This window comes from Anastrepha obliqua, chromosome 2 (genome assembly GCF_027943255.1).
Source record: "Anastrepha obliqua isolate idAnaObli1 chromosome 2, idAnaObli1_1.0, whole genome shotgun sequence".
NCBI classification, from domain to species: Eukaryota; Metazoa; Arthropoda; class Insecta; order Diptera; family Tephritidae; genus Anastrepha; species Anastrepha obliqua.
This window is the reverse complement of record NC_072893.1, coordinates 123,417,692-123,546,871: the sequence shown is the minus strand read 5'-3', so window position 1 is coordinate 123,546,871 and position 129,180 is coordinate 123,417,692. Positions and strand designations below refer to the sequence as shown.

Below are 129,180 nucleotides of genomic sequence, written 5' to 3'. Positions count from 1 at the left end.
CTATGCAAGGAACACAATATATAGTTTCCTGCACAGCTTAATATGCGCTTAATAAAAAGGTATTGTTCGCAGGGAGAAAAGAAGGATTTCAAGCAGACACTAAGCCAAAAGCAGCCTGAGTAAAATGTCGACGCCCTTCTGGAATGTCAAAAATGTTGAAAATCTCTCTTTGATGGCTTTTGCTGGAATTTAGTAGTGCTGAATATGCGCTGAATTACAATCAAAGCATACAAAAATAAAAACCATGATGAAAATTATACATGGAATACAATATTTATATTTTCTGCACAGCTGAATATGCGCTGAATCAATATGTATATTGCGCTAGATAATAAAAAATGTCAAAGAAGTACTAAGACAAAAATGGCTTGAGAAAAGTCGGCTGATTTTGCGAAAGTTAAGAAATATTTATGAATTCCTTGCTGATGACTTTAATTATGCAGTGCTCAATATGAGCTGAATGGTATATTGTAAAAATGAAAATGATAATTTCAGAAAAATTTGTGTATGGGAATAGTTGTATTCTCTATACAGCTGAATATGTAAAAAAAATGATTGACAAACTCTATTTGATGGCTTTTGATTTAATTCAATAGTGCTGAATATGAGCTGAATTGTGATTTGTGAAACAAAAAATTAAAATTTTTGCCATGCCTGCAGGCAAGAAAAAAATATATATATCAAAAATGCCATAAAGTCTACCACGGCTGCATATTCCAGGTTTATCATACAAGTTTTCGGCTGTGCAGATGCTTAAATAGGCAGCTCAAGGAAACTCCGGGAAGCTTCTCAGCTTAGCTGAATAGAAGAAACAATTAATCGTGCATGTGTGGATATTTAGTTGGTGAATATATGAAGCCAATTCTTAGGTAGATTACTGCAAAAGTATTTACTTATTTTTATTTAAATTATTGTAAGCTGGGCTAAAAATACAAAAGGCAAAAACAAAGAGACACCCAGTCAGGCTGAACATATTTCGGATTAAAGCCAGCTACTTTTCTTGTGGCTCTTTAGCTCTTTTAGTACCTAAAACCTCCCGCTGAATTTCAATCCTACCTTCAATTCCGTGCTGAATTGCCATGCTCTTAGAAGAGCTTATTGCGAGCTGAATTTACCAACTAAAACTTTTTAGATGCTTGCTTGCAGATTTTTGTATTGCTTAAAATATCAAGTATTTGAATAGGTTTTATTAGAAGCTGAATTTAATAAATTAATTTCAAACACTAAGGGATTTTTGTAACTCTTTAGCTCACTTGAAGCCTAAAAATTCTCTCATATTAAAAATAAATATCTATAGAAACTGAACCAGATTTGTTTTTAATTCTAACTTTTTTTCCAGCTCTTTGGCTTATTTAAAACTTGAAATATATGAAATAAATTTCTTCAAACACTAAGAGATTTTTTGTAACTCTTTAGCTCGGCTGAAGCCTTACAATTCTCTTATATTAAAAATACTCTATGATCAGAAAGTACCGGGAATGTTTAAATAAAACAAAGCAGAGTCAAATTTCAGGCAAATTTATTTTATCTCCTTCAAAATATAACCCGTCTGAAGCAACACACATGTGCCAACGTTTAACCCAGCCCTCCAGGCACCCCTGGTAGGTCGACGAAGGGATGGTCTTCTGCTCCTTCGTCGCATTCTCTTTGATCTCCTTTATCGACTGAAATCTCCTTCCCCGAAGTGTTAACTTCAACTTGGGGAACAAAAAGAAGTGGCACGGGGCCATATCAGGTAAATACGGTGTTTGCACGATGGTATTTACTTGGTGTTTGGTCAAATAATCCCGCACAATTTGGGCTCGGTGCGATGGCTCGTTATCATCTTGCAAAATCCAAGAACTGGTTGCCCATATTTCCGGCCAGCCAGGCAGACACTAATGATCCGATGGCGCTAAAAAGTGGCAGATGTGTGTCTTACAGTCCTACCAACATAAGCAAAAAGAGGGACTGGCTCCCACGTGCGCGGTTCGTTTAAATTAAACATAAGGTATGTCTCCTTAGAAGCTGAATTATTAACCAGATTTTTTTTAATCGTAACTTATTTTCATGTGGCTCTTTAACTTACCTTAAAACCGAAATATCGCGTTAATTTTCATTTTTTCTTTGCTACGTACACGTATTAAAATTGTAGGTTATAAAGGGTGATCAACTTAGAGATATCGGATTTTAAACAGAAATAAAACAAGGAAAATTCAAATTGATTGGGTAATTCTCATTATTTTTATGTAGAACCATTCATGACATTTAATTTTCAAAAATAATCCCATTCAAATGATAGCCGCAACTGCGCCGTAATTCAGTATGGCTAAACACCAATTGTGAAAGACTCGTTGGATGACTAAATAACTTCAGTAATGCTGCCTTCCATGACCTCAATCGAAGCTGGTTTATCCACAAAGCATTTAGACCATAACACAAGCGTTTCATATTTTTCCAAATCGATTAAGACTTGAAATACTGCGCTGAATTGCCTAGATATCCCAGGACTTGCAATAATTTTTGCCCAAAACACATAAAGTTTTATGCCAGACTGCGCTTCAAGTTCATGTATGTCAAAAGCTGTGAATAGTTTGAGAGTTTTTGCAAATACTTTGCCTGGGATTTGCGAACACTTTTAATGCTGAATATCAATGACCCGAATCTGCGAAGCACTTAACGAGTGAACACCACACATTTCAAGTTGTCCCAAATTGGGGTTACTTGGCAAATTATCACCTAATGCACGATTACACAAGCGCATCTAATTATCTACATTTTATTGCTTTATCTATCCCATATCGAGCAAAATCCCACCGTACACGTTTTTGAGAATTTTAAAATTTTCACCACGCACGCGCTTTGAAAATTTAATTCAATTTTCGAAATTCAAAATCAACCAACGCCCAGGCCAGCGACAGCATTGCCATTTTAATGATGCGCCCAAATGAAACTGAAAGTTCAGTTTTGGTGCCAAATATTGCATACGAAATTTCGCATTTGTCAGTGATGTATCAGCTGCCAAATTGGCAAGCATCACCAATCATAGGACTGAAAAAAGAAATAATCCTTTTCAGCGCCTGAATTTACGAGCATTATCGAAAAATATGTAAATAAAAGCGTAAAAAAACGGAACATTACAAAACCAAGAAATTATAAATATTTTGTCATTTGAACAAATTATTTTCAAAGTCTGTGATTTGCGTATTTGTCAAATGTTTGATGTCAGCAACCTTCGTTGTGGGAACGTTTTTTCTCGCTTTTTTCTTTTGGCTACGCAAGGTGTGACAATGTCTTTGGTATTTTGGTGTTTTTGACTTTATGGCCTTGCACAAATAATTGGCGCTTGTTGCCAAGGCATGTGCGCTGGAAAATTGTTGGTGCGAAAATTACTGTGCAGCAGGTGTTCAACTGTGCGAGAGAGAAGGCAAGAAAACAACGATTGCTGTAGTGAAACAATTTAATTATTCATAAAAAATTTTATTTAGGAGTTCATCGAGGAGTTTATTTAAATAAGCATTTATCAAATAAAAGTGCGCTACTGTTGTTGTAACAAAACTAATATTTTTTTAATTCCTATATAAGGAAATTTTTCAGTACCTGATAACAAATTGCTTGAGAATCATTGATTGCTGTAGCGCTGTGCTGGTTTTCTAATCACTCAATTATATAAGCTTGTAAGTATATATGTAAGCACTTCAACTACAAGTAAAAACTACACAGCCCAGCTTGAATTGAGGGGCATTCGGCACAATTAAGCTTAGCTTAATGACATTCAGCGCAATTCCACGCCCAATTTCTTTCAGCAGTTAGTAAAGTATTATGAAAAATCGTGAATACCGCATTTTAAGCTATTCAGCGCATTTCAGCATAATTCAGCGCAATTCAGCACAGGCGCAGCGCGCATTTATAAAAAAGTGTTTAATGAATTTCCCCTAATTTATGCATTTTACACCGCTAATTATCATACAACAAGCATTTACATAGGTTTTTTTACATTTATATGTTGATCTTGTTTATTTTTTTATTATCACTTCATTACTTTTCCTCATACTGGCAAAAAAGTGTATGAAATGCTAAGAATTACATTTCTTGAACTATTCAGCGCAATTCAGCTTCACTTTGTAACATTCAGCGGATGTATTTTGTAAGTTCAGTGATGTAGTGAAATTTCATTCAGCAGCTAGTAAAAATAGTATAAAACGCCTTGAGTGGTGCACTTTAAGCTATTCAGCGCAATATAGCACAGGCTCAGCCCGAGTTTATAAAGAAGTTTTTAATGAATTTCCCCTAATTTATACATTTTATGGCACTAATTCATATACAGCAATGATTTTCCTTATGTTTACTTTCAAATTTGTACGTTGCTGTTATTTATGTATTAATTTTTTGTTTTAGTGCTTATTAAGACAATCTATTCAGCTTCACTTTGTAGCATTCAGCGGGTATGTTTTGTAAATATAGTGAGATTTCGTTCAGCAGCTAGTAAAAATAATATGAAATACCGTGAATAGTGCACTTTAAACTATTCAGCGCAATTCAGTAAAGCTCAGCGCTCATTTAGAAATTGTTTTTTTTTATGAATTTCTCCTAATTTATGCAATTTAAAGCACTAACTCTCATACGACAAGCATTTTTCTTAGGCTTATTTTCTTACTTATTGTTCGCTGCTTTTCTATACCCGCACGCGCTTGATACTAAAATTTTCTGTCATAATTACTTTTATTATTATTGTATTATTTTTTTTCTTCATTAATAATCTCATTATTTTTGCTAATTGTGGCAAAACAGTTTATGAAATACCCAGAGTTTTATTTTTTCAGCTTTTGAGCACAATTCAGCCAAACTTATGAGCATTCAGCACAGATTTTTCAATCATTTGTAATAAGTTCTTGTAATTATGCGCTTTTCAGCAAAAATAATCACGCAAAGGTATTTCTATTAGCTTTTTTATTAAGGTATCTTTAGTTTGATTAGTTTACCTGTCAGATTTGTTGTGGTTTGCTAATATATATGATTTATTACATAAAATACCCCGAATCTTTTTTTACCTCATTCAGCGCGTTTTTGTATAATTTTCAATTAATTTCTGTTATTTATGCGCTTTATTAGCTTTATTTACATGTTTCTACGTTGTTACTTTTTAATTGTTTACTAATAGTAAGAAAACTACAGAATTTAATCCCTAACTTATGCATATAGTACGATTCAGCTCGAGCTTCAAGTAGTTCAGCGCTATTCAGCGCGTGTTTTTGTATAAGTTTCAACACATTTTTGGCACTAAAATGAATTATTTGCTCTGTTTTTATGTTCCTAAGATTTTGTTATACTAATTTTTCACTAGTAGTGGCAAAGTGCCAAAAACCGAGAACTCCGATCTTCGAGCTATGTATGCAGCGTGATTCAGCCCAAGTTTCGAGTCATTCAGCGCATTTTTTGTATATTTTTTCGCTATTAGTAGCCAAGTGCCAAAAACTATAAATTTTTTTTATAATTTTTCACTATTAGTGTCAAAACCTAAATTTTTTTCTTTTCGCTATTTATTCAGTGTAATTCAGCTCGAGTTTTGAGTCATTCTACTCTATTCAGCGCACTTTTTGTATATACTATATATAATTTGCGCGTACACCCTTTTTGGGTGTTTGGCCGAGCTCCTCCTCGTATTTGTGATGTGCGCCTTGATGTCTTTCACAAATGGATAGCTGTTCACTAATAGTAGCAAAGTTTCAGTAACTATAAATTTGTTTCTTCAAGCAATGTATACAGCGCAATTCAGCTTGAGTTTTGAGTAATTCAGCGCTATTCAACGCACTTTTTTGTGTAATTGTCAGCAAATTTTTGGTACCATATGCGCTTTACAGCACAAATTCTCATGCAACACAAATTTGTTTTAGTTTTATTTTCATTTTTCTACATAGCTTTGCTTTATTTGATCTCGTTTTGGGAAGTTGCGGCAATTTATCTTATATAATTGTTGTATGATTTCACAGACAAGGAAATGTTGCAATGGGAACCACCATAAAAACTACTTAAAATTTTATTGGTGCCATTATTGTTTTCGCCTTTTTTTGCCACTTTTACATTTCATTTATGTATTTGTTTATATTTTCTTTCGTTTATTTTTCGCTTGTGCTGACTAATCATCCATGAAATGTTTATACTGCTGCACCGACAAATGCCCACTTAAATTTACATATGTACAAAGGTGTATGTTGATATGTGCGCAGTTACAATTGTGTTTCTTTATGTTTTCCACTGATTGTCTGCCAAACTTTTCACTGTCATTGGCACCTGTTGTCATCTACATTTGTTGCTTGGTTTTTCATTTACTTGCACTAATGTGAGTGTGTGCGAAACTGTAGCGTATGTGGAGCTGCTGGACGAAAGTATGGTACAACAAAAAGTCGGCAAACGCTACTAAACATTAACACAATCAAGCAAAGGAAATTGATTGAATAGTAAGAAAATGAAAAAACATAACTATGGCAGAAATGGCAAATTGCGATTGGGTGCAAAAATTTCATACATCGCAAAATTCATTTATGCTCTACTATGAAATGATGCGTGCAGGTTTATATTTAAATTAATTTTTTTTTTTTTTTTTTTGGAAAATATTACTAGGACACTTCAAACTAAACGAGACCAACTGCAACTAACTTATTGTCCACTCTATCATTTAATGCTTTAAATTGCTACTGGATGGAATATGTGAACTATTTTATTTTGAATTGAACTATTTAATATTGCATAAGGAAATTGAATTGTAGTAAGGCAAATTGCATTGGAAAATTATAGCAAAAACTTTAAGTCGAATCGAAGAAAAGCCTCTTTACGGCTTTTCAAGTAAATTTAGCAAGCAAATTACTTGCACTGAAATTGCTGAAATTAACGCACAGCGATGACGTGATGCACAGCTGCCCACCTTGTGCGCCACTTCCGCCGCCTGCTACACACACATACACACTCATTCACTATGAAGTGGCGCTAGCGAAGTCACAGCGAAGAGATGGCCTCGCTGAGCGCTGCTGCTTTACATCATTTTACTACACCTCTCAATTGCTTTCGAAAGTGAATGTCTGCATTATGGCATAAAAGTCTGAATGAAGAAGAAAATAGAGAAAAAAACAACAAAAAAGCAATAGGGTTTTAAAAGGCAAAATAGCACACAAAACAAAAACTTAATTAAATGGATTTGAGAGAGAAATAAAAAAAATAATGTAAATAAAAAATCATAAACAAATCAAAAACAACGAGTGAGGCATAAGTAAGCAAAGCAGCATTAACAACAACAATGCAACAAAGCAACTAACTACATATTAACGAAGCCAACTTTCGGCAGTGGCAGCGACAGCAGCAAATTACGGTTATAAAATAAAATCAAAGTAAAGAAAATAGTAGCGAAAAACGAGAAAAATGCCTTAAATGAAAGCAGTTAAACGATTTTACGAGTATTAGACACATTTTTATCGGATGCATCAGCAAAGTGCGATCGCTTGAATTGCTTTTGTGGTGTAAAGTTTTTGGCAGAGCCAGCAAATTGGCGATTGTACTTAGGTTTGTTGATTAAAAACTTGTTTGCAAAGTTAGGTGAGCGGTGTCGCGGCATTGTAAATTTTGCAGCGTATCTGCATGCATGCAACACATATTCAGCGTGCAAATTTTGAGTATTACAAGAATTTTCGGTATGCTTGCGAGATTTTAGGGCACATTCATCAAACATTTTAAGTAATTAAAGCTTATTCAGCATATCTAAGTGCGTGGGACGCATACACAGCACAATTCAGCTTTGAGCGAGTTAATTTTGACTACTCAAACTATATTCAGCGCATGAATTTTAAGTAGTATATGCATTTTCAGCCCACTTACGAGATTCGTAAAGTTTATTCAGCAAATATTTTAAGTAATTTAGCTTTTTCAGCATATCTAAGTGTATGCAAAACATATTCAGCACAATTAAGCTTAACACTTATCTCTTTTGGTGACTAAAAATATATGCAGCGCATACATTCTAAGTATTATACGCATTTTCAATACACTTTTGAAATAGCAGAGCATATTCAGCAACTGTTTTAAGCAGCTTAAGTTTATTCAGCAAATCTAAGAGTATGCAATATATATTCTAAGTAATCTAAGCTTATTCAGAGCATCTGAGTGTATGCAACACATATTCAGCGCAATTTGGCGAACTACTCATATTATTTTCAGCGCGTAAATTTCAAGTATTATATACATTTTCAACTCACCTGTGGAATTGCAAAGCATAATCAGCAAATATTTTAAGTAATTTTAATATTACTCAGCATATTCTAGTGTATGCCATGCATATTCAGCACAATTTGGCCTTAAATTGATAACGCTTCACTACTCAAATTATATTCAGCGCATGAATTTTAAGTGTTTTAAGCATTTTCAGCAAATATTTTAAGTAATTTAAGCTTACTGAGCATATCTAAGCGCTTAAATCGATCACTTCTGACTACTCAAAGTGTATTCAGCGCATCAAGCGCCCTTATGTAATTTGCAAAGCATGTTCAGCAAATATTATAAGCAAATTAAGCTTATTCGGCATATTCAACTGTATCCAACACATATTCAGCAGAGCTAAGCAATAAACCGATGACTTGTGACTACTCAAAATTCAGCAAATATTCTAGGTAATTTAAGCTTTTTCAGCAATATAAGTATATGTAAAGCATATTCAGCACATTCAGCGCTTACATGAACATCTAATGAATATTCAGCGCGATTCTTAAAAATTTTAACACACTTTTATGCAAGCAAAGCTTATTCAGCATGTATTCAGCGCAATTTTGGGCAATATTTTGAATAATTTTGGGCACATTTAATGATTATATGATTATGCGTACTAGCACTATTTTATCTGCATATATTCAATCCACCTACCTTTTCTACTTTCAGAACGGGCCCACCAAATTGTAGTTTCAACATATTAAGTGTATGTTTATGAGCAGATATGTATTCAGCACATATTCAGCTAACACTTTATGCATCAATTTTTAGAAATTTTTAATTTTAAATGCTTTTACTGTAGTATTATATGTCAAAATTTCAGATAAGAATGTCAGATAAATTTACGCACCCTCGTAATTTGAATCTAAAAAATATTGGTGGATAAAAATGAATATAAGTGGCTATTCAGCACATATTCAGCTCACACTTTAATTATAATTTTCATTCTTCGTTTTATTTCTAATATTTTGACAAATCTTACGTGGAATGTAAAAAAATATATAAACAATTTTCAGGCCGATCTCATACAAATAAATAAATAATATTTCCCCTGATTATTTCATCATTTTATTTTATTTAGCTATGAAAAGCATTTCAGTTCAGTTCGCTGCTTAAGTCTTTTGTTCAAGAGAAACTGTAGAACCATCCCTGAGCAGAGTAGTAACTGCATATCCGTAAAGAAATCTTTTACATTAAATAGTTTTGTGAGAGTTAAAATAACCAAAAATTAAAAATTACGGAAAACGCGAAATATTGCATTCGCGCATTCAATCAGTCAAGCTCACAATGCATAAACTACAATATAGCTACAACAGCCACACGTTTACTGAAAAGCATTCAATAAAAATGTGACCACTAAGCAAAATAAATAAATAATGGATTTACTGTGGAAAGAAAGCTTTGAGAGACTATCAGTAATAAAAACTTTAAAAAGCTCGCGCTCACGACCAAAGGCTTAGCGACTGACTGACTAAATTCTGACGAAAAAGTAAAAAGTCCGTTTAAAGAAATTAAAAAATCAAGACAAAAAAAGATTAAATGGCAAATAAATAGTGTTATCGTGTTATATTAATAGTGACGTTTGAGCGAGCAAATTATTTTTAAAATTTTCTCAGCCTAACATTTTTCCTAAAATTTCGTTTCAAGCAGAAGAAAATAAAATTTCTCACTCAAAATTTGTGGGAAACCAGGTTCTCCATAGTTGCCTATTTTCCAGGAAATTTTTATATAATTTTCTTAACCTAATATTTTTCCTAAAATTCCATGAAATACCAGGTTCTTCGTAGTTGCCAATTCTCCGGGACACTTTTGAAGTTTTGTCAGCCTAATATTTCTCCAAAAATTTCTTGGTAAGCCAAAAACAAAAAAATTCTATTACAAAATGAATGAAAAACCAAGTTCTCCGTAGTTGCTATTTTCCAGGAAATTTGTATGTATGGAAAATTTAAAACAATGAAGATTTTTTTCTTGAATTTTTCATATTTTGAGTTATGATGTTCTTCTAACAAGCGCGCGTACTTACTTACATACTTACATATTAATATGCAAAATACAACAACAAATGTTCACAGCGAGCTTTATACTTTTATTGCCTATTTTTAGGCGAAGCCATAGAAGAAAATGCAAAGCTTAATAAATAAATGGCAGCCATATTCACACATACACACACTATCCTATGCGTATGCCTGCCGTGCAGGAAAAATCATGGCTCAGCTATTTTACTGTAATTCACTAAAAACATAGCCTAAAAATGGAACTATTAAAAAAATAACGGGTTAACTAAATTATAAATATAAATCCGTTGTGGTAATAAGGTGGCACCACCGATTTCCAATTTTAATTCTGTTATTATAAAGTTATCACAATCTAAAGGCTTCACGAATCGACGCGATTTCTTGCCTCTTCAGAAGAACTCAAATGCTGCTAAGTCGGGTTGTGTCTCAACGATTCGTACAATTAAAAGTCGAAGAGGATAGTTTCTAAGAAGAACCAAAGTGAGGGTGTGACTTGTAATTTCAGTATTGAAAGATGGGTTTTAACGCCCTAAGAAGCGTAAGACCTTTGCTTTGTCTTTCCTCGTTTTGTATGCACTTGTTCTTCAATAATCGACATTAGTTGCATTCGCTAGCCAGTTCTCCCATGAGCTCCTCGCATTTCAATAGCTTAGAGCATTCTAACCCAAGCCAAAAAGCATTACTTCCCGCAAATAAAATTTATCCCACTCAAATGGCGACAAAAAAATGTATGACGCCGATAAAAATTTATAAATAAGAGGTTTTGCATTTCGATAAGAAAAGCACAATTTCATGATTTGAAATGCACTTCATTACTCAGTATAGTCTCCCTGAACAGCAATACACTTGCTCCAAAGAGATTCCTATTTATGAATTCCATCTCTGCAGTGAGAATCTGGAAGGTCTACAAAATACGCTTCCACAGCTGTTATGACCACATCATCTGATGAAAAGCGCTTACCACGCATGCAGTTTTTTAGGTTTGGAAACAGATGGAAGTCGCTAGTAGCCAAATCTGGTAAATACGATGAATGATCCAACAATTCGAACTTTAAGTCATGGACTTTAGCCATTGTCAAAATGGTCGTGTTACACAGCGCATTGTCCTGATGAAAAATAATTTCTTTCTTTTGCAAACTGGTTCTTTTCTCACGAATTTTTTCCTTTAGCTGGTCTAAAAGGTTGCAATATTATTCAGCATTTATTGCTTTACCAGTTGACAAATAATCCACAAACAAAATTCCTTCCCAAAAACCTGATGCTAACACTTTCTTGGCCGATTTCTCGACACGAACGCGTTCCGGAGCTGAAGAATCAGGTTCAAACCTCTCTTTAACCTCTTGTTTTGATTTAGGATCTTGGTGCTGAGCACAAGTCTCAACCATAGCGAGGAATCGATGCGCAAAGCAAAATCCTCTTTATCTTTCCGAAAACGCTCCAAATGTTGCTGAGAAAGTCGCATTCGCATGCCTTTTTGTTCCATTGTTAGCGAATGCGGCACCCATTGCGCACACAGCTTTCTGAAACCCAATACTTTCGTCAAAATATTATAACTTCTACTAAATATCGCTCGTCACTCCACGATTTTCCAACACGATGTCCTGTATTTTTTCTACGACTTCTGGTGTTGTTGCTGTTTCTGGATGTCCGAGACAGCCTTTTTTAAAAAACTTTTGAAATAAATACCAAAGTACCCAAGCCACTGAACTCACTCTAATAAATGGACGATCTATTCAAAATTCATTACCTGCCTTATTCTTTGCAATTCACATCAGACTTATGCAATGAAATATTTAACTTAGTTTGTGCTCACACCCCATGAAATTGAAATTTGAAAAGGTCGAGCCAAGGAGCACCAGGAGATTTAGTGGCTCCTAAAACACTCAGGCTAAAGAGCCCATTGTATTTAAAGCTCTTGAAAGGGGGTAGATAGTCTAGGGGGGAAGAAGAAAAGTATCAGAGAAAAAATAGGAAATAATAGAGACAGAGATAGAGATAGTTAGTCCTGTGAGAATTTTCCAGATTCTTTGGCAAATCTGTAAATATCCTCCAGTTTTAGAGAACGAATATTACTCATTCTCATGACATCGGAACCCAATACTCGTAGCCGTGCTCTAGCAAAGGCAGGACACTCACAGAGAAAGTGCTCAGTGCTATCCGTCTCCTCCAAGCATGACAGGCATACTGGGTCCTCGATGATTCCAATGGTGGTCATATGCTGACCCCATGGGTTGTGTCCCGTAATGATGCCGACCATCAGCCGAATGTCTTTCCTTCTAAGTTTTAGTAGAAAGTTTGACAATTTTCTGTTCGGACTTGTCACAAAACACTTTGCAGTTCTGCAGCGTTCTATACCGGACCATCGCTCTTTATGTAGATTGCCTACATAATCGCTGATCCAATTCTTGATTCCTGCGGAACTGATTCCGATTATTGGCTCTGGCCCCTATGGGTGCACCGCTGATCCACGGTTGGCCAATTCGTCGGCAATTTCGTTTCCTTGAACACCGGAGTGTCCCGGAACCCATATAAGTACAAGCCTGTTTTGTCTTGCGACAGAATTAAGCTTCTTCTTATATTCTTGAACAATCCTTGAGGTTTGCTTCGCGTTCTCCAGGGCCTTCAATGCAGCCTGACTGTCACTGAAGACTTAAAATTTGTTTCCCGCTCCATCTCCTCGCGATTATCCACTCGGCTGCTTTCAGGATGGCAAAAACTTCTGTTTGGAAAACAGTTGCCATTCCCCCATAGCATAGTGATACTTATTACTATCGTTTAAGTACCATCCGGCTCCAGACCCTATTTCATTCTTGGACCCATCTGTAAAGAAAATATCCGTCAAACCTCCCTGCATGCATTCTGGATTGCTCCATTGCTCACGCAATGGAAATCTGACATCAAATTTCCTTCCAAATGAAACTGTGGGTATCAGGTCATCTTTAGGTGCCAAAAACAGTGGATACTGCTCCGATAGCAATTTGAAGATTTCTCTGTGTCCCGAAGTTCCATCTTCGTGCCAGAAACCATATTTATGGAGTCTACACATTGCTTGGAGTCTTTTATTGCTTCCTGTTGTATCTTAAGATCCAGGGGGAGCAAATCAAGCATAGCATTTAGTTAACCACCAGAGGTTGTACTCATGGCAGGCGTGATGCATAAACATACACTTCTTTGCAGACTGTATAGTTCCCGGATTGTGGACTTAACCATGCTCCGTCGCCACCAGACCACAGAAACGTAAGTAATGATTGGTCTGATAAGTGCCGTGTATATCCATGGGCCCACAGCAGGTTTCAGACCTCAGGTTTTGCCAAAGGCTCTACGGCATTGCTGAAAAATCTTCAATGCACGATTCACCTTCAATGAAACGTGTGTCTCCCAAGTCAGCTTCTTATCCAAGATTACTCCTAGATATTTAACTTCGTTGGAAAGACCAAGTGTCACACCTTTCAGTGTTGGAAGACTCACACCCCAAAATAGGCTAATTGACGCTTAACAGTCACATGGGCGCCATATAAACTCTAACCTCAGTGATTCGGAATTAGTGGATTATCTTGCAGGACTCAGGAACTTACACACGCATTTGTTGATATTTATGTATTACTCATGGAAATACATATGTATGTATGTATGTATGTAACGATGTTATGGTTGCGGAAAAGACACAATCTTGAAGTGCTGCAAAAAGCAAAAGTTGCCATTGAACCAGTTAAACCAGTGAACGACAATATGATTAAATAATAACAAAATGTGGCATGCCACAGCAGCAAGACGCTTATCAATCGCGAAATACAGCAATGTTTGTGAATGTCTGCATACACGCATGAGCAGCTCGAGACCAGCGTTGCTAGTTTCTATGTAGGTAGTTGCATTTGCCACCCGCCAGTCCAACTGACGCGACCGCCACTTGGCGGAGCATTGCACGACGAGCGTTGAACTCAGGTTGAATGCTAAAATTAAGAGACCGGGAAACAGAAAAAATTAGCTATTTGCTGTGAGGATTAGAGAGTTTAATTAAGACAAAATTACATTTGGTTTGCAAAATAAACGTACGAAAAAACTCATGGTAATAAATTAACTAAATTTAATTTTTGTAATTTATTTTACCAATTTTTATATTTGTTACATTTTGCGTAATTTTATTTTGTAGTATTTTATGATGTGTTATACTATTTTTTATATTAATTTTAAATTCTATTTTATGTTGTGCTTTGTTCCGATATGTCGTGCTATGTTTTGTTATGCTTTCTTATGTTATCGCATCATAACAATATATTATGTTATGTTATGTGTTGACATAGTTTTATGTTATTATTTTTTTACTTCAAGCCTTTTGGTTATGTTATGTTATGATATGTTGTGCTATGTTTTGTTTTGAGAGTCCAGATGTCTAAATCTGGGCAGGGCCACTGAGAAGAAGGTGCTGAGATGGTTCCTCTTCGACCTCCAGACAGCTTCTGCAGAAAACACTTGGAGCAAATGCAAGTCTCACCCAGCGGACAATGTCTGGTATGTTAGGAATACCTACCGAATTCGCGAGCTGCGGCTTTGTTAGTCTTAAACGTTCCCCAGAGCGCCCCCGATCTACCAGTAGCCAGAGGGATATCGTGACTTTGCACGTTTGTGCACTAGTCTAACGCTCGTTGAGCTGACGCGAGATCCATCCTTCCAGAAGTAAACCACAGGTTCTCAAGGGAACTCCAATCCTCTCGTTTTGCGATGAGGGACCCATCTCCAGGGCCCCCTGTCTCGCCAGCTCATCGGCCCAGTAGTTTCCCTCTATGCCGCTGTTACCGGAAACCCAAACCCAGGCATTCGCCGACTAATTTCGAACGTGAAAACAGCGAGCTTAAGGCCCTAATTGCCGTTTGGCTGTCGGAATAGATATTTATGTCCTTTACAGTAGTTAGAGAAGTAAGCAACCCATTTACTGCTTACTTAATTGCGGCAACCTCCGCTTGGAAGGCACTACTAGTCTTGAAATCTAAATTTGAGCTTGATGGGGAGCTCCTCGCAGAATACTCCTCCACCAAATCTTCCGTCCCACTTCGAGCCGTCCGTGAACATATTTGCCATGCTCTGTCTCCAAATGTTTGCCTTTTACCTTTTTTTCTTCTACTTCGCATAATTTAATTTTATATTTCATCATTCAATAAATGATATTCATTATGCTATGCTATGCAATGTTATGCTATTTTATTTTTCCACTTCATTTCATTAAATTTTACTTCTCTATTTCATTTTATGGCATTTCCATTTCATTTACTTCACTTCAATGCGCCTCGAAATTATTTCTTCCTGCTTCAGTTTTGCCTTACCATTGTTGACATTGGCCATGAAATTAACTTGTTTGTCACACCTATTCATAAAAACTGCTTTATATTTGATTTTCCAGTGTTTGCTTTGCGCAGCTACTAAGGCCCCACTACCACTTCACACACACAAACTTTCCAGTTCCAATGTTTTGTGCGCCAACAGGTAAACAGAAAATGAAGGAAAATTTGTGAAAAACTCTTACTTGAATATTTATATACACACACATATACATATATGTATACACGCACGCATATGTATTTGTAGGAAATTTTTTTCTTGTTTACTCAAACGTTGTTTAAAGTTGCGCGACTCTGTGGTAAATTTATGGTTGGCATATAAAAGACACACAGCAATGAGCTTACGCTGGTAAATAAGCTATGAAGGTCGTCAGGAGCGTTATCAAGCGCATGTAAGCGGGGAAAGAAGTGTTGCGATATAAAAAATTTTTCACGGTAATAAAAAGTTAAAATAAAAAGTAGAACTTAATAATTGTGTAAATAAAAAGCGCTGAAAAACCGTGAGACTCACGAAAAGCTGCAGAAAAAAAGTTAAGGATAACTGCAAAAAAAAACTTCAAAAAGTAAGGAAATCATGCAGAAAGTAAGATAACTTAATAATAATGAATGAAAAATAGAGAAAAAATTGCAACAAAGGAATGAGCATTTCGCATTTCATTAGTTTCAGTGGCGTTAACTATGTGAAGAACAGAATTGAATATACAGTATTTGTTGTTGTTTATTGTTTTTACTGCCGCGTTTGAAATATTCTCACATATTTGTTTGTGTTGCGCCCAAAAAATCCTATTCAAGGTGAACCGCAGCGAGGCATTTCTGAAACTCTTCGCACTCACAATCGTTTTTCTCATATTCGTTTATGTAATGGTTAGTATGTATATACATAGATTCCCTTTTGTAACATGTAATGGGCATACAAATGTAGTACGCACATACATATGTAGGTTCTCTTATTCACGGTTTAAAGAAGAAAAAGTCAGTCAGAGTCATGTCACTAGTGCAATTCAATAACTTTTAACGATTCGACAGTTGTTATTTATGTCCATAGTATTTGTCGCTTCCTCTAACAACGTTATGCTAACTAACACAAACATCTGTCTTGACTATTTATTCAAACTGAGAGGGAGCGGCATCTCCGTGAAATTGAATACCAAAATGAGCGAGTAACATAAAGAGGAATAACAAAAAAACATACCAGCTATGCTGTTAAATGCAATTTTGAGTGTTTGGTTTCAAATAGTTGAAGAGTTTGTAAGACTGAACTACTATTATTTAAATATTTTATTCTGTGAAAGGTTTCACGAAAAATAAATATGAAAATGTTTTAGTTTCGCACACGAGTGTTCATATACTTTGCGGAATGATTATATGCAAGTGCCTCGAGGAAGACTGGCTCATGGCTGTTACCCACAGTGATGTTACCCTAGTAATATAGAGGCAGAATATGGAATTGATTAAGCTTGAAAGTTGGTATAATTACCTGTTTTCCATGGCTGTACGGGTTAGGCTAAGGCCTTTATGCCTTGCGACCAGATTGATCTATTGTGCGTCTCTAAGAGCTTAATTTTAATTATTTCGGTATTGCGAGGAATCGAACTAGCTCTTTGGGAAGGAGGATTTATAAGTCTTCATCCTCTAGTAGGTACGAGCCAAGGATTCTGTGTCTCCTCTGACCTAATGGTTGACAGCTGATGGTAAAGTGTTCCATGGACTTCTCTTCACCACAGCAGAACCTGCATAAACTAGTGCTACATAGTCCTATTGTATTGAAATGTTTATTGTAGGCAAAGTGGTCTGTAAGTGCTCCAAAGAGTAATGTGAGGCTCTTTTTGTCTAGGGTTAGAGCAGATTTTTCTTTTTTGGTACTAAAGCTCAAAGTTTTTTTCAGTCGAAATCGCTGTTATTCCGGAACCTCTCAGATGACTGTCAAGCTGAAAAAATAGGTTCTAAGTCAAGTCTGGAGTTAACCGGAAATACGTTTTGGAAATCTCCTTCAGCTCAGAATGCTCCTTCATCGATCCACTGTTTGAGGGCTCATTACCGTCTCTCCATGCGATAAGTCATAAGCCAAATTTTCGAAAGACATAATCGAGTTTTTCTTATAACTTTTGTTAATGTATTTTCACAGTTTTAATTTCACAATTTTAATTTCAACTGCTAATTCTTATTTAATTTACTCATATCAAAATTGTTGCCATTTAGTTTGTCGTTAAATGAATTTGCGATAGTCGAATAGTCAACCAAAACAGCCGATTTTTTCTTATCGATTTTCGTTGTGAAATGAATAACCGAATAGGAAAATCGTTAAAATTGTGGTTAAGGGAAGATAACAATACGAATATCGTTAAAATGTGTTTGTGAATTCCACTACAGGTGAAAATGGTGGTTGTTCGATGGTATTTGTTCAATTCATTGCGTGAAACTCTTTCAAAATGAGTGCGTTGTGAGATAAAACGCCTTTGATTTTTTTCTATGTTTTATTTTCGATGACCTCTTTCTCTCAAGCGTCCCGTAACGCTCAGATAAGATTATGATTATTTTTTTTTTTAATTTTGATAGTCTCTAAAACAAAAACATTTATTTGCTCACTGATAAATTTTCGGTACTTTTGTTCTCTTTCCAATTTAGATGAATCTTTTCGCGGCTGCCGTAAACCCAGCAATGCTCTACAAATTAAAAGGGGCACTACACAACACTCGCCGCACCCTTCAGTTATCACTTTTCCTATTGTTCGCCAGCACTTTGTCGAATGCTAACCCCATTTCTGTGCCCGAAATAGTTAACAAATCTGGTAAAAATATTGGCGGCACATCCTCATCCGCTTCGTTGATGATCAAGCCGAGTATACAGAATGCCCAATTGAATTCGCTCAATGCCTATGCGACCAACTATGGCCACTTTGCGGCACAGATCCCAAACAATGGTGCAGAACAAACTCACACCGCTGCCACCGCAAGCGCCACCAACACAAATAACTTTAAGCCATCCTATAAATTACCCGATTTAGAGCATAATTTTACGCCAATACAAACGGTTAATGGTGCCAATTTAATGCCGAATGCCGCCGCGCTAACAGCAGTTGCACCCAATGTGAATAGCATTGCCAGCAGTAATCTGCCACAGCCCACGCCCGTCTTAATGCAATACCTGCCACAAGCAATGCCCGATAACGGCGTGCATTATCTACAACTCATACCGACGCGTCCACTTATTGTGCCGATAAGTCCATACTTGAATGGAAATGCAGCAACGTCGGCGTCACAGCCCAACTCCCATGCACTACATCCGCCATTGGCTGCAGCTATCAATGGTGGGCCATTGCATAATGCAGTACGGACGCCTGTCATACTAACATCCGAGTCGATCAATGGCGATGCTATACATCAACAGCAGCAGCAGCAGCAGCTGCAGCAGCAACAACATCCAGCAGCTACGGCAGCATTGATAGATGTGTCGAATGCAGCGCTGCCATATGGACTCCAAACGTATGCGAACGCCATACAGCCATACCGTAGCAGCTATCGTATAAATCGTGAGGCGAAAGGGAAAAACTTCCCCGCTACAATGACACTCAATATGAATGAATATATACCGGGACCCAATGAGGCGTTGCGACCGCTGTATATGCGCGGAAGGCCTTGAATTTATTAGAATGCGAGTGATGCAGTTGAAGGGTTTGAAGGAAAGAAAATTTTTAATAAAAGTGGAAGTGGTGAAAATGGAGTGATGGCGAAGCAGAGTTGAATAAAACGCAAAGCAAATGAATTTAAGTACGAATTTGCCAAAACGAAATATTTCAACTTAGCACTTTTTTCAGTAAAACATGAAATTTGAAAAGGAATTAAAGTTCTTGACAAAACTCTATGTTCCAACTTATCACTTTTTTAGCAAAGCATGAAATTTTTTAATTAGTTCTGCTATTTCAACAAATTATATTATATATATCGACTTAGCACTCTTTTTCGAAAAACATGAAATTTGAAAAGGAATTAAACTTTTTGGCAAAACTATATATTTGGACATAGTACTTTTTTAGTAAAACACGAAATTTGAAAATGAATTCTGCTATTTCAAAAAATTATATATATCGATTTAGCACTTTTTTTCGTAAAACATGAAATTTGAAAGTGAATTCGGCTATTTTGAAAAATTATATATATCGACTTAGCACTTTTTTTCGTTAAACATGAAATTTAAAGTGAATTCGGCTATTTTAAAAAATTATGTATATGGTATACATCGACTTAGCAGTTTTTTTTCGTAAAACATGAAATTTGAAAGGGAATTAAACTTTTTGCTAAAACGTTATATTTCGAGTTAGCACTTTTTTGCGTAAAACATGCAATTTTAAAATGAGTTCGGTTATTTAAAAAAACTATATATTTTGACTTATCACGTTTTTTAGTAAAACATGTCATTTGAAAATTAATCAAACTATTCACCAAAAATTATATACTATTTCGACTAAGCACTTTTTTAAGGCAAGGCTTCAAGGCAACACTGAAATTCTGAATAATTCAAAACTGATACACATGCAAACATAGAATAACATTGTACTTTAAGTGATATTTTGTTGTTAACATTCACTGGTTTGCGCTCAACACAAAAACTGCTAAACTTAAATAAATTGCCAAAATTCCATAAATTATTTCCCCAAGCAGAAAACAGAAATTGAAGAATTCATACTGACTCCATTCAGTAACTTTGGAGTGAGGTGCATAAAATATTATTGCTTTTGTACCAGCATTTATCAAAGTGCTGATTTTTCGCCGGGCTGCTTCGTGGGATTGCATAGGATGTTGTCTCAAATTATTTTGACAGTAAACCTAACAAAGTTATAATGTGCCTAAAAATATGCAATAAATGCCGTGCATATTACGCTTATTGAATGGTATTAAAAAATCATGAGCAGCATTAAATTCTTTTGGGCCAATATAGGAAAAAAGCAAAGCACTGGCAGGTATACTGCTATTACCAGCTGCAGCTGATTTGATTCTTTGGTTGTATTTATATGTTCCCTAAATTGTCAAATTTGTTTTAAACTACTTAAAAATGCCATTTTTTCTTTGTAGCTACCAAAAGCAAACACAAAATATATGTATATATTTCTCTTGCAGTGTTTGCTTTACTACTACCACATGTTCAATGTGCCTTGAGTAATGGCAAAGAAATTATGACTTTTTTTTTTGAATCTCAAATTACTGAATTTCTGCCACTATATATAGGCATGTGTAAACGTATACTGAGTAGTAATTTCATATATGTATAATTCTATACGTTATTTGGTTAAAAATATTTATTTAAGTATAAATAAGCAATTAAAGTTCTCTCTTCTAAATCCAGATGATGATGAAGAGACTACTAATCTAATACTAATTTATTTTATTTTTAATTTATATTAATTTTTATGTAATTAAAAAACTAAAAGATTATTGGTATTATTTTCTTAAAACGCATATATGTATCAAATAATAAGTAAAAATATGTTTAAGTTAAAAACTAAACCTTGATTGCAATACTTAAATTAACTACTTCTATCAAATAAATAAAGTTTCCAAGCCATCAAATAGGTCATGAAACTCATTACAGAACAAATAGAGATACCTACCGAGAAGCCTCCACTACGAATCTAAAAAAGGCTACGAAAAGTCACGCTAATTGCTTGAAACCTCCAAAAATTGCGAGTTAAATTCCACATAAACAACTCAACTCAACCCAACCAACAACAGATGCAATTGAGAGCGGCGAGTTAACAGAGCTGAGCGCAGGCAAGAAAAATTACAGTTTGTGTATGCACTCTGATGTTCTTTTTTTATTTTTTTTTTATATACGAGTACATACATAAGTATTGATTGCTCTGGCACCGTTTCTGGCTTCTGTAGACAGGGAAATTTGGAAAAGGTAAGGGAAAAGTACCGTTTCTTAAAAGCAACAACAAATTAGGTTCGACAGAACTTTTTAGGCTGATTACAACGTGTGTGTGGGTTTTGGAGAAAATAAAATTTTTATGAAAAAATACGAAAAATTCAATTTTTTAATTTGCCTTATTGACACAATATAACTATCATTGCAGTAAAAGTATGTTCGCAAATGAAGAGACTCTCTCTCACCGATCGGAATGAGGGAAAAGAGAAACTGTAGAGCAACAAGCTGCATCACCTAACGCAGCAGCCAACTACTCTGCAAGGAGTGTGCAGAGCATCTAAACTCATTTGTATAACGCAAAACCCCAAGAATGATAGAAACAAGATTGCGCCCATCAGAGCGTACGTGACGTCACATTTGCTGAGTTCTGCAGTATTGCCAACCATTTGCTCTTCGCAATAAATTTAGTCCTTTTTTATACCGAAAATGCGAAAATTTTGAAGTTTCGTGTTTGTTTCTTTTTGCGTTTAATTTAAAGCTACCGAAACTTTAGGTTAAAAAAAACTGTATTATTATACAAAAGAAGTTTAAAAAAGGCCACTCTGAGAAGATTTTAGTACATGAAATTTTTTTTACTCTTATACAATTTGATAATTTGAAAGTGCAAATTTAATTTTTGGCTCCATTTAAAGTTATGCAAAAATATTAAATGCCCCTCTCTCAACTCTTCTTAAGATTGAAAACCTTTTTACACATTTTAAAAAGCCTTTGAATTTATTGTATGCGAATTAAAACCATAGAGGTGTAATCGTTTCTTCCGGTCATCAATCCTTAGTGAGACATAGGACATTAAGAGTTGTATTCATTGTAAAAATAAGCAACAAAATATCAGAAAATACTAAAGAAACCATACTGACATTTTTACAAAAAGAGTACCTTAACTAGTTACATAACTTCAAATATAGCAAACAAGTCGTTCCCTTAACAAAAGAGTCTCGCTTAAAAAAAACCTCATAGATTAAATTGTACATAAGCATGACACATTTATTTAAAAAAACGCGCATTTTAAAGACAATTTGGCACGCATACAAAGTTCTTTAAGTGATTCAATAAAAATTTGTTGGGTTATTTTCTTTGAATGGGCATTTTAATGCGTTTTTATATCCAAAGCTGGGCAACACTGTAGTAGCGAGAGAGATTTGACTGCCGAAAACAGAAGAACACCAACAACACCTGACTCGCGGGCAATGCCACCAGATGTTAAAAAAAAGTAAAGCTGAATAAAACTGAGTGAATTATTTAAATAATTATTAAAAAATGTATATTTTACAAAATTATAAACATGACATTTTAATTAGAACAACTAGAAAAATGTCATGAAGAAAGAACTAAAACTCCGAGACACAAAATAATAAAAATAACAAAAGAAAAATGATAAATCAAGTTACGAAAGTGGTAATCTGGCCATACTGGAGCTAAAATCACGTAACTAGTTGTCAAATTCGCTGAGCGCAAAGTAACGGGACCACGACAGGCGCCACCTCATTATTCTTTCCATCATGGCAAAACCCGAAACAAATTTTTCGCTAGTTACTTGTATTAACTAGTTACAAATACAAAAAAAAAAAAACAACAAAAAAAAACAAAAAGCAGTAAAAGTATTTTCAATTATCTTTCGATTAAATTACGATATGTTCCCTTTTAATTTTTTTCGAAAAAATCGAAACAATTACTCTTTCCACATTTTTTTTTTAATATATATATATTTTTTTTACAACAAACAAGTTAATTGGAATCCAAGTTCTTTAGTTCTTCTTAGCGATATTTTCTCTTTCTCTTTGTGAGCGAGAATGCTGTCAAATACTGAGATTTCAGTTACACACTAAGGCGCATTCATGAAAGATGGTGGCACTAGACCAGCAACAATGTTTTGCACGTTGGAATATCACGAGAAAAGAAAGTAGGAAAGAAAAGGACAAGGACGAACTATGTTGCACAGCAGACATGAAGTTGGAGCTACACAGTATCATATGATAGTGCGAATGCGTCATCGACTTATTTCATTTTAACAATTCCTTATGAAAATAAAGAATTCCTGAAACATATGGGTTGGGCGAAAATCATTATAACATAAAATTTATTTAAATTATCAAACAATTTTATTTCATTTTCTTTTTTATTAAGCATTCTATGTTAAACTACAAACTCATATATAAAATCTCTTTGTGATAAACAAAATGGTGTAATTTAGATTTGGCTCCTCTCATTAGGCGATGGACAATCGTTTTTGTTACGCTCTCTGCCAATTCATTTTATAATGAGCAGCAGATTTTTAATTTCTTGTTTTGTTTTTAGCAATTTTCTTTCAACAATTTCCCAATATTTATCAATGGGTCGCAATTGTAGACAGTTTGGTGGGCTATTGTCCTTTTGAGCAATATTTATCTCGTGGTTTTCCCACCAGTTCATGGCAAGACGGCTATAATGATTCGATGCTAAATAAGTTCAGAACAAAATTGAGTCTGTATGTTGTTTTTTATGAATAGGAGCAAACATTTTGCGAACACTCCTTCATATAAGTTTCCTGATTTATAGTACCCGTGGTAATTAACGTTTTCTACCACACAAGTAGATGGTTTGCCAAACCAAATATATTTTAGGGAACTTGTCTAACATTTTTAACCTAAAGGCACCTGGGACCTTCATTGCAGTATAAAACTCAGCTTCCTGAATCTGCTTAAAGTGTGCTTTGACATATGTTTCATCGTTCATAACCACACATCCATATTTATCGATGTCTTTTGTTCGCAACATCACTCTTAACCGAACAAATTTTGAAGAATTTTTAATTTTTTTTCTGTGTTTTACTTATGAAACCCACTGTATGCGCTGTATTTTCCTTTAATGTAGCTTAATTTTCAGAAAAAAATCTAAATTTTAAAATTGTTGCGAGTCTTAGGTAGTAGAGCATTTCGCAAGTTGCAATTATCGAAATTGATTTATGATTAAATCAGAGCGCATTCTTGTGTCCACCACTGTGCTGTCTGTCGTTGTGATGATTTCAAATTGCTTGTGAGAGTCTGAGAACAGCAACTAATGCCGGCCGACTCTTAATGGATGTGAATGTATAAAATAGTAAACTTCTGCTAGAGCCACTCACAAACATACGTAGTGTCGGCGCAGCACAATGCCGTTCAGGTGTAAATGTGTTGCAGCGTGATTTCGGAAAATTGTTATTACTCTTAATAGCAACAAAATAAAAATTGGTGTGGCGCAGATACTTTTTCGTCTCGTAAAGTCGGTTCAGAACAGAAAAAACTGTGAAAAATATAAACAAAAAATTTTAATTAAAAAAACAGTTTGCCTAATAAATGACTTTTTATACAGCAATATTTGGTTATTTGATTGCAAATAACTGCTTAGCAGAAGAGCAGAAAAAATTCACGAAAAGGAGGACAAACAAAAAATTTACTATGGTAAGATTAAACTCGTAAATTACAGATTTTTGATGCAATGAAAGAGGAAGTGTTAGAACTTAATTGATTAAAAACAAAAAAAATTTAAATTAAAAATTAAATAGTTATATACAATAAAATAAAATAAAAAAATAAAACAAAAATAAATAGGATAAAAGTAATTAAAAAAAAAAAATTTAATTAAGTGAAACCGAATTATTGTAAAACACCAATTTAAAGTGAGAAAAATGATATAGCTAAAACTTTATATTAAACTTTTTTAAACAAAAAAATATACAAAGTGAAAACTAGTTCATAAAAACTATAAAAGGTGTGTAACAAAAACAAAAAAAACAGCACAAAAACAAGTAAAGAAATTCATAAAATAAAATAAAATACTAAACAAAATTAAATATAATAAATATAATTTTATTTAATGAAATATAACAAATTTAGTTAAAAAAAAAATTAAAAAAGACAATTCAATAAATCAAAGTTTAAGCATAAAAACAGATAAAAAAATTAATTTAAACTAAAATTAAATAAAAATGGTATTTCACTTTACTGAAGAAAAAGACCCAAAATGAGTAGTGCATAAAAGAGAAAAGAAAAACAACACAAAAACAAACAAAAAAATTTATAAAATAAAATAAAGTAAAATGGCGTAAAAAAAATTATCGTAAATCTAATTTAATTTAATACAACAAATATAATTTAAAAGAAACTTTAATTACAAAACACTTAAAAAAAAAAAAAATAGCAAAAAGTAGATAAAACAAAATTGATTTAGATCAACTTAAGTTAAATAAAACATTTTATTAAACATTTTTAAAGAAAGAGCTCAAAATGAAAAACGTGCTTAAAAAAAATAAAAAAATATATACAGAAAAAAAGTATAAAAAGAACAATCAAATCAAATGCACACAAAAAAGTGCACAAAATTAAATATAGCATTAAATAATAATAAAAAATATCATTAAATAAATAAAGAAATAAAAAAATATATTCACAAAAAAATATATAAAAAAAAACAATCAAATCAAATACACACAAAAAAGTGCACAAAATTAAAAAGAAAATTATAAAATAAAACGAAATAAAATAGCATTAAATAAATAATAAAAATTGGCGCTTTTTGGGTGTTTGGTCGAGCTCCTCCTCCTATTTGTGGTGTACGTCTTGATGTTGTTCCACAAATAGAGGGGCCTGCAGTTTTAAGCCGACCTCGAACGGCAAATATTTGGTGTGAGGGTTTTTTTTAAATAACATTAGAAAATTAAAATAAAATAAAATTAGAAAATTAAAACAAACAAAATTCTTATTATTATTTGCTAGAGCAACGGCCGGGGGCGCAAAGTGCCGAACCTCCAGGGCAGTCTGTTTTCACCGAAATCTATACAGCGTACCTCCGCTACTCCCAGAATGTCAATCTGATGTCGGTCTGCTTCCTTCCCTAACTGACCAATTTTACCCGTTTGAAAAAGAGTTCTTACAATCCATGTTTCAATTTGTGTCCATTTTTTCATGCATTTGCATGCCAAAAGTGGTTGCCTTCTCGATGCTGTTTAGGACAGAGTTTGCAGTTGCAGTTTTTTAGTTAGAGAAGTGTGGAGCCCACTTCACACCTCCCCTACAGTTTGGTACAGCCGCCGCTGTTTGTCCGCGGCTGCTTATTTGCTATTTCTATACCTGGAGATCCTTCACCAGCCGCAGCCTGTGACCCGTACGGTAGCCTGCAGCTTCGCTGCCACAGAAAATATTTCCATGATACCGGAAAATAAACAAAATAAAATAACATTAAAAAATAAATAAAATAAAATTACATAAAATCGCATAAAAAAGTAAAAAAAAGTAGAATTTAATATAAAATAATAAAAAATATGTGATTCAATTTTATTAAACTAAATTAAATGAAAGAAAATAAAATAAAGCAACACAAAATAACGCATAAAAAATTAAAAAAGCACAATAAAATGAAATAAAATAAAATAAAACTAAATTTAAAAAAAATTTAATTATATCCTCGCCCTGAAACGTCTTCCTGATCTCTAATAGAAGTGCAAGTGAAAAAAAATGTATGTAAGGTAAAAAAAATATTTAAAAGTGCGTCATCATGGAGAGCGGCAACTGCCGCTTTAAGCTAGTCCCTGAGCAAATAATCGAGGGCTGTTAAGTCACATGATCGCAACGGCCAATTGATGAACGCTCGCCACGAGATGACCCAGTTGTCTAGTTTCTTCTTTACAACTTCGGGTGTTGCGTTACTTGCATGGCATGTAACGCCAGTATTATTGAGCTCTGCCCACAAACAGTCGATTAACATCGCTCTATACTGAGTGCCATTGACGGTAGTGGTGACTCCTTTGGTCCGCTATTGCTGCCATGCCATTAACTGTACCCTAGGCTGGTAGCACTTCTCGCTAGCGTCTTCTATTCGGACCAGTAACAGCAACTTTGCTTGTTGACATAGCTGCAGAGCCAAAACTGGGCCTCGACCGCGTGATGATTCTTTCACCGAAATCCGGATTTGTGTATTAGCACCTGAGCCGGTATTTCGGCACAATATTTTTTAATAAATTCCACACGTTCCGCAAGCGTGAAGCCATGCATGATGAAATGGCGAGCCTACTAAATATTCTGACAGCTGAATGCCATTAGTAACTTTAACAGTAAAAATATTAGTAAATATCTAATCATCCTTTAAACTATATATGTGTGTATGTGTATGTACATTAGGATGGCTCAAAAAAATGTTTTTTTTCTTGATGCTAACCCCCAAATTTGCTCTATTGCCAAACAACAATTAGATGCCTATAATTTTATTTTATTTTTTATTTATTTAATTTTCGCGGGCCGCCAAGTGCTTTGAAAATTACCAAAAATTTACCAAAAATAAAAAAACGGGATAAATATTTTTTATTTTTATTTTAAATTTTTTTTCATTTCCAGAGCTTCCAAAAAAATAGGTAAAATATTTGTACATAGTTTTTTAAGTGAAGCATATCAGTTTTTGAACATTTGGTAAAAGAAATTAAAAGAGGATATTAGGTTAGGTTAGGTGAAGTGGCTGTCCTTCTATGCACCTAGGCCAGTTATAGGCCCCTTGTTATACCACCGTAACTATCTTATTCTTACTCTACTTGGTCCTCTTTCAGCCATTGTGTGGCTTTTAGAAAGCTGGCTGTACTAGTTTAAGATTCGCAACATCCGCAATGTTGTCCAGAACTTTTTAACTGTTTCCAGTAATAGAGTGTCTGTCTATTAAAAGTTTACATGTTGCCAAGGGTATGGGTATGTCGATCTAGTCCTGACTAATTTGGAGTGAGGAGCCCAATCTAGCTAACTCATATGCCTTTTTTTGTTGTTCTTTAAAGGTGTAAAAGCAATCGAAGGCCTTAGTCAGTGTGGGACTTTAACGCACTAAAGGCACCTCAAGTCCGACGGTTCATCCTACAGGGATAAGGTTTTGGTAATCACATCTGGAGGTTGTCGTGAGCAATAAGCTTAATCATCAGTTGCGAAGTTTCACGATAATTCGAGTTGCAAAAGTTTGTATTCCCTCCACTTTTCATCCGACTCAAGCATTTGTGTGACTAGATTATTGAGCGTCAGTAACACACCAGTTTTTTTTTTTGCTAGGTCATCGCGTGCCTTAGCGAATCTGATGCTATAAAAGGCCACATGGTCGAACGTCTCCTCTTCGTCCAAGCATTCTGGACAATAAGAACTACGTCCCAAGTCTAGGCGTTGCAGATATTTCTGAAAGCATCCGTGCCCGTTTAATAGCTGCGTCAGGAAGAAATCAACGACTCCGTATTTTTGACATATCCACTCGTTAATCCATGGAATCAACCCATACGTCTGCCGGCCTTCTGATGACTGGTCTAATTTTGATTGCCATTCAGCTATCGAGGTAGAACGTTCTGCTTGTATGAATTCCTCTGTGGGCTTGGTACCTTGCGAGATGAACAGCCTCTTCTGTACATTTGCCCGGATATTTGGAGGCATTTTGCTAGCTATGACGAAGATTGTATCGCCCGACACCGTTCTGTAGGCGCATGCGGTCCTTCTCTAAAATGGCACTTCTTTGCTCCAGCCCAGATTGGAGCGGCGTACAGCATTACAGAGTCCGTCAACTGCCTTATATTTATTTCCTTTAATGTTAATATGTTCTCGCACCAAGAGTAGATTAATAGAAAATACTGTGGAGCTATTTTTAATACTTTGTAACACTCTTTTACTGTCTTAGACGAGTGTTTACATGATAGGAGCGAAGATTTTTCTAACTGTGACTGACAGGAGATTAAATAACATCGATAATACACCAAATTTACGATAAAGTGCACTTTTCCCGCAAGAGTTCAGTGGATAAATTTTAAATAAAAATATATTTAGAAAAACAGTGCTTAATTTTTTTTGGTTATAAAACAGAAATGTTGGTAGCAATCAAAACAAATTTTTATTTTTTAATTAATAAAAAAATATTTTTTATTTTTTTTTATTAAAAAAAATTGTATTTTTTATTTTTAAAACTTCGCATATTTAATTAAAAATTTAGCTTTTTTATTTAAAACGGAAAAATTTACTTTTTATTTAAAATTATTTAAAATTTATTTTTTATTTAAAAAAAATTAATTTTTTATTTAAAGAAAGTGTATTCTTTATTTAAAAAAAAACAATGTTTTTTATTTTTATTTTGTATTTAAAAAGAATTGTATTTTTTATTTAAAAAAAAGTTTTTTTAGTTTATAAAGAAAATTGTTTTTTTTTATAAACCAATGTATTTTTTATTTAAAACAGTTTTCTTTTATTTTTGAAAAATTTTATATTTTTATTTAAAAAAAACAAATTTTATTTAATATTTAAACGGAAAAATTTATTTTTTATTTAAAAAAAATTATTTTTTATTAAAAAAATGTATTCTTTATTTAAAAAAACTGTGTTTTTTATTTTTAAAAAATTATTTTGTATTTAAAAAGCAAAGTATTTTTTGTTTAAAAAAATTAGTTTTATTTTAGTTTTTAAAGATATTTATTTTTTATTTAAAAAAAAAAAATTATTTAAAACGGAGAAATGTTTTTTTTATTAAAAAAATGTATTTTTTATTTCAAAACAATTCTATGCTTTATTTAAAAGAAAAATAGCGCTTTTTATTTTTAAAAAATTATTTTTTATTTCGAAAGAATTGTATTTTTCATTTAAAAAAATTGTGTTTTTAGTTTTTTAAAAATTTTATTTTTCATTTCTAAAAAATGCTATTTTTTATTTAAAACAATTTTTTTTATTAACATTTTATTGTTTTTAAGCCGCCCTAATGTTATATTATATACTAAAAACTAAAAGAACAACCAAAATAAATAAGTATTTAAAATATTTCATACTGACGATCGTAAGTGTTTTTATTTTTTATAAGTTTTTTTTTTGTTTTTGTGGCAAAAAGAAATATTATAACACCAAAAATATACCATAAACAACGAGGCACGCTAAAAACGTAGCCTTTAATTTTTTATATTTTTATTTCATATTTTTTTGGCTTTGACACTCGTTCACGCTGATATTTTTGGTTTGTAAGTTTTGATTTTCTTTTTGTTTTGTTTTTGTTTTCGTTATTATCTTCAATTTGTTTGTCTTTTTTGTTTTGGTTTGTCATGAAAAGTGAATGCACAGTAAGGATGGTAATCGTTAGAATAGCAATAACAACAACTGGTAATTTTCTGCTCAATTGCAAGCCCCTGCGGCCAATTCCATTTCACGACATCGGATGCGCGTTAATGCGAATTTTCGCAGATGTACATATATGTGTGTATTTATACATAGGTATGTGTGTAGGTATGAGTATGCGCTTATGCATTTTACTTTGTGTGCGCATATGCGGTTGCTGTCTGTGCTCTGTGAGCTGACCACGTGACGTTGGCGTTGCAGCGCAGTGGGCCAAATAAATTTAGTGCACTAATGGCTACAGCTGCACTGCCAATTTTATGAGCATTCATGCGCGCACATACACACACATACACATGTGAATGACTTGTTAAAATCACATTTAGACATAGTTGCTGTATTCAAGTTACGCAATTTTGCACTTAAAATTTCGGCCGATCCATGGCAAGCGATTCTTAAAGACTCCATATATTTAAGATTTGTGCTTTGGATTTGTTTTTTCTACAGGGCGCATGCATTATTTGACGATATGCATCAAGATATGTGGCTATAATTTCCGGAAACCAGTATTTTTCTAATTGCTCTTTTTTTAGATAAGACATGAGGACTACGAGTACAATTTAACTCAAGAAATGAAGAGACGTGCAGTTATTGTCGCTAAAAGCGATAAGTTCTAAAGTGAAAAAATTGAAAATTCTTCAATGAATTCGCCGTGAATTAAAAGCATTAGGCAACGATGTAGAAGCTATTCCAAAGCACAAAAAAACACGAGTAACATTCTGACACTTCCCGATCTGCAGAATTTATTCCCTTGCGAGGGAGCTTAAGGTTTCTGAAGCTCTTATCCGTCCAGTTGTCCGTGAATATCTCTTGTATAAATCCTATGCATCCAACAGTAACGACGCACTGTGGAGATTAACGAATGAGGAGCCCATCCTTAGGCAAATCAAACGCAGAAAGTGGCAATGGAAAGGGCACACATTGAGAAATCCACTAGATAGCATCACGAGAACGGCACTGGACTGGAACCCTCAAGGAAGCAGAGGTCGCAGTCGATCAAAAATTACTTGGAGATGGTCGATGCTGCCCGAACAAGCAGATGCCGACATATCATTGAACGGTGCAAAAATAACAGCACAGAACCGTGTACAATGGAAGAGTCTTGTCAAAGCCCTATGCTTCCGAGAGGCGTGAACAAGGAAACAAATCCTATATTACGCACAAAAGACAGTTCAAGTCGGAGCAAACCCGCGACCAGCGAGTTATCCGATCAAAACGCCTTCTAAGTAAAAGTAAATACCTAGAAGCGCTTGAAATGTTAAGGTTCTTTTCCGACAAAAAAAGACCAAAAGACCAACCACAGAAGTGACCAGAATGACAGTTGGCTATGTTCTAATCCTACAGTGGTTCCTTTTGTCATGCACACAAAGTGCACAGCCACTGCTCTGGGCTTACGTGTTGTGAGCAAAGAAGGGCATGCCATGCCTCCACACTTCTTTATTCAAATATTTCGAGTGAATTCTGCTGCATATATCAAGGTTCTCGAGACAGTAGCGAAACCCCGAATGGATAGTGTAGGTGGTGGCAGCCCATACATCTTGCAACAAAACTCTGCTCCTTCACTCAAAGCGATGGTGGTACTGGATTGGTTGGCTGAAAATTTCCATCATCATATAAGGCCACATTTATGGCCGCCCAACTTCCAAGACCGCGCACTCCGCTGAATTACTACGTAAGAAGCGTAGTTGGGAGTTTTTTTTTTTTGCTGTGAGGTTTGGTTAAAAATGCTTTCGCACCATATAGTAACCGTCGCTACTACGCATGTGATGATTTCGCTAAAAATGTCCCTCTTCTGCTCTTGGATTTCTCCCTCCACCCCGGGACTGCTTCCGCATTGCTTCGAGGTAGAGGGCCAAGACGGCGTCCTAAGAAGGAGACTTACTTACTCACCCTGCGTTCAGGGTCGTCTGGCTCGAAATGCTCAATGCTCTTCAGCATAAGTTTCCATTTCCCGCCTCTTTTTTCGGATAATATCCTCCACGAAATTTGCGACGGAATTACATTTTTCTTCAGGAATTACCTCTCGCATCTAAAGAAAGTGCGTTCCGCACCATCATATTCAGTACCTCCGTAAATGCAGTTTGATAGGTTCACCTTTCCCATTCACCACAAATACTTGCGAAAGGACACATGTCCGAACAAAAACTGTGTGAGGTAATAATTAAGCTCGTCGTGCTTTCTTTCTACCCACTTTTTGAGATTGAGTATTAGTCTCGCTATCCATTTACCGTACCGTTCAGAGTTCCATCTTGCCTGCCAAAGTGTGAGCGTTTGAATTATAATGTCGGAGAAGTATGATCCTGAGAGTTTTGTCACCCATCTCCGTTTGCGCTCTTGTGCTAAAATATCTATAGGGATGGTTCCGCTGATAACTAAAACCGCTGCTTCAGATAATTGTTATGTATGACGAAGCCACTCTTAGTGCGCCGATGCGTTGCACAGATTGCAGAGTGGCATCGAGTACTTGTATATCTACTTCTAATGGGGCGCGTCTGTTGGTTAGAAGGATTAGCTCTGTTTTATCTGTGGCTAGCTTTAATCCAGCTTAACTTCCTTTTGGCTTCTTCAGTGTTTCGAGCGATTATTACAGCTGCAATGCCATCTGTGTATCCCACTAAATGCTCATCCTCAGGCATTTCTATTGGAAGGATTTCATTCCAACGTTCAGGTCCGAGTATTGATCCTTGGCCCGCACCTGCTGTTATTTGTTTAGTCTTACATCCTTCTCGCGTTTCAAATAAGAGCACGCGATTGCTTAGATAGCTACGAATAATCTTTAATAGATTGTTCAGGATCTTGAATTTTACCTTTAAGGCTTAAGGGCTTGGAATCGTAACAAGGATATTGTTGCTGCTAGTGGACATTTTATTGAATGATTTTATACATATAAGTCAATGTTGTGTAAAAAATTCGTGAAGTTTCATTAAATTTTGTTAAAAATAAAAGCTATTTAGTTTTACTTTTAGTCTTTAAGTTGTCGCAATTATCCTACGCACCCTGTATATTACATTGCTTGCATTCTGCGCAAAGCATTGAGCTATGAAGTGTCTTTGCTGTCATTTGAGCTCCATTATTAAGTATTTGGTAGTAGCAATAAAAAAAATATTTGGTACGCTGCATGACTCTGTACTAAGACGAAAAAATGAACAGATGTGAATTTTTCAAGAAAAAAAAAAAAAAACAAAAAAATAAAATAGTATTTAAAAAAAAAAAAAAAATACTGTATCAAGTGAATTGCATTATTTGTGGAACATATCGCCAGTTCAGGTACCAAACTAACAGCTCGCGCTTTGATGTTCGTCGATGTGACATCGCATCACTACTCGTCCATTCAAATAAATAAAACATCACATGATCAAACATCAGGTGGCGTGTGACCATCTGGTAACGCATAAGCCATGCGTTGAAAAATCGCATAAATGAATGTCAGATGACATCAGAATAGATTTCAATAAATATAAATATGTGCTAAGAGATAAAAAGGCTACATATCAGAGGAAAAATATGATACGATATGAATCACATGATATGAGATTTTCTTATTGCAACATCTGGTTGGTGAATTTTTTATAAAATTTTATTTATTATTTGATTCTTTGATTTTCAAAAAATATTTTTTTTTTTTCAAGAAAATTTTTCACGATAAATTTAAAAAGATTTATATACAAATACAAAAAACAAAAAATAAAAAAACCGATTACTTTTGTTATCAAAAATGGCACAAGAAACTGTATAGATGTTGCAAGCAACTTAGCGCCATTGAGAAGTTTAATCACCTCCTCCTCCAGAACAAATAAGCATTTCACCTCAAAAGATGAGAGACACTTTAGTGCAATTTGATTCTCAGTTAGAATGACCCTGCACACATATCCCTTGGCTGTAAGATGTTCAGGCTCAGAGAGTTGCTAATCGGCTACAAATGATCGCAGCAACTTTAGCTTCTCTCGCAAGTGCAGAGTTTCTTGTTGTTGTATGTATTAGCATAAAACATTACGCATACATGTTTTGGTAGTGCCGCTGAAGTGGCAGCCTTTGGCGTGACTTAAACCTAGGATATTCTGACAACGTAGAACCGACAGTCAGGGGAACGCCAAGTGCATGAGTGTTTCATTACAGGGATCGGCACTGTCATTTAGTTGGCTAAATGACAGTCCAGAGTATTGCTTACAAGCGCGCGCAAGCATTTTACCGAGAGTTAACGCGAAAAAAGAAAATCAGTAATGAATTTCAAACGTTGCATTATATTTGGCTGGGAAATCACAACCAGCGATTGTTCGTGAGTTCGAGCAGCTTAAAGTAAATCAAGTTTTTGTTTATCGCCCCATTACCCGTTACAGTGATACTGGTAGCATCGCGAAACGTCATGAAAGTAGTCATCAAAAGACTCCAACGTCACGTGAAGAGGTTCAAAAAGTGCAGAAGCGACTTCAGCGAAGTCCCCGACGAAGTGCCAATCAAATGGCGAAAGAACTGAAAATATCTGACCGTAGCCTCCGCCGCATACTGAAAAATGATCGCAAAGTCAAGCCTTACAAGATTCAAAAGGTGTATGACCTCACACCAAAGCAGCAACAAGTCAGACTTGAGAGAAGCGAAGGAGTTGCTTCGTTTGGCCGAAAGCCGACAATTTCCGAACATTGTGTGTTCTGATGGGAAAATTTTTCCAATTAAGCAATTCGTAAACTCCCAAAATGATGGGGTTTTTTGACTGACCGTTCATACGAGAATTTGAGTCATCGATTGGCCACCAGGAGGCAGCACCCGCCACAGATAATCGTTTGGGCGCTGTAACCGCAAATGGGCGCTATCCAATCGTTTTCGTCGAGCCTGGTATCAAGGTAAATGCGAAATAGTATCTGGAAAGTATTCTGGAGGTTGCCTTGAAGCTGTGGGCAGAGAAACATTTCGAAGGTAGACCATGGACGTTTCAACAGAACACGACACCATCTCAAAAACCTCTAGTGGACGAAGAATGGCTAAAAAAACAACGTGTCGAACTTTATAACGTCCACACGTGAATCCGATGGATTATTATCTTTGAGTCATTTTGAGGAGCAAGGTCCCCAGTATCGAGGCGCTGAAAAAAGCCATTGTCCGCGAGTAGGCCAAAATACCAGCAAGTCACATTCGGGCAGCTGGCGATTCGTTTCTGGACCGTCTCATGGCCATAGTCAAGGTAAAAGGTGGTCATATCGAGCAAAAGTAAATTGATTCTTAATTTTGTATTATTTTCACACATTTTTTACTTTGAATTGAATAAAAGCAATTTTCCGAACTAAATTTATGGCTTTTTTAATTGTATTCTTATTGTTCACTACCTTTTATGTTAATCTTCTGGATATCATCCATCAATTCTTGAAAATCACAAACTATCGTCAAATAGAAGGAGACCAGCGTCTTAAATGAGCTATCAAAAAAAAAAAAAACAAAAAACCCTTCCAGCACTATTGTGAAAGTGTAGCGAAAGGATGAGTATTGAAGCTGATAACAAAAAAACTCATTGCATACTCGTCACGCTTCATATTAGATTTATACTATATTAGACTTATGTTCTGCACTGTAGTGAAAAAGTTAGCAAGCCAAAATATAAAAAACTGCATTTTTAAATAAAATTCGTTTTTTTATTCAATATAATTTCGCTCATCTTCAAAATCTCTCACCCTATCCCAATGATCCTTCAATATTTTCATACCATCTCTTTAAGGATTTTCCGGAAGCTCTACCAAATACTGTTCGAGTGCGAAAAAAATTAAAAGCACCACACATTTTTCACCTCAACACACAAAACATTTCTCACCTCGACATTAAACCAATTAAATTTTACTATTTTCGTATTTTTGAAACAATACGTAAAATTTATTCCACGAATTTTTTTTCGATTACATTAAACAAAAAAAATTAAAAAAAAACTGGGCGCTGAGAATTGATATCGAATCTAACATCTGCTAGGCATGTGATAAGCGCATACATAAAATTTATTACACAACTTTTATTCTAAATACTGGTGAATCTAAAGTTAGAAAAAAATAAAAAAATTGGTGCCGGTAATTAATGCCAAGTCATACATGTTAGGGATAAAGGTGCGGTGCGTTGTGATACAAAGCTGTGGATATCTTACGTGCGACGGTGACAATTTTTAATATATTTTCGGAAATTCATGACGTTTTTTCATGCACAATGAATGTACACACTACGTATTTACTTAATGAAAGTATATAACACTACCTAATATAATACATACATACATATGTATGTACAATGTGCATGTTAATACGAGGGGTGCCTTTTATATTTCGGAATTTGGCAACCCTGGTGTTGCAATCTGGCAACTGACAACTGTATCGGAAAGTTTGACATTTTTTGGCTTTTACGTACTCAGAACGTTTTGAAATACCAGCGCTATTTGTGTTGTTTACAGTAACTTAAAAGATTCATCTCGGTCCATCCGATTATTTTTTACAACTTTCGACGTGGATTAACTCAGCAACATTGCAACTTAATTCATTTTTTGGCGATGAAGCTCCATCAAGGACCAGTGTTTATCGATGGTATGGTGAATTCAATCGTGGTCGTAGTTCACTCCAAGACGAATTTCGTGAAGGTCGTCCAAAATCAGTTGTTGTTCCGAAAACCATTGATGCTGTGCGCGAACTGATATTGCAAGATCGTCATGTAACCTATCGTGAGATTGAGACAATCTTAGGCATTAGTGGGACCAGCATACATTCAATATTGCATAAACATTTGACTGTCAAAAAAATTTGTTCGCTTTGGATCCCACACAATTTGTCAATCGCTCAAAAAAAGGCTCGTGTCGATTGGTCGAAGGAAATGCCCAAAAAATACGATCGCGGGGCTTCGAAACACGTCTATGACATCGTGACAGGTGATGAATTATGGATTTATGCGTATGAGCCCAAAAGTAAACAGCAGTCGACTGTATGGGTGTTTCAAGATGAGCCAAACCCAACAATAGTTGTTCGCGCACGAAACACTTCCAAGCAAATGGTCGCCTGGTTTTTCGGAAAAACTGGACATGTCGCAACCGTACCACTAGAACAACGCAGAACAGTAAATTCTGAGTGGTGCACAACCATTTGTTTGCCAGTTGTCTTCCAAGAAGTTAGGAAAACCAATCGCCAAAGACGAATCACTCTTCACCAGGGCAATGCGAGCTCTCACACATCGGCTCAAACAACTGCATTTTTGAGCACCCAAAACATCGAATTAATGGGTCATCCGCCGCATAGTCCTGACACCGAACGACTTCTTTTTATTCCCGTACGTAAAAAACAAACTGAGAGGTCGACGTTTTTCGACACCTGAAGAAGCGGTTGCGGCATTCAGAATGCATGTTTTGGAGATACCTCATTCAGAGTGGCAAAGTGCTTCGACAATTGGTTCAAACGCATGCAAAAGTGTATAGATCTTCATGGAGAATATTTTGAAAAACAATAAAGTGATTTTCGATGATTAAAATTTGTTTTTGTTCTCTAATCCCGACATACTCGTAGGAAGTATGTGTGTCACATATGAAATAATGGTTTAAGATAAACCAACACTATTTTCGAATAGTCGAGAAAATTGTCAATTGGGCGACTCGTTTTATGAATGAAAGTACTTTGCTCTTAGAAATATGAGCTCGCATTTATGAATGATTTTTTTGTTTTTGTACTATATAATATATAAAAAGAAGTTACATTTCCTTGGTAATCTTATAACTCAAGAACCGCCAAACCGATTGACACAAAAATTTTAGAGTTCTTTTCTATCTTTGAGGAGGTGGTTTGTGTGAAGTTTGATTGAAATCGGTGCAGCCGTTCCTGAGTTATGACATTTTATGTGAGTAATGGTTTCCTCTCATACGAAATGCCTGTATGGGAAAAACAACAACAAATACACAGCCGCTTATGAGCGTTTCTGTTGTACTGTTGTACTGTTGTGGTTGTAAGTGTATTATGTTAATATTAATTTTGGACGAAAATATAATAAAAACTGGATCATTCAAGGAACTGGAAAAACATTTTTAACTTTATTTATATATTTTAGCATAAAAAATTGAAATGGAAATTAAGAATCAAAGTTTAATTACAAGTTTTTATCGGCTCTTTCACCTTACCTTTATATAGGTAACCACCACAATCAAATTTTAAAAAAGTACAGAAAAGGCTATTGTGACATCTTTAGAAAGTATGTTGAATGAAAAAAATCAACTAATTCAACTGTTTAAACATTTTACGAGTTCTATAAAGAAAACTTAATATGAAAAATTTCTTGCGATATAAAAAATACATTTTATGTATGGTGGTGCGAAGCCCACTGGGAAATGCTAGTTGTACTATATAATATTCTATCCAATCTTCAATATCCATCACAACATCAAGACGCACACCATAAATAGGAGGAGGAGCTCGGCCAAACACCCAAAAAGGGTGTACGCGCCAATTATATATATACATATATATAATATTCTAAATTGTTCAGCGCCGCTGCGACTGCGTATACGAATGGATTTTGTTTTTGTAGTCGCTGGGCTTAGATTTTGGCTTTGGACGACATACGCATGTTGAGGTATGTGTTTTTGTTGTGTTCTAGAACATTTTGGAATGCGTGGCCTTTGCGTTGCGCTTGCTGCTGCTTTTGCGTCAATCAAGGTATTTGGTTTTTGTAAGTACAATATTAGGAATATCGTCTGCCGGTAGACAAAAGTACAGGAAAGCAAGAAGGGAGCGCTGTGCTCGCGGATATATGCATGTATGTATGAACGTACATGGATGTAGTTACATATGAAATTGAAATACAACGTAAAATGAGTGTTGGTTTATCTTAAACCATTATTTTATTTGTGACACAAGTACTTCCTATTAACATGCACATAGTACATACATATGTATGTATGTATTATATACTTTCATTAAGTAAATACATAGTATGTACATTCATTCGTGCATGTAATGCAAAGACGTCATGAATTTCAGAAAATATATTAAAACTTGTCACCGTCGCACGGAAGATATCCACAGCTTTGTATCACAATGCACCGCACCTTTATCCCTGCCACATGTATAACTTGGCATCAATTACCTACCGGCACCAAATTTTTTTATTTTTTCTAACTTTATTTTTTATTTTTTTATGTAATCGAAAAAAAAAAATCGTGTAATAAATTTTACGTATTCGCTTATTGTTTCAAAAATATGAAAATAGTAAAAATTTAATTGGTTTAATGTCGAGGTGAGAAATGTTTTGTGTGTTGAGGTGAAAAATGTGTGGTGTTTTCAATTTTTGTGTGCTCAAAACTCAGTGTGGTGTCTATAAAGTCGGTGTTCTAAAATCGCTTACTATAAACCTTTCAAATCTCAATTGTACTAAAAATTGTTAAGAGTAACATTTGCTTCCTAGACTTAACAACCAGTGTCTTACACTTTCATCGGAAATCAAGTATCTTGGTCTAATACTTGACCCCAAGCTCCACTGGAAGCTGCACATAGAAAATCGAGTTAAGAAGGCCAATATAGCCTTCTACGCCTGTAAATCTATGTTCGGCAAAAAATGGGGTCTCAAGTCACGTGTCGTACTCTGGATGTACAACTTAGTGGTTCTGCCAATTTTGACATACGGTTGCCTAGTTTGGTGGGTAGCTCTTCAGAAGGGCTACAACTTCACTAAATTAGAGAGAGTGCAGAGAACTGCATGTGTGGGCATCACTGGTGCCTGTAGAACATGTCCCACCGCTGCGCTCAACGTTATTCTCCACTTAATTCCTGTGGATCTGCAGGTTAAATCCATTGCTGCTCAGAGTGCTATTAGACTGAAGGAGTTTGGCCTTTGGAGACAACTTCCTGTAGGACATAGCAGCATCCTGAAGCAGATCTCCCCTTCCTTTTCTGATATTCGCATCGACCTCTCCATCCGCAAACTGTGCTTTGAGGGTTGTGCTAGGGCTATCTATCCGAGCAGGCAAGATTGGAAAGAGGGGAGAGTTGGTACGGATACAGATGCCTCTGTTTTCACTGACGGATCCAAAATGGAGTGGGAGCGGGGGTCTACCCTAAATCAGCCAGCATTTCGGTCTCCTACAAACTGCCGGAGACAAGCAGCGTCTTTCAAGCAGAGGTCTTCGCGATACTGCAGGCATGCAAATTGCTTCGGAATCGCTGTTGGGAGGGAGACATTAATATTTTTTCCGATAGCCAAGCTGCAATCAAGGCACTGTCGTCGCCGTATTGCAGCTCTCTTCTCGTGAACTCCTGTAAGGAGGAACTTAAACGCCTCGAACGTGCAGGAAACATTTCCCTCATCTGGGTTCCTGGGCACAGGAATATAGAGGGAAATGAAATTGCCGATGAGCTTGCCAGGAAGAGGGCGGCAGAACCGGATCCAGCTGCCCTCTTCTCAGACATCGGTATCCCCTTGGCCGTCCGTTAAAGGGAAACTACACAACTTCTTTCTAAGAAAAGCGCAAGACAGATGGAGGTCTGTCTCATCGTGTGCCATTTCAAAAGCACTATGGCCTCAATACGATATAAACAGAACGCTTAAGGTGATGGGAACCCCCCGCCATTCAATTTCCAAACTCATTGCGGTGATCACTGGCCACTGGGTGATCGGCACTCATGCGGAGAAGCTTGGAATTCCGTACAACCCTCATTGCAGAAGCTGTGGGGATCCTGCAGAGAAAGAGACTGTGGAACACTTTCTCTGCAAATGTCCGGCTTTGGCGGCTAGACGCTTGTGATTCCTCAGCGTCCCCTTTGGGGATGACTTGATGAAATTCTCCAGCCTAGATCCCTTTTCTCTCCTCCGCTACATCAACAGCACTGGATGGCTGTAGACGGTTTTATCTCCTCCCTTAATCCTTTCACAGGTAGTGGTCCACTTCATGGTATCAAAATGGCACGTAAGTGCTACTTGTAGTGTAGCTGGGGTACTCTTGCCATCTTACCTACCTACCTACCTAATATTTGCGGCCTCTCATCTCATTAACATTCTCTGTTAGAAGCACCTTTTATTTGCAAATGAAAGCAAGATTAACATATTTAAGTCAGATGGACAATCATAAGTGTGGAGAAGACCCAATGAAGAGTTGCTGGATAAAAAACGTACATCTGCCAGTTAAACATGGGCGTGGGTCGATAATGGTATGGGGTTGTATGTCCGCTGCAGGTACTGGAAAGTTGTGCTTCATTAACGGCAATATGGACCACAAAGAATACCTAACAGTTATGTAAGAAAATTTCGTTGAAAGTGCTGGAAAGTTGGGAATTAAGGGGGGCCTCCTATCAGTGGCTTCAAAAAAAGGTGTTTTTTTTCAATTTTTTTAGAGACGAAAAAAGCGACACACAGGATTAATCTTTTGCAATCATTTGAAGGCGTGATTGAAGAGTAATAAACAATTTTTTTGACATAGATAAAAAAACAAAATGGAGGAGATATGTGGGATCTCGCACAGCTTCTCGTTGTGCGCTAGTAAAACGGCGTGAAAAATTGCGGTCGTATTTTTCACCTGAAACACAAAAGAAATATCTGTGGTCATAAGCAATAATCGCCTAAGTCGACTTAAGAAAGAAAAGAATTATGTAAACTAGCATATTCAACTAATAAAACTGTATATTTACGCGAAGTTCCTATCACTCTAACTAGTTTTTTTAGGGTAAATATTATTAAAAACATATTAGCCTAACTCGCAACGAAGCGCTATTGCATTTACTATATGAGTCTAAGTACACTTAAGAAGATGGTCAATTACAATAATGTTATATTTAAATGGCCTATAATAACTTAAGTTGTTTTTGTACCTACATTTTTTTTAAGTTTGTCATACACAAGAGAGCTGACATAAGAGCCAACGTGAAGGTGAGTGTTTATTACAAATTGAAAATATATATAAGCATGCACTATCTCTTCAAAAGTTGTTAATGCATTTTTGTTGTGAGTTTTTAAGAGAGCTATATCTTCATACGCGACAAATGAGAATGAGATATGCTCTTATTCTTTTTTCAAAGTGCAGTTAGATTGGTATGCCTAAAGCGCCATTTTGAAATCATTTGAGTTAAGCAATTTCCTGTGGTTAATGCAGAGGTTATAAGAGGTCAGAAAAAAAAAGTTTCGGTAAAATTGAATATTTTCTGAACTAAAAAAATATAATAAAGCAATTAATAAAAATATTTAAAATTAATGAAATGGAAAACGAAGTATGTCGTTTTTAGAGGGCAGTGGGGCTGATTTATTAACAAATGTTTCTAATACTCCACTATGCAGTGAGAATGAGGCAGATAAATCAAATTTACAGGAAAATCTCCGTTTTGACAGTGATGACTCAGTCCTAGATTCCGACTATGAGGACTCAACTTCTACTAATAATGGAAATAGTAGCAATTTAGATGATGATAAACTGCTCAACGAGGCCCCGACTACATCCCAAAGAGCTTATTCGAGGAAACAATCATGCACAAGACGGAACTTGGGAAAGGCATACGTTAATGTAAAGGATGTTGTTGTGTCGGAAAGAAAATTGAGACCTCTTATTATTGATTGTCGCATGAAGTGCAAATCAAAGGTTCCGCTTGCATTTCAGAAAAGCATTTTTAATAAATAATGGTCGTTGGGTACGTACAATCAGAGAATTTTGTTCATTGGTTCCTTAATTGAAATCACCGACAAAAAAACTCAATATATGCAAAAACACCCTGAAAGGCCACGTGAGCGAAAATTTCAGGCTGCTTATTATGTTGAGTTTGAAGGCCAAAGAGTGCAGGTATGCCAAAAATGCTTCCTTCAGTGTTTTGATGAGAGTGCCAGTTTCGTCAAAACTGTTTTGAAGAAGAAAATACACTATCCTAAAAGTGACCTTGTTGATAATCGTGGATCAGGTGGAGGAAAAAATATACTTACGGATGATAAAGTTCAACTTGTAAGGGACTACATAAACAGCTTTCCAAAATACGAAAGTCACTATACCAGGAGAGATACAAATTGCCAATACTTACATGCGGTATTATCCCTGGCCCAAATGTATACTTTGTTTTGCGATAAATACAAAGCCAACGTAGTTAGTGTTTCCTCATACAGTGGTATTTTTAAAAGTAAGTTACATCTTTAAGGCCTTTTTACACGATATGGTTTCTACATATGACTTGTCATTCTTCCTACACTCACGTATTGTCGTATGACTTCCAATGCTTTAAGTAGTTCAATTTATTTGCTTTTTTCTTACAATAAATAAATAACTGCAAAAAATGTTACCAACAAATTAAGGAATAGGTTAATGTAGTTATGTGTCAGGCGAAAATAGAATCGTTTCTATTTTGTATCTGCAGCTTTCTAAAAAGACATATACATATGACAAAACATATAGTGTAAGAAGCCTTTTACGCTTCTTATAATTATTATTTTAGTTAAAAAATGTTTTACAGCCATGAATATAAAATTTAAGAAGCCAATGCTTGATACCTGTTCTACGTGCGAAAAATTTAGAGCTAAAATTGCTATTGCTAAACAGGAATCCGATGATATTCTACTACGTGATTTAGAAAAGGAACCCTTAGGCCATCAGAGTAAAGCAGATTTTGCATATGAGTCAAAAAGAAATGACAAAACTTGCGCTTCCGATGATCCCAAAGTTAAAGTGTATACTTTTGATTTGCAGCAGTGCTTGCCTACCCCATACTTAAGAAACTCAATAAGTTTCTACAAAAGGTAGCTTTGGACCTATAATTTAACCGTACACGACTGTACAACTGGCACCCCACATTGCTTTATGTGGCATGAGGCACTTTCTGCCCGTGGCGGCAATCAAATCGCATCATGCTTATTCAAACATATAAACAATCTTCCACAAGTTAATCGTGCAATCTTTTACAGTGATTCCTGTATGGGACAAAATAAGAATTCATTCGTGTGTGCAATGTTCACATTGGCTCTTGAAATTAACCCCACTTTAGAAATTAATGATCACAAATTTTTAGAACCTTGGCACACGCACATGGAATGCGATGGGGATCACGCTGTGATAGACACAAATACATCATCCACGTGACTGGTACAATTTTATAAGAAGTGTACGTTGCAGAAATCCGTTCAACGTAATTGAAATGAACTTACAAGATTTTTTTTGATTTCCAGCTTTTCTTAAAAACAAAGCTAATGTGGAGAACCAATAATCTAGATGGGGGAAAATTCGTTTGCAAAGATATTAGATGGCTAAGATTTACAAAGATAAATTTTGCAAAAATTCTTTATAAAACCACTTTAGACGAATATGCTCCTTTTAAAACATTGAACTTGTTACAACGTGGTGTAAATAGCAATAAGCGACATATCAATGCTAACACAAGACATTAAGATCAGCTCAAAAAAGAAAAAGGATCTCCTTGATTTACTACCATTTGTAAATCCATGCTTTCATCCTTTTTATAAAAGTTTGTTAACAGATAACTCAACTGATGTACATCCAGATTTAGTAGAAGGTGAATCAGAAACCGAATAACTTCGACTGATATATTATACTTATACTTTTAAATAAATATTACATATAAATATTACAAAAATAAGTTTTCGGAAAATGTCATTTAGTTTAAAATAATGAATTTGTAAAATTCCTTTTTTTTTTAATAAACTCGTATTAGTGAAATGGACTAACTCTTTATCTTGATAAATTTATATATGCAATAGTTCCTTAACTCAATATGTGCCACACAAACAGGAACCAATTCTTTTACAATAAAAGCCTTAGTCAACATAGTCAATCTTATATTATATGTTATGTTTGCAATAAACACTTTTATTTCTTTTTATTAAATATCTCCTAAACAAAGGCAATTTTCATTATAATTGTTTAACTGAGCATTGTGCTTGAAATGATCAATAATTTTTTAAAGCTTCTTTCTACATTTCTCAGAAACGCTTCTGAATATAAAAAGCTATTTATCTCGGAAGCAAAGTTAACGACTTAGGCGATTATTGCTTATGACCACAGATATTGTCTTATTCAGAAGCCTTCACCGCATATAATAGACTACTCTTGTATAAAAATATGAAAAAATTAGCACACAATTGACTATTGAAAGAAAGTGCTTTTTTCGCTATTTTTTTCAAAAAGGTGTTAAATAACAATAAAAAATGATTTTTTTTTGTAATTAGTTAGTTAATTTGTTGCGCATTTTAATTATTTTTATATAGATTATCGGTTTGAAACGATAACTTTCGTCGTTTTGTTTTTAGTCTTACACGCCATTTTCAATAACATGGTTTTAAGAAAACGTGTTTCAAAGTTTTCAGAAGGTAGACAGTATACTCACACGAGGGACGGTACAAGGTCTGTAACTCCGAAATCGCTTTGAATTCCGCTATAAAATTTTGAGGTCATATTCTCCTGTCATATATCTATCGGCTGCAGTAAAAAGAATCGATTTTTTGAAGCCGACTGATAAGAGGCCCCCCTTAAGGACAATTTCCAGTACTATCAAGACAACCATCCCGAACATAAGGCTCTTCATGTCCGTCTATGGCTTATATACAACTACCCTAAAGTACTTCCAACACCTCCCGCCGTAGCCGAATGGGTTGGTGCGTGATTACCATTCGGAATTCACAGAGAGGTCGTTGGTTCGAATCTCGGTGAAAGCAAAATTAATAAACACATTTTTGTAATAGCGGTCGCCCCTCGGCAGGCAATGGCAAACCTCCGAGTGTATTTCTGCCATGAAAAAGCTCCTCATAAAAATATCTGCCGTTCGGAGTCGGCTTGAAACTGTAGGTTCTTCCATTTGTGGAACAACAGCAAGACGCACACCACAAATAGGAGGAGGAGCTCGGCCAAACACCTAACAGATGTGTACGCGCCAATTAAATATTTATTTATTTTTTTTTAACTTTAATTTATATAAATATCCGAGTGCTTTTTTGTCATGGATTTTGCTAAGTTTTTATGTTTATATTTTCTGTGCACGAATGAGTTGAAGCTCGTTTATGTTTTTTGTAGTTTTGAAAGTTACGCTCGAAGAACCAAAGTAAATGTGACACATAAACGCATTAGACTTACTTTTTAATATTTTTCATTTATTTATTTAAAAGAGTAATATTAGAAACTATTAGAAGATTAGTGGGTAGTGCGGGTTTGAGTGGAGTATAATTTTATATATAGTTTTTGCAAAGAGTTTAAGTTTTAATTTAGTTAGTTTAATAAATTTACAAATTAAGTTAATGCTACTGTCATAAGTGTCGTTGAGTAGACTCGAAAGTTCAAAGTTAGGATGAATTGCATTTCTATTGTACTCCAATCCTGGGTAGGTATCGAGGAGTGTGTTGTCGTGTAGTCGTCGGAGTTGCAAAAAGGGCAGTCCGGTTTGACTGTGCCGTTTAGAATGTGGCTATAGTGTGACCGATTCGAAGGCGTGTAAATATTTTGAGGCTCTGAGAAGATATGTGTGTAGGATATATGGGCTTGATGCCAGTAGGATTGTACTTTTTGTAGTGGCAATTAATCCATTGGTTATTGTACGTATCCTGAAAAGATTTTAGTATAATTTTCCAAATATCTTTGATAGTAAAATATGCACTAAAGTGAAGGGGTTCTTGGGCGGCTTCTTCATCTCTGGTATCAGCGCACTCGTTGCCTTGTATTCCGGCATGACCCGGAACCCACATGATCCTTATGGAATTTTTATTTCATAAGATAATATTTTGGATTTTAATATAATTTTTTTTATTGAAAACCATAGCATTTGGGGCGCCGAGTTCTTTATTGAACCACTGTAACTTCTCTTTTGAACGCTTAACTTTTGTTAATAATTTACCATCGATAACTAAGAAACTGAGTTGAGCAAAACTACAAAGAAATAATGTTAGGAATTTCAAATATCTTTGCTTTTTTTCTTATTTTCCAATTTGAAATTTTTACTGCATTATTTTTGCTTTCCCGGCTAGTTTGTGCAACTGAAATTTCGAGCGCCGTCTGCGAGTGGCCTATATCAATTTTCTTGTGCTACACACACTTTTATGATGAAGGCTATTTTTTTTTTTTGTTTGTTATGGTTGCATGTCTTTGTAGATTTACTAGTTATTGTCATCGTCTTCTGTTTACATATCTCCAATTTACCTTTCACTACGCATAATTAAGTATTTGTGCAATTGATTGAATGTAAGAAGAAAATATTCGGCTAATGGACAGCTCAGGCGCGTGAGGGAAGATGTGATGGGCTCGTTTTCTGAATGCACGAGCCTGGCTTTTTGAAATATGCGCTTGCGTTTATGAATGAAATAGTTTTTTTGATATTAAAGAACATTTTCGAATGCTGCTTATGCCCCTATGAACCTATGAAAGTGTAGTAAAAGAGCCTCATTTAATCAGCTCTGCCATGAGGCAGACAAAAATATTTGGCGTAACGCATGCAGAGTAGTGATGTCAAAAATTCCTAAAGCACCATAAGTAAAATGCCTGAGTTGCAAAATAAAATAGTTCGGACCCTGTTTCCTCACCAAAAACAGACAACATACATGCAAGCATCTAGAGATGACATCGCAGATATATATTAACAGCTAAAGAAGTTGTACAAACAGCAAAAGTGATTGGAGATCCCGAAACTTCCGGTCCGGATGGTATTCCGCACACAGCACTAAAAGCAGGCATCCTAGAAAATCAAGAGCTATTTGCTAGGGTGGTGCAGTTGTGCTTTGAGTAAAGTATGTTCCTGAATCTCTGGGAGAGACAAAGACTTGTGCTGCTTCCGAGACCAAAGAAGGCGCTAGGTATACTAGGATCCTACGAGCCTCTATGTCCACTTGACACGATGGGTAAGCTTTTGGAACGGTTTATTAACAATGAAATACAGCCGCGATGGGACTTTTATTTGCTATTATTTTACATTAATTAAATTTAACAGTTATTGCTTTTTACTACTAAAATTTTTAAAATTTTATGTTCCAATAATATTTTCCAAAAATGACTGTTTGAGTGTATGTATGCTCCTTGTGTGCCAAATTTCACTAAGCGGGAGTAGGAAAGCAGAGCGAAGATGAAAAGTGAATGATCTCTGATTTCTATATCTGCTAATTTGTTATTGTGTTGCCCACTATTTTGTAAATAATTAAAATAAATTAAAATCGCTCGCGTTCCTCAATGAACTTATGGAAAATGCGGCCAGTTGATTTGACAACCATCTATGGGAACGTTTTTTGACAGGTCACATGTGACTCCTATTTTATTTTCAATTAAGTGATCTCAAGGTATATTTGAAAAAGCTCCACATAGAAAGCCATCTGCCGTTCAGAGTCGGTTTAAAACTGTAGGTTCCTCCATTTGTGGAACAACATCAAGACGCACACCACAAAATAGAAGAATAATCTTGGTAAAAAACCCAATGAAAATATAAAAATTCATGCGAGAAAGTTTAACATTTTTCTATTCGATGAGCTGTTAATTTAACATTTTGCAAAGTTAGGTGTGATATGCTTAGAAAAATATTTCCAAATCGGGTCAATCAAATTTGGGGCAAAGTGAGACATGCCTTTAAACATATAAACCCCATAGTGTGGACTCAAGCTTATACTATATTTTTTATAATAAATCTCATTTAATCTCATCTTATCTCATCTCATATCATCTCATCTCATCTCATTTGATCTCATCTCATTTCGTCTCATCTCATCTCATCTCATCTCATCTCATCTCATCTCATCTCATCTCATCTCATCTCATCTCATCTCATCTCATCTCATCTCATCTCATCTCATCTCATCTCATCTCATCTCATCTCATCTCATCTCATCTCATCTCATCTCATCTCATCTCATCTCATCTCATCTCATCTCATCTCATCTCATCTCATCTCATCTCATCTCATCTCATCTCATCTCATCTCATCTCATCTCATCTCATCTCATCTCATCTCATCGCATCTCATCTCATCTCATCTCATCTCATCTCATCTCATCTCATCTCATCTCATCTCATCTCATCTCATCTCATCGCATCTCATCTCATCTCATCTCATCTCATCTCATCTCATCTCATCTCATCTTATCTCATCTCATCTCATCTTATCTCATCTCACCTCACCTCATCTCATCTCATCTGATCTCATCTCATTTCGTCTCATCTCATCTCATTTTGTCTCATCTCATCTCAACTCAGATTTAACTCCAATTTTTTAATACATTTCAATTTCCCCTTTTTCCCCCATAGCCTTCAATAGCAGTTCGCCTGCTCACTTCGCTGCTCATCTTACATTTCTGTGTCGCCTTGCTGAGTCGCAATACGGGCGCAGTCACACCACAACGACAATGTCTGGATGCCACTAATCAATATGAGTCGCCAACTTTGCCAAAGCTGCCCATACAGCAACAATATTTTCATCCCAATATGCTTCTTGACCAAACATTCGCACAGCTCAAAGTACAACAACAACCCGCTGCCATGTTCTACAGATTGCCCAAGCAACAAAATGATAATGAAATCGACCAGAATAGAAACCCGCAGTCACTTTTACCCGAACATTATTATGGGAGAGGCGCTTATGAGAAGTCACTGAGTGTACATCAACCCCAACAATTTTTTTACAAAAATAAAGAAACCAATAACGATGATGCTTACAATGCGCTGGGACCTAAATATGAGCTGTAAGTGAATTGAAATGAAAAGCAACGAAATAGTCTAAGTTTAGCTTGAACCGAACTTCCGTGCCCAATGCATCCAATTGCTAGCGCGTAAATATTGTCTGACAAGCATGGAAAAGGTACCGAAATATACACGTGAAATTTAAGAAATCGGGGCTCCGCATACAACTTCAAATTGAAATTAAAATTTAAAAAAGTCGAGCCAAGAAGCACCGAGGGATTTGGTAACTTCTAAAGCATTCTGGTATTCGAAGCTCTGGAAAGTAAAAGGGTTGATAGTCAAGCAGGAAAAGAGAGAAGTATCACAGGAAAAGGGATGGAGTAGAATAGAGACAGATATAGCTATCCTGTGAAACAGATAAGTTAGTCCAGATTCTTTGCAAATTTGAAAAATATTCTCTAGTTTGAGAGGACAAATTTTACTCATTCTCATGACATCGAAATCCAAAATTCGTAGCCTTGCTCTGGCAAAGGCAGGACACTCACAGAACAAATGCTCAGTGCTATCCGGCTCCTCTAAGCAAGGCAGGCAAATCGGGTACTCAATAATTCCAATGGTGGTCATATGCTGACCCCATGGGTTGTGTATCATCGCCCTTTATTTAAATTGCATACGAAATCGCCGATCCAATTCAAAATTCCTGTAGCACTGATTCTGGTTACTGCTGGGTAACCGCTGATCCGCCGTTGGTCAATTTATCGGCAAAAGTTACTTGAAATTAAAAAAAACGGTTCTCCCCATACGACCCATTATAAAAGAAAATTCGAACACTATTTGAGGAAGCAAAATTGATTTCGTTAAAAAGTATAATCAGAAAAACTTTCATTGTTGTTCTTATTGTGCTGGGGTTTTTTGGAGCTCAAGAAAATACTTCAGCAGTTTATTCTCTTCAGAGCCAATCGACGCCACGCTTAGCTTTGCTTTCATCGCAGAATATTATCCCGAATGGGTTTAGTTTACAGCCTCCTACCCTACATCTTAAATTTTCTATATGTGGGTTATTATTATTATTATTATTATTATTATTGGGAATAGTGCAAGGCAAACGTTAGAATAGATATCTCCTTCAGGGATTTAGAGATAGTATTGTAACCCTAACTCCGAGATGAACTGTAGTATGTACCCTAGGTAGGTAGCTAGGTAGGTGTGATGGCTGCCAATATGGCACACTTAGGCCTATCGTAGGTCCATTGTGTTACCACTGGATTGTACTGGATGTACCCTAAGTCCTTGCAAATCATCCTGCGGTCCATTATTGTACTCGTATGGTATGGTCACCTGCGATTTTTTTGTGATTGGCAACAGTGCAGCCCAATGCCCTAGCAAATATTTACAGTTTCGTTCGCCTTTCTGCAAAATCTACAGATTTCACATTAATTGATCCCAAGTTTATTTAGTCGATTCTTCAGCCTGCTAGCTCATGCACTCCTTAAAGCGTTTTTGTTTGTAAGAATCTACGCATGTTTTGGAGAGTAGATTGTCTCAGTGTAGCTCCTTAGAAGCTTCTTGCGCTTCTTTTGACGAGTTGGGCCTACAAGGGGAGTTGACGCTGCCTTTGTTTTGAGTTTGTGCGCAGTCACATTTCTTTCAATGCGAATGTAATCCGATGTCCTGAAAATTCAAATTTGATTAGTTCCATTAAGTGCATTGAGCTTACTAGGGCACTAAATTAACCACTTTAGTGGTTACCTGCGGTTTTAATAGCCGCTTAACTATGTTGCAATAATACAATTTTCCATTTTCGGTAATTACGTCTGATATAGAAGTCTGCACAAATTTCTATTTCATAATTTCCAGTCTGAAAGATGGGCATATTTTTATATACTTTCCGAATATTCTCAACTTGGTACAAATACACTAATCACATTACCTGCTACTGTAACAGACACCTCCTTATACATACATGGTTGTCATAGATAGATTTAAGCTTGTATGTTTTAATTATTTTCCGTACTAAGTTCCAGTCCGAATCCTTCTTTAAAGCTAAATTTTAGTTGTATGGTGTCACTCGGTATTACGATTTCTTCATATTTATGATTCAGATTATAGATCAGCCTACAACTCTGATAGCCCTTCCGCCGTCGATATAGGTACAAATTATTTTCATTATAGCTTTCTTTGCTTGGATCTGGAGGCGAATGTGAAGAGGTTCTAGTTTAAACAATTTCCATTGGCGCTTTTAGAGAGGTTCCCCTAACGCCTGTTACGTGAACGCATGCCAGCTTTTATAAAGAGTTTTCCAATAACAGGTGTAATTTTGAATAGCTCGCTATTTCGGTAGATGTCACTTTTGAAAATAGATGTCGCTGTTTCGGTTGATGTCATTTTTTGATATTTGACAAGTAGAACCTACGCCATTAATAAAAATGGAACGATACACGCTTAAACAACGCATGGAAGTTATTAAAATTCACTATAAAAATGGTGAAAATTTGGCAGAGACGGTTCGTAGAACTCGAACATTTTTAGGTCATCGTGAAGCACCTTGTCGGACCGCAATACAGAAATTGGTGTGAAAAAATCGAGCTGTTGGGACAAGTTAGTGATGTGAAGAATAAAATCCGTGCCGAAAATATTGCTGTTGTAGCCGAAAGTGTTAAAGAACACCCAGTTTTGTCTATTCCTGGTCATTCTTTGGAATTAGGCACTCCACAAACGTCATTACACCGTATCTTGCATAAAGATTTGTGTCTTAAGGCTTACAAAGTCAAGTTAACAGAAGAACTCAACCCGGCCGATCATCAACAACGTCGTGTCTTTGTTGATTAGATCGTTGAAATGCATGAAAATGATCCGGGACTCCATCGAAAAATCATGTTGAGTGATGAGATCCATTTCCACCTCGATGGCTTCGTCAACAAGCAAAATTTTCGGATCTAGGGCTCACAAAATCCAAGAGTTATTGTTGAAAATACTCTCTATCCTCAACGTGTGACGGTTTGATTCGGTTTATGGTCCGGTGGAGACATTGGACCTTACTTTTTCGAAAATTAAACTGGAGCAACAGTTACGGTGAATGGATTGCGCTATCGAGAAATGATTACCGATTTTTTATGGCCGGAATTGGATGGTATTGATCTGGACAACATTTATTTTCAACAAGACGGCGCTACGTGCCACACAAGCAACGAAACCATTGATCTTTTACGGGAAAAGACCTCCAATAATACCTCTTATTGGAAAACCCTTTACGTGCGATTTCTAAAGTACAAATAATTTCTTTTTCAGGCTGGTATTTAATACGTAATAAGTAATATGAATATGAAAACCCCCATTCAATTAAGGACGCCGTTAATGCAGTCTTACCTGCACATTTTTAGGTATTCAAAAAAGTGCGCAGAATTGGACCATAGAACACAAAAAATTTATAAAATGCAGCAATGCGGGCGATAACGAATATTCCAATTTTCAAAATATTTTTCAAACGAATTTTCTGGAATTATCTTCGCGAATTATCTTGTTTGTATTCTAAATCACAGAAAATGGTGTAGTTATGTGATTTTTGGATAGTGAAAAAAGTCAATCTGCACCGGTAGTTGCATTAGTTGTTCGCTGATATTTGTTGACCTCTTTGAAAATCTTCTTTCGCAATGATTGCATTTTAAGAGATTAAGCCTTAACGTAGTGCAAAATCGATGAGTTTTTTCACAAATTTGCCCTTTTCCACGAATTTGCTCTCTAAAATTATGATATAATCCCTTAACGTAGTGCAAATTCTATGAGTTTTTTCACAAATTTGCCCTTTTCCACGAATTTGCTCTCTAAAATTATGATATTAAGCCTTAACGTAGTGCAAAATCTATGAGTTTTTTTCACAAATTTGCCCTTTTCCACGAATTTGCTCTCTAAAATTAGTATATTCCACATTCAATTCTTCAATTCAATTCTTTCGAATTTTCACAAACTCTTCTCACGAGTTTTTTAAACAATCAACTCTCGGCACTTTTTAAACAGAATATACGGCACACAAATTTAATATCTAATAAGCTACTCCCCATTAGAGCTTTGCCACAAAAAGTTTTGATTTAGTGGAATGTATTTGTGTAAATACCACTTGCATAGGGTTTGTGTACGTACTTAGCAAAGACTTAAGTCGCGAACTTGCGTTGACGAGTAAGCGAAAAACTGTCTCTGCTAATCAACTACTTGCTTGATAGAAGAAAAGCGAAGCAAATAATTTTATTAACAGCATATTTTCATACAAAAAAAAAAAAAATACCAGTCTAACGGTTAGACTTGATAGAAGTGAAACCTTCCGTAAAACAAACTGAGAGAGAATAAGACGAAAGCAGCATTAGGAGCGGGATAATTATAGGTTCATTATAATATTGCTATAAGGTTCATATTTTATTTTCTTCATTTTATCATTATTCATCCTCAATGTTTTCAATTTCAACAAATGATACGAGTGGCTTATGATAGATAAAATATAATACAAATCTTTGGTTTCGATGTTGTCAAAAAAAATACCCAAACGGACCGAAGAAACAGACTTACAAATTTCTTCCATTTTCGTCTACTTGTATTCATATAAAAATTTATGGCTCCTCCCACCAAAGCTAAATGTATTAGTATATTTTTTCTTGTATTTATTCAAGGCTGAAATCCCGGCGGTACTGCAATACCGGGTCAACCCGTGGCAGAGGCGGAGCAAGCCCCTAAAACACTCCGCCCATTTCCAAAAATCAGTTTAACATTTGTTGTCCTCCGATGGAGAATATATCAGATGTTAAGCTGATAACCACACTACCTAGTCAATACATTTTAAATAATAAACCTAATAAACCTTTTGAGAATTACACTCTCACAAAAATTAATGTACGAAATGTTTATACCGATTCACTTAAACTGACTTTCAGTATCTAAACCAGTGCTGTCCATCCCAAGAATGATAGAAAGAAGATTGCGCCCATCAGAGCGTACGTGACGTCACGTTTGCAGAGTTGTGCAGTATTGCCAACCATTTGCTCTTCGCAATAAGTTTAGTCCTTTTTTATACCGAAAATGCGAAAATTTTGAAGTTTCGTGTTTGTTTCTTTTTGTTTTTAATTTAAGGCTACCGAGACTTTAGGTTGAAAAAAAAACTGTATTATTATACAAAAGAAGTTTTAAAAAGGCCACTCTGAGAAGATTTTAGTGCTAATGAAAATTTTTTACTCTTATAAAATTTGATAATTTGAAAGTGCAAATTTAATTTTTGGCTCCATTTAAGGCTATGCAAAAATATTAAATGCCCCTCTCTCAACTCTTCTTAAGATAGAAAACCTTTTTACACATTTTAAAAAGCCTTTGAATTTATTGAATGCGAATTGAAACCATAGAGGTGTAATCGTTTCTTCCGGTCATCAATCCTTAGTGAGACATAGAGCATCAAGAGGTGTATTCATAGTAAAAATAAGCAACAAAATACCAGAAAATACTTAAGAAACCATACTAACATTCTTATAAAAAGAATACCTGATCTAGTTACATAACCTCAAATATAGCAAATAACTCGTTCCCTTAACAAAAGAGTCTCGCTTAACAAAAGAAACCAATTAATTAAATTGTACATAAGCATAACACATTTATTTAAAAAAAACGCACATTCTACAGACAATTTGTCACGCATATTTTTAGTAACACAATAAAAATTTCGTGTTTTATTTTCTTTAAATGGGCATTTAGTGCGTTTTTATATCCAAAGCTAGGCAACTCTGCAGTAGCGAGAGAGAGATTTGACTGCCGAAAGCAGAAGAACACCAACAACACCGGCAATCGCGGGCAATGCCACCAGATGTTAAAAAAAAGTAAAGCTAAATAAAACTGAGTGAATTATTTAAATAATTATTAAAAAATGTATATTTTACAAAATTATAAACTTGAAATTTTAATTAGAACAGCTAGAAAAATGTCATGAAGAAAGAACTAAAACTCCGAGACAAAAAATAATAGAAATAACAAAAAAAAAATGCTAAATCAAGTTACGAAAATGGTAATCTGGCCATACTGGAGCTAAAATCACGTAACTAGTTGTCAAATTCGCTGATCGCAAAGTAACGGGACCACGATGGGCGCCATCTCATTATTCTTTGCATCATGTGTCCATCCCATACATCAATTGATGACACGTATTCTTACTCTCCATCGTTCAGTCGTTAGCAAACCAGCAACGAATAAACATCACGTTTGTCTGCGACGCTTAATGTATGCAATACAATGCCCTGTGAGAACTTTTTTATGCTAGAAAATGCCTTTGGCGACTTGCAATGCCTTTTATGTTATGTTACAAGTCGTTCAAAGGAAGCTATAGATATAATATCAAAAGGCATTTCGATTCCTCCCACAAAAATTTTCTACTCCAATCCAATATTTATTTATTTTGGTTTAAATTTCCCACTGGGCTGCTCCCATTCTCTCGTTCTCACTTATACACTCACATTTTTCATTTTGGACAGCACTGATCTAAACCAAAAAACTGTTTTCAATAAATAATCAGAAATGTCCTACAATGCAAATTTCAAAAAAAAAAAAAAAAAAATTCCATTTTCGTCTACATGTATTCATATAAAAATTTATGGCTCTTCCCACCAAAGCTAAATGTATTAGTATATTTTTTCTTGTATTTATTCAAGGCTGAAATCCCGGCGGTACTGCAATACCGGCCCAGCAAAACCTGCGTGACCGAAGCTCTAACACAATTACACTTTTTTATATGTTACAAACACATATGCACTCGTATTTCTTTGGAAATCGACTTTTTTTTTTATGCTCCGTCCCCTTTGGAAAAGGTGTAAGCAGTAAGCAAACTTCATTCATATATTTTTTCTCATTTTTGCATCAATAGAAAAAAAAAACAAAAAAACGGCAAGTGGCTGTCAAAGCAATAAGTCAAAAAGATATCTTTTCTCTCTTTTTGATATCAAAGTAGGCCGAGAATCAAATTGTCAACCTTTGGCAAATATGTAAACAGTAAGCAAATTTCATTCATATATTTTACCTCATTTTTAAATCAGTCAAAGTAAACAAGCGCCGTAGCCGAGTGGTGGGTTGGTGCGTGACTGCTATTCAAAATTCACAGAGAAAACGTCAGTTCGAATCTCGGTGAAAGCAAAGTTAATAAAAACATTTTTTAATAGCGGTCGCCCATCAGCAGGCAATGGCAAAACACCGAGTGTATTTCTACCATGAAAAAAATTTGCTCATAAACATATCATAAAACAAAATGAAATAAATGTATAAAAAAAAAAATTTTTTTGTGATTCGAACCAAGGATTTCGGATCGGAAGCCCACATTGCTAGCCGCTGGGCTATCGCGCTGTGCTGTCGCCGCTGGCCTAAAAGTTATTTTGTTCGTCGCTACGTTTATATGAAACTGGCACTGGCAAACGAATCCATATGTATGAAAGGGATAAAAAAAATCACACGTACACAAAATTTTTGGCACGATTTTCCCAACGCTTTTAAGGGGTTAGGGGTAGTCAGAGGCTCGAAAAAATGATGATTTTCACGAATTTTTTTTTGCTACTTAATTAATTTATTTAACAAAAATAAAAACATAGCATAAAAACATCATGTTTTAACTTGACTTCACCAAAATTTCAAAAAAAAAATTAATAATTGCAAAAGTTATCGCTGTTTGTGTGAAGCCCGTTTCTCCAGAAGTCCCTTGCGGTGAACATCACAAGTCCTTGCAGGTTCATCTAAAACCAATCGGACAAGAAAAATTACTTTTATTAATAGATAATCTTGTGCCTGATCGAAGCTTTTTTTTTTTCAAAATGAACAAAATGGCGGCCTCAGAAAATTTTTTTCCAGATTTTCGGGAAAAAACCAACAGTTAATTGTTAAAAAAAAATCGAAATTTTGAAAAAAAAAAAAAATCCTTCGATCAGGCACAAGTTTTTTATGTTTTTCAAAAGCTGTATAAATTTTATTGAAATCTACGTAGTGGTTTTTAAGTTACAGTGTTCACCAGTTTGAAAAACATAGTTTTGAGAAAAACGCATTTAAAGTTTTGCTATCGGCTCCGGAGCGGCCGAGCGCCCTTTGTTAATTGTTGAATAACTTGAAAAGTATTTGTCGGATTCACTTCAAATTTTTACACAATATTTTTAAAACATTATACTTTAAGAAAATGCCAAAAAAAATAAATCGATTTTTTGAAAATTCTGACTACCCCTAACCCCTTAACAAAGTGATTGCAAAGGGGCGGGGCTAGTGACCGTTTTCAGACCACGCGTCCCGGTAACGTGACCAGTAACGTGACCGGTAACGTTACCGGGACGCGTGGTCTGAAAACGGTCACTAGCCCCGCCCCTTTGCAATCACTACGTTTATATGAAACTGGCACTGGCAAACGAATCCATATGTATGAAAGGGATAAAAAAAATCACACGTACACAAAATTTTTGGCACGATTTTCCCAACGCTTTTAAGGGGTTAGGGGTAGTCAGAGGCTCGAAAAAATGATGATTTTCACGAATTTTTTTTTGCTACTTAATTAAATTATTTAACAAAAATAAAAACATAGCATAAAAACATCATGTTTTAACTTGACTTCACCAAAATTTCAAAAAAAAAATTAATAATTGCAAAAGTTATCGCTGTTTGTGTGAAGCCCGTTTCTCCAGAAGTCCCTTGCGGTGAACATCACAAGTCCTTGCAGGTTCATCTAAAACCAATCGGACAAGAAAAATTAGTTTTATTAATAGATAATCTTGTGCCTGATCGAAGCTTTTTTTTTTTTCAAAATGAACAAAATGGCGGCCTCAGAAAATTTTTTTCCAGATTTTCGGGAAAAAACCAACAGTTAATTGTTAAAAAAAAATCGAAATTTTTGAAAAAAAAAAAAAATCCTTCGATCAGGCACAAGTTTTTTATGTTTTTCAAAAGCTGTATAAATTTTATTGAAATCTACGTAGTGGTTTTTAAGTTACAGTGTTCACCAGTTTGAAAAACATAGTTTTGAGAAAAACGCATTTAAAGTTTTGCTATCGGCTCCGGAGCGGCCGAGCGCCCTTTGTTAATTGTTGAATAACTTGAAAAGTATTTGTCGGATTCACTTCAAATTTTTACACAATATTTTTAAAACATTATACTTTAAGAAAATGCAAAAAAAAATAAATCGATTTTTTGAAAATTCTGACTACCCCTAACCCCTTAACAAAGTGATTGCAAAGGGGCGGGGCTAGTGACCGTTTTCAGACCACGCGTCCCGGTAACGTGACCGGTAACGTGACCAGTAACGTGACCGGTAACGTGACCGGTAACGTGACCGGTAACGTGACCAGTAACGTGACCGGTAACGTGACCAGTAACGTGACCGGTAACGTGACCGGTAACGTGACCAGTAACGTGACCGGTAACGTGACCGGTAACGTGACCAGTAACGTGACCGGTAACGTGACCGGTAACGTGACCGGTAACATGACCGGTAACGTGACCAGTAACGTGACCGGTAACGTGACCGGTAACGTGACCAGTAACGTGACCAGTAACGTGACCGGTAACGTGACCGGTAACGTGACCGGTAACGTGACCGGTAACGTGACCAGTAACGTGACCGGTAACGTGACCGGTAACGTGACCGGTAACGTGACCAGTAACGTGACCGGTAACGTGACCGGTAACGTGACCAGTAACGTGACCGGTAACGTGACCAGTAACGTGACCAGTAACGTGACCGGTAACGTGACCAGTAACGTGACCAGTAACGTGACCGGTAACGTGACCAGTAACGTGACCGGTAACGTGACCGGTAACGTGACCAGTAACGTGACCGGTAACGTGACCGGTAACGTGACCGGTAACGTGACCGGTAACGTGACCAGTAACGTGACCGGTTACGTGACCAGTAACGTGACCGGTTACGTGACCGGTAACGTGACCAGTAACGTGACCAGTAACGTGACCGGTAACGTGACCAGTAACGTGACCGGTAATGTGACCGGTAACGTGACCGGTAACGTGACCAGTAACGTGACCGGTAACGTGACCGGTAACGTGACCGGTAACGTGACCGGTAACGTGACCAGTAACGTGACCGGTAACGTGACCAGTAACGTGACCAGTAACGTGACCGGTAACGTGACCAGTAACGTGACCGGTAATGTGACCGGTAACGTGACCGGTAACGTGACCGGTAACCTGACCAGTAACGTGACCAGTAACGTGACCGGTAACGTGACCAGTAACGTGACCGGTAACGTTACCGGGACGCGTGGTCTGAAAACGGTCAGTAGCCCCGCCCCTTTGCAATCTCTACGTTTATATGAAACTGGCACTGGCAAACGAATCCATATGTATGAAAGGGATAAAAAAAATCACACGTACACAAAATTTTTGGCACGATTTTCCCAACGCTTTTAAGGGGTTAGGGGTAGTCAGAGGCTCGAAAAAATGATGATTTTCACGAATTTTTTTTTGCTACTTAATTAATTTATTTAACAAAAATAAAAACATAGCATAAAAACATCATGTTTTAACTTGACTTCACCAAAATTTCAAAAAAAAAATTAATAATTGCAAAAGTTATCGCTGTTTGTGTGAAGCCCGTTTCTCCAGAAGTCCCTTGCGGTGAACATCACAAGTCCTTGCAGGTTCATCTAAAACCAATCGGACAAAAAAAATTAGTTTTATTAATAGATAATCTTGTGCCTGATCGAAGCTTTTTTTTTTTTCAAAATGAACAAAATGGCGGCCTCAGAAAATTTTTTTCCAGATTTTCGGGAAAAAACCAACAGTTAATTGTTAAAAAAAAATCGAAATTTTTGAAAAAAAAAATCCTTCGATCAGGCACAAGTTTTTTATGTTTTTCAAAAGCTGTATAAATTTTATTGAAATCTACGTAGTGGTTTTTAAGTTACAGTGTTCACCAGTTTGGAAAACATAGTTTTGAGAAAAACGCATTTAAAGTTTTGCTATCGGCTCCGGAGCGGCCGAGCGCCCTTTGTTAATTGTTGAATAACTTGAAAAGTATTTGTCGGATTCACTTCAAATTTTTACACAATATTTTTAAAACATTATACTTTAAGAAAATGCAAAAAAAAATAAATCGATTTTTTGAAAATTCTGACTACCCCTAACCCCTTAACAAAGTGATTGCAAAGGGGCGGGGCTAGTGACCGTTTTCAGACCACGCGTCCCGGTAACGTGACCAGTAACGTGACCAGTAACGTGACCAGTAACGTGACCAGTAACGTGACCAGTAACGTGACCAGTAACGTGACCGGTAACGTGACCGGTAACGTGACCGGTACCGTGACCGGTAACGTGACCAGTAACGTGACCGGTAACGTGACCGGTAACGTGACCAGTAACGTGACCAGTAACGTTACCGGTAACGTGACCAGTAACGTGACCAGTAACGTGACCGGTAACGTGACCAGTAACGTGACCAGTAACGTGACCGGTAACGTGACCAGTAACGTGACCGGTAACGTTACCGGGACGCGTGGTCTGAAAACGGTCACTAGCCCCGCCCCTTTGCAATCACTACGTTTATATGAAACTGGCACTGGCAAACGAATCCATATGTATGAAAGGGATAAAAAAAATCACACGTACACAAAATTTTTGGCACGATTTTCCCAACGCTTTTAAGGGGTTAGGGGTAGTCAGAGGCTCGAAAAAATGATGATTTTCACGAATTTTTTTTTGCTACTTAATTAATTTATTTAACAAAAATAAAAACATAGCATAAAAACATCATGTTTTAACTTGACTTCACCAAAATTTCAAAAAAAAAAATTAATAATTGCAAAAGTTATCGCTGTTTGTGTGAAGCCCGTTTCTCCAGAAGTCCCTTGCGGTGAACATCACAAGTCCTTGCAGGTTCATCTAAAACCAATCGGACAAGAAAAATTAGTTTTATTAATAGATAATCTTGTGCCTGATCGAAGCTTTTTTTTTTTTTGTCAAAATGAACAAAATGGCGGCCTCAGAAAATTTTTTTCCAGATTTTCGGGAAAAAACCAACAGTTAATTGTTAAAAAAAAATCGAAATTTTTGAAAAAAAAAAAAATCCTTCGATCAGGCACAAGTTTTTTATGTTTTTCAAAAGCTGTATAAATTTTATTGAAATCTACGTAGTGGTTTTTAAGTTACAGTGTTCACCAGTTTGAAAAACATAGTTTTGAGAAAAACGCATTTAAAGTTTTGCTATCGGCTCCGGAGCGGCCGAGCGCCCTTTGTTAATTGTTGAATAACTTGAAAAGTATTTGTCGGATTCACTTCAAATTTTTACACAATATTTTTAAAACATTATACTTTAAGAAAATGCCAAAAAAAATAAATCGATTTTTTGAAAATTCTGACTACCCCTAACCCCTTAACAAAGTGATTGCAAAGGGGCGGGGCTAGTGACCGTTTTCAGACCACGCGTCCCGGTAACGTGACCGGTAACGTGACCAGTAACGTGACCGGTAACGTGACCGGTAACGTGACCGGTAACGTGACCAGTAACGTGACCGGTAACGTGACCGGTAACGTGACCGGTAACGTGACCGGTAACGTGACCAGTAACGTGACCGGTAACGTGACCAGTAACGTGACCGGTAACGTGACCAGTAACGTGACCGGTAACGTGACCGGTAACGTGACCGGTAACGTGACCAGTAACGTGACCGGTAACGTGACCGGTAACGTGACCAGTAACGTGACCGGTAACGTGACCGGTAACGTGACCAGTAACGTGACCAGTAACGTGACCGGTAACGTGACCAGTAACGTGACCGGTAACGTTACCGGGACGCGTGGTCTGAAAACGGTCACTAGCCCCGCCCCTTTGCAATCACTACGTGTATATGAAACTGGCACTGGCAAACGAATCCATATGTATGAAAGGGATAAAAAAAATCACACGTACACAAAATTTTTGGCACGATTTTCCCAACGCTTTTAAGGGGTTAGGGGTAGTCAGAGGCTCGAAAAAATGATGATTTTCACGAATTTTTTTTTGCTACTTAATTAATTTATTTAACAAAAATAAAAACATAGCATAAAAACATCATGTTTTAACTTGACTTCACCAAAATTTCAAAAAAAAAAAATTAATAATTGCAAAAGTTATCGCTGTTTGTGTGAAGCCCGTTTCTCCAGAAGTCCCTTGCGGTGAACATCACAAGTCCTTGCAGGTTCATCTAAAACCAATCGGACAAGAAAAATTAGTTTTATTAATAGATAATCTTGTGCCTTATCGAAGCTTTTTTTTTTTCAAAATGAACAAAATGGCGGCCTCAGAAAATTTTTTTCCAGATTTTCGGGAAAAAACCAACAGTTAATTGTTAAAAAAAAATCGAAATTTTTGAAAAAAAAAAAATCCTTCGATCAGGCACAAGTTTTTTATGTTTTTCAAAAGCTGTATAAATTTTATTGAAATCTACGTAGTGGTTTTTAAGTTACAGTGTTCACCAGTTTGAAAAACATAGTTTTGAGAAAAACGCATTTAAAGTTTTGCTATCGGCTCCGGAGCGGCCGAGCGCCCTTTGTTAATTGTTGAATAACTTGAAAAGTATTTGTCGGATTCACTTCAAATTTTTACACAATATTTTTAAAACATTATACTTTAAGAAAATGCAAAAAAAAATAAATCGATTTTTTGAAAATTCTGACTACCCCTAACCCCTTAACAAAGTGATTGCAAAGGGGCGGGGCTAGTGACCGTTTTCAGACCACGCGTCCCGGTAACGTGACCGGTAACGTGACCAGTAACGTGACCGGTAACGTGACCAGTAGCGTGACCGGTAACGTGACCGGTAACGTGACCGGTAACGTGACCAGTAACGTGACCGGTAACGTGACCGGGACGCGTGGTCTGAAAACGGTCACTAGCCCCGCCCCTTTGCAATCACTTTGTTAAGGGGTTAGGGGTACCTAACGTGACCGGGACTCTTCTTGCTAGGGGGTCAACCCGTGGCAGAGAAGGAGCAAGCCCCTAAAACACTCCGCCCATTTCCAAAAATCAGTTTAACATTTGTTGTCCTCCGATGGAGGATCTATCAGATGTTAAGCTGATAACCACACTACCTAGTCAATACATTTTAAATAATAAACCTAATAAACCTTTTGAGAATTACACGCTCACAAAAATTATTTATATCAACATATAATATAACGCTTCGTAACTAAATAACTTTTAGGCCAGTACCTACAGCATGGCGCGGTAGCCGAGCGACTAGCAATGTGAGCTTCCGATCCAAAATCCTTGGTTCGAATCACAAGGAAAAGAAAAAATAAAAATTATTTTTATTTAGTTCGTCGCTACGTTTATATCAACATATAATATAACGCTTCGTAGCCAAGTTGGTCGCTTTTTTCGTTTCACTTTTTCCCAAATCACTCCCAACGATTCTAAAGAAGTTTTCACTTCAAAAAAGCACCCATACATTCATAAATATAGTGGTTTATGTTAATATGTATTGTATATACTCGTACATACATGGATATGTATTTTATGCAAATAACTGAGTTCATCTGCCATCGTTTCCTTGTTGGCATTGCAGGTTTTACAGGTAATTTTCAACAAACTTGCTTCCTTTTTTCCCAAGTCAAAGACAGCTTGACTTTTGTATTGAAAATAAACAAAATGTGTAGTGGCGTTTTATAACGCATACATACATACATACATGCATGCATTGAAAATTATACATACATAGCTTGAGGTTGCTTACAAACGGGCTCTATTGGTGGGTTTGGCACGGAAACATACTTACATATTTACATGCAAATATTCAATCACTTGCATACATTAACCATTTTCGGATACCTGGAAAAAGCATTTAACCCATTTGCCATGTGACCTACAGAGTTAATTTTATTTTCAAACAGTCTGGTTTTATATAGAGGTCTTTATGTTCAATAGCGCGAAACCCTGACATTTTATGATCGTTCATTAGACACTAATTTTTAAAATTTGATAGTTGAAGGACTTGCGTACGAGCACAAATAAACGAAATGGAATTTATCTCTGCATCACGAAGAGGAAGTTGAGAAAACGACTCTAACTTAGATAAAAGTGTAAAGTAGAAATGTGTGCATCAGTTCAAATTCTATTGCACGACCGACCCCAACTCAATCTGGCCAATTGAATTATAAAATAATCGATCGGCATCCATCAATTCCATTTTTTAAAGGCCGATTCAATTGAGCTTCAGAACTGGTGAAAGTGGCAGTTAATGGCTATTTAATATCGCTGGACGTTATATTATTTAGTTTGGGGAAAAAGAAATCCACTGTTTTCTCGGTAGGTGGCTATAGTGATTGATATCTAGTAAAGTATCGATAAAACTATTTAAAGCTTATGCTCGTTGACCTTGACAAAATAATTTTGTAAAAAATAAATAATTTTGCTGTTTTTTTTTTTGTTGCTCAGTTGTGAATTACAGGGTGAAAATGTCAAATATGTCGATAAACTCACAGAAATAGTCGAAGCTGACCGAAGTTGTAAGTAGTCGCTGCATCGCCCAGGAGCTAAAGATCGACCATAAAACTGTTTTGAATCATTTGCGCAAACATTTTATGCAAAAATAATGGATTTCTTTTTCCCCAAACTTTTATATCGCTATTTATTCTTTTTTTTTTGTAATAAATTATTCGTCGTTAATTACAAAAAGGTGGCAATTTTCTATTATAAAGAGAGTAATTCGCAAGGCAATAAGCTTTCAAATAAAGTAAAAAAAAGAAAATTCGTTATTCTTGACTGATATTCTTCCGAAAATATTGCTTACTTTTTTATACTCGCACACATACACACACACGTAGATATGTATGTTTGTAGAGTTAAAATATCGGGACAAAGTTGTATCGGATACACGCGCATGCTAAAATAAAACTTTCAATCAATTTTCGTATCGGAAGAACGCAATTTGTAAAAGCAGGCATATTTTTGAAAGTTGTTGCCACATGTTCAAATATGTATACCAGCGAAATATGTAAGTTGAACAAATATTGCAATATATATATCAATTTAAGAATAATTAAGAACATTTTCATCAGAAAATATTTATATTTAGGGTTGCCATATATTTTTTTATGTATGCATATTTAATTAAGCAAGTACGGCAGCTAAATATTAAATTTAAATATTTGCACTAAATGGCAGCTGAATGCTTGAGAATGCTTTAATCTAGACATATTTTTGAATATGGTTACCACATATTAAAAAAATTTTAACTATAAATATGTAAGTTCATTAAAAAAGGTTCCACATAAAAGCCAAACTAAAGGTAATCCAGAATACCTTAATCAATACATAGTTTATAAAAAGCGTTGCCACCTCAATAAAAATGTATTTATTAAGTATGACAGCTAAACAATAAATTAAAATCTTTGCATCAAACCGCAGCTACTTCAGAATGCTTTAATCTAGACATATTTTTGAATAGGGTTGCCACATATTTAAAAAATTTTACAATAAATAGAAAAGTTAATTAAAAATACTGCAACATAAAAGTCAAAGTAAAGGTAATTCAGAATAATTTTATCATTAAATAGTTTTTAATAAGGGTTGCCAGCTTGATAAACAAAATATGTGTATAGTAAAGTATGACAGGTAAATAAGAAATTGAAATAGTGCAATCGAATTCCAGAATACTTACAATTATTTCAAAATGCTCTCCCCTAGACATATGTATTTCTGAATAGGGTTGCCACATATTCAAAAAATGTGAACTATAAATATGAAAGTTCCTTAAAAAACTATAATAACAAAGCCAAACTAAAGAAAGTTACTCTATACTCTAATCAAAAACAATTTTTTTAGCGTTGCCAGCCATTCAAAAAGAAATAAAAATAATTAATTCGGGCATTAAAAAATAAATTAAGTATTGCCAACAAACGACACCTGTTTGAGAGAGCTATATTTGTATATATTTAAAATATATATGCAAACATTTGTCAAAATATATTTTTAACAGAGTTGCCAGTTATCCAAAATATTAACACATACAAATAAGTACAAAAGAGACACTTGAATTTCAGGCAAAATTTATAGTATTTAAAGAAACCGTATTTATTTCGAACTTTTTTTCACATAGGATTGCCACCTACCTAAAAAGTTGGAATAAAATAAATATAACAGTAAATAAAAAAGGATAAATATAAACATTAATTAATATGCATTTTAAACTACGGATTCCAGAGAGAATGCTCTTTCTTACAGATCTATTTTTAAATAGTGTTGCCACCTATCTAAAAATGAAAGTTAATTAAAGATATAAGTTAATTAATATACAACAACCCAGATTTTAAACGATACAAGCGGTGGTCAGAAAATTTTTAAATAGGACTGCCAACTATTTATAAAAATGTAAATGAATTAAATACATAAATTAATTAATAGACATACGCGTGTTAAAAAAGGGATTTCAAGTGGAAACTTTTTTTTTTATTCCGACTTATTTTTAAATAGGGTTGCCACCCATATTCTTAGTTAATATGTAAAACTAATGTGTGCTTAGGCCTATCACCAAGCAAATATTTCAAAACTTATATATGGACGTAATTAGCATGAAAATTATCTTTAAAAACAAAAAACGGAATATTTCGGTTATTTTGCATGTTTAGAATTTGAATTATTATGTTAAGTTTATTGAATTTATTTCAAAATTAAAAAAATTAAATAAAATAATATAAAAATAAAAGAAGATTTTTAAAATAAAAAACACAAGTACAAAAGTTTTTTAAATAAAAAACAAAATTGCAAAGAAAAAAAAGTCAAGCTTTTGATTTTGTGGCAGCTAATCTGTTAGAGAATTGCTTTAAATAAATTAAATTTTAAATAAAAAAATAAAAATAAACTTTTGGAAAAATTCCTTTTGAATTTTTTTGATTATTCTTTTTTAATCTCATTTTTTTCTATTGTATATTATTATGTAGAAAAAAAATTTGTGTCGACCTACTGGCTTTCTCTGGCACAAAATCAAGAGCTTTTTTTGAAAATTTTTTATTTTTTTATATAAAAATATTTGTGTTTTTAATTTGTATTTAAAAAAATATGTTTCAATATTTTAAACAAATATTTTTTAATAGTCTTATTGAATTTTCTTCTATTAAGCAAAAGAAAAATTTTGTTCAACCCAACAACTTCACTGGCACAAGAGCTTGATTTTTATTTTTGTAATTGTTTTTTAATTTTTTTTAGTTATTTTTTTTTATTTTTTTTTTTTAATATTTAGAAAAAAAATTTTCGACCTACTCACTTCAGTGGTACAAAATTAAGAGTTTTTTTCAATTTTTTTTATTAAAAAATTTTTATGTTTTTATATAAAAAAATTGTGTTTTTGTTTTGTATTTAAACAAATGTTTTTAAAAGTTCTTTTTGAATTTGCTTCTATTAAGTAGAAAAAAAAACTTCTTTCATACTGACAACTTCAAGATCTTTTTTCATTTTTGTTTTTAATTTAAAAAAAATGTAATGTTTTTGATGTAAAAATAATTGTGTTTTTAAAAAAAATTTTAATATTCTTTTTGAATTTTTTTCTATTAAGCAAAAAAACAATTTTTTTCAACCCAACAACTTCACTGGTACAAAATCAATGGCTTGATTTTTTTTAACTTTTTTAAATTTTTTTTAATATTCTTTTCGAATTTTAATTTTTTTCTTCATAATAGAAAACCAGTGTCACTGGTACAAATTCAACAGCTTTTTTAATTGTTTGTATTTTATTAAAAGAAATTTTTATTTTATTAATATATTTACATAGAAAAATTGTGTTTTTATTTTGTATTTAATTTTTTTTTTTTAATATTATTTTTGATTTTTTTTTCCTATTAAGCAGAAAAAAACTTTTTTCAACCTGACAACTTCAGTAATACAAAATCAATAACTTGAATTTTTTTTAATAAGTACTTTGAAATTTTCCTTGTGGCGGAACTCCTATCTTTTTTTTTTCTGCAACATAAAGGTGCAATAATTACCGCAATGGGCATTTACCAATGCATTGACGACACTATTAACAGCTGACAGCAGCAAAACTAGCTGATGCGTTACAACGCATGCGCGCAACCACATTTTCATCAGTTGAGCGACGTTGCTGTTAGTGCTGGCAATATTAGATAATAGTGTTGTTAGTTGAGCTATGGCTTTTGCTGTTGTTATTCTGAAAGTTTTAATTGTTTCATATGCATTCAAATCTGCTGTGTCATTAATGTCTGTCTGTCTGACTGACAGACTGGCTGACTGATTCGCTCACTCACTCATTGACTTACTGAGTATGTGCCAGAGTGTTTGTTAGTCAAGCGCACACAGCAGCCGCAATACAAATAAAAGTACCGCCATACCGTTACAAAATTTTGTGGTTAGCCATTTATTAGCCACCCGCCGTGTGCTGCTAAGTGCGGCTGTAATAAAGCAAAATATTACCACAATAATGATATGGAACTATGTATACTTGCGTGTGTATTTACATATGTTTATCTATATGTGTATGTATTGTAACACAAAAGCGTGCAAAAAACCAGAAAAAGAGAACCTCGGTATACAATTTTTTCAAAAATGCGCGCAAAGTAGAAAAAGCGCAAAAATGTAAATATTCAAAAATTTACAATATTTGGCAATAGGAGAGCGCACAGTAGATCCGTGAAGCATTTTAAATGCTTTAGAAATTAGAAATAAACAACTATGATAAAAGAAGAGGCTTAGCACAGCTAGAGCCCAAATGCGATAGTTGAGGTGCAACACTGAGTGCGCTTAATGAAGCAGCATCTGTTTGGATCAACCGCTGAGTATACATCCGCTAGACATACGAGGAACTAAGCAGTGAAAGCGGAGGTGTGCAATACTCAACGGTTGCGTTAAAAATCATTTCTTGCGCAACCTATCCGCATTTCGTGCATCGCCATAAAACAGTCTGCCATTATTACTACTAAAAATATTTGCCCCTTGGCAGGCAATGGCAAACCTCCGAGGGTATTTCTGCCATGAAAGAGCTCCGCATAGAAAACCAAAAAAGCCGCTGGGAATCGGCTTAAAGCTGTACGTCCCTCCAACACCAAGAAGCGTGCCACAAATAGGAGGAGGAGCTCGGCCAAACATCTAACAGAAGTGTACGCGTCAATTATTTTTTTTCTACTCTCAATATTAGTGACAATTACACGGTGGCGCAAAATTAATCACCGTATCGGAAAGTTTATAGTTTTGCAAATGGCGTTGCGCGTCAATTATATTACTTGTCAATTAGACAGCTGCAATATACAAACAGACAACCAATGGAGCGCGGTTAAAACAAAGATTTATATCACATAAAATATTTTTTTTTTATTTAGTATCTACAAGAGTTATTCAGAAACCAAATTGAGTGATTAATTTTGCGCCGTTTTATAGTAACCAGTAGTTGTTTTAACAACATAAAATATTCGCTACAAATTTTTTCGATATCCAGCTAAAGTGCCAAAATCTTGATCGAATATAAACGAGTCGTTCTGGTAATGTGAAACCGACTATAAGGCCCCTCTAATTCAGCTTGAAAGAGACCGCAGCCGTCAGCTTAGCGTAGTCTCATATTTAATGAGATTTCTTTGGAGTGGACGCTGTCGCTCAGTTTTGTTTCATCTATGAAGATAGTAAAGGACCTTGGGTTCAAGTCTAATATGTTGCTCGCACTCGTTTCTTTGTTATGCCTATAAGAGTATCCACGTCAGCGGTGCTGCACACTAGTTGGCGCTCTTCCTTAGGTTTTTGTTTGATGTAAACTGTGCACCTGATCGAGAACGCTGACGTTAGTAGCTTTTTTCTCCGGAATTCAGTGGCATAAGCCATCACCTCACGCAACGTCTTTGGTAAACTCTCATGCACATATACATTCCCATATCTGGGCTGATCAATGTCAGAGAGTTTAAGAGAGCTTTTGCGAGACTTGCACAAGGCAGCAATTGATTTAAACAGCAGTGGACAGTCATGCGAATAGAACAGTTTAACGACGATTGGTGCGTGGCTATTGTCACTTCGAGTATTGCCTTTGGCACTTCGCAGTCTGATCGCCTCCCGCAGTGGCGGTGTTTTGTAATGTGCTGCACTGCGCAGCTTAGCGAATATCTCAGGCAAATTCTCAACTCTCTCTTCAGCGTTTATTACGTTGTCTGTGACGACTGCACTGCTTTGTAATTCAGTGAGCTGAGCGCGAACAGCAACAAATTCTTCAACCTTACCGCAAGAGTTCTCAATCTCAGTCATTCTCATCTCAATAGCGGTTATGGAAAGTTTCTCACAGGGTTTCTTGCTTCGTTCGTTCTGATAAAATTGATGAGAAAGTTAATGGATTTTACAAGGTCCATAGTTAAATAGAAATATTTTCGTTTTTAAGAGTCTGATTTAATTGAGGCGCAATTACATCCATTTACTCATAACGGATTCAATGTCAAATGTGTGCATAATTTTGAAAGTGGTCTACTTAAGTCATATATTTCTTGTTACGAGATAGGCTGACTTCCTAAACGTCACGATGCAATGTGTACTGCGATGCGAAATCCATTGCGATGCAATTTTTCGATACCACTGCATTGCTTTGCATACATCTAGGTGGCAGCATTGTTTCATTTAAGAACACAGCTGATGCAATCAAAATGGATGTGACGGTGAAAAAATTAGCAATTTGCTCTTTCGCTGAGTTATTTAGTGAAAATCAATCCAGTAGTGATTTACTTATTGCAAAAAAGATGAGAAAAAGACACAAATTGATTTTTCACTTGTGGAAGACGCAGAGAATCGCGAGAAATATTCCAAAATGCAAAAAGTTTCTCGAGTGCATTGAAGAAATGCCCAACGATGTCTTTTATAGCCATTTCAGGATGCAAATACAAACATTCCAGGTAGTATACATAAATAATAAATATTAACGTAGTTTTATATTAATATTTTATATTTCAGACTCTTTGCGAAATAGTACAACCCTTTTGGCCGGCAAAAAATGCAGGACGTCCCAATATGCCATTGAAGCTAGCATTGCATATTACGCTTTGGAGATTAGGAAATCAAAATAGTTTCCGTGAATTAAGTAATATATTTAACGTTGGTATTGGTGCTACTTATCGGGTATTTTTCAAAACGATTAAAATCTTATTAAAACTAAAAAGTCGTATCATAAAATTTCCCTTGACCGCATCAGAGCGTCGGATTGTTATGGAAAAATTTCAGGCAATGCGCAGCAACCCATTTCCGTTTGTCCTAGGATGCGTAGATGGGACACACATCAAAATCACCCAACCAACGCAAAGCAGCATCAGTTTTTATAATAGAAAAGGCACATTTTCAGTAATAGCGCAAGCTGTTGTGGATAGCGAATTGCGTTTTATCGACGTTTTTGCTGGATATCCTGGGAGGTGTCACGACGCTTCCGTGTGGCAAAGCAGCCCTTTACGTCAAGCAATAATAAACGGAGATATTCCCTTTCCTCCTGAGTGCCATTTGCTGGGAGATGCAGCTTATCCACTGGAGAGATTTCTTATGGTACCATATAAAGATACCGGCTTTTTAAGTGAGGGACAACAAAGATTTAATACTATTTTAAGTAGTACAAGAGTCTGCGTGGAACAAGCGTTTGGAATTTTAAAGAAAAAGTTCCGTATACTGAATTTCATTGAAATTCGCAACATCAAGCTTGTAAAAAATATTATAATTTCATGTATGATACTCCATAACATCATTATAAATAACGAAAGTTTTACCACTTCGGATCTTCCTGATATATTAGAAGATACAAGTACGGAATCCCGAGCAGACATCGAAGAGTTGGATGGTAGATCAAAACGAGATCAATTAACCAATTTATTATCAGCTTAAAACTTTAGTTTTTACAAAGAGCAACCTGAACTTTAAATTTCATTTTACGACATACATATGTATACGTACATTCCTTTAACATAAACAAAATAAAACTAATATCAACTAAAAATAAAACTAATGTTTTGTATTTCAACACATTTATTTTCTATTATTATTCAGGTTTTAACCTATTCAGGTAACAGTTCAAATGTAGCGTTTTTGTTTCAGTCTTTATGTTACCAAAATAAAATTAACATAAAAATTGTTTTATTAAAAATTTAAATTAATAGGAAAATCACTGCATGTTTGATAACAACTCTCGCAATTTTTTCATTTCTTCTATTTTCAAGCGTTCAATTTCCAACTTCTCTTTTTCCATTTGCAAAAACTCCTCCATGTACTTCTTGTCTGTCTCACAAATATCACTCATAATTTCCTTAACATCACGTTTAGATCTCTTTGAAGTGAAAGCAGGTTGCTCCTCACTTTCAGACAATTCTAATATTGATGAATCCAAGATATCTTCAGGAACCACAATATCTGCGCGTGTGCCGTAAATTTCATCAAAAAGATCAAAAAACTCCCAATTTGTCGCACCTTGCCCAGATGTGTTGTTCCTTTTTTTAATGCGCCTATAGGTTACCATTAGATTTAAAAACTTTCGAGTTATATCGTCACGAGTGAATGTCAGTCCTGGTTCAGTTTCTTTCATTTTAAGGAGCACCTGCTGCCACAAAACTGTCTTTTTGCGTTTTTTGCCCGCAAACTCCGGTTCACTTTCCAGCCTGGTCGTGATCAATAACTTGGTCAAATTGAATGTCCACTTCTTTTCACTAAAATGTAAATAATAAATAAATTAGTTGGGTACAACTCAAATTATTTTACAATTAAGCACATTTACTTACGTTTCAACCTCTGCCATTTTAATTGCCTTTTAAAATACAAGTATCACAAAATTTAGTGATGCGCAAATTTCGATTACGATGCAAGTCGATACCTGATGCATGCATTTAGGAATTTTCGACGGTAACGTATAATCGACTTTTGCATTTAGGAACATTTGACTTTGTACTTATGCAGCGCAAATGGCATTTAGGAAGTCAGCCATAATTAAGTGTTTTCATTTGAATAAATTGAAAAAAAAATGCCAATTGTGTTTTATATATATTTTTTTTTTGCCTTTTTGTGGTCTTAAATATTGAAAATCATTACGAACGCAAAATTTTGTATAAGTCAACAATAACAACATTTGTACAACGCATAAAAATACAACGCAATTAAATATTAACTTTATGTAAAACACAAATTTAATTCTAGAAAGAAATTCGCTTAAAACCATTTATAAATTTCAAAACTAATTCAGTTTTACTTTCATTGACTTTAAAATTCTTAAAATATCTCTGAAAGGCCGTAAGCATTTTATATTTCAAGTTTTTATGCTGACATTTAACGTAAATATTGTAAATTAATACCCCCACATATTTTTGGTCTTCCTCAAGTGAGAGATCAAGACCGGAAAATTCAGTATCATAAGAAAATGTTTTGTAGAAGTTGTAAATAAATTTTTTGTAAATATAACTTTTCTAACATAACATATAAATATCCTGAATGTGAACTTAAGGAAATTATTATTTAAGTAATTTATCAATGGAGTACGAGCAGCTCGGTCAGACACCCAATAAAGAGTGCAAGCGTCAATAATATATATGTATGTTTGTGTAGTCAACCACTTCGCCGCGCTGAACACATCGGTTCTCGTCGGATCACCTAAATTAAGTAACGTCGGTCGCGGTTAGTATTTGGATGGGGGACCGCTTGGGAACATTGCGTGTTGTTGTTGGTACATTTCAGTCGTTTCAAGCGTCCAACGTTAGCGCTGCGTTAGTCCTCTTAAACTTTTGTCAGGGGTATTTTTTTTTTATGAACTTTGCATGATACTCGTATCGTAGTAGACTTTCTGTTGGACTTCAAAAGATTTGTTTTTATTTATTACTGCTTATCTTTAATTATTAACTTTTGCTTTCCACTTTCTCCACTAGCTCATCACGCGTTCAAAATGTTCCTGCAGCTGCCTACAATTTTCCGCGCTCCGCAAACAGTCATCCATCGCGCTCCCAATTAGCCAGAAAATCCGCCGAAATTGTATACGCACCACACGCGTTGCCGCCAGCACAAAACTACCGAACCGATCGTGAAAAGCAAATATCATTAATTGGCAATGGCTTCGGTGGTCAGCCAGCTGTTATTACGTCAACAAGTCGCGCACAACCAGCCACTTATCACAAAAGTCATTCCAATCAGAAGTACTATGCACCTAAGCGTCGCACGGATGTGAGCACCCCATCAGCATATGACACCCTCTTACCTTATCCACCTTCGTTTATCAGCATTACCAGCACAAGCACGACTGCGTCACCACCGCACAGCGCACAGAGCAAGAATGCTGGCTATGGTGACAAATGTGTTAGACAATTTCCGGATATCTTTGCCGTGCGTCAACAAAAATCTTTAATCGATTCGTATATACCCAGCTGGGTGATGGCGCGCATGCTACAACAACATAAATGGTTGCAACAAAAACAATTGCATCAATTTACTGCTACTTATACATTGGCGTACCCCATTACGAAAAAGTCCACCTAAAAGTAGGCTACATTGTGTGTAGTTGCATGAGAGTTGGAATTTTAAAAGTCAATATTGCAAAAATTGTCCACCACTGTTGCCTAGCTTTAGGTTGCTGCTTTTTATAAGCAGCTAATATTTTATTAGTTTTTTACTTCTTGAAAGCCATTTATCAGATTGATATCATGCATGTTTTTGTATATAACCGCTCTGATACAGTTAGAATATAATTTTATAAATTTATATGTAATTAATTGCAGTTGTTTAAGTTTTTGAAAAAAAAAATCGAATGGTATAAATAAATGCATATCTTACTTTGAGACAACATAGAGTGAGAGCTCAAGATGCGGCTATCTACTTACCAGGATTGAGTTGCCATTGACATACATAAGTACGGGTTCATTTTGAATCAACTGATTGGACCTCATCAGTACGGCTTTAGACCTTTGTAAAATACCCATTTATGACTCGCAGTCGTGCGCCTGATGATGGAAAAGAACCTATGCCGACGATATTGGCGCTATGGGACTTAACAACCGCGCTGTTAGTTCTGCCTTTTCTAAACTGGATAAAGAAGCAAAGCGAATGGGTATGGGTGAACGAGAGCAGAACATGAAGCTTCCGCATATTTTCTGAAAACCGAATCTTGTTTTATTGAATTCTAATATTCTCTCGAAGAACGATCTGTCAAAAGCTTTATTTTATTTTGGCGTATGATAATTTTAAAAGCTACAAAGAACAGACGCTTTTTACAGTCACATTAAGCTTCTACAAATTGTGTGAAAACAGAATCTACTTTTGTATATACTTTTTCCAGAAGTCATGAAGTCTACTTTTATTGAATTAAACTCTTTGCCATAAAAAGCTGTACCGAAAGCTTTGACCCATTTTTAATTTTAATTTTATAATAATCTACTTTTATTGAAATAAACTCTCTGTTGTAAAAAGTTCTGCAGAAGCTTCCGCCCATTTCTGATTTAAAATATTTTGAAAGCGTTAAGCATCAAATACTCGTTTTCAGTCATTTTAAGCTTCTAGAAATCTCAGAATCTACTTTTATTGCATTAAACTCTTTGTCATAAAAAGCTCTAACGAAAGCATTCATTCATTTTTGATACCAAATAATTTGGAAGCTTCCACAATTAAATATTAGTTATGTGACAGTCACTTTAAGCTTCTAGAAGTCCCAGAATCTACTTTTATTGAATTAAACTCTTTGTCATAAGAAGCACTGCAGAAAGCTTTCGTCCATTTATGATTTAAAATGTTTATTTCACAGCCACACTAAGCCTCTGCGAATTTTCTCAACACAGAATTCAATTTTGTTTTTCTAAAATTTAAGTTTTTTCAAAGTGTGTCAAAAAAAAGCTCACCCGAAAGCTTTCATATTTTTTGTTTTGCATTATATAATTCTATCAAAAGTTTTTTTATGCTTTTATTCTTGCTATTTCATTTCAGATATTTTTCCCGTCAAAAAAAGCTCTGGCAAAAGCAAAGTAAGCACACGTCTCAGAGGGCATACTCGTATGAAGTGCACTCAGGTCGCTCCTATTTTTTTTGATGAAAAATTAAGTTCTGCATCCCCTTGATCTTTGCTGCTGGACTAAATGATGTTCATAAATTTTAAGTATTTTTATACTAGAAAATTTATTATTAAATCCTAAAGCCTAAAGCCTAAATCTTTTCATCATCTTCGTAGTGGTTTCAAACAAATACTCGTATCTTCTGTCAGCTTCCAATTGCTTCAGTTACTTCCTGTATGCATAAAATAAGTAGTATTTTTTTGATTTTTTTTTTGTTTGTTTTTATTTTTTGTTTTTGTTTTTTGCTTGAGAAACTTAAGCACGACTGCTTGCCTGGCTTCGGCAGATGTTGCTCAGTGCGCAAAGAAAATCAAATCAAAATATTTATTTTTTGTTTTTGTAACTGCAATCGAATTAGTGTGGGTAATCATATGGTGACAGCACTGGCGCCATCAATTATCGCACCAACAACTAAAGAAAGATCGAAGAGAAAGAAAAAACAAGAAGTGCAATGAAATGTCTCGACTTGTCAGCGTGACAGTTATTGAGATGCTGTTAGAAAAGAAGAATTTCTATTTAAAATCGGAGGCAGAGCTTACGAGAAGAAATAAGGAAGCCGTAAGTAAAAGAAATAAATGTAAGAGGAAAAAAATAAAAAATAAAATAAAAATAAAACTAAAAATATAAATGGAAGATAAATATGAAAAATTGACTGTCATGGATTAATAAATCACGGCGTGTAATTTGCATTTGATTTATTTGAGAAAAGTTTCTTTGCGAATACTTTACAAATTATCGATGGGAAAATGGAACGTGCGATATATAAAAAAGTGTGCGAAAAACGGCAACGGTAACGGATTAAAAGACTTTCACGCCGCTTTAAGTGCACATATTTAAACACCCTAATTTTTTTTTTTTTGTACTTCAGTAAAGCACGGTTGCGGCCGCTGCAGCTTATGTTAGACTACCCTTCAGTTGGTCACGGATTTCAACATCCCCTGTGGGCATGAAATATGAACAGAAGGGAGGAACATTTTCTAATAGAAATCGGGCGCCCTCCTGTAGGCGAGGGCAAAGTGTACTGCGAGTGTATTGCTGCCATGAGAAAGCTTCTCATCTATAACCTATTGCCGTTCGCAGGCGACAAGTAAACAAATTTCACATTAAAAAGTTTAAAGTTAAAATGTAGACAAATAAAAATATATTTGCAATAATTTTAGATACATTTTTAGAAATTTTGAGATACATATTTTTGTATCATAAGGAAGGAAAATATATTATTGATTAATAAATACTTCAAATCATGGATAATCAAAAATGTTGGATATCTTCTGGCCACTTTGGAGATAATTCCTATATGCCTCGCCCCTGTTGGCGAAAACAGTTCCCATTCGATTTTCACAAACTACTCCTAAGGCGCAATAATTTACGGAGTGACAATAGGATTTGTTTAGCAATTTGCTCATCAAGTAATTTCTGCTTGAGTGTTACCGTAGGAATCACCGCTGCAGACATTTGCTGTTTTGATTGAGCTATTGATGCTGTCCTGCAAATGGAGGGACCTACAGTCTTAAGTCGACTCCGAATGCCAAATTGTTTTTTATGAGGAAGACAGTAGGCATAGACACACGCTAAATTCATCGGGCGACTTGCACCACCTTCCTAAGCTACCACCACTTGATGTTTTCATCCAAAGAGTGGCCTTGAAGTCCATCTGAAGGCTGAAACACAATGGGAATTGGTATGGCCCCTGTCCGGCATTGGACAAGAGAGTAGGCATGGACTTCCATCCAACGATATTCGCCATACCGCTTGACTCCATACCCTCTTGAAAAGAGATACAGTGTGGTGATGCCAGAGACTCATTGTGGTCAAACTCTGAAAATGGGTCCGGCAAACACTGTTCTCGCATTTACACGGATGGCTCCAGTACCGAGCACGGTTCCAGCTCTGATATCTACGTGGAATCCAGCGGGACAAACCTACACTTTGCTCTTGCAATGCACGCATCTGTGTTTCAGGTGGGGTTTATGCTATTCAAGAAGCAACAAACTTGGCTGTGACAAACAGATGTAGAGGCAGATCTGTATGTGTCTGCAGCGACAGTAAAGCTGCGCTCATGGCCTTAGACAGCCCTCCAACGCCTTCAATGGTAGTTAAGTCCTCTAAATCCAGGCTGAACTATGTCGGTAGACATAATATCCTGATGATAACATGGGTCCCGAGACCCGGGGGTATCGCAGGTAACGAGATCTCTGACTCTTTAACTAGGATGGGCTTTGAGGCCAACTTCTTTGGCCCGGAGCCCCTTCTGCAGCCATCAAAGCCTTAGCAAGCTTAGTAAACGAGACTTTAACTTTAACCCACAAGCGAGCTTAGCAGGCTGAGAGAGGCTTCTTCTTCTTCTTCATTGGCGCGATAGCCGCTTACACGATTTTGGCCGAGTTTAACAAAATACGCCAGTCGTTTCTTTCTCGTGCTAACCTGGGCCAGTTGGACACACCAACACTTTCTGTGTGTCTGTCCGACCTTCGCTCGAATCAGGTTTAAGGTCTTTGGCACTGATATGTTAAGAAGCGACCACCCTGGCTCCTTGGCAACACAAGATATAATCAGATGTCTTCGGAAGTCGGGTAGATTTAAAGAAAATTAGAAAATTAAAAAGGAAACCCGAGTTCAGTACGATGGACTTAATTGTGTCTGAGTGCCGTACTTGCTAGTCTGTCCCGAAAACAAAAAAAAAAAACCTTCCTAAACTCCCGACCCTCGAATGCCGTCATCGGCCACCACATTTCGCAGACGAAGAGCTTCAGTTGGGGGCTAAATTTACTTCATCAGCACTTTAATGGGCCGTACAAGAGATCGGAAAACCTGCTGTCTGATTTTTCTACTGAAATATGATATTTCATATATCGAAGCTCATTTCATTAAAATTTAAGTACTGCACCCAAATACTTTTTCGCTGAGTGCCATTTGAGCACATTGGATATTAGGATGGATTTTTCATAATTTTCCCACTTTGCGCGTTCATGAACTTCACCAATGATAAAAATGCTAAAATCAAATAAGATTTTGGCTTTGCTGGATCGTAAAAAAATCAAAGATTTTTTAGTGCTTGAATACAAAAAATGCTATCGCCTAATAAAGATAACCATTACATGGCAATACTCATAATGCCACTATAAATAACAAAAGTTTTCAATTCGTTTCGAATTCATCTCTAGCCGTCATGAAAAATTGCCAAATAATGCCATGAAGCGCAAGTCAGACTACAAATAGACTTCATGAAATGTTTAACTGATCCCATTAAGCGTAGTCAATTGAGATTATTGCCATGCATTACAAAGCATTACAACGACGCGCTACGAATAGAAAGGCTTGTAAGTTTGAAACACAAAAAAAATTAAAAACAAAACATTGAAAAAAACATACAAAAAAAATTAAAAAAAACCTTAAAAGAATAATACGAAAAAATTAAAAAAAAAATTAAATAAAATCTTTAACATAAATTTACATGCAAATACTTGTACAAGCATGTAATTGTATACAAATATCTGCATCTATACGTAAGAGCAACAACAATTTCGTTAAATGCATCGTCATGGTTTGGTATTTTCAGCGCATCAGTCAATTAATATGATTAAGCATTGACGTATCGAGCAATTACACACACACACATATATTTACATACAAGATGAAGCTAATTTTGAAGTAATTATAAAAAAAATTAAAACAAAACAACAGCAAAAGCCACCGCCTTACCAGTAGCTGAAACTGGCCTCTTAGGCCACTGATGTTTTGTATCTATGTAACAAATGGCCACAATAAATTGCGTCAAAGTGGATCATAGTCAATCAATGCAATGCAACTTTTACCACTGTGGAGGTCACGGATATTTCAAAATAATAATTTAATGTACAAGGCGAGGTGAATCCGGAAAATATTTAGTAGGGCCTAGAGTAGTGATTGCTTATGAAGTAAAAGTTGCCTATACATTTTAGCCGAATTTAAATCCGTATGCAAAGCCTCTATACACTAAGGAAACTACTATGTTGGTCGTTATCTTCTTTTTGTTCTGTTTATCAACGATATTTACTCTTGCTTTTCGTCAGCAAGATTCCTGCTTTATGCAGACGACGTTAAGATTTATTCGACGATTACTAGCTCCTTCGACTCTGAATTGATACAATTTGATTTAGATAATTTCAGCAGCTGGTGCATCAATAGTCGTCTATTGCTCAACATAAATAATTGCTTTCAATTACCCTTTCGAAGCGTGCCACTGCTTTTGACTCCTCTTCTCACATATCGAAAACACCCCTGTCACGTGTAAGTGAAATTAAAGACTTGGGTGTAATATTTCATTCGAAGCTTACTTTTACTAGTCATATAAATTTAATTATTGCCAAATCTTACGCCATGCTTGCTTTTGTTAGGCGTCATAGCTCCGATTTCTCCGACCCTTATACGCTGAAGCTTTTGTATTCGGCGTTTGTCCGTTCCAAACTGGAGCATGCATCTTTCATTTGGTATCCGTATTATTCGTGCCATGCTGCTAGAATAGAACGAATTTTTTTATTTATTTATTTCGTTTATTCAGTCTACAAATAATTCTTACAGACTATATTAGACAATTTTTAATTATTAGTTAAAGATTATAAACAATTGTTGCCTAAAATTATATAAACTTAGTCTAAAGTCGAGGCTAGGATAATTGTTGCAGAATCGAATGCATCTCACCATTGGTTCATTGAGGGCATAGTTAGTTCTATACCGTTGATCTACAAATAAACGAGCCTGCCTTAAATCATGGTGCTTTGTTTGATATGTAATTAAACTCTGTAACTCACAGCAATTTATATTGAAATTTAAAAGATTATACACGAAGAGAATCGAAAAGTAGATTCGTCTGTCCTCAAGGCTTTGCAGTCCAATCAATTTGCGTCTGCCTATATAACTAGAGAGCCCTTTAGGCCAGCGCAGCTTACACAACGCATATTTGGTAAAGACTTTTTGGACTCTTTCAATGGGTTCCATATTAGAGAACAATAATCTAGTCGGCTTCGAATTAAGGAGACGTAGAGTGCTTTCAAAGTCAAAGGATCTGAAAAGTCTTCCGTATTACGACGTAAAAATCCAATCATAGAAAAAGCTTTAGAGATAATATAATCAATATGTTTCGAGAACGTAAGTCCTGAATCGAAGATTATGCCCAAGTCTTTGATTTCCTCTTTCCTACTAAGTATAATATTGTTCAAAAAGTAATTATAAATGAATGGATTACGTTTCTTCCTGTATGAAACCACGCAGTATTTGTCGATATTCAAGTGTAGGTGGTTCACGGTACACCAATCTTGAAGATGTTTGAGATCCTTTTCAAGATTGTTCCCAATATTGGAAAAATCTTCAATACAGCTGATTTATAAAAATAACTTAACATCATCTGCAAAAGTTAAGAATCCAGAAAGTATTTCCCATTTCCATTTCCCGTTGCGTAATTTAGGTTTTTCGGATCCTATGCCTACATTTGAAGCGCGACGCTTATTGATCAACTTTAAATCATTGCAAAGCAAGAGAATAATCCTATCTTTACCTTTCATTTTCGACTTAATCCGTGGGGCTGTCAACTGTCGGATGCTTCTTGAGAGAATTTTCTTTAATATTCCGGCTAGACCTCTGCGTAGGTCGGAGCTCTTCTATATTGGTCTTTCAAAGTCCCTTTATGCTCAGAATGCTCTTATTTCTAAAATCTTAATTGAGTTTAATAAAATCTCTACATTTGTTAAGATAGATTTTTCATTTTCAAAAGATCACCTATTAAAATCTTTGAATATTTATTATAAATAGTTTAATTGTACTTTCTTTTTTTATTGCCTATTGCCCATAAAATATGTCTAATTAGCCTATAAGAATCTATTATATTCATTGGTTTAATCAATAAATAAATAAATTATCATGGTGCGTTTCGTAATTTTACTGCTGGTGGAAGCCTGATGCATCACCTACACGTGGTAACGGCTGGAAACGGTTTGTGTTGGTCAACTAAGGTGACTTATTACAAGTATTGCTTGATACACAGACGGCTAAGACAGACAGACTCCTAATCCAAGGTGGACCCGCATTGCCAAGGGATGCGTGACCAAAGATGCGAACTACGGATATCTCATGACCTCCGGTTTCAACTAAAGCCTTCGCGCAGTACCAGAATGTTTTGCGGGTAAGCCCTTTCCCTACTACCCGGCTATCTTGGATTGGATATGGATTATAAAATGTGCAATGATTTCAGTTTTATTTTTGATGATTTAATTTTTTTTGATATTTTCTGAAAAGTCGGAATATACTGATATAGGTTCGGATCTCAAAAAGCTGGACAAGAAATCAAGCGTCATCAAAAGGACGTCAGCTGAAAACATCGCTTCCAGCACCAGACTAGCCAGTCTAGAGATAAAATGGGGCAAACTGCGAAAATCGCCTTTGTGGCTAAAAGGGTGAGCTCAGAAGAGTCATCAAATGGTAAAAAAAAAACTAAATTGTCTCCCCTTGCAACCGAGCCGATAGCTAATGAAATACATTCATTGAAAGGAACTTGGGAAGATCTTTTAATTTGTAATTCATGCCAAAAATTAAAACAAAATTAAAGCTCCCAAATTTGTTCTATGGCCAAAAAAATAAGATACCTAATTTTTATTTTTTATTTTTTTATTTTTATTTAACATTTAACCGGCAATGCTTGGAGAATTATCACTGGATTCCACCAAATCGATATTATTTAATTTTCTCTTTCAAATTGCCTTAACAAATGTCTAAAAAAGTATGCTTGAATTAAAAATAATAATAATTTAAACTATTTTTTTTTTAATTCAAAATAATAATAATTTAAACTATTTTTTACAAATTTCAAACTTTGTACAAGAGATTAAAATTTCAAACCTTTTAATCAGAATTAAACAAAAAAAAATTGCGTACGCAGTTTTATAGCTCATAAATTTGGATATTACAAAGTGCAAATAATAAATAATTTAAAAAATCAACGATAATTTTGAGCCACTTCAACTTGCGCTTTGTTATACTAGAATTTAATGGGCGTTTCAACTGGATATTTCATTTTTATTTTTATTTTTTTTATTCTGTTCACAAACTTTGAAATTTTGACGAAATTTTGTCGAATTTTCAATATTTAAATTTTGTGAAAAGTTTGAAATTTGGATTAATATTTTACTGTTGTAAAATTAGCTATATTTTTAATTAAAATAAAAGTTGACTGAAATTAATTCGAAAAAATAAACTTATCAATATGAGTTATATTTTTTATAAAAAAAATTTCTTAATTTTTCTTTCTTAAAAAGAAATTCTCAATGCTTATCAATATGGCAAAAAGAGCTGTATTTAAAAAAAGTCAGAGCTTATAAAAAAATTCAAATTAATTTGAAAAAAGTCAAATTTAATAAAAACCAAAAACAATAATAATTCGAAAAAGCAGAGCTTATAAAAATTTTAAAATGAGCTATACTTAGAAAAAATTTAATTTTTTTATAAAAAAAATAGTCAAGCCTTATAACACAAAACTAATAATAATTTGAAAAAATAATATAGTTAAAGCTTATCAAAATGTCAAAATGAGGTACATTAAAAAAATTAAATTCATTTGGAAAAAAATAGTCAGAGCATATAAAAAAACATAATAATAATTTGAAAAAAAGTCAAATCTTATAAAAAATCAAAATAATAATTAGTAGAAAAAAACGAAAAAAGGAAAGCTTATGAAAATTCTAAAATGAGCTTTATTGAAAAAAATAGTCAAAGCATATAAAAAAAAAATAATACAATAATAATTTGAAAAAAAAAAAAATATCAAAATGTCAAAATGAGGTACATTAACAAAAATTAAATTAATTTGAAAAAAAAATACTCAGAACTTATAAAATTAATACTTAATAATGATTTGAAAAATTAAGTCAAATCTTATAAAAAACCAAAATAAATATAAAAAAATAGCCAAAGCTTATACAAAAAATAATATTAATTTGAAAAAAAAAATTGTAAAAACAATTTTATTAATTTGAAAAAAATTAGTCAGAGCTTATAAAAAAACATAATAATAATAATTGGAAAAAAACAAAAACAGGAAAGCTTATGAAAATTCTAAAATGAGCTACACTAAAAGAATAAAATTTATTTATAAAAAAATAGCTAAAGCTTATCAAATTGTCAAAATGAGCTGTACCTTAAAAAAAATGTCATTCATTTTACAAAACAAAATAACCATTTTTTTCATATGACAAAATGAGCTATATTTAAAAAAAAAACTATTTATTTGAAAAAAAAGCGAATAGTCAATGCTTATAAAAAAGTGTAATAATAATAAAAAAAATTGCCAAAGCTTATCAAAATGTCAAAATGAGCTATATTAAAAAAATTGAATCAATTTGAAAAAAAAAAAATGTAAAAGTTATCAAAATGTCAAAATGAGCTTCATAAAAAAATAATAATATTTTGAAAAAAAAAACAATAGTCTAAGTTTATCAATGAGCTACATTTAAGAAAAAGAATAATTTATTTGCAAAAATTGTTAAAGCGTATCAATATGACAAAATGAGCTGTATTTTTTATAAATCAAAAAATTAAATTAATTTGAAAATATAGTCAAAGCTAATCAATTTGTCCCAATGAGCAGTATTTTTTATAAAAAAAAATATTTATATATAAATTTAATTAATTAAAAAAATAGTTATAGCTTATCAATGTGTCAAAACCAGCTCTATTTGAAAACAAAACAAAAATTTTACAAAAAAAAATAGTCAAAGTTTCTATGCCACTTCCTTTATTCAAAATTGGGTTGTGAATTTTAGCATTTACATATAAGCTCAATAACGTTTAACTCGCTTTTCTCGAAAACTGTTTACGATGAAGGTTACGTAACGTTCATATAGAAATATAATCATTATTAGCAAAAAGTTAGCCGGCAATATTCATAGGGTACAGTAAGCTAATTGAAATTGAAAATAGTGAATCAAGTTGAAGTAAAGTTGGTAAGCTTAGTAGACTACTTTCACTCTGATCACTACGAAAATTGCTGGTTGAAAATATGAAAGCCGCCATTATTCAAACTATACACAAACTGCTAATGGAAGTTTTGAATCTTGCGGTGACTCCTAAAGATGCTACTGCAAGCGGCACTAATTTTCAGCTGCTGCAACAGCTGCTAATGCATGCATATATATTTGTATGTATGTATGTATGTATGTATGTATGTATGTATATACGTATGTATGTATGTATGTAACCACCATTAGCAAGCACATTTGATTTGTTACTCGACCAGCAAAAAGTTCCAACGCATAGCCTTAGTTTGAAAATTAAGGAGCACCTGTTGAGCTTCTTCGTTGCAGACTGCCAGTGAAGAATACACATGACCAATATAAACCAGGCAGCAAGGCGTTCAGGCAGGCAAGAGACATATTTTTGCCGCAAAATGCCATTAATGCATATGGATTACCTAATGGAATTGAAAAACGCATTAGTTCTCTCTTTGTTGTAGCTTCACCAATGCGTTAAATATTTTGATTTGCAGATATGTACATTTTTGAATTAAATTTATTTTTATTTTGATTTATATACTCATTCCAAACTACATCGAGTGTTCTGTTAATTATTTACATGCATACACTACTGCAGTGGATATATTTATTATACGCAGCCACATGTATAAGCATACCTGCAAGTTCGTGTCTTAAGTCTTTCCTTTGTTTAGATACATAAACTGAAAGGAGAGCAGCGGTGTTGCTGGAGCTATTACATATTTGGACATATTACATGAAATGTGTTTTCAAGCAAACAAAAAACCAAAAAATACAACATTTATACCAAAAATTATTTTATGTAAAATTTGTTTGACAAATCATCATAATCCGAATACGCTGATAATTCATGCCCCCTTTTTTGACACAAAAGCTTGTGAGTTTTTCGTTACAATCTTACGTGCATGAATGATTTTGTGAATGTAAGTGTATTTAGTTTTATTACTATTTTATACAATTTCGATCTTTTAATGCTATTTCGATTTTTTTTTCTCTAAAATTTCGAATAATGCGCATACATTCACTTAACACCTTCACCACTGAAACACAAATCAGCTGCAGCTAGCAACAACATAAAGGTTTGTATGTATGTATTTTCCCATGTATAAGGTTGTCAAAAAAGTCTTGCGGTATTTCCGCAAGCTTGTCTTTGCAAGCGCGTAGTTCTAGTTGTATTCGTCGCATCGGTTCACGCTAGAGCTTTTTGGAAAGCTCTTTTCACGTGCTAACACGTGTTTGATTAATTGTTGTTTGCTTTCAGTCGTTCGTGAGTTATAGCGTCGCAAACATGGAGCAAAATAAAGAGAAAATACGGCATATTTTACAGTACTACTACGATAAAGGCAAAAATGCATCTCATGCTGCCAATAAAATTTGTGCAGTTTATGGACCCGATACAGTTTCCATTTCCACCGCACAACGATGGTTTCAACGTTTTCGTTCTGGTGCAGAGGTGATCGAAGATGCGTCACGGTCCGGAAGGCCTGTCGTCGAAAATTGCGACAAAATCGCTGAATTGATCGAAAGAGACCGGCATAGTAGCAGCCGTAGCATCGGCCAAGAGCTGGGCATGAGTCATAAAACCGTTATAAACCATTTGAAGAAGCTTGGATTCAAAAAGAAGCTCGATCTATGGGTGCCACACGAATTGACGCAAAAAAACATTTTTGCCCGTATGGATGCATGCGAATCGCTTCTGAATCGCAACAAAATCGACCCGTTTTTGAAGCGGATGGTGACTGGCGATGAAAAGTGGGTCACTTACGACAACGTGATGCGCAAACGGTCGTGGTCGAAAAGCGTTGAAGCTGCCCAGACGGTGGCCAAGCCTGGTTTGACGGCCAGGAAGGTTCTTCTGTGTGTTTGGTGGGATTGGCAGGGAATCATCCACTATGAGCTGTTCCCCTATGGCCAAACGCTCAATTCGGACCTGTACTGCCAACAACTGGACCGCTTGAATGCAGCACTCATGCAGAAGAGGCCATCTTTGATCAACAGAGGCCGAATTGTCTTCCATCAGGACAACGCCAGGCCACACACATCTTTGGTGACGCGCCAGAAGATCCGGGAGCTCGGATGGGAGGTTCTTTTGCATCCACCGTATAGTCCGGATATCGCACCAAGTGATTACCACCTATTTCTGTCCATGGCGAACGAGCTTGGTAGTCGGAAGTTGTCCACAAGAGAGTCCTGTGAAAATTGGCTCTCCGAGTTTTTTGACAATAGGGAAGCGAGCTTCTATAAGAGGGGCATTATGAAGTTGGCATCTCGTTGGGAACTCGTCATCGAACAAAACGACGCATATTTGACTTAAATCGCATTATTATAACCAATTTTATGAACAATTGAAAATTCAATAAAAATACCGCAAGACTTTTTTGACAACCTTATATATGTTTTTTGGCGCATCAAAATCAGTTATGCGCTTAGATTGGCAAATATTTGAAATTAGATTACATATATTATAAAAAAAGAATAAAAGGTTTTAAATAAAAAATTTAATAATCAGTTTTTAGGTGTAAAATTTGACTTAGTTTTTATTTTAATAGCATTTGGAATGTCTGAAATTGCAAAGGTGGCAATTAATTTTGTACTCATATTTCAATATGCGCATTCCGATACGTGTGTGTGTGTGCGTGCTATTACCAGGCATGCATGAATTGAAATTTTTTCCCATAAATACGTGCTTTTGTTATTCCTATTTAAGTTTTTTTCTTCTTTGTTGTATTATTTCTACCATCTAATGCTTTATATTATCAAAAGGAGGCTGTTTGCTAAAAAATGCTGTCATCGAATAGCATTCGAAATTTATGCCAGTAAAAAGTACTTTTATATGAGTTTGTGGAAAACGAAATCCAATATTTTTGCGTACAATTTATGCCCAAATGGGTTAAAACTGTTTTATGATTGACCTTTAGCTCCTGGGTGATGCTATGGCTACTAATAGGCCGGCTAACTTCGATTATTGCTGTAGTTTCATCGATATTTTCTTTAACATCAAAAATCCCGAACGGAATCGAGAAAACCAAAATTGCACGTGATGAGCTGTTACAGTATCGGCACCATAAACACCATTCACAATTTGAGCCAGGCCTTGCATTATTGTTTTTCTCAAAGAAAAACTGTAAAATGTACCGAATTTTGTTGTTGTCACCTTGACAACTAGCACAAACTTTAAATTGTTTGGTCGGTACTTTACGAGATATCGATACTACAGCCATCTGCCGAGAAAATAATGAATTTCTTTTTTCCTAGTAATTGAATGAAAGCCCAGCGTATGACCCAAAGCCTTTCAGGCAGTGCTCAGGCACGGGTCAAGTCAACTATTCATTTGATAAACCGGATGAGAGTTGTAGATTTGAAGGCTGGTTATGAAATGTTAACTAGCTAGCGGCTGTATATAATTTTTACAAAAATTTTATAACTAGGAAATTATGTGGGAAGGGACTTCATTTGAATGAGTCGCGCATACTAAAACTAACCCCAATTTTATGAGCACTTTTTATATTTTAAGCAGGTTGTGTTTCCTATAAATTGTTTCATAAGGCAATTGGGAATACCAGATATGTCAGTCGGATGCATAAAATATAAAGCAAGAGGGAGAATAGTATGTTTATTCTAGCCGTGTGTGGCTGAATGTCGTTTCGAAAAACTTTGACCGACTAATTGATATGCCAATATTTTCTATAATACTTAGGAGCCGCACGTATTTCGTAAGAGTGTTTAACATATTTCTACAACAATGCATACAGTATTGAATACCCCAATGTAAGCCATACTTTTCTGCACTATTGAGTATAGGAAAAATGAAAGGTACCTTTTCAAGGCAGATCTAGCAAATGGACAAACATCTTTTGTGTGCGTATAATGTGTACATTTTTTTATCGTTTTGAACTTGAACCGATAGTTATTGTTAAAATTTCTAAAGCAACACCATGCAACTCCACACACGTCCATTCACGCACACGCATACGCGTACACACATATTTGATCTTATGACCGCAAAAACCTATTGCAACATTTAAATCGTCACACCGCAACACTTCCAAAGCAGAGTGCGGAGCATCTTTTTCCCCTCCCCCCGCAACAAATGTCCCACACACATGTCATTCTGCGCTGCCGCTCTGCTCATCTGCTGCTATGGTGAATATGCAAATTATAATTGTCGGCTATCGGCCAACTGCTTTTGAAGACACACCAGTGCACTCCAACGCACAGCCAGCAGACTCTTTCGAATTCATCTCACTCTTCTCGGCGCTAATCGCTCAGCTGCACAAATGAGTTTGTTGGGTTGGTTGCTTTACTCGATCAGCTGGTTGCTTAGCCGCTTAACTTACTCGCGGTATATAAACGAATTGCAGCGCCAGCATTAGACATAGTGAGTGACGCGTTAGTGCAACGTTCGGTGGCACGCAGACACCGAAAAAGTTAATAGCAGCAGCAGCAAGCAAGCGATCGTGGCAAAAATTAAGTCAATTTAAAGTTCAGTGTTCGAGACAAAGTAGCTTTGCTGTTAAAGAAAGCAAAAAATATTTGAATCAAAATACGCTGATACTGCGGTGTTTAGAGCAAAATTCACAATTTTGAAGAAAAAATTTAGAAAAACTACTTTTTGAAATTTTTGAAAAATAAAATGTGTGAATTCCGCAAAAAGTAAAATAAAACAAATAAGAAGTGAACTGTTGTTTGAGCGCGCGCGCAAATTCAGAAAAAAATTGAGCTTGTGTTTGATTCGTTAAATTTTCGTTTCGCACAAAAAACTATTCTTGTTAGCACCAGGCGACTTCAACCAACATTGGCGCAATATGAATATTCATTTATTTTGGGTAAGAAAAATGGAAAAAACAGAAATTACTAGAAATTTGAAATAAATTTTATATATTTAGTGAAAAAATAGTAAAATACAAAACAGATAAAATGTGAAAATATTTTAAAGAAAATTTATTTTAAAAACATATTGACAAGCTAATCAATATGTCAAACTGAGCTATATTTTTTTATAAAAAAAAACATAAAATTTATTTGAAAAAAAATAATACATAAAAGTTATAAATATAAAAAACAAAATTAAATATAAAGTTAGCAAAAAATACTACATTATACAAAATATTAAAATATTCAAAAAAACAGTAAAATGCAACCAAATATAATCAAATATTAAAAAAAGTAAATAAAATATAAAAAAATTAAATTATGTATGCACACAAATTTTAAAATACAAAACACAAACATAAATTAAATAAAAACAAAATACTAAAATAAAATATTGAAAAAATATCAATATATAAAAATATTCCGAAAATAAAAATAAAATGAAACAATCAAAAATTAAAATATGAATAAAATAAAATAAAAAACAATATTAAAATATAGAAAAAAATAAAATATAGAAAAAATTAAATAAAATATGAAAAAAATATTAATATAATATACAAAAAAAGTAAATAAAGCATAGAACCAATATTAAAATATCATATAAAAAAATAAAATATAAAAAAAAATTAAAATAAAAAAATGCAAAAAATTCTAAAATAAAAATTATTAAAAAAAATGAAATTATATACAAAAACAGTATTTAACTAATAAAAAAAACAAAAAAAGAAATATAAAACAAAAACTAAGAAATAAAAGGAGTAAAATAATATATGCCACAAAATCTAATATACAAAAAGCATTAAATAAAATATGCCAAAAAATATTAAATTATCAAAAACTATTAAAAAAATTGAATAAAGTATAAAAATTTATTTTAAAAATAAAAAATATTAAATAAAATTTTCAAAAATATTAAAACACAAAAAAAAATTAATTATATATAAACAATACTAATATTCAAGAAAATCATATAAAATATGCGAATAATATTAAAATATTAAACAAAATAAAATATGCAAAAAATTCTACAATATAAAATATTAAAAAAAAATTAAATTAAATACGCAGACAATATTAAAAAAAAAAAATAAAAGGAAATATGAAGCAAAAATTAGGAAGTAAAATAAAATGTGACAAAAAGTCTAACATACAAAAAGTATTAGGAAAATATGCAAAAAATATTAAATTATAAAAAAAAAATTAATATATTAAAAAAACTAAAAAAAATATAAAAATAAATTTTAAAAATGAAAAATGTTAAATAAAATTTACAAAAATATTAAAACACAAAAAAAATTATTTAAATATATATAAAACATAAGAAAATACGCAAATAATATTTACATATTAAAAAAATAAGTAAAATATGCAAAATATACTAAATTTTAATACTAAAAAAAAATGTATACATATAAATGTAAAATTAAATATGCAAAAAATATTAAAATATAAAACAAAAATAAAATTAAATATAAAAATATGAAATTAAGTTAGCAAAAAATATAACAAATATAATATACAACAAACCCTAAAATAGAAAAAAAATAGAAATAAAGGGCAAAATAGAATAAAAAGAATAATAAGATATGCAATAATACTAAAATCTGAAAAACAGGAAAAAAATTATTAAGTAAAAAAAATTGAATATGAAAAAATATTAATAAAAAAAATTAAAATGCAAAAATATAACAAATATAATTTACAAAAAATCCTAAAATAAAAAAAAATATATATAAAAAAAATAATGGAAAAAATAGAATGAAATACATAAAAATATTTATTTATTTTATTTATTTACAAACGTGGTATAATAATATAATTATTTTAACACGAGAATAGGAGCACTGGCTGCCAGGACCTTCGGCTCTCTGATCTGTTATAAAATGAATTATGAATTAATTACATAAAAATAAAAAAATAAGATATGCAAAAATACTAAAATCTGAAAAATAATAGGAAAAAATTATTAAGTAAAAAATCAAATATGAATTACGAAAAATATTAAAATATAAAAAACTAAATAAAATACGCAAAACTACTAATATAAAAATATAGCAAAAAACAAGTATAAAAATGTATTAAAATATTAAATTTTAGGCGAAAAAAGAAAAAACTTTGAGTAAATTTATAAAACAAAAATACTAGATTAAAATCTAAATTTATTTTTGTCCTTAGCTCATAGTAATTAATTAATTAATAAATGGTCATAAGCAAGCATGCGTCACATAATATATATAAAAATAAACTTCCACTTTAGAAAGCATCACAAATAAGATAATTAATTAAATTATTAAATAAAGAACACATTTTTTTCAGATATTAATTAAAATGAATATTAACAATGGAACTAAAAAAATTAAAAATAAATAAAAACGAGTAAAAAATATGAACAAACCTAACATAGCCTTTCAGTCCTGAATTGTCAAATAACGAAGTTTATTACGGGTGTTAAAAATATACATAAAAAACGTACAAAGGTAATAAACTAATCTTATTTCATTTTCATTTTCTCCATTTAACATCTATTCCACCTTTTTTATATGGAAGAAAACCCCGAACACCTTCAGTGCAATTTTTTTCGACCGATATAGCAGCCTATGAAAAATTAATGAAAGATTAAAAAAAAAAAATGTTTGTACTACTATGTAAAAGAAAAAGCAATAAGGAATAGGTCTATAAATTTCTAAATAAAATTAAATTTACAAAAATAAGCTTATTTTAAATGTTTGACCGAAAAATCAGTGAAGCATTACGAAAAAACAGTATGTCTCTGACGCTGTATTTTTAACCAACATATTTCCTTTTATAAAAAATATTCTAGTTAGCGCAACTGGGATGAACAGGGTTGCCGTTGATATATTTCATCTATTGTTATAAATTTTTTATTAAATTTTCAATCAACGTGTTTACAGCTTACGTTGAATTTCTTTACTGTGGAAATTTCTTAGTACCTTTTATCATGTCGTATTAGTATGGTTGCCACTGATAAAATTTTTGTCAATAAAAAATTTTAAGATACTTTCAATACTACGTACCCCTGATCACCTTTTTTTAATAGAAAATTGCGAATTTTTTTAGTACTTCGTACCATTTCGTAGTAGAGTAGCCACTAATTAAATTTCTTTCAACAGAAAATCTTAAGTGGGTTGCCAATAGTTGATTTTTTGTAGTAAAAAAATCTAAAATTCTGTTAGTACTCCGCATAATGTCGTATTATCAGGGTTGCCACTAACTAGTACTAGTAGGGTTGCGACTAGCTCAATTTTTTTCAATAGAAGACTTCCTGCCTTTCAATTGGCCTTTTCTTTTTCATCATTTTTATAATTCACTCAATTGTGCCAAACTATCTTATTACATCAGCAAATGAGTCACATAAAAACTGCTTTTAATGCTTCAATTGTTTTTATGTTATTCATTTAGTTGGCTTTATATGGCCGTGTTGTAAAAAATATGCAAATTAAGATGAAAAATTAAGAAGAAAATCAAAGAAAAAGAAATATTAGCCACGGCATTATAACATTCAAAGAGAAAAATTTGCACATAAACAACCAGAAGATGCAAGCAATTGGCGCATGCGCAAAAAAGAGTGAAGTGTGCGAGGAAGTGCAAAGCTGTTGTAACGGCTCAGGCCTTGATAGCGGCCAACTCTTGCGATCAACATATCATCATAATTGGCGCGCTGTGGGTGTGCAGTCAGCGCCGCCTACCCATACACACATACATATACCTATAATATTGTGTGTATATATACACATCTAAATGCACACTCACACACAAATACAAGCGAATGTATGAGAAAATGTGAGTGTGAGCGCGCACATGCCAGCCAGTTATGTAGCCAAAAAGTTGCACAGCCGGCAATGTGCATCAATAAAAGTAAAAGTCAACAAGCAAAAGTGTGCAAAAGCGAGTAACTGCAACAACAACAAGATTATTTTTGTAGAAAAAAGTAAGAAGCAAAAAAGTAAATAAGTTGACGCGAACTCCAGCAGTCAGTTCACTGCTCCTTTGACGTGGCGCAACATTGCAGGAGGTACATATTAGAGGTGACGCTTACCATAAAAAACAAAAACAAATATATACACATATATGTAAATGTATATTTGCAAATAAACCTACTAACATGTAAACTTACATATGTGCATGTGTGTGTGCTTCATAGAAAGCGCTACAACGTTGAGTGCTCGTAATAAATAAGAAGACAACTAAATATACATTCGTCTATACTTAATTAAGTAATCACAAAAAATATGCTAAGAAAAAATCCTTGACTAAGCACCAGCTACGAAAATACAAAATTAATTGCGCGTTGCTCAGTATGCGCATACATTTCCGGCATTCACATAGCCACGAAGCGCAAGGCGCCTATCTCTTTTGCGGTTTCACTCTCACTTACTCTCACTCTCCCGCGCACGCTTTCTACCTCGCTTGCTTGCACACACACTCCAATGGTTGCATATGCCTAACGGGAGATATGTAATTTGATGCTCTTGCTTGGGATTGTGGGCTAAGCGGGAGTCCCGTAAAAGGTTGTAGTCTGCGCTACACGAGACTTAACCTTTTGGTACCCATCTATTATTCTGTAACATATAAAATGCCATTTATAATATGAAAACATTTTTCACACACTACAGGCGTGCCCTCGAGCTAGCGTTGAAGCAATTTTGTTGTCACAACAAATTTTGATAAATCTTAGTACTCAAGAGTTAAATCGCCAAGATCACTGTGTGTTGCTTGTTAGTGGAATTACATAATTCCGTGAGCTTACGCCACAATGCGACGAATGACAGCTACAAAACTCACCCTCTACGGCCATCGAAGAATAACTGCGCAGGGAATAAGATTGAAAAAGGTGCTCTAAAAAGTTAGCTTAGCAGCAAAAAAAAGTAAGCTTTCAATAAAAAAGTTGTATCGGGTGATTTCTCATTTATACAGCAAAAGCCAGAATTACTCAGTAGTGGTGCAAAAGCCTCAGGTCGACTCATACCACATCTGATGAGCCACAAAATGAAATGGAGAGAGCTACATTTTCCATGTGTGCTTTGAATTTAAAGTATTTGTAGAGCCACCGCATCTGCCGACCAGCACAAAAGTAGTTCCCATGACAGTCGGTTCTACATACGTTACCTGAACGTCTCGGATTCATATTCGACTAACGACTGTGATTTCTGCAGCATTTTTCAAAAAAGCACGTCGTTCATAATTTGCGAAAATGATCGTTGTCAAAACGTGAAGAAACAGCTCAAACGGTGCCCACACCAGAACTAACGACCGGAAAGGTTCTACCAGGTATTTTATGGACATGAAAGGAATAATTTATTATGAGTGGCTTCCGTAAGGCCAAACACTAAATTCAGATGTGTACTGCCAACAACAGGACGATTTGAAGCTAGCGATTGACCAGAAACGACCGGAATTGGCCAACCGAAAATGTGTTGCGTTTAATCAGCACAACGCAAGGCCACACACGTCTGTAATGACTCGCCAAAAACTTCAGGCGCTTAGTTGGGAAGTTTTAATGCATCCATCAGTGACAAGAAATTTGATGCCAATTTGTGAAGATTGTGAAAATCGATTAGTACAGTTTTTCGCGAATAAGGACCAAGACTTCTATGAGATAGGCATTATGAAGCTACCTTTAATATTTAACGCAAATCGGCAAAAATAATGGATTTCTTCTCCCCCTAGCTAATATTTATTAAACATTTTCAAAATTTCGTTCTTAACTAAAGTTATTCTCGAAGTACTTCGTTAACTAATTTTTACTTCAATAAATAAAAAATAAATAAGTAAAGAAATTTAAAAAATATACACATAAGAAATTGAAAACATAGCAGCTTTACTATAGTCGCGCTCACACAGATATTTATTTTTTCGTATGCGATAAGAAAAAGTTGACTTTTATCGCACTGTGTACTAACGCAGGGGTTTTGTCAGTATTAAGCGTCTAGATCAGAGCAAAGTTGTTTGTGAATTTACATTACGCCGGGTCGATTTGTGAGAAGGCAAAAAAATCGCCCATTGCTCTGTGAAAATCATATTCTAGGGATCAAAATAAGAAACTTTGCTGAATGAACCATACCTCTAAAACGAATTCTGATGCCACCCAATTTGGGTCAAACTTTTTAGTTTCTTTTCTATAACTCACTTAAATTAATTTTTTCATTTACATATGTTCTGACTAAATAAATTTCTTAAGAGAAAAAATAGATATTATTATAAATAAATAACAAATATTATTATAAATAAATAAAAATAAAGAAAAAACATAGCCATTTAGCTGATTTTTTCATGTAAAGGCCAAAAATGGTGATATTTTGAAATTGGGGGACATCAGAATTCGTTTTAGAGGTATGGTTCCTTCAGTAAAGTTTCTTATTTTGATCCCTAGAATACGATTTTCACAGAGCAATGAGCGATTTTTAAATCGACCCGCCCGAATGTACATTAATCGCTTTCATGCGTTTAAGCAGTTAATTCATCCCTACAAATATGGGAAGATGGTGTATTTTTTTTTGTTTTCTTTTTCTTTTTGCTCTAATTGCGCTATGCATTTTTTAGAAACGATTTTGCAATTACCGATCTCCTAGTTCATCATTTACCTACACATAAATTCATTAAAAACAATTACTCATTACTCAGCGCAAGCACGCACAATTGACCAATAAGTGACTTACTTCCTTGCCAGAGTCTCTCTCTCTAACTGCACGTGGCCACATCTTGTACATACATATACACTTAAGCATATGAATTGCTGGATACTTAGCACAGATCACACTTGCATGACATTGAGCGCGACACTTTTGTGAATTGACCAATAAGCGACTATTTTAATTTTGAATGCTATAAAATAACAACAAAAAGTATTATTGCCAAATATGTGTGGCCACACAATATTTATCTCTTTTAAGTAAAGTGGCACATCCAACAAAACAAAAACTCACACACACGCACACATTGAAAAAGAAAAATTATAATGATAATAGTTCACAAATAAACAAAACAAAAAAAGCAGCAAAAAAATAAAAAAAATGTATGTAATTTGTCAAATATTTTATTAGAGGGCATTGTCCAAACAAAAGCATGTGCAAGATAAAATATTCAACGTAGGTCAGGCATAAAAACTGTGAACCAACAACAATGCGTACAATAATAATGAACTAACGTAAAACAATTTCGGTCCGATTGCATGCCGCATAGTGTTAATGAGGCGCAACTAATTAGGACGTTTGGGCTTGCATTATTTTATTAAGTGGCCGATATCGCACACCAGATCATAAGGTTTACATTCATACATACATACTTACAAACATAAAAATTTAATTAATGCGCATATTTTCACACTTACTTCTGAGCTGTTTGTTTTTGGTGTATCTTTTGTAAATTCCTTTTTGTACAGAAATATCTACATAAATATTTTTTAATAGCTACTGACGCACACATATTCCTACGCACATGCATACATTGTATTACTTAAGAATTTTCTTTATTATTTTGTATTTTTCTGCGAAATGAATTAAGTGAGTTTACAGAATGATATAGAAGGTCAGGTGTGAAGCTAAATTGGGGTAAAAAATTTGTGAAGTGGGACAACATTTCTCGGCATCTATAGCTATTTTTAATGGAATTAATTTTTTTCTAGACGAGCGGTCCAGCCAAGCACCCAAAAAAGGTGTAAGCGTCAATTATATTTTAGTTTGGCGAAAAAGAAATCCATTATTTTCTCGATAGACAGCTGTAGCGATCGATATCTCGTAAAGTATCGATCAAACAATTTCAAGTTTATGCTCGTTGTCATTTCGCACTAAATAAAAATTATTCTGCTGTTTTTTGTTTCGTCCATTCAGTTGTGCGTTACAGGGTGATAACAATGGAAGTCAACAAAGAGAAAATTCGGTACATTTTACAGTTTTTCTTTGATAAAGGCGAAAATTCAAACCAGGGCACTGAAATTATGTATGGAGTGCAATTTTGGTTTCGTCGATTCCGTTCAGGATTTTTGATGTTAAAGAAAATGTCGGTATAATATCGAAAATATCGATATTTTTAGAGAAGTTGACCGGCAGGTTAGTAGTCATAGCATCGCCGTGGTGCTAAAGATCGACTATAAAACAGTTTAAGCCAGTTGCGCAAAAATTTTACACAAAAATAATGGATTTATTTTACCCCAAACTAATATACATAATTTTGTGAAGTTTAGGATAGTTAAAAAAATCGAATTTAAAATTTTTTCGAAATTCGAATTTTAAGATTTTTCAAAACTCGATTTTAAAATTTTTCGAAATTCCAATTTTAAATTTTTCGAAAATTAATCATCCGATTTTAGTTTTGAATAACTTTCCTTACGAAATGAAACACATGATTTTGAGTGATGGAACGCCATTTACGAAAATTATGATTCTTCCAATAGGATGCTTATTTTTGCGCCACCTTGTGTTATTATTATTATCCCACGCCACTCTCCCCCCGCATACCACGCGAAGCGGGGTCCATTTTCACCGAGCACGAAGGCACATTATTATTATTATTATTATTATCCCACGCCACTCTGGCCCCCTCATACCGCGCGAGGCTATCTATTGTGCAGCCATGTAGCCAACTTGTACAGTTTTGGGCTATTAATAAATCCTAAAACTGCTGTAGGCTTAATTTTTACCAAGAGATTTGGATTTATGGCCCCATTCCCAGGTAATTTAATCTGCGTCGTGCCACTGCTGGGCAGTCACATAGAACGTGTTCTGCTGTTTCTTGTGCCCCTATGAAGAGTCTACAAGAATCGTTTTCTATCACACCATCTTTTTCATGTGATAACTAAGTTTACAGTGTCCTGTTAGTAGTTCAGTGTACAGTTTTATGTCCTTTCTGCTTAGGTTAAGGATTGCTTCTGCATTTATCCATTACGGATCTATGAGCCTTTTCGTTGCCGCATGCCCGATTGGGCTCTCCAGTAATCGATTAAGCCTCCTTGTTCACGTAGAAAGGACCTTTTGAAGCTGTTGTTTACCCCGCAGATAGGTTCAGGAATTATAAAGGGAGCGTTTACCCCGTTTTTGCTAGAGTGTCCGCAATTTCATTCCCTTCCTGCCCCTCATGTCCCGGAACCCACATCAAGGTAATTAAGTTTCCTTGTATTAACTTTTTTCGAAATTGTTTGGATTTCATTTATTTTTCGCGATCGGTAATATCGGCCACCGTAGCCGAATGGGTTGGTGCGTGATTACCATTCGGAATTCACAGATAGAACGTTGGTTCGAATCTCGGTCAAACCAAAATTAATAAAAACATTTTTCTAATAGCGGTCGCCCCTCGGCAGGCAATGGCAAACCTCCGAGTGTATTTCTTCCATGAAAAAGCTCCTCATAAAAATATCTGCCGTTCGGAATCGGCTTGAAACTGTAGGTCCCTCCATTTGTGGAACAACATCAAGACGCACACCACAAATAGGAGGAGGAGCTCGGCCAAACACCTAATAGAAGTGTACGCGCCAATTATTATTTTTTTTTGTTATTTTAATATCGATTTTGCTCATTTTGTAAATTGCTAAAAATTATGATGTTTTCCGATCATTTATAAAGAGTATATCCAAAGTCACGCCTAGATGTCAGTACTACAAAATTCCTAGGCGGTAACTTTTTTCTGTCATCTTTCACATTTTTCAAGTAGGTAATTGCATAACTTTTCACGATAGAACTACGCTTTAACTTATTATGAAAATGGTTGATCTGTTGGAATAAAATTCTAGGTTTTTTTTTTTTTTGTTGTGAAATAATCGTCCAAATAATTCGATTATTTAAAGGTTGGTGGAAGATTTTCAAGAAACTGATTCTTTTAAAGATAGAAAAAGGACTGAGAGAACAAAAGCTAGACCCTCTATTGAGAATATTGCTGCTGTAGCGCAAAGTGTTGATGAGCAACCTTCGACAGCGACGTCTCGATGTTCTCAACAATGCAACAAGGCATTCATTACACGAATGTTTGGCGTATTTTACCTGTAGACGAGCTAATAGTACACGTAAAAGTGTTAAGAGCCCGGATTTGAATACAAATAATGAAACCTAAAAGAATCTAAATTTTTACATATGATATTTTATTTAAAACAATATCTAGCGCGTCTTTTGAAGGACCCTTTACTTTTGATAAGTATAAAGTTTATTTTTTTAAGTTCAAAATTAACTTTAATGATGTATACGGCGCATAAGAAAAAAATACATCACCTAAACATGTTGACTGGTTCTGAATATTTATTTATTTATTTTTAATTGAACAATTTTTTTTATAAAAATGTAGTTAATCCTAAAATAAACACATCCAACTTTTAAACGTTTCACAAGGTTTATAAAAACTCAACGAATTATCGTTAAAATTTCAAAATTTTTAATTAGAGTTAACCCTTTAATACAGGGTGGCGCACGAATCGTGCTACAAAAACAAAACGTAATAACTTTTTGTTTTTTTATTGTATAGATAATTCAATTTTATTTTATGTAACTAATTAGTTTTGAAAATAATAGAACGTAAATGACCTCCATGCTCATTCACGCATATGCGACACCTGATGAGAAAATTGTTCATTGCGCACTGAAGGGTTGAAGTCGGGATCGCCTCAATTATTGTTGTGATGGACTGCTTCAATTCAGTCAAATTACTTGGTTTTGCTTTATACACCTCTTGTTTGAGATAATAACCCCATAAAAAAAAATCTGGTGCAGTGAGGTCAGGTGACCTTGGGGGCCAGCGGAAAGTGGAATTTCTGGATATCAATTTATTTCTAAATTTTCGTTGGAGCTCCTCCATAACCGGTCTGGCTATATGTGCAGTTGCTCCATCTTGCTGGAACCAAATGCTGTTAAAAGGGATACGTCTTCGCCGCAGTTCTGGATAAAAAAACTCCTTCAACATGTTTAAATAACGGTCCCCATTTACAGTCGCTGTTACACCGTTTTCTTCGAAGAAGTGTGGCCCGACAATGCACCTTGATGAAACTGCGCACCACACTGTGACTCGTTCTGGGTGCAGTTCCATCTCATGGAGTATTTGCGGATTTGATTGACTCCATATACGGCAATTTTGCTTGTTTACATTGCCGTTTAGATCAAAATGGGCCTCATCAGACATAAACAAGCAATTTATGAAGTTGTTGTCTTCTTCGGCCATTTCAATAATTTTTTGGCAAAATTCCAGGCGAATAGGCAAATCCAGAGTGTTTAATTTGCTTGTGATTTGAACTTTGTACGGAAACAAGTTTAAGTCATCATGAACTATCCGCTGCAATGACCGTCTGCTAACTCCAATTTGCGCCGACAAGTTACGAGTCGAAACTCTTGGATTTGCCTGAATTGACGATGCTACAGCCGCGATTGTGGCTTCGACCCGAACATGGGGATCTCGATGGTACGGTCTGCGTGCGATGCTTCCAGATTCAGCAAACATGTTCACCAGCCTCATAATGGTCCATCTGCTCGGGGGAGTGCCGCCAAACTCCCGCCTAAATTCCCTTTGGACGGAAATGATGGGCTGCAAAGCATGGTACCGCTGCACTATCCAAATCCTCTTTTCGGTATCCCAAGCCTCCATTTTTTGTAAATCTAAATACTAATCTGCAAAATAAAAAAAAAACGCCGATTACTCACACAGAAAAAAAGTTATTACGTTTTGTTTTTGTAGCACGATTCGTGCGCCACCCTGTGCGTAAAAAAAGCGTAAAAAAATTGTTTCACGGTGAAAATAGCTTTATTTAATTATGAATAAGACATTTTAAAAGAAAAATAGGGGAAAAGTGTTGTATATTTGTTCAGAATAAAAGCTAGTGGTAAAGTAAAGAAAACAGTTGAAAAGCGGAAAAAGTTGGATCGATGGAGAAAGATGAGTATGAAAATAAATGAAAATATTTTTTTTTTGTCAAAAAGTTGTTGCTGTAGCAGCATAAACATCCCCCATACATATACGTTGGTCAAAAATTTTTTGTTGTAGCAGCATAAACATTCCCCTTACATATACGTGGAATGCTGCTGAATTAACAGTTCTTGGCCGGATATAAATCCTCGTCGTTCCGGTTACGCGGAGCAGACCGTCGAGGGAACGCTGTCAAAAAAGTTCTTGCATTTTGCGCTGTTACCGTTTTTTGAAAATGTGTCACTCGCACTTTAATTCTGCCTTTTCACCCACTTACACAAAAGTGAGGTTATATCAAAAAGTCATAAAATGATAAGAAATTGTTGGCGTTTCATTATTTCTAAATATATATTCGATAAATTAAAATAGTTTGAATTATTGTATAACATTTAATCCGGAAATAAAATTGAATCAAAACTGCAATACCATACATGGGCGGCTCATATGCTGTAAAGGGTTAAAAAAGCGAAAATTAGGTACGCAGTTTTAAAGCGCACTAAAATTGAGTACGGCCTCGGTAGTCTAGCGTAAGTGCACTAGCCTGCCATCCCAGAGGATGTGGATTCAAATCCCAAGTAAAGTACGGTCCTCTCACTTTTCCAAATTTACCTACTTTCCCTGTTTCTGAAAAAACAAAAATCTCATTCCTCAAACCCAAAAACTTATCCTTTCCATCCTTTACCTCCTTACTCCCGCACATTGTGGTTACTAAAACACGCAAAAACAAAGAAAAACACACAGTTACACAATGCATCAAGTGGCGCCAGCAAGAGGAAACGGGCAGCCGCAGTAATCGCGCAGACACACCACTCTAGCGAAGTCCTCAACCACCAGTGCGAACCTTCTGGCCAAAAAATGTGAAATACAGATGGCGCTCCCAGCAGTAAGAAGGCGTTGTTCTTAAGCAACGACAGGTGGGCATTCCTACTCCTTAGGACTGATAGCGGCAGGCTAATCACTTACCCTGTCAGAAATGAAATAGATTAACGAAACCAACGAAAGACAAGTCTTGTCGAGGCGCTATGCTCCCGAGAGGAGTGAACAAGGAAAAATAAAATAAAAAAGTTGAGTGAAATAGAGAAAGTCGAGCCTAACAATTTTCGTTTATTTTTAATATAATAGTTAAATATTTTTCCTGCCTGATGTTGCCTATTTTCTCCATGCAAATTACAAATTTTGTGGTTTTCTTATAAGGAGATAAGGCGCAATACTGTCGAGAAGAAAATTGTAGGAATTCAAAGAGACTTCTAGCAGCTTCAAACTTGCACTTGATTTTGCTATTACATTATTACACATATACCGTTACATACTCTATTTAATTTCTTTAATACTGACCGAAAAGTTAAAAATTTGTATGACAATTTGTTAATTTTTTTTTTTAATTTTGTATAAAATTTTAAATTTGGATTTATATGGTTTTATGTTAGATATGAGCTATATACATTTATTAAAAAAAGAAACAGAATATTAATAAAAAAATTAAAATTGTCAAAACTGCTCAAAATTTTGAGGGGCTATATTTCTTTCGCGTGCTGTATATGCAGATGATTTTTTCGCACCAAATGTGGAATCTGTTTAAACTCAGATTCAGATTCAGATTGTTGTAAATCTGAAGGTTCAACTGCCTATTTTATAGAGTAAATGTCGACATCTTCAACTTAGAGCAGAAATCTCGAAAAGGTGATATCAAGAAACAGACCAAGAATACTGACCTGAGAGCAACTCAAAGTTGTGAAATTAGGTATCCAAATACAATTAAATGTCACAGCTGTACGCTCACATTGTACATATGTATGGGTATACATATTTTTGCATACATACATAGATGTGTGTCACTATATCGACACGCTTACTGCATTGACTTATTTAATTTGCCATTTATGCAATAAAACACGCTTTAAATACTTTAGTGATTGCTTTTTTCTCACAATTATACTTTACAACTTTTACTTTCAATTTTTAAATTAGTTAAGATTTTATGTCTTTAAAAAAGCATTCACTCAATTTTATTGCAAATAAATATGTCAGTCAATGGAACCGCAGTGAATTGTTTATACAATAATTGCATATGAGCGTAAATAGTCGTGGCAAATGGTTTCCTATTCCTACACACACACACATATGCACATGTTTAACCACGAATGCAAAGCGCATTCTTACAGAGTGCAGACGGCAGAGTGGCAGTCTCAGCTCATGCCACTCTTGTTGTCCCACAAAACGTAACAAGTGAAGGTGAGTAAGCAATTGTTGTGGCGTGTGAAAGACGAAAATGATATTTGCAATTGAAAACGTGCTTGCAAAAAACGAGGAAAAAATAATAATAACAGACTTAAATGGGATGGACAAGTAGGAAAAAATGAGGCATATGCACGCATTTATGTATGTATGGGAAACACTTGAGTGGGTCGGAAACTTTTTTTATCGAATAAACAATGAGAACCAAAGCAAATATGCGATGGCGCGGAGTAAAAAAAGTTTAAAGAAAATAATCAAATTGAAAATAATAGGAATCTAAACTTCCAGACACATCAAGCAAAGTGTGTTCAAAATAAAAAAAAGAAAAACAAATTAGAAAAAAAAATACCATCAAATAATCAAATAATAGGTAGCAGCTTCTCACAGTGACCAGTGCAGCCGCTAATTTAAATGCATTAGCTGCTCTACTTGAACAGACAAACGACTTAGGCAGCGAACTTGAAAGTCGTTGCACGCAAAAAATAAAATACATAAAAACAAATATATACACATAATGCAATTTTCGAAAATACTTGTGCGGAAAAAGTTTGTAAAAATAAAAAACAAATAAAAATAAAAGTAAAAATAAAAATAGAAATAAAAAATTAATAAAACTACGAACAAAAATAAAAATATAAATACAAATAATACTACAAACAAAGCAATGAAAAGAAAACTCGAAACATTCCGTGTAAATGACCTTTTCTGAAAAACGTGAAATATTCGTGCATTTATTTGCATTTCAATCTCTTCATATGTCTGTCTCTTTGTATGTATTATAGCTATATGCATATAAAATGCGCGAAATTGGTGGAAAGAGCATCGCTCATAATACGACTAGATCGAATTTAATATTTTTTAGTTCATTTCAACGCCTATTGATTGTAGATGGTTGCACTCTTTTCAGCAGAAAGCAGCCACCTATTCACAATTCAAAAAAGCATTTTATTAAAAAAAGAAATAAAAGTTCGTAAAAAACATAAAAAAATATATTGTAACCACATGAGTTTTAAGGCAAGGTTGTTTATGAAAACTTGAACCTTAAACAAATGTTTGAAAGTGTTGCCACCTTGTTTTTAATGCAAAAATAGTAACTTATGACACAACTGATTTAAATGTGCGTATTTAGGTAGGGACGTATGCTGTTTGAACCAATTTCGATAAAAAATAATTTAGCAAAGGCGTTGCCACTTAGTTTTTAATGCAAAAAAAGAAATTAATTACAAATTAATATGGGAATACGGTTATCAAAGCAATTGTGTTCAAGAGGAGAAGAAAACTTGAATTAAAAAATGTAAGGCGTTGCCCACTTAATTTTTAGTACAAAAATATAAATTAGTTAAACAAATTTGCATTTAATATTGGAACATGGTTGCAACCGAACTGTTTTCGAGAGAAGAGAAAATATCTTGTTTAAACAATATTATTTTATGAAGTTGCCACTTAATTTTTTATGTAAAAATAGATATTACTTCAAAAAATTTGCATTTAATATTGGAACATGGTTGCAAACGAACTGTATTCGAGAGAAGGAAAAATATCTTGCTTAAAAAATATGCTTGTATGACGTTGCCACTTAATTTTTAATGTAAAAATAAAAATTAGTTAAAAGGTTTTGAAGTAAATATGAGAATATGGCTGTCAAATGGAATGCACTCAAAAGAGATAAGAAGACGTTGATTAAAGAATATTATTTAATGAAGTTGCCACTTAATTTTTAATGTGAAAATAGTAATTAGTTAAACAATTTTGCATTTAATATTAGAATATGGTTGAAAACGAACTGAGTTCGAGAGAAGCAAAAATATCTTGATTTAAAAATATACTCGAATGACGTTGCCACTTAATTTTAAGTACAAAAGTAGGAATTAGCTAAAAAAATTGTACTTCAATATTGTAATATGGTTATCAAACGAAATGTGTTCAATGGAAGCAAAAGCATCTTTATTAAAAATGTACTTGTATGGCGTTGCCACTTAATTTTGAATGAAAAAATAGAATTTAATTAAAGAGCTGTGAATAAATATCAGAATATGAGTGTTACATAAAATCTGATTATGAACACTTTTGTAAAAAAATTACTTTCAATAGTGTTGCCACTTAACTTTTAATGAAGTGGGAGTTGAAATGAATTTCTGATCTTTTACATATTTTCAATATATGTACAAAAGAATTTTGAAAGTGCATAAAACAAAAGCGATTTTGTGATTTAAAAATAATTTTTAGTATTAAATCTTTTTCTTTATATTTTTTTATTAAAAATTTCTTAACTTATATTTTTGAATAGTTCTGAAACCCCTAAAATTAATAAGCCAATTCCCTTTAATTCAGGGTTTACAGGTGTTTACAATTAAGTGCAAATAAATAATCTGGCGTCCTGGCATTTGCAAAATACCATGTCAGCACAACAACAAAATGTATGCATTTTCCATTATAATTGCAACTGCCAAGATGACAGTTCATTCATTCTTAATTTTTAACTGCTCAAATAGGTAATTGAACTGATTCGATAAGCTTTTGAAGGTTCTCAGAATTTTTCAAAAATTTTATTGTATTATATTAAAACCAAATTTTTGTAAAAACAGAATTAAAATAAATCTTGAAATTTAAATTAGAAATTTCTAAAAGAAGTTCAGAAATTCAAAAAAAAATTTAGAACTTTTTAAACGAATTTTAGAAATTTATTTTTAACAGTTTTTCTCAATTTGTTTTGCACTTTATGAAATCTATGCAATATATTTTTTTAAAACCTATTTGTCAACATCAAATTGAACGCTACAATTTCACATTTGAAGTAATTTTTTTCGCAAGTATGAGCATTTGAATTTTGTCAACGAAATTAGCAATTTTTGTGGTTTCCATAATTTTTTTTCTTCAAGAAAAATTTTACAAATTTTTAATTAGAGTTTGCCAAATTTATATGCCAAGCATTTTTGTTTTTTTTTTATTTTTTTTTTTTGTTAAAATTGCTACTCATTGCAGTTTCATTGCTTGCACTCAACAATTATTGTTTTTTTTAACATCCAATTGTGTCATTGTGTGCGTGCGTGTGTACTTGTTTGCGCAACATTGCATCACACCACATTTTCGCTTAAATTTCATGTCGAACAACTTGTACCCATCTAATGAAAGACGCATCGTGCACTTTCGCCAAATGTACGTATGTAGAAAACAGTGCAGTCAAAAATAAAAATAAAAAAACTTAAAAAAAAAAAAATCGCAGCAGACTTAAGACAAGCTTCACGCGACAAACGCTCACTTGTGCAAGCCTCGTTGAGGTGCATTGTGAAGCGCTGGCTATATACAGGAAAATAGCGGCAATAACAATGAAAAATGAAGAAACTGTAAAAACAAATCAAAACCAAAAAACGACACATCATAACAGCAAAAATAATGGGAACTGCGAGATTAGCGAGAAAAGTGGGCTACAGAAAAAACCACCATTTACTGCTATGTTTAATTAAATTTTAATTAAATTTAGGTGGTTTGTCTTTCGCACAGTTAAACTTTGTGCAGCTAACGATGAGCTAAAATAAAGTAAGATAAATTTCTTCAACCAGCCAGCTTTGACGAGTTTGACGCCTTGTCCCTGCTATCCCTACAAAAGTACGTAGATATTCTACGCTGTGTTAAATAACTATAAAATAGTGGCTTATTGGCAAGTTTTGACTGTTTAAAAGCTGCTTATTTCTTTTTAATAATTTTTCTGAATTGTAATATCATTCATTCTACTACAAAAACCACATAACGACAAGTCCCAAGCTTTGTGCAAATTAAAAAAAGTAGTACACATAACACAAGTAAAACTTTCAAGGCAGACAAAGAAAGAGGGACCAAACGACTAAAAAACGACCCAAACAGTTGGCAGCAAGGAAATATAACGCCAAAAAGTAGGCACCAAAAATATATTTCCTACAAGTTTGCACCAACCAACAAGCGCCAAAAAGTAGGCCGTGCTATTTCTCACTAGAAATTAGCAACCACACGGAAAAACTCAAGAAAAAAAGCCTAAAGTGTATCTGAGATATATATAAGGTATAGCTCTCACTCTCCTTTTCCTCTACATTATATCTTTTCTCTCTCTCGCGGAACGAAAATGCCCAAAACGTTGCATGGCCTTGAAATTTTATAAATTTTGAAAATGTCATAAAAATTTCAAACTTTTTAAACAGAAATTTTTTGAAAAGTTTCATCAATTCCTATTTAATCCTCTTCAAAGTAACCCCTCTCGGATATAAGACACTTGTGTCAGCGCTTTTTCCAATCCGCCAAACGCTTTTGATATAAAGAATATTAATAAAGAAATTTAGAACGAAATTTATTCACCAAATAAGGTGACTTTACATAAATTGCATAAAACCACAAACGTGCCATGTCTATAAGCCGAAATGTGTTAAAAAAATATAAAATGAAATTTCAAACTACAACAAATCAAAAAAGGCGGAACCGATCGGAGTATAGTTTATTGGCTTTAAGCCCCTAAGCTCTTTACTAACACTCTGCATTAATGAAATTTATTAATTATTTCCTATTACTAATAAAATTTTGAAAATAAGCTAAGAAGTTTTTGCAAAAAATTGCTACGTGTACTCCGCATAGCCACCATTAATTCGTACCACTACGATTTCTTCTCATATACAACTCACTGCAAATTCATAAACACACCACTATTTTTTATAAGGAAAAACGGTACGCGTAACGAGAACTTCAAACTTAGCAAAATAAAAAAAAATTTAATTGCATCAAAACTTAACTTAATTTCATCAACTTTAACCAGAATTTTAAGAATTTTTCAGGAGATGGCAATTTAATTTTAGTACAAAAAAGTGCAAATTTCAAGTAATTACAAAATACCGTTTCGTACTTTTTTCGCTGAGGTGTCCCGCTTTTTTCTATTAGAGGTGCATGCTCGAATTTTTTTATATGATGCTAGGCTTCACCGTCGAAAAAAAAATATTAAAAATCAGCGGTATTTCACAGTCACTTGAATCTTACACTTTATTGTATGGAGCTATATTTAAAAGCATGAGAGCTTAAAACGATAATAGAAAACCAAAATATTGTTGCAAAGAATTTGTTTTTTTTCATAATAATCTGGTAGATAATTTCATTGCATTATTTCTTTGAATATGTCGAGTGGCCCATTCGATCAGTTCAATTCTAATTACTTTTACCACTAACTCTGAATAATAAATCCAAATAAGCTCAATCAGCAAAAATGGCACGTGCCAATGTAATAGCAATAGCAGGATGCAGAAAGTATCGGCGACTCCACTCCACTCAATTTCCAAACTCGTAGCTGTGTTTACCGGTCATTGGACAATCGGCACACAAGCAGAAAAGCTAGATTTACTATCTAACACGCATTGCACAAGCTGTGGTGACCTTTCAGAGAAGGAGACTGTTGAAGACTTTCTCAGAAAATACCCAGGTCTGGCAGCTAGACTATTAAGGTCACTGGGTGCTTTTTTCTTCGAGAGCCTGGAGCAATGCTTCAAACTAAATCCCATTAATCTTCTCAATTAAATCAACAACTCCAGCTGGGTGTAGAACTGAGCCTTTGGAGGTCTCAAAATGGTATCGATGCCACAGTATTTAGTGCCACTTGGGGGTGCCAGACTGGCACTTGAGCCATCATCATCACTGTCTTACCTTCAAACCTTGAATAATTTTTGAATTTTTAATAAGAATTCAAAAAACAAATTTGGGCAACATTTGGGCTTAAAATTTGAGTTGATTTTGGATACTTTAAAAAAAAAAATGAAAACTGATCAATATTAGGGGGCCTTATAATAATTTCTGGGGTGTGCTGGGTATTGGGAATAATTGACAATTAGAAAACATTGTAGCGAACTGGTGTGTTACAGGTAAGTATCTTGCACGAAGCGCTAATACACATATTGGAACAACCAAATTTCATTGACAGCGAAAAAAGGATGGAGTATTTTTTTTCTTCGCTACTTACACCCACTAGGCTCTTGAAGTTCAAACTATGAATACGAATTACTACCTACAGGTTTTTGGCCGAAGTCCTTGAGACAATAAGAAAATAACTGCACGAATTTTAGAAGAAAAAGTCTTGAGTTCTCTGATAATACAATGCGCTGGCTGATTATTCATTACCTGTCTATGCTGTGCGAATTCTATCTAATTCCTTGAGTGAAATCTACAATACATTCAAAAGTACAAGATTTAGTTATGAGTTTGAAGTTATGAAAGCAAAAGCGCTCAGGGCTCTAAAAGTATCTACCGGAGAAGACTTCCAGTAAAGCGAGGTTTTTACTCAACCTGATAATGAAAATGTCTTACAGCGCCAGTTTCGTTTTTCAGTAGCCACACTTCGCGTACGAGTGTCATTTGAAAAGTCCGTGCAAAGTCGAAGAGAGGTTATATTTAGTTAGTAGCATCTCTTGGAAAAAAACGCGTCAAGTTTCAGATAAATTGGTATATTTATTTGTGTTTGGCATGCGTTTAAATCGAGGAAGTAGAGTCGAGGCTCACGCCTCAGCAGTTCATGGAAATAGAATTCCAACTCGTTTCACAACCACTCTATTCTTCAGTCTTAACTCTCACGGATCCATCGGACTTCTATTTGTTCCCCAATTCGAAGAAATGGCTGGCGAGAAAAAGATTTTATTCAAACGAGGAGGTGATTGCAGAAACGTAAGAAAACGTATTTTGCAGATTTGGCCAAATTCTATTACTCGAAAGGGATCAACAAACGCGTATAAGCCTAAAAGGAGACTAAATATCTCAAAAAATAAAAAAAGTTTACCCCAAACAATGAAATAGTTTTTATTTTTTTGCACGAACTTTTAAAACCACCCTCGTATTTCACTAAAATAGTGCAACATCTGTTCCTTTTTAAGCTACATAGTTTCCCACATGAAGAATTCTCATGAGAATTCTCACTAAAACAATATGAGTGCTTAGCACTCTCACACTTACACTCACACCTACAACTTTTTTTATTCATTTCAATTAATTCGTAGTTATCAGTCATACTCTTTTTTTAGTTGCAAATTTTCGGTTTTTACCTGTACTTGCGAGGGTTCAGCGCACAGCTGCGCATGACAAGTGGCTTGAGTTGTGCTTCGCCAAAATTAAATGAAGCTCGTTGGAATTGATGCAATGACGACTTTGGCCTTGGCCACAATTCTAAGCTGACAGTTATTAATGTGGTGGGTTTCCGTAGAAATGCATGCATTCATATTGTGTAAGTATACGTAGGCTGATGCTAAACATTGCTAGACAATATTATCGAATTTTGAAAAATGTCTATTATAAAAGTTAAGAGCTTTTCACCAGAGCCATAAAAGCATACAAAATTTAGCCTGCGGAAACGAAGTGTGCTAACAAATGGTAATCAATTGAAGCTGAGTCTGATGAATAAGTTTCGTGGAACAATGCTTGCCAAGTACGCATCGCTAGCACTTCCGTGGAACACTTTAACGGGCGAGCTGTGGCTTTGTCAATAAGAAAACTTTTTTTGTATTGAATTCTTATAATTTTTAGACATTTTTGACACAAAGCTTAGGCCAGTTTGTTAGCACTTTATTAATTTTTTTTTATATTCATCTAATTTGAAAGCTTACATCATTTTTTTTATATAATTTTATTCTGTTTTCTTTGCAAGTGACAAAAAATACCCATAATGAGGACAGTAGCGTCTTAATATCTTACCAAAATTGTACTTGCAGAGTTCCACGGATAATTGTTGAATATATTTGGGGTCTCAGAGGCAAGCATCTGGCGTGATTATATGCCATTTCAGCCCAAAGGAAAATGGAGAAAAGCAGAAAAAAAGACGAGAAGTAGGCTTTAAAAGCGTAGTAAATGAGATATTCTCGTATTGTCAAAACCTCGCTATTGTTAATACTATTATAGACTAGACTTATCGACTTATTCCTGGACTCACCTGCAACAGACTCTTCAAGGCGAGCATACCGTCCAAACGAAAGAGGCACGTACCAAGGCCATGGCGAAGGGGGGCGTCAAATTTCTATACAGATGGTTAAAAACTAGACGATGGGGTTGGCTATGGCGTATTTTCGAATCTCGGTAAAACACCAAAAATTAAGAAAAACATTTTTCTAATAGCGGTCGCCCCTCGGCAGGCAATGGCAAACCTCCGAGTGTATTTCTGCCATGAAAAAGCTCCTCATAAAATATCTGCCGTTCGGAGTCGACTTGAAACTGTAGGTCCCTCCATTTGTGTAACAACATCAAGACGCCACAAATAGGAGGAGGAGGTCGGCCAAACACCCAAAAAGGGTTTACGTGCCAATTATTTATATATACAGGGTTTAATTGAAAAGCAATGAGCCTTCCCGCGAAGCGCGTTTGCCAAGCTATCAACCGAATCGGCTGGTAGGGGAAATTGATCGTTGGACCTTCCCCTTCCACTAGAAACCGGTCCCAGTTCGCTGGCAACAGCGGTGCAGTCAACATCGCTCCGCGCGTGAGAGCTGTTTTAAAATTGCGGATTTAGGATTTTGCAGTGACGAAAATGCACCTGATCATCTTTTTCGACTCTCGAGGCATCGTCCACAAGGAGTTTGTACCTCCAGGAAGCACTGTAAACACGGACCCTTCATCACGACAATGCACCGGCGCACACCGCCTTCCTCTGCACCTCTGCATTGGCCAAAATGGGAGTTTCGGTGCTTCCCCACCCTCCCTACAGCCCAGACCTGTCCCTTCCGGACTTCTTCTTGTTCCCGCGCCTGAAAAGAAAACTGAAGGGGAGGCGTTTCGACTCCATCGAGGCGATCCAAAAAACTGTGACAACCGAATTGAACGCGATTCCGGCGGATGAGTTTAAAAAATGTTTCCTGCAGTGGAAGGACCTATTTTGAAGAATATTAGTTGTATAAGCCAAAAGGTTTAATAAAACTGCTTAAAAAAATAAGGTTCATTACTTTTCAATCAAACCCTGTATATTAGAATTACTATTATCAAACATCCCGTCGAAAAGAGAAGGGCAAACCCAAAGACCATGAGAAAGAGGCAAATCAATTTTTACACAGATGGATCCAAGCTAGCAAATAAAGTAGGCTATGGAGTTTTTTCAAAGGAATCAGGATTATTATCCGTTCGACTACCAGACTACGGCAGTGCATATCAAGCAGATATGCAGTGTACTGCAAAAAAAGTTTGAAATTTTAACTAATAGCAAAGTCAAATAACTGTGAAAATGAATATTTATTTACTGAAGTATCTGATGGCATGAATAAAATTTTAATTGCATGTGTTTACAATCCTAACGAAAGTATTGCTCTTGATACACTATTTGTCGACCTGTCTGAATTTGTCTTAAATTACGAACGTATCCTTTTGTGTGGTCATTTTAATGTTAATATTTTAAAAAATGAGCCTAGTAGTAGTAAACTATTCGACCAGTTGGCAACAGCAGGACTTTGTGTTGTTAACGGAATTACACCAACGAGATATTCAAATAACTCCCAACCTAATCTTCTTGATTATTTTATAAATAACATGTGACTTGTCACATATTCTTAAATTCGACGAAGCTGACTTTATATCTGACCACGACTTAATATTTTGTACCTTAGATGTTGTGATGAATCGTCCAAATTTAGGTGCCACCTATGAGTATCGTGATTTTAAAACGTTGAATGTTAATTCTTTGTATTCAGACATGGGTTCTATAAATTGGAATGAATGTTGGTTTCTTAGTTCCCTAAATTGTGGATAGGTACAAGTTCCCTTACCTTTATGGATAAAGTAAAAAATTTGAGGTTTATTCTCAACACAAAACTTACCTGTGCTGACCGTATAAATAGGGTTGTGGGGAACATTTATGCTACATTGCGTAAGCTGAGAGTCTCTGCAACATTCACGCCAGAGAAAACGAGGCGCAAATTAGTTCCCCAGCTAATTATGCCTCTCATTACATACTCTGAGGTGGTATACAGCAAACTCGACTCCACATCTTGTCATAAACTTAATGTGGCATTTAATAACGCCACGCGGTATGTATATGGGATTGGCAGATATGATCATATCTCTGCATGGCGATCAAGGTTACTGGGCTGTTGCCCTAATAGTTATTTGTTTGCTAGAAATTGCATATTTTTGGGCAAACTCATATTATTCAAGTCTCCTCCCTATCTGACCGAGAAGCTGATACCAGTAAGGTCTCGCAGACACAACAAATTCATCGTTCCAAAATTTAATTACCTACCATCATCTAGATTATTTTTCATTAACGCTGTTAAAGTGTGGAACTCATTACCCGACACTGTGAAGGCTGGACTTAACAGATTTAACTTCAGGGCACAAGTCTATAATTACTTTAAAAGTGTTTGATTGAATTAAATTATGGCAATAAATTTCTCTCTACATTCTCTAATTACTACTTTTGTTCTTTCTTTTCTAAATCCTTCTTTTCTTTTCCTATTGCTTCTTTTCTTCTTATTATTATAGTTAAGTTAAATATATTGGATTGATTCGTAAATGAACTGGTGTAAAAATTAGATTAAGAAACTTGTATGTTAAAAATAGTCCAGTTGTATATAATATTGTTGAAGTACTATTGAAAGACCTTAGTCTTACTATGTACTATTTATATAAACAAATAAACTGAAATAATAGCCAGGCGACTATCCTAAGATCACAGATTGCACAGGAATGCCGAGCAACCCTAAATGATATTAGCACCGTTTTCAAAGCCAGCCTCATTTGAGTTTCGGGGCGTAGAGACATTGAGGGAAATGGTGAAGCCGATGAGCTAGCCAGGAAAGGTACTTGAAGAGTAGTATGCTTAGCGATAGAAGTACCATTTGAATAGCTATGGCCATGAGCAAACTAATAACCAAAAGAGACATTACCAAAGAGACCAATAGGTCATGGAGAGATGAAGGCTTATGCGTAACAGCTAGGCTACTGTGGGTGGTAAATAAATAAGAAAAAGACAAAGAAACTGCTTAGCCTTTCAAGAGAGGATATCTCGCAGATCGTGTGGGGGTCTGGTGTACTATAGGCCTATGGCTATTTGGCAGGCATTCCTTGAGGCTAGTAGTTTTCTTCCATGAACAAGTTGGAGAGATGAGGAAGAGGAAGAAACAGTTGAGCACTTCGTCTGCAATTGTACAGGCTTGGCTAAAATCAGAGCAGGGTCCCTAAGTAGATACTTTTTCAGTTCTCTTATGGAACTGGGATTTGACCAATCCTGCTCTTCATAAGAGCCACAAAATGGTTTCATGAAGACAAATAAATGAGGTATTCAAGTCGCGCAGAGGTATCACATCAAACCTGTAAGGTTTAAGTGAATTGGTCGACTACCGACGACTACCGACTTGTTTAAAACACTGTGATATTTTAAATTGCATCTTGTTAGCAAAGCTCACAACCATAAAAACTAAGTGGTCGGCATTCGTTACTCGGCGTTCACTCAAAACAGAGTAGGATAAAGAAAAGTGTGCCTCAGTGTGGCGTCCTTTCACCCATGTTTTTCAACTTTTCAACATCTCGAGAGGGAGTTTTGCTGGTCTCCTATGCTGAATGGCGTCCGGCGGCATTGGCATCGAAGACTTGTGTTCCAAAGTAGACGTTCATCTCGCCAATCTTCTTCGTTTTTTTCACTACGGCGCGTCCCAAGTTTTAAAAAATAAAATAAATTACTGGCGCATATACTTCTTTTAGGTCTTTGGGCCGAGAACCGCTGCCTAATTGTAGCGTACATCTTGGTTTTGTTCCACAAATGGGAGAACCTACAGTTATTAGACGACTCCGAACGCTAAATTGTTTTTTATGAGGCGGACAGTAAACTTAGACAGAGATGCTAAATTCTTACGGAGACTCTCACCACATTCACTCACTACTGACCCTTGAATGCCGTTATCAAAGGACAACTATCACCTATTGCAGGCGAAGAGCTTCAGCTGAATTGTGAGACCCTCGTAACTTTGGCCCAATTAACGTATGGATATTTTAGTAGGTTAGCCAGGAGGCTACTTATCCAGCATCGATCCTGACATACTCAATATAAATATATCGGCATTCAAAGGGTGAATACTAACCATCTTTTCGCATGCGCCATCAAACCCACTCAACTAATACCCCTCTTCCTCGGGATCCAACCCGTCGAAGCTGCACCTTTCCTGGCCGTTAGATGACTTAAACTATTACGAACGGTGACTACACCACACTGGCAGGGTCCGTATACTGCTACAGTAACAACAACAACCATAAAACTCGATACCAATATGCATTTACATACACATTTTTACCTAGCGGGAGTGTGGAAAATTCCGGTTTCATAGGTATACACCTAACCAAGCTTTACTGCTTGAAGTATCAATTTTTTTTGTTCCTTTGCTAAGATTTGCTGGCTTTTGAGGGGATTTTCACGAAAAATATCCCAAGATAATTTAGACATTTTAAAAAATATGGCACAGTGTGTCAATTTAAAATTTCGTGCGCAACAGGTTAGTAGCGAATTTAGTAGTCATATACCTGTTAGCATGAGTTTGTGTTCAAACCAACACACACACACACATACACATTCACCAGCCGTTGCTCATTTAAAGTGGCTGGCATTCGCATCTTCAAACTGAAGCAGGAAGTCATTTAGCTGGCAAACAAACAAATGCAGCCAAACCAACCACATAACCATTACAGCTGGTATATAGTAAATATGTATGTATGGCTGCTATTATATACATACTTGTATGTACGTGCATGCATCCGCATATACTTATAGATATAAGCAGCTAGTTGGCCAAAATCGTTACAACACCATTGGTCACTGCATCTCTTGGGTGCCTTGTTTGCCTTGTAAGCCGCCAGCCACCAGTCGACAGCCGCAAGCCGCCAACTAACATATCATTAGGAGCAAATCCGCTTTGTTGCAAGCGCTCTCTCCACAAGCGAATCTTTGGCTTTTGTGGCACTTTTCCTGTTTGTGCTGCCATTTAAATTGTATTGTGATGTATGTTTGTACATTTGTGTGTGTGCGTTATGGTTTCTTAAACTGCTTCCAGTCGTTATAACAAAGATTGTCGATAATGGTTTCATTATTATTATCTTCTTTTTTCTATTTTTTCCTCATTAATTTTCTTTTTTTTTGTGGGTTACCGCCACTTATATTCGTATGAGAGAGATTGTAAGACAATGAGAAAAATATATTGAATATTTAGAAATTATGCAAAATATAAATTTTCATTTTCCAATCTTCTTTTTTTTTTGGGTGTTTTTTTTTTTGCTGGAAATTACATTCTTGCTTCGATATCGCTTGAGCAACGACTAACACGGTACGACAAAATCAGGCTGTTTCTAAAATAACAAGACTCCAACACTGGGTTATGAACAAAAAAAATGTATACGAGTACGTCTATCGGCGATTTGGAAGTTTACGGCTGAATTTGATTTTAGTGCGCACAGAGCGAAATGCTCAGTAAATCAGAACAAAGTTTAGCTGATTTTTCCAATAAGAAGCGCATCGGGGATAGGAATGGATATATTTTTTCAATAAAACAGAATAGATCACCTGTAACTACTAAGAAGAAGAAGAAGACTATTCTCATATAAGGGGGGGTAAGGGATAAACGCTAAAAAAACACTTTTTTCATGAATTTATTGTAGCGAAACGGTTCAAGTCAGTTTATTAAAAGCTATTGCATATTATAAAGTAACATTTCAAGAATATTTTATAAAATTTTCATGTAAAAATATTGCAAAATGAGCGAATGAGAGCACATTTACGTAGACATCTTTTCAAAAATACATTTTGCAGTAGTCAGCATATCTCAGCGTAGAATCATTTGAAATCAAAAAAAGTGAATAATTTAGTTAAAGTATGAGTTAAACTTCCCCCCAACGTTTATTTTGACGATTTATTTTCATTTTCAGCCATTTGGTAGTCGTTTGAAGTAAAAAGTGATTTTTGACGAAAAAATGCCGCCATTTTGTAGGTGTAAAACCACCTTAATATAAAAAAAAATGGCGAAAAAAAACGTTGGAGGGAGGTTTTTTATATGTAAAATATGTGTGCAAAATTTCAAAAGGATCGGTTGAGTAGTTTTCAAATGCCAATGACTACGCACTTTAAAAAAAAAGGTTCGAGAAAACCGCGTTTAAAGTTTGTAACGGACTACGCGCGCAACTGCTGCGTCTCGGCAGATGTTTGAGGCGGCTCGGCTTTATGCTCTATAACTTAAAAACTTTTGCTCGGATTGACTTAAAATTTTAACACGGTATTTTTGAAATGTTTTACTACAATAACATGCAAAAAAAATCGATTTGTATCCCTTACCCCCCCCCCCCCCCCCCCCCCCCATAATTAAGAAGATGGCCCATTAGATTAAGATAAAAACCTTTTAATAAAATCTTGTAGATAATCTGTAAAAAACAATTAACACCTCTTCAAAATATGGGTACGAGAATAAGTTTCCGTTCTTTGTATATTGAAAACTTTCTGAACTGGGTATTTGTATTCTTGTGCTCCAATATTGGGGTTGTGGGTTATGAGAGATGATGTACTTCTATAAGCCAGGAATGTGGAACTGAATCAAATGCTTACATATCCAGTCAATATTAGCCACATAGAGGTTTTTGTTATGCCTTTTAGGTTGGCCAAGAACTACTTGCTCTTTGCAACCTTGTGATGCACGTATGCATCCTTTCTGCTCTTCTGCAATGAGACTGTGCGTTTCGATATGCTATAAGGGTGCACATTTTGCAACCTGACATTTGAAACATTTTAATGAACTCCAAGCCTACTTAACAGTGCTGCTCATATATTACAATATGCACTTGGTATTGAAAAATCAAGTCTTCGTCTACTTAAGGATTTTAAGCTTAAGCGATTTTAGTAAATTAATAATGAGGACGCCATTTCTTAGCGTGAGACAACTTTTCCACCGGCGTATGGGACTTTCAAGTTAAACGTAAATCAATTTATAAACAAGTCTGTGACTGTGTCCAATATCTTTTATGGCCACTTTGTGGCGGAATTAAATTGTTTGCACCATTAAAGAAAACACTCAATCAATTAATTAATCAGACGAGTCAAATGGTAATGACAGTGAGTGAAGATAGTGTCAAAAAGAGAGGCAATGAAATGAGAGTGAAAGAGAAAAAGAGAGGTAGAAAAAACAGAGAGATAGAGAAAAAGAGAGATAGAGAAAGAAAGACGAGTAAGAGGAAGAGAAAGAGAAAGAAAGCATAAAAGGGAGAAGCAAAAGAGCATAAGCGAGGGAAAGTGAAGAGTAGTAAACTAAAATGAATCGCAACCGTTTTGTTTTATTTTGCTTTAAATTTCCTTGTATCAGGTCAGTCCATAAGTTCGTGCGTTTTTTAAAGGTGGTTTTAAAATTAATAAAAAAGATGTTTAAAGTATTTGTTAATCAATAATATATTTTCCTTCATTATTTACAATGTCTTCCTAACGTTTAGGCAGATTTCTAATTCCCTGCTTAAAGAATTTTTTGTCCTTGGAGAGAAACTACGCTTCGATATCCCTTTTTAAAGCTTCTTTTGAGGAGTAGTTCTTATTACTCATATGGGATTCAAGTCAACGGAAAAGGTGATAATCACAAGGTGCAATATCCGGAGAGTATGGTGGATGCGGCATTAGCTCCCATCCGAGCTCGTTCAGCTTGCCTAATGTTTGCCTTGCGGTATGAGGTCTTGCGTTATCGTGGTGAAACAAAACTTTGCGTCTATTCACTAAAGACGGTCGATTTTTGTTGATTGCCTCATTCAGGTTTGATAGCTGATGGGAATAATAATCAGCAGTTATCGTATGGTATGGTTCCAGAAGTTCATAACACCGCATTACACACATTCTGTCCTATGAAGCAAATATACTTTTTCGGAAAGGAGATAAAAAATAAAAATAAGCGATTTTCATGTACACCAGACAATTTTTTTTTTTTTGTATTTTATAACTTTAAACGAGCAATTCTTGTATGCATATCTGTATAGGTACACGATCTCAGGATTAGCTTAACGGATTTGAATGAAATTGGGCACACAGATAGTGTATCACATTTCTAGACTTTTCACTTAGGTGTTACCACTGACAATGTTTCACAGGGATGCCACCTGTTCGAAATTAAAAAAAAAGTTGCATGAGATATGCCGATGTGGGTATCAAAAGAAAGGTATTTCACTCCGCATTACAATAGAGATATAAAACTCCGAATTTTTTTATTAATTTTATTATATTAAAATTAAAAATTTTAATGCTTTTAAAGAACCTTAGGCCTTTTATTTTTGCGTTTGTAAGCATTTGTGTAAGTATCGTGACAAATAGACCAACAGTATTCGCCAAGCATATGCATAATGTCTTGTCTTTTAAAGCGCTTTTCAATAGCCGCAATGTCCAGATGGAACCTTTCGCCATGTTCATCGCTACAAGCTCCTAAATCACCATGGAAACAATCTAAATGATTGTGAAGGAAATGGATCTTTAGCGACATTAATATGCCCATTTCGCCATATGCCGAAATCATTTCTGCAACAATATTTTTATAATTGTCAACTCGTTTGTTGCCAATAAACTGCTCAATAACGGCAACTGTGCCTTTCCATGCACGTTGTTCGATAGCATTCAATTTTGATGAAAATTCATAACTTGCAACTATTTTTTTTTATCTGCGGACCACTGAAAACACCTTAAATTATACACATCATTAAAAAAAATAAAGTTACTAAAAGCCTTCGTAAAAAAAATACCTGCATGAATCTTTGCGCCGCTCAGTTTCGGAAAAATATTGCGCAAACTTGCAATCGCCACGCCCTCACGATCCAGTTTTTTAACAAAATTTGATACGACACCGAGCTTAATGTGTAGTGATGGCAAAATGATTTGAGATGGCTGCACTAATGGTAGATTTTCTATACTTTCTACGCCTACTTTGTAGCATGTTCGCGGCTTCCACTTAAATTCAGTGTAATGCTGATCTCTTTTGCGACCTTCCCATGTACACAAAAAGCACTGGTGGGTTGGAAATCCACGCTTAACACCCATGAGTAATCCGACCGCTTTTAGATCGCAGCATATTTTCCAATTATGCTCTTGGTAGTTTATCAGCTGTAATATTAATTCCATGCCTTCGTATGTTTGTTTGAGGTTGGTGGCATATGCGATCGGGACAGCTGGATGTTTGTTACCGATATGAAGCAGCACTACTTTAAGGCTGTTGACCGAAGCATCGATGAAAAGTCGCCACTCCTCTGAAATATGAGGGTAACCAATTTTTTCAAACCTCGAATCAATATCACAACAATAAGCCAGGTTTTTTCCCAATCTTCGTGCAATTTAAAAAATTCGTCATATGGATTACTGCTACGTCGATCACGAACGGCTGTTATTTTAAAATCAGCCGCCACTATATTCCACTGCTTAAAGCGTGATGCAAAGAGTTCGGCTGTTCTCTTTGACAAATTTCCTTCTCGTACAAGGTCATTGAAGTCGGCTTGCGTTACTAAATGCGGCACTACAGTCCCAAGTTCACTGGGTGTTGGTACAAATTCTGATACTTCTGGTTCCCCGCATCTCGAATTCGATGCAAGAAATGTTGATAGCATTGTTGGTGCTACTGTTGGTTCTCCGTCCCTTAATTCGGGAACATCATCAAAAATCTCCATTGAAGCCGCTATACGTTCCGCTGGAATAACCGATTCTACATTAGCATTGCGAATTTTGTTGCGGCAAAAGTATTGGTACCCTTTAGTTTGAGTAAAAATTACGCAAAAGTAGCACAGTTCACTGCAGCGCTCCGTACGTGCTAGCCAAATTGTTGGTACAGAGTACTTTATTGTTGACCTTCCATCAGTAAACTTGCATAAATTTCTATAGCAATAGTCGCACACGACTTCCGGAGTATACCACAAGTAAGGAACATAAGCAGTCTTGAATATTTTCTGAAACGAATTAACCACTGTTTTCGTAATATTTTTAAAATTTTTACTTGGTGCGAATAAGCCACAAACGTAACAAAAGTTATTTCGAGTCGGGCACTGCATTTTTCATAAGATGAAATATACAGAAAGGCGTTTTCGCGCAACAGAACTTAAAACAATTGTCAAAGTATACGTCTCCTAGTGGCGCAACTGTCAGATGATCGGAACTTCCGGAACTGTAACAAACACACAAACGGCACAGAGTGTGTTGTATGAAACTATAAATTAAAGGTTAATAAGTCGTTTAAAAATTTGGAGTCCCTTCAAGTTATGCCGAAAATTAAAAAAAAAGATTTTTTTTTTTAGAAAAAAAAATTCTAGAAAATCTGAGAATTGATAAACATTTTTTTTTTTTAATTTTACTTAATAAAAACATTTCCACGAGTCTGCCTGCAGAAATTCAGCGCGATTGGATCACGGAAAAAGGGTTAAAAATTGATCCAAAGTTTTTCACACAGGCGGACTACGAGCTCTATATTTTATACATAAAAAAAAAGTTCTAACGTGTACATGAAAATCGCCGATACACGTTATTTTTATTTTTTCTCCCCTTTCCGAAAAAGTATATTTGGTTCATAGGACAGAAAAAAAAGTTCGCTTTTGTAACGCAGTGTAATAAACAATACCGGCCATATCCCACCAAATAGACACGAGAATCTTCTTGGGGTGAAGGCCATCTCTAGGGGTCGGTCATCTTTATCTAACCATTGACGTTTGCGAACAGGATTATTGTAAAGGACCCATTTTTCATCATCAGTAACGACACGGTTCAAAAAACTTTTATTTTCAAGCCGTTGCAGCAGCTGAGAATACACATTCACTCTCTGCTGAAGGTTGGCGACGGAAAGTCTATGCGGAACCAACTGAACCAGGTGTGAGCTGTTTCATGCGATGAATTTAACCTCTGAACTATCAGAACGACTGTCAAATTTGGCTCAGCTTCCACGAGTTCGAGTAAGGCGTCGGAGTTAAAGACTTCAAGACGATCAGCGCGCGGGGCATCCTCCACGTCGCAGTTACCACTTCGGAATTTTGAAAACCACTTTTGCGCAGTCCTTACACTCACGGTATCCTCTCCGTGAACAGTGTTTATTTGTGCAGCAGCAGTTGTTGCCTTTTTTACCACTTATATAAAAAAAATACAAAATGTGCCTCTTATACGCGTTCGAAGATTCCATTATATTTTTTAACAATACGTGCTTCTATCCGCAATTAAAATCACTAGTTGAATGCACAATATATCAAAGAATATATAAATAGTTCCGTTATATTCCGCGAATATTTTTTTGTTTGCAAAAATCGTACAAAAGTAAAATTATGGGTAAAATACGCACGAACTTATGGACCGACCTGATATTCACTCTAGCCATTGCAGAGTTGAGTGCAGTTTAAAGAGAGTAAAAATTACTTTATTTGGTTTAGATGTACAGTGTGCGAAATTTGCTTAGCTGCATGCATTTAAAATTAAAATAGAAATGTTTAGATAAAAAATGTGCGTACGAGGTGAGTTCAAAAAATAAGGTAAAGGTTTCAAATTTCGCCGACTACGTGCATTCGACTTTCGATTATTATTATTTTTATGTTGGTACACTCATCTCGAAGGCACTAGTCTATAGGCTGAAAAATTCTTTTTGGGAGTGAGTCAATTAATTTTCGCAGTATTGTCCAATGTCCAAATGCGGCCACGCCTGCAAAATTGATGTTTTTCTTAGGTTGGAAAATAAGTTCGTAGCGTTTTACCGAAGACTTTCATTTAAACAAAATCAAAATTAAAATGAAAAAAATTTATAGTTATATCAATAAGTTAATCAATTATATATTCGCCGTTGCTGTTTATAACCTTTTCCCACCTCTCGACCAATTCGTTGGTGCCGTTCCGCCGAAAATCACCGGGCCTGATGTCAAAGAAGTTGTTGAGCCAGTTTTTAAGGACCTCTTTGCTATCGAAGGTAACGCCCTTCATATGGCTCAACAGGGAAGGGAAAAGATGGTAATCGCTCGGTGCAAGATCCGGAGAATACGACGAATGCTGAAGAACCAGACCTCCTATTGGAGCTCTTAGAGTGCGGCTTTGACGACTTGTGCAACGGGGAGCCTGGCGTTGTCGTGAAGGAATATCGTTTGACCATGTCGATCAGGTCTTTCCAGTCCAATAGCCACATTCACGCGGTGTAGCTGGATACTATATAACTCCTTCTTGACCGTGGTATTCTTTTCGAGTATTTTCCAGTGCACCATGTCCTCCCAATCCCACCAAACCCATATGATGATGGCCTTTGGATAAAAATCCGGCTTGGCTCACGGCTATGGCGTATCTTCTGGAGCCACCCACTCACCTCCCTTCTTTGCTTCATATGCTGATGAATAGGCCTCCTATCCTCATCCCCCCTGATGATGTACAAAAAGCGTTTTTGACCGGCTGTTGCACGATGGCGGGCGAGATGCGAGGAAGCAATTTGAAAGCGACTTTCTTTGTTTTTTTCGTTGAGCTCGTGAGGCACCCAGGCTCCCCATTTTTCGGTTAATCTGAAGGTGATTGAGAATCATTTTATGATCGCAGTTAATCTTTTTCGCCAATTCACGACTAGCTTGGCGTCCGTTCTGCTTCAAAAATGATTCCAGACGTTCTTCACCAAATTCAGTAGGCCTTCTGCTGCGGAACTGTTCATCGATGTCAAAGTCGCCATTTTTGAACTTTACAAACAATTTCTGTGCTGTAGACTCGCCTCCATACACGCGCTAATGTCCCAGGCTGCTCTGGCAGCTTTTTGATTTCGATGAGAAGCAAAGAAGAGCAGGTGTCGAAAATGTTGATTTTCCTCCTGGGTATTCCATGAATCGCCGTTTCTAGCGTTGTGTCTAAAAAATTATTTGTAACCGGGTACTGAGCTGGTATTAGTTTTTGCAGCTTCCTAATTTTTTTTTTTTATTTAAAAAAACTCTTTTTGGCTTGTTTGATACTAAAAATATATATCTGTGAAGACCTTTAAGTTCTCTGTAACTTTTTTGCTCACTTTTTATTTCTTATTTCAGTTACCGCTACTATTAGCGCTGCTCTTTGTGCACACACCAGCCGATGGCGCTAAGCAAGAAAAGTCGTTACAAAACGACGACATAAATGCATCGCTAGCAACCCCCACTACCACCAGCGGCGATACAAAAACAGTTTTGAAAGACAGCCTCACTGTCACTGCGAATAGTGCCACAGCCAAAATTACCGAGAAAGCCAGCTACCCGAAGAAAGTGCATTCGCTAAAGAAGCGCCCTACAAAAACCCCAGCTTCCCATATTACGACGGCGTCAACACAAAATTCGAAAAACAAGCGCAAGAAAGTGACGGCTGATGTGACGGCCGCATTCAAGGATCTGCCCGCTGACGATCTGGAGTTCATCAAGGAGCTGGACAAACAATTTCAACTGCACGGTGAGAAGATCAAAATTAAAGTGGAACACGACAATAGCACCGGCGAAGAGAAGCAAACCAGCAAACGCACCATTGACGGCGAGTTAGGGTGAGTGATGGCTAATTGGGGGTTTTCAGATGTTTATTATATACTTTTGATCATTTTCAGCTATGGCGCTTACCCTGCGCACAACGGTTACGAGTACGAGCGTCCCAAGTTTATGTTCTATCCCTACTCGCAGCACAACATTCCAGCCGATGCGCCCGGCTACTACCCACCCAAAACTGATGTAAGCATCGAGCCATCCTACTCGTATGAGCTACAACCGCAGAGCTACACAAAGGAGCCGCAGCCGGAGCTGGAGCACAGCGTGCAACAGCCACCAAAAGTGGTCGATGTGCCACAGTATGCACATCAAGCGGTGGCCCATCAAGGGCAGAATGGCGCTTACGAAGAGCCGGTTATTGTTTTGCGCATACCAGGCCCCACTAAGTACGCCTCCCATCTGCAGACGCTGCTGCAGCAATATTTGGAGATACGTGCGGCACAATATCTACGCATACTGGAGGAAGCCGAGCACCATAAGCAACAGGCACAACTACAACCGCTTGGACAGCACCATCAAGAACACCAATTGTTGCAGCATCAGCAGCAACAACAACAACAGCACGAACAACATGCGCACGTATATGAACAGCAAGTACAGCAACAGCACGCGGTGGTCGCACCAGCGCAAGCGTACGCTGAGCCAACGCTCAAGTTACTGCCGCCAACGCATGCACAGCACACCGCGCCACAGCCCGCGGCTGAGGAGGAACACGGCTACACGGATGAAGTGACGTACGCACATCAGTTGGCGCCGACGCCACAATCGGTTGCATATCCCGAAATCGATGATGTCTATCAAGGCTACAAAGGCAAGCTGCAGGCACACCAAGTTGCCATTCAACAACAGCAACAGCAACACGTGGCATATGCGCCCCAGCAGCAAGCGCAAGAAGAAGCGGAGCATCCACAGCAGTTGCAACACGAGCAGCGGTACTTTGTGCACGCCGCACAGCAGCCAGCGGTGCAACAGTACTATTACACGCCTGAAGCACAATATGACGGGCACGGCGGTGTTCACTACCAGAACGTATACTTTATGGCCATAGCACCACAGGGCGCCTACAATGCGCATGCCGCGCACGCCACTACTTTACAACACCAGCCCATCTATGTGCAAGAGGAGGAACAGGAGCTGCAACAGCACCAGCACCAGCATCAGCCCGAACAGTCACAACAGCAGCTGCATCTCCAGGAGCAGGAGCAGGAGCGGCAACATGAGCAACAGCACGAGTTGGCTGCCGCTCATGACGCTCATGCCGCTGCCGCACTGAACGAGAACAGTCCGCGTCAAACGCACACCAAAGTCATATACACACATAACAGCGAGAAGGGCGCTGCGGATTATGCCGCTGGGTATGCACTGCCATCGATACGGCCATTTGAGCGTCATGCCGGCACGTCTGCCACAGCGTACCACCACCAACAACAACTGCAAGCGCAACTGCTGCACGAGGAACAGCACGAGCAATTGGAACAACAACAACATGAGCCGCAAATCGATTACGACACGCCGCCGACACATGCCGCCCCCGAGCATGAACAATCGGCCGCCATCTCGCCGCGTCCATTCAACTATCATGCGCACAGCGCGAAGGCGGCGCGACGGGGTAATCGCAAGCGTGGTGCTAGAACGCCAACAACCATCGCCACGCCAACGCTCGCGCAGGTGGATGAGCATTTGCAGAAGATACGCGAATACGTGCGCGACAATTTGGGTGCACAAATGAGCACAGCAGTGGAGTTCAAAACGACGGCGTTGGTGCGGAGTTAGGCGACGCGACGCGGCAGCGCGGCGAGGATTGAAAAGGCGCTTAGGTGTATAATGTTTTAATGTGGTGCGCGCGCCTTGAAGTATGCTACGAAATGTAAAGGCACCAAAAGCAAATGCAAGCGGCACTTAATAATTAAATTGATTTTTTTTTACTTTTGCGTGTGTATGTATGCATAGTTATGTGATTTTTAATGACCACATTGCACTGCGCTTCCAACTTATTTTGTAGTTTTATAAAATGCTACACTCAAAATGTTAACTTTTGATTTCTTATGAGCGATTGTTGTGCGCCCTGCAGCAACCCTATCTGAATACTCTCACATTTCGTACCGTTAGCCGCAAACTTTTTAAATGATTGGCATAATTTCAACTTCCTTTCGAGGAAAATTATTCCGCCAAGCAATGCTATGAAAAAATTGTTTTCTACATATTTTTGCAATTGTAGCCACTTGAAAATGAGAAACTCGATGTAGAAAAATCAATTTAGTTGGCAATTCGCGCCAAAAATTTATAGACCTATGCTGAACAAAATTTTCACTGAATTCTCAAGATCGAACTTTTCTCTAAATCGTCTAAGTTTGCGAAATAAAAAAGTGAAAAGAGAAAATATTGCAAAATATTTCAGAAAATCGAGTTCTAAGATGCCCTGAGCACAGTAAAATTAATTTTAAAAAAATTTATAGGCCTGCAAAATTTGATAAACAAAATTTTCATTGATCTTTACGCATCGTTTTCTAGCCCAGCCAATGCAATGAGCTTTACTAAATGTTCCAT

The 129,180-nt window shown here is 35.3% G+C and overlaps 5 protein-coding genes and 2 pseudogenes across 6 annotated transcripts; 4 read left to right on the top strand and 3 right to left on the bottom strand.

Moving 5' to 3' along the window:
- Window positions 1-18,202: 18,202 nt before the first annotated feature.
- Window positions 18,203-19,216, top strand: LOC129238396 (uncharacterized). The gene has a single exon (XM_054873420.1). The coding sequence runs from the start codon at window positions 18,203-18,205 to the stop codon at window positions 19,214-19,216; it is 1,014 nt and encodes a 337-aa protein (XP_054729395.1).
- A 5,399-nt stretch (window positions 19,217-24,615) lies between these two features.
- LOC129238839 (uncharacterized) lies at window positions 24,616-75,837 on the top strand. 2 transcript variants are annotated; one of them, XM_054874040.1, is made up of 4 exons: window positions 24,616-24,915; window positions 49,796-50,229; window positions 75,005-75,296; window positions 75,353-75,519. In XM_054874040.1, the coding sequence occupies exons 1-4, from the start codon at window positions 24,811-24,813 to the stop codon at window positions 75,419-75,421; spliced, it is 900 nt and encodes a 299-aa protein (XP_054730015.1). In that variant the 5' UTR covers window positions 24,616-24,810; the 3' UTR covers window positions 75,422-75,519. The 2 variants fall into 2 exon arrangements, with proteins under 2 accessions (XP_054730015.1, XP_054730014.1); XM_054874039.1 differs by having other exon boundaries at window positions 75,005-75,837.
- LOC129239865 (U2 spliceosomal RNA) lies at window positions 54,817-55,000 on the bottom strand (annotated as a pseudogene).
- LOC129239933 (U2 spliceosomal RNA) lies at window positions 64,104-64,257 on the bottom strand (annotated as a pseudogene).
- Window positions 71,631-73,083, top strand: LOC129238838 (uncharacterized). Its single transcript, XM_054874038.1, has 2 exons — window positions 71,631-72,013; window positions 72,072-73,083. Exons 1-2 carry the CDS (start codon window positions 71,681-71,683, stop codon window positions 72,981-72,983), a joined length of 1,245 nt encoding a protein of 414 aa, XP_054730013.1. The 5' UTR covers window positions 71,631-71,680; the 3' UTR covers window positions 72,984-73,083.
- On the bottom strand, window positions 73,153-73,997 carry LOC129238840 (uncharacterized). The gene is made up of 2 exons (XM_054874041.1): window positions 73,871-73,997; window positions 73,153-73,798 (listed from the first exon to the last, which is right to left on the bottom strand). The coding sequence occupies exons 1-2, from the start codon at window positions 73,885-73,887 to the stop codon at window positions 73,261-73,263; spliced, it is 555 nt and encodes a 184-aa protein (XP_054730016.1). The 5' UTR covers window positions 73,888-73,997; the 3' UTR covers window positions 73,153-73,260.
- A 14,744-nt stretch (window positions 75,838-90,581) lies between the features above and the next one.
- LOC129239116 (bromodomain-containing protein DDB_G0280777) lies at window positions 90,582-128,568 on the top strand. The gene is made up of 3 exons (XM_054874422.1): window positions 90,582-91,013; window positions 126,157-126,635; window positions 126,696-128,568. Exons 1-3 carry the CDS (start codon window positions 90,993-90,995, stop codon window positions 128,404-128,406), a joined length of 2,211 nt encoding a protein of 736 aa, XP_054730397.1. The 5' UTR covers window positions 90,582-90,992; the 3' UTR covers window positions 128,407-128,568.
- Window positions 128,569-129,180: the final 612 nt, after the last annotated feature.

What these genes read in the sequence shown, in the direction of transcription:
- LOC129238396 (XM_054873420.1), top strand. Translation starts at nt 18,203, where the DNA reads ATGAATCTTTTCGCGGCTGCCGTAAACCCAGCAATGCTCTACAAATTA.
- LOC129238839 (XM_054874039.1), top strand. Translation starts at nt 24,811, where the DNA reads ATGACTTTTTATACAGCAATATTTGGTTATTTGATTGCAAATAACTGC. An exon ending in CAAACAAAAAATTTACTATG is followed by an intron (nt 24,916 to 49,795) that starts GTAAGATTAAAC and finishes TTTCCCCCATAG; the next exon opens with CCTTCAATAGCAGTTCGCCT. An exon ending in CTGGGACCTAAATATGAGCT is followed by an intron (nt 50,230 to 75,004) that starts GTAAGTGAATTG and finishes TTTCTCCACTAG; the next exon opens with CTCATCACGCGTTCAAAATG.
- LOC129239116 (XM_054874422.1), top strand. Translation starts at nt 90,993, where the DNA reads ATGAATATTCATTTATTTTGG. An exon ending in TGAATATTCATTTATTTTGG is followed by an intron (nt 91,014 to 126,156) that starts GTAAGAAAAATG and finishes TTCTTATTTCAG; the next exon opens with TTACCGCTACTATTAGCGCT. An exon ending in ACCATTGACGGCGAGTTAGG is followed by an intron (nt 126,636 to 126,695) that starts GTGAGTGATGGC and finishes GATCATTTTCAG; the next exon opens with CTATGGCGCTTACCCTGCGC.
- LOC129238838 (XM_054874038.1), top strand. Translation starts at nt 71,681, where the DNA reads ATGCAATTTTTCGATACCACTGCATTGCTTTGCATACATCTAGGTGGC. An exon ending in TGCAAATACAAACATTCCAG is followed by an intron (nt 72,014 to 72,071) that starts GTAGTATACATA and finishes TTTATATTTCAG; the next exon opens with ACTCTTTGCGAAATAGTACA.